The following is a 121896-nucleotide window of genomic DNA, read 5'->3' as shown; positions in this document are numbered from 1 at the left end:
GTGAAGGCTTGTTAGCCAATGGCGGCTCCCGGGGGTGGTACGGAAATCGAGCGCTCAATTACCCCCCTGGTCAAATCTGTATCTCCCCCATGTTAAAATTACCAACTTTACAGCAGAAAAAAACATGCTTACAGCCTGGTTCTCTATGTGGCTTTGGTCTATACAGCTAATGTTGCCCTTCATAACAACTGTGAGGGGGGTGAATTTTTTTATAACTCATTTGTTTAGTTGATTAATATTTAAAGTTCTGCATAATTAAGAGTGTGGCCACTTGAGTGACAGGTGGATTGCCGCTGATGTCAATGCTAGCCGTTTGTCTGCTGTTACTAGCCGTCACTTCACCTCAGCAAATTTTAGCTGCTGAACTTGCCATCTCTGCAGTGTTTTGTGCTTTTTTTCGGGATTATTTCATACAATTTAATACACCCATTACTTCGCCCACGGCTTAGGATTCCGTCGTTGTCGTCGAGTATCGTTCGAGAGAACAACCAGCGCTGTATTTCAGTTGTTTTCCTCTGTGAACATGCACTAATGGATGTCTGACAATTTCGTTGCTTTTTGGAGTTTTCAGATTTAAAAACGTCAATAAAGGCTCGTTCGTTCTGCTCTCACGGAACAGATAGATTATAATATGCTTATGTACCGTCAGATGAAATCCTGCAGGTGTCGGCGCTTTCTCCGTCCATGCAATAAATGCACATCCTTGAATGAGCGTGGATTTTCTAGCGCATTTACTTTAACTTCATAGGCAATATATCTATGGTTTAACCCATTTGAGAGGCGGCCAAAATCAGAATTTAAAATGGACTGAATAAGCTCTCTACGAACTTGACGAGCGATGCCGCGCTGACGGACCATAGACTATAAAAAAAGAGTGACTGACATGTATGCACATAAATCACTGTCACACACTCTCTCAGAGTAATATTAAGTTACTGCATAATACATTTTCAACTAGCAAAATAGTACAGAATCACGATACACAGTCTCACTTGTAGCCATGTCTTTTAACTATTATAATATTTCGAAGGGCAAAAACAGGAACTTTTAATTGGCTTTACATCATCAACTGTCACTTTAACGCGAGGCCCTGTGCAGTCGCAGACTTGGTACTGTCAGTAGCATAACGTTATAGCATTACCTCCCCAGCCTGAGCTAACTCGATCACGTTGAGCTAGGTGGGCGTGATTTCAGATAGCCAGGCTCCTCAGCTCCACTCACGCCCCGCCTCTTTGCCCATTTTCTGTTATCCGGGAGTGACGCAAGGCCAAGATGGCGACGGCCGGCTCCGCCCACTTTAGGCTTCAAAAATGCTCTTCAGAAACCTATGGGTGACGTCACGGACATTACTTCCATATTTTTTTACAGTCTATTGTTCTGAGGAGTGACTTCGCGTGCAGCCGCGCATGAGCGCAAAACCTCACAACACCCACCCTCTGTCGGTGAAAAGTGAACACTTCAAATATCTTTTTTCCGAAGGTGGTTTCTGTCATTTACTGTAGTTTTTATAACGCTGATGTAAATTCAAGTGTTTGTTTTTAAAATAAGTTTGTTTTTAGTTAGTTATTTGATGCTATAAAAACGGTGGTGTGACGTCATGATTGACAGCTGTGATTGACAGGTTCTCTGAGCGAAGTAGTCACTGAAACACCAACAGACTTTTTTTGGGGATCTTTGGAGGACTGAGGAGATTGGAGCTTTAAATTGAATATCTAAATTTCTATAATTAATTATTTCACACCGAGAGTGAGGGCGGGGCTTTGATTTCGCTCACTACTGTGCAGGTCTGGTCCCGAAATCGCTACTGCGCAGACTCAAGCCCCAATATGTCAGCGCCATATCGGGACACTGGCGGCTTCACTTCTCACCAATGGAAGAGAGCGAAGGGGCGTCGTCCATATTTTTTTACAGTCTATTGTTGGAACACTATTTATTTTGGTTTTGAGTGGTTGGTGAAACCAATTGTTTTTGTGTGCAGATCTCAGAGCCTAGGCTGCCTACAGAGACGCGTTTTTTTGACGGCATGCTTATGGGGCGGGCAGCTAGCGGATCGTTAGGAAAGATTAGATGAATGTGATCATTTATGTTTGGGCCTTTTTTGGGCCTGAAATCGCTGATACAACCTTTAAAACACTTTTTTATCAAAATAAGTCTGAATCTTCAACATTTATTTAGTACATGTGCAGTAAGCGATTTCTGAGAAACACTGTTGATATTTGAAATATATTGCTTCATTGCTCCACCCTTAAAATGCACAAACACGTAATGCAAGACTGGATGTCTCTTTATCATAGCTGAAGATGACGAACGAACTAACGAATGAATGACAAGAACAAAAAATTAACATACAGTACACAAGAGTATATACAAGCAATAGTTTGTTGTTATTTGCCAGCAGCACACGAGCTCCAGACAAACTATGACACTCAAACCTGTCCTATTACTATAACATTACAACAACAGCATATCTTGATTCTGTGAAACATAGCAAAACCAATGTTACTCACGTATGGAGCAGAAACAACACAACCTCTGCGTTCGTTTTTAGGCCGCTTCTGTCTCTCCAGCGCTGGAAAGCTTTTCTAATATTAATGCTGATCATAAAGCTCTTGTCTGATCATAACCCTTCTTTTTAAAGTGATATTCCTCTGACCTTTTCTCTTTTGTAATGTCTCTCAGCTATCTCTCTTTCTACAGTCTTTCTTCAAATTAGTGATGGGTCGATCATGAACAATTCATTCATTTTGAACAAATTCTTAATATGACAGAGTGATTCGTTCATTTTGTGTTGACCGCGCATGGGCAACATCCTATAGGATCTCTACAGGAAACAGAAATGATCAGTTCACCTCTCGAGTCTTCAGGTCTAAGTCATTCATTGTTCATTGTTAAGTGACGTGACAGCTATATTGGATACAATAATTCCCAACCTTCCTTACAAACAAGCACTTATTTAGTTTTTTTATTATTATTATTATTACAGTTATGTGATGCATTTCTGATCTCAAATGGTAGCTTTTTTATTTCTTACCATTTATAAATTTGTGAATTTCTGTCATGATGTTTCTTTTCCATAACATTGAATGTGGTAATAAAGAGATGGTTAAAGCTTTAAACTTTATCTGTATGATGGGAAAAATCATTTTGATAAAGCAAAGATACCAAAAATAAAATACAACATATAGTCAATAATACTACTGTAATGTTATATTTGTTGTAAGATACTGAGCCGGGAAGTGGTGACACGACGACAGAATAAATGACTCCGACCCAAAGACTCAAGCGGTGAACTAATTATTTCTGTTTCCGGTACAGACTTACGGTGGCCGAGAAGTGCAAAACAAACCACAGTTCCGAAAACAAAACAACAAATTTATAAACGCAATGGAAAGACTAAAAACAAATTAACAAGTTAGAAAACACAATAAGGTTTCCATAAACAAAATAACAAAGAGAACACAACGACAAATCTGAAAACAAAATAACAAATCAGAAAACACAACGACAAATATGAAAACAAATTAACACGTCAGAAAACACAACGACAAGTCAGACAAAACGGAAAAGGTATATGTGGCGAATGGAATACTGACCGCTGATCTGTCAATCAAGACATGCAGAAAGTAGCCTACAGCAGACTGGGGCAGGAGAAAGTCGATTCACGTGTGTAAATATTAGAGCTGTCTATTTAACCGGATAATTTAGTGCGATTATTATGGAGAGAAAAAAACTTTTCATATTAAAATCTTCCTAACACTATCTGGTTTGGTCAGACAAAATTATAAAAGAACTCGATCTAGTAAAGTGGGAGAGTGGCGTGTAGCAAGAACAGCACCTGAGTTTGAGTCTCCCTCGAGTGACAAATTGTAATTCACAATATTAAATTGTTGTTTATTGATCTGTATAAAATGAATATCACATGTGGAAAAAAACAGCACTGTAATGATGTATGCAAAGAAGGTGAAGACTCAGGTTCTTGAAAAACACTAAAAGGTTTAATTCAAACTCAAAAAGCAGACAGGCAGTGCAAACACAACTCAACATTACAGAGACTGGACAAAGAGTGAAGGCAAGGGTGAGGCTTAAATAAAAAACTGAAACGAGCTAATAAATGACACACAGCTGAAACCAATGAACTAATGATGGTAACCATGGAAACTGAAATAAGGTGGGAAACTGAACAAAGGAACAAGTGAAACTCAGACATGAACACATTAAGGAAACAGATCAAAAACCAAACTAAAAACAAACATAACCCTGACAAGCACTCTTGCTTGAGTGCTTAACTATAGATATTATATAAGACAAACGCTCATGCAGGGGCATTGCCACTATATCTGTAATTTTAGGGGCATTATAACTGCATTCTAATAGTGTTTATGTTTGTTTTTTGCAAAGTGAGTGACATACTCGATAATGTCTGCTCACAGCCTCGTACATAATTAAAAAAAATATATATTATTGTGTTGTATCGTGTATTATCGTCATGAGTTTCAAGCTAATATTTATCCTACCATGCTACTGTAAAAGTTGCGGCAGCATGCGAGTTATGCTTAACTACAATAAAAGTGTAACTCGATATCAGCCGCATTCTGAGTCTGACAATGTAATTCATTTTTATCCAAGGCCATAGCAAGTGTTATTAGCTTGGGAAAATATATCTAGTGAAATGAAATCTTAAGTTCATGTCCAACTCTAACCTTATTGTAAAGTGTTACTATGAAATGATTTGTTTATTATTCATGTATTAACTAACATGAACTAACCATGAGCAACACATTTGTTACTCTATTTGTTAATTGTAGTTAATAATAATACAACTGTTAATTGTTTGTTCATGTTGTCACAGTCAGTGCATTAACTAATGTTAACAAATACTACTTTTGATTTTAATAATGTTTCAGTAAAATTCTGAAATTAATATTAAAGCAACACTATGGAACTTTTCCTGGTTACAGTCACAGGTTTTTATAATGTAATGAGAAGGTCAGTTGTCAGGGCCTCATTTCCCGTACAACAATAGATCTTACAGTAGCTCATCTTACATCTGTCTTTATTTAAACTCATTCATGAAATACATTGATGATGCAAAATCAATGTACATATGTAAAAATAACAACAATCAAATCTGTGGAACTGAACTGAAGAACTTTTTCAGACTCGCCCTGGAGTTCCATCCTCTCTCCTTTGCGAACCTGAACACACTCCCAAAGAGATCAGGGAATGAATCCATCAGGTTGATGCTTTCTGCGTCCTCTGGACTATGTAGTGAAAAGAGACACCAAAAAACATGGTCTGACACACAATAACACTAAATTATTTAACAAATGTGCCTCACGTCACATATAACTCACTAATGCTCGTGTAGGTTGCGTATAAAACGCAGCAGGCCCAGTGTGTTCTCAGGATAGACTTTCTTCTTACCATCCAGTTTCTGGACAAGCTCAGACGGCAACTGACAAAAGAAATATTTACTTTATTACTTTTATTTTATTACTTTTATTAAAGGCCATGAACTACATTCAAATGATTTGTAACAAGGAAAATCTTGAAGACATGAAATCAGATTCTTTAAGTTGTTACTAAAAGTTAAGTTAGACTCACTTTAGTTTTCCATTCAGAAAAGCTTTTCCCCTCAGTGTATTCTTCAATGGCATGAAGGAGCTCCTCATCAACATTACGACAGTTTTCGGTCTCATTCTGGTTCCCCACTTTTTTCAAATACTCCATTCTCCTGACAGGATTCAAAAACAGCACAATCTCTTCAGATGATAAAAAAAGTATCTACAGTAGATGAAATTTCCTCTTCATTTAATATAAAATCATAATAAGCTAATACTATAAGTAGTGCTGAACCTTTCTGGCTTGTTTAGACTGATAAATGTCATTGCCAAATCCATGTAATTTTCTACCTTTCATCAGTCCAGAAGAAGGGGTGTGCAAGGGTTTGCTCCACTGTTGGTCTCTCCTCTGGAGTTTCATTGATCATCCACTCGACGAGATCCTTCGCTACTTCATCATCCAGATGTTCCAGTGAGTATCTTCCTTGTAGGATGTTGACTTCACAAAATGGACCTTTACCAAACGGATGGTGTCCTCTAGAGAGAATGTAGTACACTAACATCCCAGCAACCTTCAAACAGGTTTCAGTGTTAAGTTTAGAATTTTCATCAAATACAATTTAAAATAATTGTATTTGTAATTGTGTATTTATGTCAATAATTGAATTTCTAATAATATATTTTTAATTATTTAATTTAGTTCAAATAAAAACAATATTGTTGATTTAAAAGAAGGGAGAGACCACCTGAATGTCGGAGCTCCTCTTGTACCCAATGTTGACCTCTTCATCTAAGGTCTCCTTTGCCTTCCAGCATCTAGTTCCAGCAATGCTTGTTCGTAAAGTTGTTTGGCTTAGGTTCAATCGACGACTAATGCCAAAATCTGCCAATCTAGCTTTTCCATTTATGTCTATTACAAACAGAAGTTTCAAATTAGTGGCAGAAAAAATATCAGATTAATTTAATTAATCAGGTTTAAGTCCTACCAATCAGAACATTCTGGGGTTTGATGTCCCGATGAAGCACTTTGGTCTGTGGTTGGTGTAAAACCTGTAAGCTGCAGAGAACTTCCTTCACCAGCTTCTTCAGAACCAAACTTCTCTCAGTGGTTTCATCTGATAAATGATCTTGGATATATTCATCCAGTGTGTACTCACAAAGCTGAAGTACAAGGTATCCAAAATCCTCATCTTCTGCAAAGTCCACATATCGCACAATGGAAGGACTATCAAGCTGTGGAAGTCGTAGAAATTCCTCCTCATTCCTGAGAACTTGGTAATTAGACTTAATCATTCGTTTCACAGCCACTTCTGTGCCGTCATCCCTCAGTCCAAGGAAAACTTCTGTTCCATCACTTCCTTTAGCGATCTGAAATTCATCACTACGAACAAGAGTAAGGTTTCCCAGCCTATTTTTATTGCTAATATCCATGTTAGCTAGCTTCTCAAGCTTTGACCTCCAACGACAGCTGATCTGAACCCACCTTTTTGAGAAATTTGAATTCTCAGCAGGCGGTGTGAACGTCTGCACACTTGAGTTTGATTCCTCAATGGATTTCACTACAGTGTCTGGATACGGTTCCTCTTTATCTTGCAGCTCAGATTCTTGTGATCCCACTTCTTGCTGGATTTTTTTCTTCTTTTTCTTCCTCTTTTTCTTCTTTCTGCTTGTTGATAGAGCAGCAGTCTCCTCACATAAATTGTCCACTGCACTTGAACCTGCTGGATGTCTCAGTGATTCATCAAACCTATGCAGCTTTTTTTTCATGACTTCATCCATCTCTGTCTCTGCTTTTATAAGTATCATCTCTGGGATAGGAGACAATTCACATAATACAACAACTTCAGGAGCAAAGTCATTTATATTGGCAAACAGTCCATATGTCAACATTCCAATTAGACTTGAATAATCAGGACGTGTGAGAGGCAATAGACTTTTGCATAACTTCTCATAGACAGAATTGTTTGTACTCTGTAGTTTCTGCTCAGACGTCTTCTGCATCATGACATTGATTATCTTTAGTACCAGATGATTCACTATTTCCCCTTGTGCATTTCCAAAGCGCTGAAGACTGTTTGTAAGAACTGACACAAGCTCACTGAATACCTGAGGAGAGATGCTTTCACTGACACATAAAGCAGCATTTAAGCAGTTCAGTGCACTCTGCCAGTTTTCCTGAGGGATTCTTGGGAAGCGCTTGATGAGTCCCTCAATGTATCTGTCTGCACTCTTTGTGTCTTTTAACCACTTGATGGCGGTCTGACGATACTGCTCTGCACTTGGACCAAAGACACCAAAGTAGAGCTCAAAATAAATCAAATTATCAAAAGGATCCTCTTCAAAGAAATGTTCCTTAAAGTCTCTGTAAACTTCTGTCTGTTTTTTCGTTCGTACAGCACTATGAAAAGAGAAAGATATACGTACTTTGTCAGACACTTCACCCTGTGAATACAGTCGATTAATCATTCTCTCCACTTTTTTATCAAGTTCTGGATTTACCCCATAGTTCCTTCCGGGTGAAACTCCAGCCTTTATAAGTGCTTTCACAATGTCTTCACGTTCATGATCAACAGCACGTTGAAATGGAGTAAAAATGTGTAATCCATATCCATTTGGGTTAGCTTTTGCTGCAAGTAATCTTTTCACAATACTCAATGGAACTCCAGTTGTTAAAGTAGCATAATGTAGAGGTGTTTGTCCATTTGTTGAGGGTATGTTAGGATCAGCCGACTCTTCAAGAAGATAAGAGCAGATTTCTTCATTTCTGCATATAACTGCTGCTGTCAATGGTGTAACATCATCATTCCAGACTTCAGAAGAGTACAAACCATTAATATCTCTGTCTTTTAATAATTTCTGAAGTCTCTCTGCCTTGTTATCTATGATACATTTTATTAGGGGGTCTGTTTTTCTAGGTCCTACTGGAACTGGAACTGGAACCGAAACTACCTGGAGCTGGAATGCCATGGATCTTCAAATACTCATTACAATCTGCCAAAAGATGTTAAACACTTGAAATTCAGGTTACTGGGTAGCATTATTACTTATTTTCTTATTTATTTACATTGATAATAGACACAGAGTTAATCTTTACATAGTTTTTAGTCCGTTTTTGTGTTTAGATGAAAATCTTTAAAGTCTGTCAATATGTTGTCATGCCATATGCATTAATCTCAGTAAATTTTACTCTGATTGTCAATGAAAAATAAAAAATAAAATAATTAGTTTTATAAAATGTATAAACATTTTGAAAATGTATAAACATGAAACTGTCCTTAACCTGAAATAATGCCATTGGAGTACACACTGAAGTATCCTATTATTTTTGGCAGCAGCTATTTGCATAAGCAATAGATGCTATTTACACTAAGTGTAATTTACACTAGGCTATAGATTATATTTACACACTGTAAAAATAGCAGTATTTTCTTTGCAATAAGTGTAAATAGTAGTTAGATAATATTTGCAACTCAGTATTTTAGTACATTATAAAACAGTAAGCAATAATAACATATTGAGTGTAAATGATATTTACACTCAATATGTCGCCTTATTGGGACATTAATTCCTCACCACACCTACCCATAACCCTATCCGATATACACTTTAGTATTAAATAACAACTTTAATTATATTTTTTACATATTTTCTTCATATTTATTCACAATAAATGCCTTTCCAATCTGATATGCGATGGAAAAAGGTAGAAGAACGAGTTCGGCTAAAGGTGGATTCGAACTCGGGTCGATCGTGTCCAAAAGTATCTGCTGTGCACCTTATATGCAAAATGTAATATTCAAAACGTGATATTGATGGGCGGAGTTAGTGTAAATAGTTTCAACCAACATTACAGGAAATTTGTACTTGGAGTAATTAGACACTCCGATTACTTTTTTTTCCCCTGGTGTTAAATATGTTATTTTCTTGCTTTAATTACATTGTTAATGTTTCATGTTTTACAGTCTGTTTAGGATTTTGCACTTTGTGTACAGTCTGTTTAAGATTTTGCACTTTGTGTAACCACTTGTTAGAGCTACATATTTAAAACATATTTACACATAGCACATCCTCCCCCCCATGTTTTCATGAAAATGATACTCGGGGATGGGTGGACCGATCTCGAAGAATCGATAGGCTACTTTCGGTGATGGGTCCTTACTTAACGAAAGATCCTCACTTAAATTATAAATTAATTTGTTACAATATTAATAATAGCCACGAATGAAAATGTGACATTTAATAAACTGGTTTGTATGATAGCCTAGGCTATTTGTATGTTCAAATTAAAAGTTGCTAAAAGATAGGTCTAAAAGATCTAAAAGATAAATCTGCAATTGCTGATAGCCTAAATGCTTTAAAAACAGTCTGTCAGTTAAAATTAAGGCTTTCAAATATAATCTTAGCCTACTTAAATGGTTATAATTACCTGTTTTAATCCCAGAATTGCAAAAACTTAAATCAAAAATCAAATCAAAAGAGATTTGACTAAAAGAGAGACTATCGGTATTGGTAGCTATCTATCGTTGATGCCTGGATAATACGTGGTATCCGACAAAAAACCAATAGGGGCTGCCTGCAGACTTGCGGGTCGTATGGAGCATATGGTATAGAGCTCCACTCAAGAGCGGAGATACGTCACCTCCATTGCGCCCGAGCGCATACGTCACCAGGCGCCCTATTGGCCGCTGGATCTTACGTCAACGGCGCCGCCGTATTGCGGAGGGCAACTTTCCCATAACGGGCTATAATTCCGAATGCTTGAACATGTATGCTATAATTATTCATATGTATGCAGTGTATGTGTGCAGTGTCATAACTACATCTCTGACGTTTATAACAAACCAAACCATTTGAAAATCGGTAGAAAATTGAGCAAGTTATTATATGATAGCAGCAGACCTAGCAGCCTCAAGCCTGTTTTATACTTCTGTGTCGGAACTACGCCGAAGCCTCTACGCCGTAGGCAACGTGTTGATTTTCATTTATACTTCTGCGTCGTTGTCCGCGTTGACGCGCACCTAGGGAGCATGTGAAACCCCGAGGGAGGGGTTCTGGCAGACCAATCACAGCGCTTGCGTCCGCGTAGAATTGACGCGTTGTTACATTTTTGGAGAGGTGCACGTCAGGGTACGCCGTAGGGTACGCGCGCTACACACAGCCTACGACGTAGCTACGGCGGCAGTTCGACGCAGAAGTATAAAACAGGCTTTACGGTCTATGATAGCAGCAGAACTTCTTGAAGCGATACGAATTGAGGCATGTTAAATAATCTGCTAAAGTTATTGTTGTTGATTGTATTGTATTGATGCAACATTTATTATTTATAAACGATTGATGCAATATCAATTCAAAAGATGGGTCTATAATTTATTTCGAGAGAGGTTAGGCTGCCCCTAGTCTTCTCTATACCTGCTCTGTCTCACTCACTTTTAAAATTAATTAAATTTTTATTTTTATCTTCTTGTCTGTCTTTAGCTTGTGTGACATGGCTTCTTCTGGTAAGACCCTGTTTACTCCTTGCATTTAAGCATACTCCACATGGTTTCTGGAACAACATTAGTGGATATTGGAAATGTGTGAATTTTTTTCTTCTAATGTATATCTTAATATACAGTTTTCTTAAAATAGCTTACTGATCTGGACAAATGTATGTGCACTTAATGTGTGTTTTATCATACTCTCTTTAGTTCTTTTTAACTTGTATCTCATAAAGGTGTGTGTTTGCTTTAGGTACTTAAAGGTTGGGTAGGTAAGAATTGTCTAAAGAACTTTTTTTCAAATTGGCTTAAACTGTCTTTATATACCAATACATAATTAAAATGTAAGTACTTTGAAAAAGAGAGTATAAAAATTGAGTGACTATAGTCTATTTAATCTTCAAAAAACACAGCTCATTAATTCCTACCGGGACGAAACAAGTGATTGGCTTGCGCGACTGTCACTCTCCGTCGCCATGACTACCGCTGCTATTACTGGCTCTGCCCACGTGCGCGCAGTCGCGCACCCATTTTTAGGTGGGAGCAGGCCCGGTTCTACGGGGGTGCTTGAGGGTGCTAAGCACCCTCAAATAAAAGTGAAAGCACCCTCAGATGAAAAATTATTAATAGCACACATAAACGAGATTTTGCCGAAAATAAAACACAGACGGATTTCACACTCTTGCCTATAATAGGATAGCCTACACAAAATAAATAAATTAATAAAATTAAACAAATATATATATATTAAATAAATTATTTCGTTATGCTTTCATGTTTAATGCATTGTAGTTGTCCTTTCGTGATCGCGATACGCAAAAGGTGAAGCTGTCTCTTTAATTGCCCACTTTGCTTGCGTGCGTGCTTCCCGCTCAGAAATTTTGTTAGCTGACTTTCTGAGACGGGGCTTTAGGTAACGTAAAAATAAGTGTCCATTTTTAATCATCATGGACATAAGAAAATGGCTCAAGCAAGCCGTTTGAAGGAAGGTTACAGTACTGAATATATTTGGATTAGCTTCTTCCTCCTCCTCCGAATCACAACCTGTAAGCATTATTATTAATAATTGTAGCATGCTCAATAAGTATTTTGTGTAACGTTATGTGTGTTGTGTAACGTTAAGCTAGCGCAGCTTCTTGGTCTTTTGCTGTCAATTGTTTTGAACTGCTTGTCGTTGTTATTGGAGTTGTCATAAAGAATATAGCAGCAATACCTTGGTGTAATAACGTTACTGCTGCAGTGCTTTATCAATATGTTTATGCATAACGCTAACAATGAATGACTGATTGGGTGTTGATGTGTTGTCATGGTTGTCATATTGTACAGACCCGGCAGTCAGCGCTAGTGCATTATGGGTAATTGTTTGTTGGGAGTTGATTTATGCGTTATTACAGCAATATGGTTGGGGTTTGTGTTAGTAAAGTTACGTGTGTTTATGTTCAAGTTAGGTTGGATGTTCATGGTACATTTTCTGCCTTGTTATGTAAAAATGTGTCTCTCACCGTCATGGAGAGAGACGTGTGTAAGGCAGTGACTTTTGGCCATTCTAGGAGTGTTCAATTGAAGTTGAAGCCGGTTACAACAAGGGTATTACCCATAGACTGTAAAAAAATAGGTATTGCACAGTGTAGGTAGGCTATGTGTGGCATGTTTTAATGTTTTGCAAAGTGAAGATGGCTGCTTGTTTACATGCTATTCTATAATTTACTGCCAGATCGTATATTGTTTAACATAACAGCAATTACAGTAGTATTGTTGTATACAACATCCCCAATTTTGAGATACTATGTTTCAGACTGATGACAGTCTTGAGCTATTTCCTACGATTATGTAAGCAGCACCCTCACTATATTCAGAAGCACCCTCAGTGATTTGGTTCTAGAACCGGGCCTGGGTGGGAGTGAATGGAATTAATGAGCTGTGTTTATTGAAGATTAAATACACTAGAGTCACTCAATTTTTTATACTCTCTATTTCAGAGTACTTGCATTTTAATTATGTATTGGTATATAAAGACAGTTTAAACAAATTTGAATAAAAGTTTTTTTAGACAATTCTGACCTACCCTACCTTTAAGAAAATTAAAATCTCTCTCTCTAAACTTGTATAAACTAAAAACACACATCTCTTTTTTCTCTCTCCAAACATAGATTGTATTCTCTCTTCAGGGGAAGAAATAACATCTATACAGAGAGGTTGCAACTTACCTGTGCTTAACAGATGCACCTCCTGCTATTTCACTGTCCTTTCTGTACTTCTGATTTTTTCAAGCCCTCAAAGAAAAATAAAGTACAAACTCATCTTCAGCTTCACTTTTCTAGGGCAGTCGACCATGAAAGTAGCATCATTTATGATAGGTTTTTTTTCTAAAAATGTTGTAATGAATGTTAATGTTAAATGGATGCATGATTGATGTTTTAGTATTACTCAAATAAAGCAATGTCAACATTGTCAGGGCACGTTGCATATAAGTTTAACAAATAAGTTGTGCTGAGTCTTTCTCTGAAACATTAAGCTGATCACATGAAGTAGGAATGCAAGAAAATGAGTGATTTTTGTTTTGTTTTTCTTTTTTCTTTCAGATTATACAATCCACCGGTGTGGTCTAGGTTGTGTGTCATAATTATACTATCATTGTGTATATTGTTCCTCAATAAAAATCCGACGTCACAACTTTGTGGCCCACTTGAAAGGCTGTAAGACTGCCAGAAAATTAACCTAAATGTAACTAAATACCTAAATGTAACTTTATATAAATTCACAACAACATATATCAGTCAGTCTCCTGTATATAAAAACAGTTTATAAATAAAAATAAATAATAAATTCTACAGTAGGTCATAGGTCTGCAGCCTCCCCATATAGTGTTATTTCACCATATTTCCTTCTCCTCCTACTGGACGCATCAGGAACAACAGGGGCGTAAAACTGCCAGGGGCGTATATCCATAGATATCCATATAAAGCTAGATGTCTTAAGGCGGAGTCACTTCCAGCATCACCGGCGGCCATCTTGCCACAGGGAAGCTGTGAATTAAGGTGAGTGATCAGCACACACACACAAATCCTCTTATTTCACTGAAATCTTGACGGATTTACAAACGGTTTGGTTTCTTACAAACGTTATTAACGTGGCTATAATTCTTTCATATGGAAGTCCATTGTTATAATTATTCATATGTATGCAGTGTCATAACGACATCTCTGACGTTTATAACAAACCAAACCGTTTGAAAATCGGTAGAAAATTGAGCAAGTTATGGTTATTTAAAAGTACATGCACCATGTTACGAGTGAGCGAGCTCCCTGTGGCAAGATGGCCGCCGTGTGCGGACGTCGACCTCCATTGGCCAGCAGCGCGGACGAGACATCTAGCCTTTATTATATGATATCTATGCATATATCTACCGGCTCCAGGTCTGCAGCCACCCCATATAGTTGATACTTGCCATATCGCGCCGCGTTATCAGCCAGGTAGAACAATTCTCCCAAGCACTAAAGACAGATTCACAAATGTTTACAAGAGAAATGCTAGCAGGTGTAGCGTTCAGTTTATTATAAAACAGTACATATAACTTCTGACTACATTTACTGATTTTGATGAAACTTCATCTGTGTGTTCGTTGTCGTTGTTCGAGGCGGATCACATGGATGTGACTATTGTGAGTCAAAGTCATAGTGCCATCAACTGACAGCAGGAAGTGTGACACTTTCAAAAGGTTTTGAAATCGCCCTTATTTTTAAGGTTCTTAGGGTGTGTTCACATTTGTATGAATGAATGAATGACAAAAAAAAACATTAAGAGTGTGTTCACACTTGTAGTTCGGTTTCGCCTGGTTCATTTGGTCCGGACTCCAAAAAAATAAAACATTTATTCCTGGTTCACTTAGCATTCACATTGGCTGCCATCTGAACCCTGCGCACCAAACCGCTGAAAAGATGGGTCTCGGTCCACTCCCAAACTAACCCTGGTGCTTTTTGAATGATATATGAACGCAACACGAACCAAAGACATGTAAATGAACCAAAAGCGGCAAGATGAGACCCTAAAAAGGAGGAATCAGGCATCAGAACCGTATCTCACTGCAGCAGATCTTCGTTTTTGTGTGTGACGGAGGGATTCCTGTCACTGTTTTGACTCCTTTACACATTTTAAAAGCTCTTCACAAGTTCCCAGCTGGTCATAATACCATCAGGCTACGCAATATACAACGAGCGCATTTAGCCCAGTACACAGCATTGTTTTGGGTGTTGAATAAGTTCCTTCTCCAAATATAGGCAACGTCATAAAAGCTGTATCCTTATCCCTGGACGTATCCCTATGCCTTTAGGTTCGGTATCTTGAGGTTATTCAGTGTTAAAAATGCCAATCAGAATGCTAAGCGAACCAGGACTAAATGTCTTTTTTTTTGGTCCAGACCAAATGAACCAAACTACAACAGTGTCATTTTAAAAAGGCTTTGAAATCACCCTTATTTTTACCCAATTTTCTTCAAACTTAGTCAGAATAATGGCAAGACACCACAGATGTAGACCTGTGAAAGGATTCTTGGTATCTTAAATACTGTTGTCATGGCAACATCTCAAACTTTAGTATCCTTTTTGGGTGTCTTTTAGACTCTTAGCATGCTTCAAATTGCATGCAACTTGAAACATGATGTGTGAAGTATGACCACCTCAAACTTTGTCCTTTTCTAATCATACTGTAAACATGAAGAGTTATCAGCCAGTAGACATAGACAAACCCTTAGAAATGGGCGTGTATAAGGGGCTCAGTAAAGTGCCACCTTTTGACTAAAGTGGGGGGTTAGTTTTCCCTACAGCCCCCAAACTCAGGACATATATTGCTCTCATTTAGCCGGACAACTTTCTAATTTATAGTCATTAGCTCCGACCAATAGAAAGTCAGCTATTTTTGAATGAATGAAATTTATTTAAGTTTGAATGATCTTATGGACGTGGCTGTTCTGGGTCGTGGTCATAGTGGTACCAGCTGGCTGCTGTAAATATTAAGTATTCATATGACTTTGACATAGTCCTTTTACATTTATCCATTTAAAAAGCATATTGCCCACCATGCACAGTTGTCCTGGAGCTACCGGGATGGCGTTGGCACCGAAGCTTGGGGCCATCATCGCTGTTTGCAGCTATATTTAATATGAATTTGCCTAAATAACATCCTAACAATTAAATGATATAAGATTTCTCAGCATTGCAACTGTAGGCTACCTAAAATGTACTATACCTGTGCTTTGTAATTCTGTAGACTAGATATGTACCAAATAGAGCTGATGGCTAAAAAAAAAAAATATCTTTTGAACATAGCATGTAATAAAAATGAATGCATACGGCCAATTTAACTGATTTGTCTTGATCCAGTAATGTTTATTATAAATGTTTATTATAGTCACTTTAATAATATTATCTTCATCAGTTCCCTTTCTGAAAGCTAACCATCTTTATTGATTTAAAACACCAACTATACGTTCTGTTAGCAACCAAGAGTAATGTAGTTTTATAAACAGGCATTCATTTAAAAAACATTTTTGTAATGAATTAAAATTCAAATGATAATCAGTCTTCATAAGCATTTATTTACATTAGTATTTAAAACATATGCCTAACATTCAACAAATAAGAATAAAAACAAGTCATGATTTACAAAAATTAAAGTTCTATTTTTGCATATCAGATTAGGCTAAAACTGATATGAATAAGGACATTATGTGATCAAGTAAAAATTATTCTTTATTGAGTTTTTACAGACTGAAATGTATTGAATATTAATAGCTGAAAATCATGCTTTTGCAGGCTGCAATAATTATGTGGGGTTGTGTTCTTCTTTCTGTATCCCAGCTAACAGATTAGTAAGGAAAAGAGGTTCTTAGTGTGTTTACATTTGTATGAATGAATGAATGAATGAATGACAAAAAAAACAAAAAACATTTAGAGTGTGTTCACACTTGTAGTTCGGTTCACCTGGTTCATTTGGTCTGGACCCCCCAAAAATAAAACATTTAGTCCTGGTGCTTTTGAACGCCATGAACGCAACACGAACCAAAGACATGTAAATGAACCAAAATGGCAAGATGAGACCCTAAAAAGGACAGAATGCTCTCACATTCTTGTTTTTTTTTCTTGTCATAGGTACGATGTTGCCCATCACAGGCATCAGAACCGTATCTCATTGCAGCAGATCTTCATTTTTGTGTGTGACGGAGGGATTTCTGCCACTGTTTTGACTCCTTTACACATTTTAAAAGCTCTTCACAAGTTCCCAGCCGGTCAAAATACCATCATATGAAGGCTACGCACATACAACGAGCGCATTTAGCCCAGCACACAGCATTGTTTTGGGTGTTCAATAAGTTCCTTCTCGAAATATAGGCTTCATCATAAAAGCTGTATCCTTATCCCTGGACGTATCCCTATGCCTTTAGGTTCAGTATCTTGAGGTTGCTCCAGAATCTCCAGAATGCTAAGCGGACCAGGACTAAATGGGTTTTTTTGGTCCAGACCAAATTAACCAAACTACAAGTATGAACACACCCTTATTCAAATGAACCACACAAACAGAGCAATCACACAAGGGTTCGTTTTAATTGAACCAAACATGCCAAGTGTGAACACACCCTTAACACACTTGTTATCAAAATAAGTTTTACATTCAACATTTATGTCACTAGTACTTAAAGGTGCAGTAAGCAATTTCTGAGAATTACTGTTGATATTTGAAATCAACCCAAACAAGCACACACACACACACACACAACTTCATTGCTCCGTCCCCAAAATGCACAAACACGCAATGCAAGTGGATGTCTCTTTTTCATAGCTGAAGCTGAAGAATGAACGACAAGAACAAAAAATTAACACAGAGTGCTCAAGAGTATATATAAGCAAGTGTTTGTTGTTAGTCGCCAGCAGCACACCAGCTCCAGACAAACAATGACACTTAAAACTAGAGGTCAACCGATATGGGTTTTTCTCTGACCGATGCCGATATTTAGAAATCAGGGCCGATATATGATGCCGTTCTTTTTTTTTTTTTTTTCATATCATAAAATCTAACAGTTAAGTAATAAAAAGTTATACAAAAAACTGCTTAAATTAAACATTTATTAAACAACACAAGCCTCTCCAATCAGTGCACTTGTATAAATTAAATTAAAAAAAATATGTATACGTTAAATATTAAATACAGGTCATCAAAAATCTAGAGTTAATAAATAAACTTTTGGATGAAATTTTTTTTAGTTTTAGTGCACAAAACTGGCCGTCAGTCCTCTTATCAGCATGAAAAACTATAGTTTTATTCAATGGATTATATGCTGAAGCCTCAAAAGCAAGCCAAGACCGCTCCCTTTACAATCACTAAAACGCTGTCGCTTTGTCAGTTCATCGCGATCTCATAAAGTTCCGTTATGATCAGTGAAGATGATCTGATTGGCCATTGTCTGTGATGTCTACTTTGCTCACCGCTGCAAAAACACATTGAAAATAGATTCATTTGATGTTCTCCAGAGCGTAAACACAAATGCGCGGGAGCGTTTGCCAAATCTGTTTTGCCAATATATTATTACAGTATCAGCAGAGGGTGCTCTTGCTTGTGTTTGAGGCACCCCTGTAGAAGCGTGCCTGGCTGAAGCTGTGTGTGAACAAGGCATGGCTGCAGAGTGTGAGTTGCTCCATCTCACACGCAGCCTCAGAGGGAGAGAAATTCTCCGGGACAGAAACAGAATTGATAACATCAGAGATTATTTATACAAAACAGGCTACTATAATAATATAGCCGCTGGGCTTGTTACCAGGTTTTGTTACCCGCGGCAGTGTCACGTGTTCCACAACAACGCTTAGCAGCTCCTGCCTATTGATCGGCCTAATTTGCAGCACAATCGGCCGATGCCGAATAATAACAAAATGCCCAAAAATCGGCTTGATTAATCGGTCGGCTGATCAATCGGTCAACCTCTACTCAAAACTGTCCTGTTACTATAGATAACTTCACAACAACAGCATATCTTGGACTGTGAAACATAGCAAAACCAATGTTACTCACATATGGAGCAGAGACAACACAACCTCTGCGTTCATTTTCAGGCCTTCCCGCTTCTGTCTCTCCAGCGCTGGAAAGCTTTTCTAATATTAACGCTGATCTTAAAGCTCTTGCCTGATCATAACCCTTCTTTTCTCAGTGATATTCCTCTGACCTTTTCACTTTCGTAATGTCTCTCAGCTATCTCTCTTTCTACAGTCCTTCTTCAAATCTTCCTTTTGCTCACTCTCTCTCCACCTCCATCATGAGTGTATACGTCCCTACTGCGGATTGGTTACCAGTGTGTTTTGGTGCTCGGTCCGATCCACTTTCAACAGCGTTTCTCAGAAATCGCTTACTGCACCTTTAAAATAAAACACTGTTTACATTCATTGTACAGCGCAAAAAAAAAAATGTCTTTGACAGTCAGATGGATGTTGAAGTTAATGAGATTAAGTTACTTTCTGTATTAATGAGTATGATGGTTTTAAAGGTTTATGCTTTTCACAATTTCCCTGTATTTAAGCAAAGATTCTCCTTTTCATTCACGAAAGGCTTTATCCTTGAATTCAATATACCCAACCACATAAACCCACATTTCTGTCTAATGACCACACAGCTCAAATTTAAGTTTTGATTTGCTTCACTCTGAACAGATCCTAATAAATATGATAGAGGCGAATCTTTTAACTGACTAATTACTTGACATTACAACTTAGACCATTGACCAAAAGAGAGATATGATTTCAATAAATGGTGAACAATGAGGTAATATATTACTTAATATTTCTAAAGATAATAGGACTGCATTTGTCACCTGTGTCACTTGTCGATCTGCATGCCAGCTCTCAAGATTGTATTTTTTTTTATGTTTTTGCAGCCATATCATGCATGCTATCAGCTGTTGCATACAGATATTTGAAAGGCTCTCAAAAGTACAGTATATATTGTTATGTAGAGTGATTTAGGTTGTTACAGGTGACAAGTGCAACTCTTTTACGCAGTCCTTGCACCATACTTTCAGCAGAAATGTTCTCTGATTCAGCAGGGCTGAGGAATTGTTATATATAATACATAACAATTCTAATATAGTACAACAGAAAAATTGTCAGGGCCTTCCCAGAATCTATGTAAAACAACACAGATGCATGATGTAATACTTATTTTACTATGAACCTGATAATTCCATATTACGTCTGCTTCCCAGCTGTCTCTCTCGTTACAAAACCCACTAATTGAATTGCCCAGAAAAATGTCCAACTACCAAAGGAGGGGTTGCTGCTGAGCAGACGTGCCTCAATAACTGTGTCCACAATAGCACTCAAAGGCTCAGATCAATGATGATATGCTCATAGATCTGTGTGTTGCCCTTAAAACTGGAAGCAAATACGAAGTCCCTCCGGTCAGTGGAGACCACGGTGAAGGAACGTGGAGCCTGGATGTAGACTTCCTTGAAACGCTCAAAAACCTTCTTCTCAGCATCCCAAATATAGATCTGCGAGAAGGTGTAGTCGCTTCCCAGAGCCAGGTAGTTCCTCTCTTTGAAGGAAAAAGGCTGCAGGATCATGGAGCCTCTTGAAGGAAGGGCCTGAACCTCAGAAAACTCCTTAGCAGTCCAACGCAAGACTTTGGAGTCACCGATGTACCGGGTCATGGCCAGATAAAGCTCCTCCTTGATCCAAAAGGCCTTGACAGCAACTACATCTTCCATGTTAGGGATCTCACCCTGCAAAGCAAATTTCTGAGTGCTCCTGCTCCACTGATAGATGACCGGAACTTGGGAACGACTTGCAAGGATAAGATGGGCCTTACCATCTAAATTGACAAACTCTGCATCTGTATCACGAAACCATTCATGAAGGGACTGGTAGGAGTAGAATCCCTTGTCGTTCCATTTGTAGAGAGTGGACAGACCAGCCTTAGAGCTGTCAGCGATGATGAAGAACCAGTCGTTACCAATCTGAAAGGCCTCGATGTCATTCGGTTTGGAAATCTTAGATACCTCAATGTCCTGAAACTTTGTGAACTTGCTTTGGTCTTCATCAAACTTATAGATGTGGGAACCACCAAAGAGTTGAGCAACAATGACAAAGACCTGGTTCTGGATAATCACAGACTTGCAGCCAACAATGGACTGACCTGAGATGAAAGAAAACACACTGCATGAGATTTGTTGCATCATACAATCATTAATATAATGACTTTACCATGAATGCACCTGTGATGTTGTCATAACTCCTGAAGTTCATCTCGATGTGGTCCCATTGGAGCACCATGCAGCTCTCTGCGTTAGGAGCAGCGATGGCCACGTACACGTCGTTCTTGTGGGAGAAGGTGTCCACAGACAAAGACTCCGTAGGCACAGAGTGGAGAGGAATGAAATCTGGCCAACATATGGTAAAATGACATCTCAGGCTATGTCCACATTAATCAGGATATATTTGAAAATGCCATTTTCATTTTAAAACACTCTTCGTCCACACCAGCGTTTTTAAGTGTTTTCCAAAAGTAGCTTAAATCACCATGCTGCGCATGTGTTAAATATCATTAAAGCTCCCTGAGGTGATACCAAGAGACCAGACATAATACAGTTCTCACGCTATTCTTCTAAAATATCCAACTACTTACTGGTGCTTCCAGGTCCCACTGGATCGCCATTTCATGTAAGGTCTAAAAGGGCAATTGCCCTCGTGTTTTGCAGCAGGACAGCAATTTTGAGTACATTTTATGTTATCTTTGCAGGAATGTAATATGAAGTAACATTTATCTTTAGCAACACTATGAAAGTGAATAGCAGGCAGAACAATGCAGTTATAACCATAGATACATATACAGTATATGGTGCAATATGCGTAACATGACTAAACATGCATCATCGTTTTCAGCCCAAACTACAATGCAAAAATGGCATTTTCAAATGTATCCACTTGGGAGAGCATCTTCAAAAGGCTCAGTTTTCATTGGAAAAAAACATCATCTCAGTGTGGATGAAAGGCCAAATCATGGAGGAAAAGCATTTTCAAAAATGATTTTATCCGGATTAATTTGGACATAGTAACTTTATTACTAAGTAGTAGCTTTGTATCTCATGATTAGCTGCACGAAACCCTTGAAGACATACCCAAGGAAAGTATTCTTTGTAAGACATGAAATGTGCCAATGAAATACGACATTTTGTAAAATGCAATAAAATCAAGAATCTGTGATTTGTTAATTCTCTTAAACCTTCATTTAACTGACATTCACAAGTTCACACTAACATACAATTTGAGGGGGTAAAGTTTAATGCGTATTTGGCGTGCTGTCCGGAGGGAGGGCTCCGAGCTCGGAGTTCGGCCCGAACCCAGAGTACTCCCCCCGTATGTAAGTGTTTAGGACTAGAAGTGTGGAGAAGGGGTGGTGGGGGGATGCTGCAAAACTGTCAATGGATTGAGGTGAGACTGCTGAGTGTATATATACCTCTTACCATTGATTGCTGAGTGCTCTCCACTTGTGTTAATTATCTGAACGTGCTCCTCCCGAACTTTGTTAATAAAACCTCATAAAGTATAAAGACAAGATTTCCAATGTTTTCACAGACCAACTTAATTTTATTTTGTAAATGTAAACAAATTTTGGCTCCAAAAAAGTTGGGACAGAGGCTAAATAAAAGTGAAAAAATGAAAGAATATCAAAGTTAAAGTGTTTTGAAACAGTCCACAATTAGCAGGTGAATTGGTGAGGGTATCATTATTGGGTATAAAGCAAAGATGTGTAATGGCTCACCACTCGCCAAATATCATGAGAGAATTGTCAAACAATTCAAAAATAATTTTTCTCAATGCAAGATGACAAAGAATTTAGGTGTTTCACTATCTACCATACATAATATTGTGAAAACATTCAGGGAATCTAGAGAAATCTGTCTGTGTAGGGCTAAGAGGAGACCTTTGAGCCCTCAGTTGTCACTGCACGAGAAACCATCATGCTACTCTGTTAAATACAGCCACATGTGCTCAGGGGTACTTTAGAAAACCATTGTCACTTAACAGTCTGTCGCTGCATCAAGAAAAAAATCTACTTGAAACTTATGTATACAGAGAAAGCTATACATCGATTCTATGCGGAGATGCTGCCGAGTTCTCTGTGCCTGAGATCTCAGATGCTCCAAAAAACATGTGCTTTGGTCAAATGAGTCCATGTTTCAGTTTGTTTTTGGAAAAAATGGACTGAGTTCTCAACCCGAAACCCGTTCTCAAAGATGAAAGGGACTATCTAGACTTTCATCAGAGACAGGTGCAAAACGGTTACCCTGGAAATCCAGAGTTCTCGTGAAAGCATAGTTGAATTTGCTCAGCGAGTTTACTCTGGCGTTGAGTAATAATGCTCATTAAATATGCCCTTGTATCCGAGCTGCACCAATCACATCGGGTTATCTGATATAGGCGGGCCAGAGGCGAGCTAAACAGATGACGACAGCGCTGTGACGTCTAAGTCATTAGTAAACATTGCAAGATGGCTATGGATGAACACCAGTTGTTTGAAACGACTTTGGCCGCTACAATGAATGAGTTAGACTTGGCTTTTTATCTAAAACAGGAACAGAAGATGCCGCTTGAATCGTTCCTTTGCAAGAAGGGCGTTTTTGCTGTTTTGCCGACCGGATACGGCAAGAGTCTAATCTACCAGTTAGCTCCGCTGGTAGCTAAGCGGATGGGGCTTGTTGTGATTGGTCGTAGTGTTATCCAATTGCGTGCAGTGAGATTTTCAAATGCATGCTTGGTTCCGATTTTCATTAGTCGATGCCAGACCATTAATCTTTCAGATTTAGGTCTGGATTTCCAGGCTACAAAACGGTATGGGTGACTTGCATGTGTGAAGGTACCATTGATGTGGAGGCATATATTGGGATTGTACAGAGACATACTGCCATCAAGATGACATCTTTCCTGGGACGCAAGACAATGCCAGTTCTCTTTGTGCATGTGCTAAAACAGAGTGGTTTCTTAGAAACTCTACACCATAGAGTGCATGTGCTTGACTGCCTGTCTGCAGAAGAAAATTAACAAATTACAGACTCTTGATTTTATTGCATTTTACAAAATGTCAAAACTTTTCTGGAAATGGGGGTGTATTTCCATGCTGTAAATGCTTGTGAGGTTCAGAAAAAAATTACTTCTTATTGAATAAATGTAAATATTTTCCAATCCATTGGCTTTTAAAGTCGATGAAATGGAAGTGGCAACAGATCTTTTCTTCTGTATTGTGATGTGCATCTGAGTGTAATGGATTATCGAAAAAGCAAAAATGTGTTGCAGAAGTCCTGCATACTTTACATAAACTGAGAGAAGTCTGTCGTTTCACCAGAAAGTCCAGTTATGACATGTTGACTAGACAATACCAGGTCAAAAATCCATATATCTATAACAAGCATTTAGAAATGTTACCGAATTGTTTCTACTGGTGAATAGCTATAAACAACAAACAAAAGGCACTGGATTGGATGTATAGTCTGAAAAGGCTTACACACACAATACCAAGCATGCACACGCACGCTCACTCACATACCTGTAGAGATACACTCGTTATGTAAGCTCGCCATGTCATTGAGCCGTTTGCCCTTCATCTCCTCAGGACCGGCGCAGAGGACGTCTGATACAGTGGCATTCGTGCTCTTTAGCCACATCATCAACCATTTCGCCCGGCAGTCACACTCAAAAACATTGCCCCTCAGGTCTCTGCAAGGAAATAAATAGGAACAAAATCAATCAACAAGCATGAATAGATTAATAAATTGTGCCCCTTTCTGTAGGTTTAAATATAGAGACTTTCCCCCAGTTTCACAGACAAGGCTTAAGCTAGTCCCAGACTAAAATGCATGTCTGAGGTTTTTTAACTGAAAGCAACTTGCACTGACAGATCTTAAAATATGTCAGTGCCATTGTTTTGTCTCAAGATACACACCAGTAATGTTACTAAGGCACGGTTATAAAAGCTACTTAAATGTCCTAATTGTACTAAAGCCTAATCCTGGCTTAATCGAAGCCCTGTCTGTGAAACAAGGAACATATCATATTCAGTAAAGTCTACTACAATACTAAGTAAGCATTTGCAGAAGTTCATACTCACAACTCTATCAATGATTCCAGATCAATGAATAGCTCTCTGGGCAAAGCTTTAATGTTGTTGTTTGCCAAAGATCTGTGAGGGAAACAGCAACACTTTAGAGTAATGTACAATTCAAATAATTGGCAGCGGTACTTTAATTGATTGTAATAAAACATACAGATGAGTCAAATCCCTAAGTCCCCTGAAAGAGTATTTTGATGTTGTCTCAATCTTGTTGTTTTCTATAAACCTAAAGAATGGAGAGAGAAATGAGAGTAAAAGATAATGGTCAGTTTACATGAAATGGAACCAGGATGATCAACTGAACCATTAATAAAGTAAACTCTGTGAGAAACATGCTATACAATTAAGTAAATAAAATAAGATAAAAGCATTTTAATTAAATATATATAGAATACATTTAGGATTATTATACATTCAGATGTTCAAAGAATGTGTGCATATGTTCAATATGTAAACAAACACATATTCAGAACTTCAGAAATTACTTGCAGCTTCCCAACTTATCTTGCTCTCACATACATGGTTTACTTAAAATACTTTATACCTTCCATTCCTATAGCAACAGTATTGCAATAGACATTTAACTAATCCTTAAAAGAAAACTTACAGGTACTCAAGGTGCGGAAGGCCAGAAAATGCATCATCCCTTACTGTAGTGAGGGCATTGGAGTTCAGCAACCTGTCAGAGTTTAGAGTCACAACCATTACCAATGATCATTATCAGGCTGAGGGTTTACATTGCAGTGCTATTTAAATGGAGTGTTTTGCAAAGAGTTTTTCGATACACAAATAAAACTTGCCCTCTCACTCAATGAGTGCCAGGGCAGGCACATATCTCTCTATATCCCTAAGTCAGTGTATCAAATCGCTGACATCCTACATTACGCCAATGACAGAATGGAAAAGACACTATGTTCTCAGTGTCAAAAAGGGAACGGGAGGAAAACTGTCACTTTCTGAAAGCAAACGTCCCCTGACTTTTTAAATAGCTATAGGGGGGAAAGAGACCTTCCAAATGTCACCTTCATGTGTTTAGTAGGAGCATTGGATTCCAGTGCTAAATAGCTGAAGGCAAAACATGTTAAGCAAATTGTGCAATATGCATCTAAAGCAACTAGATACTTACTCAAAGGGCTGAATGCATTTTTACAGGTCAAAATATTCACCATCATTAAATTAAGACAGCTATTTTTAATTCAGTCCAATTCCAGTTTATCCAACCAGTTTATCCAATAGTAGGGTCAACTGAATATTTTTGGTTTTGCATAAAAATTATATAAAATAATTTGCTTAATAATTTGGTAGGTAAAAGAATTATTGTTTTTCTTTTTGCGATACTACCACCATGTAAATTTATCAAAACAATTAGCTAAACTGTATTTCAGCTAAAAAGGAAAAGATAATCACCAAAAGGAGACAGTGGATTTAAGTTTATAGCAAATATGATGTCTGTACAATAATCGGAGCGATTTTCTACTATAAAAAAAATCTAAATTCTTCTACAAATGTAAGTTAATGAGAAGAACAGTTTACAAGAGAATTAATAGCATGCTATAGACATTTGCTTAGTCAGATGGGCTTCACTTACAGTAACTGTAAGGACGGCATGTGTGAGAACATCGCCTCCTTGACCTCAGAGAAGGTCCCATTCACAATACTCCTGTAAAACACCGGCCATATGAGACATTCAGTGCAATTCAGACACAAAATATGTTACATAGCCTACATTATAACGGCAATATGACTGAATATGGTCATGCAAATGCTTTGTTTCCAACTAAGCTCTGAATTCAAGCACAAGAATACAACCCACTAAATGGTCTAATAAAGAAAAACGAGTGACTTACAGTGAACTGACATCGTTGGGAATGAATCGCGGGACATGCGAGGAGCCGACGCAAATGATAGACTCCTTGGAGCAGCTACATGAGGACGGACATTTAAAACCCTTTTTCCCCGTGTTCCCTAACGGGGCCAGGTATAACACTAGCGCCGATATAATCACGACAGTCCGCATGTTGTTTGTCAGGCTCGCATGTGTGAATCCGGAGAAGATCTCGGTCGCCATCCACCCTGCAGTATGAAATGCAGCACTGAAGCGCCTGACATCAGCAGTTCGGCTGCAGAGCTCCTCTCGCGACTTATTTATTTATTAGGGCGCCCAATAACGGTGGATGATGGTTAAACAGCCTCGATGATGATTACTTTTATAGCTGCATAATCGTTCTCGGCCAATATTCATTTAGGAATTCTGAAATGCAATCCTTCTAAAAAAATAAAATAAAGACATTTTATCTTCCATTTTAGAGAAACGAAAGACTTTTCCTCTTGTAATTTCAAAAACCATCAAAGCCCCCATGAAATCACTCACGGTTCAGTTTTTTTTTTTTTTTTTTTTTCTGTGGTGATGTATTTCCTAATAAAACAGGATGTTTGGGCGGAATAGGCTATAGAGGGATCCGTAAATTACAGCCATGAACCATGATTTGCTACTTGCTGTAGGCCAGTCATTTTCAGAAATATTGCAAGTAACGTTAGCTACAAATACATAATAGCTACACTATAAAAAATGCAGCTGTGAATGTGTAACTAGCACAGATTATTAATTCCATTCCATGCCAAAACATTTTGCAACACAACAATGGGCAAAGTTGTTCACTGGCCAAGCTGCATTCGCATACAATTCTAAAAATAAAGGTTCCAAAAGGTTTTTTTCGCAGCGATAACATATTAGCAGCATTTTTAGTTACCCAAAAAATCATTCAGTGAGCAGTTCTTAATGGAAACCATTTTTTTTTCTTAGTGTGAACTATATTTAAAGTGGTAGCCTAAATTATGTTTGTTTTTTGGTTTTGCGCAAACAAAGCCTCGCATCACTAAACCACTGGAGTCACATGCATTTTTTTTTAATGATGTCTTACCTTTCTGAGGCTTGATCGTGGTAGTTGAGTAGATGTCAGTGGAGAGACAGAAAGCTCTCAGATTTCATTAAAAAGATCTTCATTTGTGTTCCGAAGATGAATGCAAGTCTTATGGGTTTGGAACAACATGGGGGGTGAGTAATTAATAACAGAATTTTTGGGTGAACTATCCCTTTAAGCAATTTCTTTAATGATTAGTGAGTATAAGTAACAAATTCTGCATTATGAGAACTTCTGTGGCACCAAGAAAACTGCTTTGCTATACAGGCCTATCTTTATTTTGTTTCCTTTCTTTTTTTTAAAAAGGGACAGTACAAAAATCTTGACATTATTTTAAATAGGGTATCAGCATTAGTTTCTGTTACCAAAAAATGTGGGGCTTTAGAATGAGTTAAAAGTTAATTTTGTTAACTTACACGAAGCCAAAAATTGACACTAATGGACAGTTTGGCAGTCTTGCTGTTATAAAATCGTCAGCATTCTAGCATCTATTTAACTGTCAAAACAATGCACCTAAATGCAAAAAACGCATGCTATTGTCAGCAGCTTGTTCTATTACCGCTTTTAAAGCACTTGAAGTTAAAGTAGGTGATAAGTCAATGAGACACCTCCCTCAGATATTGATGACTGAGAGTAAACAATAAGAGTAAAACATCAGGAGTGGTCATCTTTTAAAATGGTCTGTAATTTTGGAGATAAACAATATAGATTTAGAGTTCTACAGTGACTGCACACCTCTTAGCTGGCTATATTTTTCATTAATTTACTTTAAAAAACTGGAAGCTTGTATCCGCTGCGGAATAAAAAATAAATAAAAAGGTACTTTTTTCCTCACAATTTCAAGTTTATATCGCTCAATTCTGACTTTATAACTCACAATTGCAAGTTATCGCAATTCGAACTATTTTCGAAATTATGAGTTTATAACTAAAAATTCTGCATTCTGCATTGCAATTCGGACCGAATGCAATGATTGGACGAACATTTTTTGGTCCAGAGACTTCTACAGAAGATATATGCACATTTTAAAATATTTAGACCACTTCTATTGATTGCCATCAGGATTTTCAACCACATTAACAAAAAGTGTTTATGAAAAAAAAAAGCCTATACCATACCTTTAAGAGCAGTCATAAACACAGAGTGATTAATGATGGGAGGAAAAGGATAAGTGTAGCCTAAGTGGGAGGAAAAATCGGTGTCAGCAAAACAGTAAGATAAACAGTAAAAGAGTTTTTTACTAAGAGACATAGCTTGTTGAACAGATGGAATATGGATATGGAGTGTAGCAGAGGGATCGGTGGATGAAGATGGCAGAGTGAGAGAACAGCAGAGGCTGATCCGACATAAATCATTAACAGAAATGCTGCTGGACTGCACATAAAATGCATTACAGCGCAGCATGAGAAGCTGATTCAACACCTCTGACGTGAAAACAGATACTGTGCACCTTCAGCTGAACAGATGTTATTATACATGCTGGACTATTGTGTGGAGTTAAGACTTTAAACACTGCATTGTGCAACCACTTTGTGAACTTTAACGTCCATTCTTTAAAAAAAAGAATACCCCAAACCTTTTTTATAGGTGTTTTGAGTGATAATACAGAATGGTACATTGATAAGAGGGTAAACAGTAAGACATTGTCCATTATTAAACCTTCAAATGGACAAGAAACAAGCAAACAAATCGGAAAGGTAAAATAAAAGTAAAAAGAAAAGAAAATAAGAAAAGAAGTTCCTTCTAATTGCTGGCAAATATTATTCATTGTCAGTCACTGGTGAGCAAGATAGGCCTTTAATTTGGTTCTAAATCCCAAGATGATCCCAAGTCTTACAAAAGGATTTAAGTGAGCCAGAGAGTGAGCTTCTTAACTTTAGGTCTAATACAGTCAAAAATGTCCTTTATCCACCTGTCATGCGTCAGGGGAGAAGAATTCTTCCACTCAGGAAGGATAGCCCATCAGGCCGAGATCAAAGTAAAAGCAACAACCTTGGGCTGTCAAAGCAGGCCTAGATGAAACCCCAAAGAGAGCTTGCAAGGGATCAGGGTCTATATTAGAGCTGAAAGGTTTTTTAAGTGCGTCAAATACACTGGGCCAAAAAGTTTCCAACGGTGAACACCTCCAAAATATCTGCAGGGGATTGGCAGGTGAATATTTGTAACAGTTGCAGACTGCATTCCTGTCTTGGAAAAATTTGGCCAATTTGGAATTGGTCAAGTGGGCTCTGAATATTATTATACACTCTATTAAACCATGCCTGGCTTGGTTATGGATAACCATGTTATGGATGGCTTGAGGGTGAGTAAATTATGGGATAATCATTTTTGGGTGAACCATCCTTTTAAGTACAGTCATTACCACCACTGTCTATTATATCTAATTACTAATTGTACTAATTGTAGGGTTTGGTACATCAAGAGACTACATCTTTGTGAAGATTACATTACATTTCAGTGAATTTTCTTTCAATCTTCCTTTCAGTGTGTTATGATTTCAGTTATGATATTGTTTGGAACAGATAATTCCCTCTACATTTGCATATTCAACCACAATGATGTTCTAAAAAAAACAACAGCACCAAATGATTTAAAATGATGAAATAATCTGTATTTATTGTCAGTCAGGATACACAGCTTTCGAACACAAGTCTAAACGCACAGATGAAACAAACGGATGCATTTGTGGCCATACGTTGATATCAACATTCACACACAAGGCTATTGAATCCTATGTAAACAACCAGAGCATTAGGGGACTGTTTAGTCTTTCAAATCTTCAGCAGGAGATACTGACTCACTCTTCTCTGCAGAGGCTTCTTTCCTAAGGCTCTTGAGGCATTTATCAAGTCTCTTGATGCACAATGTTATATCTTCTTTGGTTATTCCAATAGCGGAGGCTGCATTAAGGTACGGGCACGGATAGGAATCCGTGTGTGACATGAAGCCATTGAACGTGTGTCCGCTCACGGTCTGTTCCACACCCAGTGGGACCACCCTGCAACAAAATTTTGCATGAATGAACAAGCCATCTGACTCATTTCCGCATTGCTTCTCCAACAGAAACATCACTGTTTTGTTCAGTAGCTTCTTCTGTGCAAGAGAACGCAAACAACTCTGCAAGAGACAAATCTGATTATGCTTTACATCTGTAAAAGTGACTGAAGTTGACTGAAATGATCCATTCTCAGATTTTGTTTATATTATCTGTACTTGAAGATAATATAATTTTAATTAAATAAGAGGCCATGTGAATGTATTTAAAGAGAGTACACTTTCATTGGTAACACTTAACATCCTTGTTACATGTAGTAACTGTAGTAATAACTATAAATTATGCATAATTATATGCAACTAACTCTAAACCAAACTTTAATCCTAACCTTAGTAAGTACATGTATTTAATTATAATTACTCAGCCAGTGCTTAAATGTATAAGTACACTGTAACAAAGACACCTTAAAATAAAGTGGAAGTTCTTAATACTTAAAGTACAGTACACTTAAAAAGTGCACTTTGTAATAATGTCAAATGAACAGTTTTACTTTAAAGAACATGTTAACTCATTGTTTTAATAATTTTTGTCATGTTTTAAAGAAGTACACTTGTTTTGACGTGTTGACTAACATACTAAAGCACATGTAAAGTACTTGATTATAATAAACTGTTATTTTATTCAAAATAATAAAATATATAGTTAATATATTTAAAGTAGTAAAATTGCAGCTTTACAACAACTAAATAAATATAAATTTAAATATATTTAAATACATGACATTCAACATTTTTATGTCCTTGTGCTGTGGTTTTTTGCATGCATGACTAGCTGCACCAAGAATCCTTCTACAAAAAAGTTCCACAACATGTATATTATCTAAAAAAATATGTTATCCGAGCAAGTAGAATAAGAATAGAATTTATTTACGAACATAATGTAAACGGGCAAGGACAAATGACAGAAAACTGAAATTTCCAGTAGTATCGATATGGTAGTGGCACCATAATTTATTTCTACTGAAACATTAAACATTATTCTGTCTACTGTTTCTTCTCAAAGATTTCCTAAGTATCAAACATACTTTACAGTAAGCTATTGATGAAGCTTATCTAATGTTATGCAATTTGGACAATGAAAACAAAAGTTCTCAATACTTGTTCTAAATAGTTGTGTCATCCTAATTATTACCACTACAATGATTAATTTCTTACTAAAAATGATCAATTAAACTGATCCTCTAAAAGATTAATGAGGGCAATTAGAGTCTCTCTTACAAGGCGAAAGAGTTTCTAAAACAAAACATGAGCCAATTCAGAGAGTTTTACATGACTCTTTCCAAGTTCACTGACATTTAGTTCAATCTTAAAGGTGAACTAAGTAACTTTTTTTACCTTAACTGAACAGCTTCGGAGTCATTGGAATGGTTATATTACTTATTTTGGGTTGAATGGTGGTCGTTTAATGTACACGTGCCCGTGAGCAGAAAATACGCACTTGCAACTTTGAGCCGGCGGGCCGCCGGCCGCCGCGTCAGGAAGTCTTGCGTGATATCAGGTCTCGCGATGTAAACAATTGCTTTACGGCCAAAAGAAATCTGCTAAAATGCTGTCATTATTGCGCTCCCTCACGCTGTTCGAACCCGAATGAAGAAGACGTTTTAAAGAATGTTTTTTTACAACAGTGTTGTCAAATATCTATTCCGAAGCTGTGGGGGGAACTCTAGAGAGAAACCTGCGAGCAAAAAGCGAGAATACAGCGAAGAAATCCCGAAGCTACTGAGTGCTGCTTTAAATTATGGTGTCATATTTATTCATTGCACATCTATCACTGCAGATATAGTGCACAGTCTGTGACAGACTAAAAGGAGGTGGAGAGGATAATGCAACAAAATAAACCCTTGAGAATGAGAATGACTCCCGTTTAAATAATGAAAGTGGACAGCAGAAAGAAGGTTTCATCAATATTTCAGCAGATCATATAGTGTCCAGTAGAAAATATTGTATCACTTTATTTTAGTGTCCTTGTTACACGTTGCATGTAGTTATTATAATAACTATAAATTATGCATGATTACATGTACTGTAACTAACCCTAAACCAAACCTTAATGCTAACCCTACAGCAAGTACATGTAGTTAATTATTAAATGTGTAATTACACTGTAACAAGGACACCTTACAATAAAGTGTAACCGAAAATATAAAGAGAAGAAAAATAATGTAGCTTTGGGATGTGAAAATATTCAATTAGTCAGCTTGTATACAGTATATAAGAAGTTAAATGTAAGCTACATTGACCCCAGAAAGTATTTTGAGAGTTAAGCCATACTTTAAGTGGCATAAGGATAACATGCACACTTCTGAATCACAACATTTCACGAAAAAAGCTAGGTTAGTTAGTTAACCGTTAGGTTATAGATTATATAACAATAGACACATTGTTAAAAAGTATTTAGACACTTTGGGGCATGTAGTTCATCACAGTTAGTTCTCATCTGTGTGAACTTGAAGAGACTGACTTCACATCCACTATACTTTTCAAATTTTTGCTTTGAAGTGAAATTAGAGGACAACATATATGTATATACGCTCACCTGGCCCCAGACACCTGTCTGGTGAAGAGCATGGAGCCCAGCTGAGTGACTGCTGCGTTACTGTGTGTCTGGAGATGGTTCAGTGACATAGCTGGAGTGTACAGGAACAACATTAGACAACTTTTCATACATTTGCACTTTTGTACATTTGTTTCAGTTTGAAAATAGTTTGAAAAAGATGCTTAATTGTTTGACTGAAATTTTACTAAAATTATTTGTTTAAATTAAAATTAAATATAATTAGCTGAACTTTGCAGTGCTTCTCTAACCCACTTAAAGGAATTTACTCACCCTCAAGTTGTTTCAAACCCGTATAAATTTCTTTCTTTTGTGGAACACAAAAGAAGATATTTTGAAGAATGTCAGTAACCAGACAGTTGGTGGACCCCATTGACTTCCATTGTAGGGAAAAAAAAAATACTATGGCAGTCAATGATGTACATCAACTGTTTGGTTACCAACATTCTTCAAAATATCGTCTTTTGTGTTCAGCAGAAGGAAGAAATTTTAAGTAGGACTTAAGTACATCTTTATATGTAATTTTACAATTTACAAAGTACTGCTGAATATACTGACGAGCATTTATATAACTAAAATACAAGTTTCAACAGAAATTACATTAAAGTATATGTCATGTATTTAAATATGTTTTTAATTACACATTTGTAATGAAGTTCCAATTTAGTACATTTAATATACCTGTATATTAACTTTAAATGTAATATTGAATAACACACTACAGTTACATTTATAATCAAGTACATTACATGTGTTTTAGTATGTTAGTCAACACATCAAACAAAGTGTACATTAAAGCATGGCAAAAGATTATTAAAACATACTGATTTAAAATCTACTTAAAGTAAAACTATTAATTTAATGATTTCAAAGTGCACTTTTTAAAAGTGAACTTAAGCGTTTTTTTTTATTTTATTAATCATATTATATTTATATTAATACAACTAGGTTTCACAAAAAGGTGATTGACTGATAGCACCACAAGAACGCTTAAAGGTAGGGTAGGTAGAAATTGTCTAAAAAACTTCTTTTCCAAATTTGTTTAAACTTTATTTATATATCAATACATAATTAAAATGTAAGTACTCTGAAAAAGAAAGTATAAAAATCGAGTGTCTGTAGACCTCTCACGACTGTTTTAAAGACAGCTCATTATTTCCATTCACTCCAACCCCTCCCTTCTGGGCTCCTTCCAAAGCCACGCCCCCAAAACACATGAACGCGCGACTCCGACCGCTGAACTGGAAGACGCATTATTTACCTGAGACGAGCGGAGAGGAAGGAGCACAGTGCATGTAGTGACATCATGTCAGAATCACATGTAATAAAAAAATCTAACTTTATCATTATGAATATAAACAAATAAGATGTATTTTAGTACTCACTATCAAGCTAGCATATTGATATTGGTAAAGTTTAAAAAGTTTTTTGATTCGCTAACGAGCTAGTTATATCTATAAGGCAAAGCTAAAAACAGGTTGCATTGATACACGTTTTTCCATTACCATCAGTTACACTGTGATGAAGATGAATTTCGTATAAGATTCATAACATATATGGTGTTCTGCATGTAAGAGTTTCCATGATGAAAGCGTTGTTGACTCTGATGAGGACTACACCGGGGTCGAGGGCGAAGCAGAGGAGGTCGTGCAAGAGGCCGTGCAACTAGGGTCCGAGGATATTGACACGCGTTTTATTCAAAGACTTTTTGTTCATTACCTTTTCTAGTACTGTCTTCCTTTTTTGCCTTGTTTGCCTTCGCTAACTGCATATGCCGGTAATGTGAATTTTTGATTGCTCTTTCTCTGCCATTGTTTTGCTATTCCTAGGTTCCGTGCCTCTTGAATTCCTCAAATCAAACGGGTGCGCGGGCATATGGGCAGATCCTGTGGCAAAAGGGTGGTTGCCATGGTTGCGAGAGAGTGACAGTCGCCTCCTCTTTGTTTCGTCCCAAATGGAAATAATGAGCTGTGTTTAATGCAGATTAAACGGTCTAGAGTCACTCGATTTTTATACTCTTTTTTTTCCCAGAGTACTTACATTTTAATTATGTATTGATATATATAGAAAGTTTAAACAAATTTGGAAAAAAGTTTTTTATAAAATTCCTACCTACCCTACCTTTAAGGAGCCATATAACTATGTTGCGCGGCCTTGTGGGGACATTTATTTGGTCCCCATGAGGAAAACAGCTCATACATATTAATGATGTTTTCTGAACATGTAAAAATTCAGAAAGTTTTCTGTTATGGTAGGTTTAGGAGATAGAATATACAGTTTGTAGTATAAAAAAACAATGAAGGAAACCCAACGTGTGTGTGTGTATGTGTGTGGGTCTGTGTGTGTGTGTGTGTGTTAAATGTTGCTTGCAAAAGAAAAATTCTGTCAAAATACATGATCACATTTGAACAGTTGTAAATAGAGAAAAATGCAGAGATGCTCTTTGCAATCAGATGGTGTAGTTACAGCATCTACCAGCAGGGGCTAACAGGTTTATGCTAACCAACCAACCCTTGACCCCTTGTGCGTCATGCAAAAACGTTTGGAACTATTTGTATTTACAATCAAACAATACTTGTTCATTAAACTGTTTTATATTAGCAGCAGCAGCCTTCTTGCTCGTATGACACGGCATTATACATTATGTATTATTTCTCACCCAGTGATATTGGATTGTGTGGCGTATGCAGCAGTCTCTCCCCATGCCTCTCAGCTAGAGCTTTCAGCTCCTGTGCCAGGTGGCTGTACAGCTCCTGTGGGCCATACAAAACTCCAGTTATAAATAGCTTTCCACACTCCACTTTCCACACCTTTTCTTGTCGCACATTCTGTTTTCTGCTAATGTAGCATTTCTGTGTCTGCTGGCCTTCAGTACACCCACCACCTGCATCATTCTCCAGCCCCCCTAGCTCTCTCCCTTCCAGGCAAACACGCAGCCTGCTTTCCCATCTGAAGCTGTAATGTAATTGCGTCAACAGAATCAGCTGTGTTGGCAGAGTTGTGGGTCCACCACTGGGATCAATTATAAATGAACTGTAAGAGGTCACAGCCCCCTATTATGATGCTGTTAGTAAGACAGTATGAAAACACAAAGACAATAACCTGCTGTCTTTGACAGTTCATATTATGCAGCAGCCCACATTATCCAAACGAAATTCATCCTAGCAACCAGATGGAAAATCCTAGTAACCAAACACCAATGCCATAGCAATCACCCACAAGACTATAGAATTTTTGCACAGGCAAATCACCCTTGTGAAAATGCTTTAAATGCTTTGAACGTGCACTTTAAATACTTCAAATAAAGTAATTATGAAATGTACACTTTAAATTAAACAAAAGTAAATATTGGAAGAAAAAAAAAACTGTACTTGCAGATATCAATGAAATAAAAGGCCACTTCAGTGTACTTAAGGAGAGTACACTTGCACATTTGTACTTTGTAATTGTCAGGGTTCTGATATGTGTTATCTGTATTAGTGTTACTATGAGTTGGTTTTCCCTGTCATTTGTCTCCTTGGTTACTGATTGATTAGCATGCACCTGGTGTTGTTTTGCTTGAATAGTTCACTCTGCCCTGTTCTGTTCAGTTCTTTGTCCAATCACGTCTTTGTTATCTGTTATTAAACACCTGACTGCTGCACTAGAATCCTGTTTATTTTGCTATCTTTGCCTCAACCATACGTGACAGAAGATCGGGCCGACTATGGATTTAGCAGCAGTCAGAATCCTCCTGCTCTCACAGGGGAACCAATCCCTGGAGGCGCACACACAGGCTTTCTTGGAGCTACAACATCTGGTTCATTATGATGACACAAGCCTGCGTGTGTTTTTCCGGGCAGGCGCACCCTGGTCTTTTCATTGAGGAACAAGCCTCCAGGGAGCTTTAAAGACGGGCTTTAAATGCTTTAAATGGGTCCTTTTCCACAATGGTTCCCCATTTACGATCTGCGAGAGCAGGGAGGAAATCAGCGCTCCAGCCACCACCAACAGCCCAGCACCAGCGATACCTGGCAGAGGAGAATTTAATGGACTTTTTGTGATTGTATCTTTCCTGTCCCATCACCAAGCTGATATCAGTTATTGATATCAGTGTTCCCACAAAGCCTACCTCTCCCATCTCTTCTGAAAGTTTAAAGTCTGCCTAGTAAAAACTGTATGCCTGTTCCCTGTCAGCCAAGAGGGTTGTTCAAGAGATGACTACCTGTTCCGTGTCAACCAAGAGTGTCATTCAAGAGAGAGTTGTCTGTCCTGCGTATTTCCAAAGATTTGTGAAATTCATGTTTGCGCTACCCAGTCTTCCTACCCTGTCTGCACTGTCTTCTCTCAGCCCTTCAACTCCTTCCACGCTGGCTCTGCCTCCCCTCCAGGATGCGCTATGGTCCTCGAGTTTGACAGTCCAACTCAGGAGTGTCAACCCACTAGCACCGCCAAGAACTTCCTTGCCCGTCAATCCATCTCGGCCTGTCGACCCTGGCTCCTCCCCCATTCGACTCCACCAGGCTCCCTCTTCCCTCCGGCTCCGCCTTGGTCGGTCGTCGCACTGCCTGCGCCATGGACTTCCGGGGCATCAGCTGCACTTCGTCCCCTTCGTACCTTCACCCCTTCAGCTCCGCCTTGGTCCTCGGTCGCTCCGCCTTCGCCTCAGTCCGCAGTCCTGAGCTGTGTTCGAAATCGTCCCCGATACACTCATTCACTATTCCCTACATTACTCCACTAATATAGTCCACTTAAAGGAATAAATAAAAGCAAGTGAGAGAATTTGGACACTGAGAGCGCCGGAAGGGCTGCCGCTTTTGCATAGCAAGCAGTAAGATTAAAAGATTTAGAACTCTGTCATGGAAACTATGTTTAAACCTTAATTGAACAATTTACCTGTATGATATTAAACTGTAGCCACATTGGACCAGCGGTTTAGAAAATGATTCAGCTGCGGACGGCATCTTCTGGTCAGACGCAGGAATTAATTCGGCGCCCGACACTCATTGTGCATTATGGGTATTCTCTAGCCATTCAGCATACAACGGTTAATGTACACTCGTTATTGCGGTGCATTGTGGGATTGAATGAGTGCAATTAAAGGGATACTTCAGCATTTAGCATTAAGCTTTGTATCAGTAGAAAACCTGTATGTATGTATTTTTTGTCTGGAAAAATTCCTCCGATGACGCAAAAATCTTAATTTTGCGTCATTGGAGGATTTTTTGGCCAGAGGCTAGAAACTACAGCCAGTAGTAGGAGCTAGTTCCACATGTTTTCAACCCGCCCATAGAGGGTGGGATCTCACTCACAGAATGAACAAATAGTGTCAGCCATCTTTTTTTGGAAGGTAAGCCAACAGGCTCTTGCTCTGTGGAGAAAGCTGAGTAGTGGGGGTTACCATACATCCTCTTTTTCCCGGACATGTCCGGCCGTCGAGATCGTCCAAAATGTCCGGGATTCAGTTTTTGCTTTCTACAGTCGCCATTCATTGTTTACATGCACACCTTTTGTTTCAGTCTAACTGAATTCATTCCGATTGGTGAATCTGAATGTAGTGTTTACATGAACGCTAAACAAGTGATTGGTTGATGTGCGTTATAGCATTGCTAAGAAAATTCCCGCTCCTCCGTGAGAGATACGAGACCAGTGCGTCTCAGTAATCACGCCACCGGCCTCGCGCCGTTCTCCCGCGGCCCTCAGCCTCGTCCTGCTCGCCACAGTAAACATTATGAATGGCGAGTGTAGAACGCAAAAGCCGAATCCCGTACATTTTGGGCGATCTCGAAATCCTGGGCAGACTCGTCACGGAGACTCACGATAAAATGGCGTCTCTACAGTTTCGAGTCAACTAGTAGCTGCCCTCTGTAACCGGTAGGCGTGGCTTGGGAGTGGCCTCGTAGGGCAGCGAAGCAAGTGCATTCTGGGAGTTGTTGTCTTTCATCCACATGAGCCAAAAATAATTTTTTTGGCTTTTCTCAGTCTAGAAGGCTCCAAATTCAAAAATAATTTCACATTTCTACTACATAAATGACCCAATTTAAATACACATTCATCTTTCCAGAGGTGAAGTATCCCTTTAATATAAATTTAAACTAGAATACATTTTTGATTTAATTGCAATTAACATGTAAATAAGTGTTGGAAAATTACATTCAGTTTGTAACAAGTACTCTTTTTGAAAAGTATGCTAAAGTGCACTTCCTTTTTCTCATGGGTACAGTCCAAATATTCTTTCTCTTTTGGCTAAAACATGTTAGACCACCAAATCCAACCACAGAGAACATCTTATATGATCAACAAAGGTGGTAAATTATTAATAATCCGGATGCATTAGCAGTAAATCAATATCCCCTTAAGTTCCTTATCACATAATAGCTAATGGTATTTTCCTCCATGTACTCAAGTCTCATTGGGATAATATGCCCACCTGCCAGTGGTTCCCAACCAGGGGGCCTCAGTAAACTTCCAAGGGGGCCACAGAATGACTTTATTTTGGTTAAAGGTGCGGAAAGCGATTTCTGATAAACACTGATGATATTTGAAATGAACCCAAAAAAACACACCCCTCCCTTCATTGCTCTGCCCCCAAAATGCACCAAGAGTGGATGTCTCTTTATCATAGCTGAAGCAAAGCTAAATAACGCTTTGCGAAAATAAAGTGAAGATGATGAACGAACAACAAGGAAGAAAAAAAAAATGAAGATACAGTACACAAGAGCATATACAAGCTTGCTGTTAGACACCAGCAGCACACGAGCTCCAGACGTACTATGACACTCAAAACTATCCTGTTACTATAGCTAACATTACAACACCAGCATATCTTGGTTCTGTGAAACATAGCAAAAACCAAAGTTACTCGCATATGGAGCAGAAACAACGCAACTTCTACAACTGTTTTCCATTTCCTGCTTCGGTCTCTCCAGCGCTGGAAAGCTTTTCTAATATTAATGTGAATCCTAAAGCTCTTGCCTGATCATAACCCTTCTTTTTCCAGTGATATTCCTTTGACCTTTTTTTGTAATCTCTCTCAGCCATCTCTCTTTCTACAGTCTTTCTTCAAATCTTCCTTTTGCTCACTCTCTCTCCTCCCCCATCATGAGTGGACTCACCCCCTACTGCTAATTGGCTACAAATGTGTTGTGGCACTTGGTCCGATCCACTTTCAACGGCGTTTGCTGCATGATGAACTGACAGGAAAGCTTCAAGATGGAAGAATTTAATTTGGGGTACAATCTGAACTTGTAAACCTCTGATGATCTGTGTGTTATTATACCTATCCTAAGTTTCTCATATTGCGGTCTGTATCTGTGTATTTATGTATTTTAATTTGGGTAATGACAGATGACTCTGGGTAATTGTATGTGATCCCATCTATGAAAAATCAATAAAAAATTAACCCCCCCTCCCCCCAAAAATAAATCACTTACAGCACCTTTAAACTAAATGCCTCCAACTAAAGTAAAAGTTAAAGTACTAAAATTACAAACTGAAATAAAACTCAAATTGAAATAAAAAGAACTGTCTTACCTTTCTCTCAGACAGAAGTTTCTTGTAGCTGCTGGCCCCCAGTGTGAGCAGCGTAATGAGGACGTCTAAAGACGGGGAAGCAGAAGCTCGACCTGGACAAGAGCAGGTAATCTCAATGACTTTAACATCAACAGCTTGCAATAGTATTGCTTAAGTAAATATTAATGCATTAAAGAAATGCTTCTCATTGCAAAACTTTATAGCAGTACATAGAGAAAGATATATCAGTAACATAACAGTTATCAGATTTTTTAAGAATTTAGCATTATTGACTGATATTGGATGCTTAATTATACATGCCTTTTTCCCTATTTCTGCATTTAGACTGGGATCTAATGGTAATCTTTAAAAACTAAAATAATTTTGAGTATCTAAATAATGAGTATCTATTATGGACTTTTTCAAAGTCTTTATTTTGGTTTTGGGTTCTACTAGAATAGGTTTTCATGCTTGAATATTGAAAACACATTATTTTTCACATATTTGTACATTGTTGCAGCACCTCCTTTCCCAGTCTGTCAGTAATGCTTTGTTCCAGTCTCAATGAAGCCCCTCCTTCTGAAAAGTCACGCCCTTTACCATAATCGCGCATTTTAACACACTACCACCGCAACTCAACCGGGCCTCATTCCCTTTATTTTTGCATACGCCTTGGGCGGAAATTATTAAATGAGGAACATTACTGTCACATGTATGCTTTTTTGTTTAGTTTCTGTGTTCCCGTTTTCCTTAGTTCCTTGTTAATCTCCTTGTTTCCTAATTAGTAAACACCTGTTCTGTTTCAGTCATCCTCTGTCTATCTAATTTCCTGTATTCCATTGTCCGGTCTCGTCCATGTTAAATGGTTGTGTTACATTATTCTGCAGCGATCTCCTGAGTTTTAGTTTGTGAATTATAATAAAGACTACTCTACTCTACTCTCTACTCTTTCATTGTGTGCTTCAATATAACCAACGCCTGACAATTATGACGTTCGTTTCCGTAAGAAAACTCGAGACTACAATCGAGGCGTTTCAGAGAGTTCAAAAGCTTACTGATATAGAGAATAACTGCCTTCAGAGTGACTTTGTGCTTTGTAACTTTCCAGACCGTTTTCATGTGCAAACAGCAACATTACAAACTAAAGAAAGTTGAAAATGTAAAAATTTTAAATTTAAAATTAAAATTAAATTTAAAATTTAAAAAAATAATGTCCTGTACAATAAAAAAGAAAAAAAAAAGAAAACACATAATATCTCTAAATGAATAAAAAAAAAAAGTCCTGTACAATATAATGTTGTGATGCCTAAATTCGCTTGCAGCATTTAAAACAACCTATTTTATTTTTAAGTTTTTATTTTTTAGTTGTTTAGACAAAACATTATAGAATGATAGTTATTGTCAATAACATGAAAATTATTATCTGCTTGTCTTATCAGCCTGAATTTTAATACTGGTTCATTCCCTTATAGTGATGCATATCCTTTGGATTTGATAACCTCTGCAGTAAAATTCATAAGCAGTATTCACTTGTTTGACAATGGACCAAATTACAAGCGCTTTCCGCTGTCTAACTCACTCTAGCACACTCAGTGAATCAATAGTATTAGGAGTGTTTGGGATTTCCTCTGCAGTGCAGAAAAAGTGGGAGGGATATGTGGGAGCCAGCAGAGAGCAGTTCTGAAGTGGCACACCGCACAAGCAAAACTCTTACTAGATTTCTAGAGATAGTGTACGTGCAAGAGGAAATAAATGGACACATTCAGGCAGACCATGAATATTTAAATATAGTAAATATAGTAAATGTTTATTTACAGTAAATAATCAGTCTGTTTAAAGGGATAGCAGTATTTTAGTCTTGACTCTTCAATTGCAACTGCAAATGTCTGACTTCAGACATTAAGTTTGGAACAGATTACTCATCTACAACGTATTTGTTGTTTAAAGAAAATATGCATACCAGGGTACATCTTACTGATCTCCTTAATGAAGCTCTCATCAAACCCTGCGATGATGGCACCACCAACTGGGACCATGAAGTTTTTATCAAGACTTTGGACAAAGGCATCGATTCTCCCAACGCGACCCCCCTATAAAAACACCTCATAAGCCAATTTGGTTTCATTGAAATAAAGTAAATTATTGCAGTAAATTTACACAAAAAAGTATGTTACCTGCTGAATAAGGTGCATACATTTGGATGATTGCATTCCATAGGCATTATTGACTATGTGAGGAATATCGTGCTTGGCACAGAGAACAGCAAGTTCCTCTAGCCTGTAAAAAGAAACAAAATGAAGTGACTATGCAAATTGACTGTGCTATATATATATATATATATATATATATATATATATATATATATATATATATATATATATATATACAGTGAGGAAAATAAGTATTTGAACACCCTGCTATTTTGCAAGTTCTCCCACTTGGAAATCATGGAGGGGTCTGAAATTGTCATCGTAGGTGCATGTCCACTGTGAGAGACATAATCTAAATAAAAAAATCCAGAAATCACAATATATGATTTTTTAACTATTTATTTGTATGATACAGCTGCAAATAAGTATTTGAACACCTGTCTATCAGCTAGAATTCTGACCCTCAAAGACCTGTTAGTCTGCCTTTAAAATGTCCACCTCCACTCCATTTATTATCCTAAATTAGATGCACCTGTTTGAGGTCGTTAGCTGCATAAAGACACCTGTCCACCCCATACAATCAGTAAGAATCCAACTACTAACATGGCCAAGACCAAAGAGCTGTCCAAAGACACTAGAGACAAAATTGTACACCTCCACAAGGCTGGAAAGGGCGACGGGGAAATTGCCAAGCAGCTTGGTGAAAAAAGGTCCACTGTTGGAGCAATCATTAGAAAATGGAAGAAGCTAAACATGACTGTCAATCTCCCTCGGACTGGGGCTCCATGCAAGATCTCACCTCGTGGGGTCTCAATGATCCTAAGAAAGGTGAGAAATCATCCCAGAACTACACGGGAGGAGCTGGTCAATGACCTGAAAAGAGCTGGGACCACCGTTTCCAAGGTTACTGTTGGTAATACACTAAGACGTCATGGTTTGAAATCATGCATGGCACGGAAGGTTCCCCTTCTTAAACCAGCACATGTCAAGGCCCGTCTTAAGTTTGCCAATGACCATTTGGATGATCCAGAGGAGTCATGGGAGAAAGTCATGTGGTCAGATGAGACCAAAATATAACTTTTTGGTCATAATTCCACTAAACGTGTTTGGAGGAAGAAGAATGATGAGTACCATCCCAAGAACACCATCCCTACTGTGAAGCATGGGGGTGGTAGCATCATGCTTTGGGGGTGTTTTTCTGCACATGGGACAGGGCGACTGCACTGTATTAAGGAGAGGATGACCGGGGCCATGTATTGCGAGATTTTGGGGAACAACCTCCTTCCCTCAGTTAGAGCATTGAAGATGGGTCGAGGCTGGGTCTTCCAACATGACAATGACCCGAAGCACACAGCCAGGATAACCAAGGAGTGGCTCTGTAAGAAGCATATCAAGGTTCTGGCGTGGCCTAGCCAGTCTCCAGACCTAAACCCAATAGAGAATCTTTGGAGGGAGCTCAAACTCTGTGTTTCTCAGCGATAGCCCAGAAACCTGACTGATCTAGAGAAGATCTGTGTGGAGGAGTGGGCCAAAATCCCTCCTGCAGTGTGTGCAAACCTGGTGAAAAACTACAGGAAACGTTTGACCTCTGTAATTGCAAACAAAGGCTACTGTACCAAATATTAACCCTCTGAGGTCGACAAACGCGCGGGCGCGTTTTGCTGGATTTTCTCCACATTGTAGCACTATAAACTTAAATTTCTTCGTCATTTATGGTCATACAGAAAAAAGAAATATAAAAAAAGAATCTGTGATATTTCTACTTTTGTATGTGTCCACTTACAATCAAATCAAAACATTGTGCTTTTGTAAAATAAAGAAAATAGACAGGGTGTGCGTTCTGCCTCTCCGTCGGGGTGAACTTTTTTTTCTTGAGCACGTCTATAAACTGAAACAAAACTCAGCGAATACTTGTCACACATTTATGAGCCATACACCTTTATAAACATTTAAGTGTGTACTTTTAAATGATCGGATTCAAAACGAAAACAAATATTCTCTGTTTAAGTTATTTGTATAAAACCAACAAGATGTCCAGCTTCTCAAACGCTTCCTAATTATTTTTTAATTTGGCCACGCCTACTCGCGCAAAAGATATTCACATGCAAATCTCCACATGGAACGCGATCGCGCTCATTACCTCAACAACAAAACACTTCACTTCACTTTTCGTCGAGTTTGAAAGACGTGCCTGAGCTTACATTGGATTTACATCAGAAGAAGAAGAACCCGATTTGAAGACAAGAAAGATAAGGTAAGAAATTATATACTTACATATTAGTTTGCTATTGTTGCATAAATTTCACATTGCAGTTGAACTGTTGCTAGATATATGGTGAATATTATAATATTTAGACCCGTGTTTACTGTTACTGTGTTTGTGGATATCTGCTCAAACGTAGATATGTATATGGTAACCATAATGTTTTATATTTGAGCGCGATCGCGTTTGAATGTATCATATTTTGGATCGTGATCGCGTTTGAATGTATCATATTTTGGATCGTGATCGCGTTTGAATGTATCATATTTTGCAGCGCGATCGCGTTTGAATGTATCATATTTTGCAGCGCGATCGCGTTTGAATGTATCATATTTTGGATCGTGATCACGTTTGAATGTATCATATTTTATCCAGCACTGCGCATAGCTTATGCCTACAAGGCACAACAAACCTGGTGTTCACTGTTCATTATATTATATATTGTTGGAAACATTTGTGTGTGTGTGTATTCTGTGAATTTTAAAAAGCCATTTTAACCAGAAAAATCTAAAATTTATTCCCAAAATCGTGCAGGCCTTTCTCTTGATGTCAGTATGTTCACTTTTTTTTTTTCAGGGCCCAGATGCCACTGAGGACTTCAGTGAACATGAACATGGTAAAGTGAAAATCAAACACCTTGGAAATGAAAGGTATGTACAATGTTTTTAGGAATGGCACAAAGGTCTCTGTCTTTGGATCATTGTTTTCAATAAGTGCTTTTTTGGCATTTGCTGTGTGTATCTTTGGACTATGTTGTGTTGTAAATAAATCCAAACAATTTAAAAGCCATTCTTTTTTTAAATCTCCTCATTTACAGTATTGTGCAAGGTTGCTCAGAATGACAGGGCCTGATAGCTCCTAATAGGGCCATTAGGGGAGGGTCTTTGTCTTTCTCAGGTGAGAAAAGCTTACATATTAATGAGCTCTCGCATAAGGCTTTTTCACACAAAACACGTCGTAAAATTTTTAAATCAATATATTGTCTTATCTGAATGAGCAATCAGGGTGATTTTCACATAGTTTTAGAGCAAATATTCTAGGCTACGTGATACAATTTTCAAAAGTCTTGTGAAGAAATAATCAGTATGGGTTTCATAGCCTTATTTCAGTGAGATTTTTTTTTTGTATTTTCACAAACCACGCATAAATGTCATTATCTCAAAACTACAAACTTTTACATACATGCTGTTGATATATTATTGTAGCAGAGTTTGTGCTGAATACAGTGTAATTAGACTTTAGCCATGAAAATGTCACAAGTAACAGAAATAACCAGAAATGTCAGAGCATGTCAGAACACCTCCAGGGCCCAGAAAACAGCTCAGACCTCAGAGGGTTAACATTGATTTTCTCAGGTGTTCAAATACTTATTTGCAGCTGTATCATACAAATAAATAGTTAAAAAATCATACATTGTGATTCCTGGATTTTTTTTTTTTAGATTATGTCTCTCACAGTGGACATGCACCTACGATGACAATTTCAGACCCCTCCATGATTTCCAAGTGGGAGAACTTGCAAAATAGCAGGGTGTTCAAATACTTATTTTCCTCACTGTATATATATATATACCTTCATTAGTGTTTCACAAAAGAAAGAAAATAATATGGGTTCGGATTGTTAGTGAGTAAATGATGACAGATTTTCTTTTTATGGTGAACTGTTCCTTTAAACATTATGTCTACATGCTTACAGAAACTTTGCAGGCTTAAAGGTCCCATGACATGAAAATTTCACTTTATGAGGTTTTTTAACCTTAATATGAGTTCCCCTAGCCTGCCTATGGTCCCCCAGTGGCTAGACATTTTGATGGGTGTAAACCAATCCCTGGGTATTTTTGAGAAAATGAAAGCTCAGACGGGCAAATCTAGAAATCTTCCCCTTATGTCGTCATAAGGGGAAAGGTCACCTCCCCTTTCTCTTCTTTGCCCGCAAAGAGAATTTGGCCCACCCATGAGAAAATGAGCTACGCGAGCGCGATATTGTTTTTTCCTCGAGAGACATCGTGGCTTGCAAAAGAAGCATGGCAGTTGCTCAGTGTTTGGATGTACAAATGAACACAAAAGTATTTTTTTTAGTTCCTTCATCCAAGCCTCTGAAGAACCAGTGGGTTATGTGAATGTCTGATGTGTAATTGTTCAAGTTCAGACAGATAATCTTTCTCTCAAAGTCGTTCAATACTGTTTATGCATCAGTAAATCAAGCCAGTGACTAAACGATCAACTTCACGTCGTTTCTCTTAGTAGGATGAAAATAATCTTACTTATATATATACAGAAAGCGATCAAAGAACAATCCCTTTCCAGTCGCCCAAGCTGTCAATCACACAGCGCAAGTTTATCTGGACACTTGCTAAAACTCGTTATGAAATCAATGACGCTGTTACGCTGCGCAACGAAGCTCTTACTGTACTTACCTCATGTTTACATTGGTGAAATCATTAGTGAGAGTGCAGAAACTGCGTTGCAATGATAAGATCTTCATTCACGCGATCAACAGGCTGATCTGCTCAATGCTCATCACTACAACCTTTTATGTGATGGGAATAGATCTAAATACTTAAAAAACTTCTCACGATTCGTTAATCCCGAAAGCTGTTATAGTAAAAACGTACAATAGCTGTAATAGTAAAAGTTTTCGAGAGAGTTCCACATGTAATGCTAGATATTTCATATGCAAGCATGTCAGCCAATCACAGCAGTGGGCGTTTACACTGAAGTCTCACAGCAGACACGCCCCTTCAAACTGAGCGTTCAAATCAGAGGCTAAAATCAGGCTAGGAAATATGCCTTTTATTTATAAATTATAACAACTTTTGATCTAAAAAACATACCAACATTATAAGGGCACCCCAGGAAACATTCTAAAATAAAAAAATAATCCATGCAATGGGACCTTTAAGATTTGTTTTAGTAAAGAAACTGACCTGTCAGGGACACGTGGCGCAAAACAGGATGTTGTGGAATGGACACAGAGGATGTTTTTAGCACCCAACTCCTCAATCTTCCTCTCCACTTCCTCCATGTTTGTTCTCAGCTCATCTCCTTCCAAGACATTCTCTATCACCACAGGTTCAAACCCTTTCAAAAGTTGGAAAACATTTGATGTACTTTTGTGAAAAGAGTTCATTTTAAAATAATTTTCTACACTAATATAAAGGAAAGCACCATGAGGGTCAACTGTGACTGTGACATATTCGGATCCCACTTTATATTAGGTGTCTTTAAGTACAATGTACTTATTCTGATCATGTTGTACTGCAGAACGCTTTTGATGCTACTGAGGGGGATACGGATAAGGTTAGGGAGTGGACTAAGGGAAGGGTCAAAAGTGTAATTGTAGATGCAATTACAGAAATTAATTACAGCTGTAATTACATGTAGGTTTTTTTTTTTAATATGTGCAAAGTAAAAACATGTATGTACACAATAAGTGCATTGTATCAAATTATTAATTTAAATCTTATGACACATTAGGTAAAGACCCTTAATATAAAGTGGGTCCTAATGGGTTACACTTTATTTTAATGTTCCTTGTTACAGTGCAATTATACATTTAAGTACTGAGTTATATTAATTAAATACATGTACTTACTATAGGGTTATGGTTAGGATTTGGGTTTGGTTTGGGGTTAGTTGCATATAATTATGCATAATTAGGGGCCAAGCACCGAAGGTGCGGAGGCACCTATTGTATCTGTTCCGTTTCTTATTATTATTATTATTATTATTATTATTATTATTATTATTCTTCCGCCATGGGAGTCTATGGCAGCCCATAGAACCGATTGCGGGAAAGTTGTTTTGGTTTGACATTCTGATAGAGGACCGTCTCAACATTAAATACACCAATTTTGGTGTTTCTAAGTCATTCCCTCTAGCGCCACCACCTGTCCAAAGTTTCACTTTTATTTTGCTAATAACTTTTGAACCGTAAGGCCAATCAGCGAAATTCTTTTTTCCTCTGATTCCTGAGCTCATGGCGATTCGATTGCACCCTATGACGTCATTTGCCGTCATAAAAATATGGCCGCCATCTTGAATTTTCAAAAAAAGCTACTTTTTCGAACTCGTCCTAGACGGTTTGTCCGATTTGCACGAAAATTGAACCAGATCATCTTCAGGTAGTGCTGACAAAAAGTTATGGAATTCAAATGGATTCGTCAAACCGTTTTCAATAAACGCACAAATACATTTTACGTAGCGCTAGCAAAAACAGTCGTAAGGCCGTATCTCCGCAACGGTTTATCGTATTCAGACCAAACTTGGTACTTGTACTCACAAGCATGACCTGAGGCTACATGCTGTGTTTCGGCGCAGCGCCACCTACTGGTCCGGAGATATGAAAAATGGCTATTTTTGCTTATAACTTCTGAACAGTTTGTCCAAAAATCATAAAATTGGTCTCGTTAGATTCAGGGCAACATGCCGAGTCGACTGATATCCAATTTGACCATATCGGTCATTTTGGCTGTCGGCCATTTTGAATTTTGTGCTAAAATTCTGTATTTTATGAACGCATGAACGGATTGTTACGAAACGTGGTATGGGTCATCAGCACAATGCCCTGAATGAGCCTGAGAAGTTTCGAAACAGCGCCACCTAGTGGTGAATTTTTTTTTCCAAATGCTTATAACTTTGGGTGTGGTCGACTTATTTTCACGAAACTCATCTTTTTAGACTCCTGAATCGTTGCCGAGTCCTACGATACCAAACATGCTAGGTTTCGCCTTACGGTTTGTGTAGCGTTGTGATTTAGCGCTTAAAAAACATTTGGCTATATCTTTGAAACCGCTAGTCCGATCGAGACGAAACCACCGTCAGAAGTTTGGAAACATAGGTTGATAGCTATATGCCAATGCCCAAATGCGAAAATATTGATGTTTAGGGGTACTAATTTCCAATCAAAGTCATGTGTCAGTCATTTTTTTCGTGTTTTTTCATATAAATGTCTATAACTCCGAAGCGAATTGAGATATTTTCACCAAAATTGACACACATATGTATGGGCTCACTCTGAGGACACGTAAAAAAAATTGTGGGACTGAGCCTCTTGGTGGCGCTTTAATTGAACAAAATATGAAATTCCCATTGACTTCAATACAGTTTTGTGAAATAAAATGCTATACTAAACAAATGCATTGGTGTAATATTACGAAACTCAGATTGTGTCATCAGCACCATCCCCTGAAGGCAACCAAAATATTTCAAGACAGCGCCACCTAGTGGTCAAAAGTTATAACAAAATTTCCAAAAAGGCTAATAACTTTTGAATAAATCTGGCTATTGAAATTCCACGGTTCTTAATAGATTCCTTGGGTCAAGCCGAGAACATAGATACCAAGTTTTCCTTATTTGGCCAAACTTCCTGTCCGCCATCTTGATTTTCATTCAAAACCTACTTTTTCGAACTCCTCCTAGACCGTTTGTCCAATTTTCACCAAAATCGAATCGTATCATCTCCAGACTGTGCCGACAAAAAGTTATGGATTTCGTGTCGATTGATGAAACCGTTTTCGTATAGCACAGCAGCAAAGTTGAGGCATGATGCCAAAATGACTATTCAGGCTTTATATCTGCAATGCCTCGACATATTGACACAAAACTTTGTATGTGTCACTGTCTACTTACTCTGACCACACCACATCAATTTCGTAACAGCGCCACCTTTTGGTCAAAAGTGACAATCCATTAAATCATATTTTGAATCACTTTTTACATGATTTTTCAGCCATTTCGCCTAAAATCCTCTTTAAATGTCTTTAATTGCTCATTGTTGCAGTTGGTCTGACACTTTCAGACATTTTGGCATGTCTTGTCGTCTTATTCTGCTTGGCCCCGGTAATTGCTGCTTGCAGCTATATTTATTAGGGGCCAAGCACCGAAGGTGCGGAGGCACCTATTGTATCTGTTCCGTTTCTTATTATTATTATTATTAGGGGCCAAGCACCGAAGGTGCGGAGGCACCTATTGTATCTGTTCCGTTTCTTATTATTAGGGGCCAAGCACCGAAGGTGCGGAGGCACCTATTGTATCTGTTCCCGTTCTTATTATTATTCTTCTTCTTCTTCTTCTTCTTCTTCTTCTTCCGCCATGGGAGTCTATGGCAGCCCATAGAACCGATTGCGGGAAAGTTGTTTTGGTTTGACATTCTGATAGAGGACCGTCTCAACATTAAATACACCAATTTTGGTGTTTCTAAGTCATTCCCTCTAGCGCCACCACCTGTCCAAAGTTTCACTTTTATTTTGCTAATAACTTTTGAACCGTAAGGCCAATCAGCGAAATTCTTTTTTCCTCTGATTCCTGAGCTCATGGCGATTCGATTGCACCCTATGACGTCATTTGCCGTCATACAAATATGGCCACCATCTTGAATTTTCAAAAAAAGCTACTTTTTCGAACTCGTCCTAGACGGTTTGTCCGATTTGCACGAAAATTGAACCAGATCATCTTCAGGTAGTGCTGACAAAAAGTTATGGAATTCAAATGGATTCGTCAAACCGTTTTCGATAAACGCACGAATACATTTTACGTAGCGCTAGCAAAAACAGTCGTAAGGCCGTATCTCCGCAACGGTTTATCGTATTCAGACCAAACTTGGTACTTGTACTCACAAGCATGACCTGAGGCTACATGCTGTGTTTCGGCGCAGCGCCACCTACTGGTCCGGAGATATGAAAAATGGCTATTTTTGCTTATAACTTCTGAACAGTTTGTCCAAAAATCATACAATTGGTCTCGTTAGATTCAGAGCAACATGCCGAGTCGACTGATATCCAATTTTGCCATATCGGTCATTTTGGCTGTCGGCCATTTTGAATTTTGTGCTAAAATTCTGTATTTTATGAACGCATGAACGGATTGTTACGAAACGTGGTATGGGTCATCAGCACGATGCCCTGAATGAGCCTGAGAAGTTTCGAAACAGCGCCACCTAGTGGTGAATTTTTTTTTTCAAATGCTTATAACTTTGGGTGTGGTCGACTTATTTTCACGAAACTCATCTTTGTAGACTCCTGAATCGTTGCCGAGTCCTACGATACCAAACATGCTAGGTTTTGCCTTACGGTTTGTGTAGCGTTGTGATTTAGCGCTTAAAAAACATTTGGCTATATCTTTGAAACCGCTAGTCCGATCGAGACGAAACCACCGTCAGAAGTTTGGAAACATAGGTCGATAGCTATACGCCAATGCCCAAATGCGAAAATATTGATGTTTAGGGGTACTAATTTCCAATCAAAGTCATGTGTCAGTCATTTTTTTCGTGTTTTTTCATATAAATGTCTATAACTCCGAAGCGAATTGAGATATTTTCACCAAAATTGACACACATATGTATGGGCTCACTCTGAGGACACGTAAAAAAAATTGTGGGACTGAGCCTCTTGGTGGCGCTATAATTGAACAAAATATGAAATTCCCATTGACTTCAATACAGTTTTGTGAAATAAAATGCTATACTAAACAAATGCATTGGTGTAATATTACGAAACTCAGATTGTGTCATCAGCACCATCCCCTGAAGGCAACCAAAATATTTCAAGACAGCGCCACCTAGTGGTCAAAAGTTATAATAAAATTTCCAAAAAGGCTAATAACTTTTGAATACATCTGGCTATTGAAATGCCACTGGTCTTAATAGATTCCTTGGGTCAAGCCGAGAACATAGATACCAAGTTTTCCTTATTTGGCCAAACTTCCTGTCCGCCATCTTGATTTTCATTCAAAACCTACTTTTTCGAACTCCTCCTAGACCGTTTGTCCGATTTTCACCAAAATCGAATCGTATCATCTCCAGACTGTGCCGACAAAAAGTTATGGATTTCGTGTCGATTGATGAAACCGTTTTCGTATAGCACAGCAGCAAAGTTGAGGCATGATGCCAAAATGACTATTCAGGCTTTATATCTGCAATGCCTCGACATATTGACACAAAACTTTGTATGTGTCACTGTCTCCTTACTCTGACCACACCACATCAATTTCGTAACAGCGCCACCTTTTGGTCAAAAGTGACAATCCATTAAATCATATTTTGAATCACTTTTTACATGATTTTTCAGCCATTTCGCCTAAAATCCTCTTTAAATGTCTTTAATTGCTCATTGTTGCAGTTGGTCTGACACTTTCAGACATGTTGGCATGTCTTGTCGTCTTATTCTGCTTGGCCCCGGTAATTGCTGCTTGCAGCTATATTTATTATTCTTCTTCTTCTTCTTCTTCCGCCATGGGAGTCTATGGCAGCCCATAGAACCGATTGCGGGAAAGTTGTTTTGGTTTGACATTCTGATAGAGGACCGTCTCAACATTAAATACACCAATTTTGGTGTTTCTAAGTCATTCCCTCTAGCGCCACCACCTGTCCAAAGTTTCACTTTTATTTTGCTAATAACATTTGAACCGTAAGGCCAATCAGCGAAATTCTTTTTTCCTCTGATTCCTGAGCTCATGGCGATTCGATTGCACCCTATGACGTCATTTGCCGTCATAAAAATATGGCCACCATCTTGAATTTTCAAAAAAAGCTACTTTTTCGAACTCGTCCTAGACGGTTTGTCCGATTTGCACGAAAATTGAACCAGATCATCTTCAGGTAGTGCTGACAAAAAGTTATGGAATTCAAATGGATTCGTCAAACCGTTTTCGATAAACGCACGAATACATTTTACGTAGCGCTAGCAAAAACAGTCGTAAGGCCGTATCTCCGCAACGGTTTATCGTATTCAGACCAAACTTGGTACTTGTACTCACAAGCATGACCTGAGGCTACATGCTGTGTTTCGGCGCAGCGCCACCTACTGGTCCGGAGATATGAAAAATGGCTATTTTTGCTTATAACTTCTGAACAGTTTGTCCAAAAATCATACAATTGGTCTCGTTAGATTCAGGGCAACATGCCGAGTCGACTGATATCCAATTTTGCCATATCGGTCATTTTGGCTGTCGGCCATTTTGAATTTTGTGCTAAAATTCTGTATTTTATGAACGCATGAACGGATTGTTACGAAACGTGGTATGGGTCATCAGCACGATGCCCTGAATGAGCCTGAGAAGTTTCGAAACAGCGCCACCTAGTGGTGAATTTTTTTTTTCAAATGCTTATAACTTTGGGTGTGGTCGACTTATTTTCACGAAACTCATCTTTGTAGACTCCTGAATCGTTGCCGAGTCCTACGATACCAAACATGCTAGGTTTCGCCTTACGGTTTGTGTAGCGTTGTGATTTAGTGCTTAAAAAACATTTGGCTATATCTTTGAAACCGCTAGTCCGATCGAGACGAAACCACCGTCAGAAGTTTGGAAACATAGGTCGATAGCTATACGCCAATGCCCAAATGCGAAAATATTGATGTTTAGGGGTACTAATTTCCAATCAAAGTCATGTGTCAGTCATTTTTTTCGTGTTTTTTCATATAAATGTCTATAACTCCGAAGCGAATTGAGATATTTTCACCAAAATTGACACACATATGTATGGGCTCACTCTGAGGACACGTAAAAAAAATTGTGGGACTGAGCCTCTTGGTGGCGCTATAATTGAACAAAATATGAAATTCCCATTGACTTCAATACAGTTTTGTGAAATAAAATGCTATACTAAACAAATGCATTGGTGTAATATTACGAAACTCAGATTGTGTCATCAGCACCATCCCCTGAAGGCAACCAAAATATTTCAAGACAGCGCCACCTAGTGGTCAAAAGTTATAACAAAATTTCCAAAAAGGCTAATAACTTTTGAATACATCTGGCTATTGAAATGCCACTGGTCTTAATAGATTCCTTGGGTCAAGCCGAGAACATAGATACCAAGTTTTCCTTATTTGGCCAAACTTCCTGTCCGCCATCTTGATTTTCATTCAAAACCTACTTTTTCGAACTCCTCCTAGACCGTTTGTCCGATTTTCACCAAAATCGAATCGTATCATCTCCAGACTGTGCCGACAAAAAGTTATGGATTTCGTGTCGATTGATGAAACCGTTTTCGTATAGCACAGCAGCAAAGTTGAGGCATGATGCCAAAATGACTATTCAGGCTTTATATCTGCAATGCCTCGACATATTGACACAAAACTTTGTATGTGTCACTGTCTCCTTACTCTGACCACACCACATCAATTTCGTAACAGCGCCACCTTTTGGTCAAAAGTGACAATCCATTAAATCATATTTTGAATCACTTTTTACATGATTTTTCAGCCATTTCGCCTAAAATCCTCTTTAAATGTCTTTAATTGCTCATTGTTGCAGTTGGTCTGACACTTTCAGACATGTTGGCATGTCTTGTCGTCTTATTCTGCTTGGCCCCGGTAATTGCTGCTTGCAGCTATATTTATTATTATTATTATTATTATTATTATTCTTCCGCCATGGGAGTCTATGGCAGCCCATAGAACCGATTGCGGGAAAGTTGTTTTGGTTTGACATTCTGATAGAGGACCGTCTCAACATTAAATACACCAATTTTGGTGTTTCTAAGTCATTCCCTCTAGCGCCACCACCTGTCCAAAGTTTCACTTTTATTTTGCTAATAACTTTTGAACCGTAAGGCCAATCAGCGAAATTCTTTTTTCCTCTGATTCCTGAGCTCATGGCGATTCGATTGCACCCTATGACGTCATTTGCCGTCATAAAAATATGGCCGCCATCTTGAATTTTCAAAAAAAGCTACTTTTTCGAACTCGTCCTAGACGGTTTGTCCGATTTGCACGAAAATTGAACCAGATCATCTTCAGGTAGTGCTGACAAAAAGTTATGGAATTCAAATGGATTCGTCAAACCGTTTTCAATAAACGCACAAATACATTTTACGTAGCGCTAGCAAAAACAGTCGTAAGGCCGTATCTCCGCAACGGTTTATCGTATTCAGACCAAACTTGGTACTTGTACTCACAAGCATGACCTGAGGCTACATGCTGTGTTTCGGCGCAGCGCCACCTACTGGTCCGGAGATATGAAAAATGGCTATTTTTGCTTATAACTTCTGAACAGTTTGTCCAAAAATCATACAATTGGTCTCGTTAGATTCAGGGCAACATGCCGAGTCGACTGATATCCAATTTGACCATATCGGTCATTTTGGCTGTCGGCCATTTTGAATTTTGTGCTAAAATTCTGTATTTTATGAACGCATGAACGGATTGTTACGAAATGTGGTATGGGTCATCAGCACAATGCCCTGAATGAGCCTGAGAAGTTTCGAAACAGCGCCACCTAGTGGTGAATTTTTTTTTTCAAATGCTTATAACTTTGGGTGTGGTCGACTTATTTTCACGAAACTCATCTTTTTAGACTCCTGAATCGTTGCCGAGTCCTACGATACCAAACATGCTAGGTTTCGCCTTACGGTTTGTGTAGCGTTGTGATTTAGCGCTTAAAAAACATTTGGCTATATCTTTGAAACCGCTAGTCCGATCGAGACGAAACCACCGTCAGAAGTTTGGAAACATAGGTCGATAGCTATACGCCAATGCCCAAATGCGAAAATATTGATGTTTAGGGGTACTAATTTCCAATCAAAGTCATGTGTCAGTCATTTTTTTCGTGTTTTTTCATATAAATGTCTATAACTCCGAAGCGAATTGAGATATTTTCACCAAAATTGACACACATATGTATGGGCTCACTCTGAGGACACGTAAAAAAAATTGTGGGACTGAGCCTCTTGGTGGCGCTATAATTGAACAAAATATGAAATTCCCATTGACTTCAATACAGTTTTGTGAAATAAAATGCTATACTAAACAAATGCATTGGTGTAATATTACGAAACTCAGATTGTGTCATCAGCACCATCCCCTGAAGGCAACCAAAATATTTCAAGACAGCGCCACCTAGTGGTCAAAAGTTATAACAAAATTTCCAAAAAGGCTAATAACTTTTGAATAAATCTGGCTATTGAAATGCCACGGGTCTTAATAGATTCCTTGGGTCAAGCCGAGAACATAGATACCAAGTTTTCCTTATTTGGCCAAACTTCCTGTCCGCCATCTTGATTTTCATTCAAAACCTACTTTTTCTAACTCCTCCTAGACCGTTTGTCCGATTTTCACCAAAATCGAATCGTATCATCTCCAGACTGTGCCGACAAAAAGTTATGGATTTCGTGTCGATTGATGAAACCGTTTTTGTATAGCACAGCAGCAAAGTTGAGGCATGATGCCAAAATGACTATTCAGGCTTTATATCTGCAATGCCTCGACATATTGACACACAACTTTGTATGTGTCACTGTCTCCTTACTCTGACCACACCACATCAATTTCGTAACAGCGCCACCTTTTGGTCAAAAGTGACAATCCATTAAATCATATTTTGAATCACTTTTTACATGATTTTTCAGCCATTTCGCCTAAAATCCTCTTTAAATGTCTTTAATTGCTCATTGTTGCAGTTGGTCTGACACTTTCAGACATGTTGGCATGTCTTGTCGTCTTATTCTGCTTGGCCCCGGTAATTGCTGCTTGCAGCTATATTTATTAGGGGCCAAGCACCGAAGGTGCGGAGGCACCTATTGTATCTGTTCCGTTTCTTATTATTATTATTATTAGGGGCCAAGCACCGAAGGTGCGGAGGCACCTATTGTATCTGTTCCCGTTCTTATTATTATTATTCTTCTTCTTCCGCCATGGGAGTCTATGGCAGCCCATAGAACCGATTGCGGGAAAGTTGTTTTGGTTTGACATTCTGATAGAGGACAGTCCCAACATTAAGTACACCAATTTTGGTGTGTCTAAGTCATTCCCTCTAGCGCCACCACCTGTCCAAAGTTTCACTTTTACTTTGCTAATAACTTTTGAACCGTAAGGCCAATCAGCGAAATCCTTTTTTCCTCTGATTCCTGAGCTCATGACGATTCGATTGCACCCTATATCGTCATTTTCCGTCATAAAAACATGGCCGCCATTTTGAATTTTCCTAAAAAGGTACTTTTTCGAACTCGTCCTAGACGGTTTGTCCGATTTGCACGAAAATTGAATCGGATCATCTTCAGGCAGGGGTGACAAAAAGTTATTAAAATCTTGTTGATTCGTCAAACCGTTTTCGATAAACGCTCGAACAAATTTTACGTAGCGCTTGCAAAAACAGTCGTAAGGCTGTATCTCCGCAACGGTTTATCTTATTCAGACCAAACTTGGTACATGTACTCACAAGCATGACCTGAGGCTACATGCTGCGTTTCGGCGCAGCGCCACCTACTGGTCCGGAGATATGAAAAATGGCTATTTTTGCTTATAACTTCTGAACAATTTGTCCAAAAATCATAAAATTGGTCTCGTTAGATTCAGGGCAACATGCCGAGTCGACTGATATCCAATTTTACCATATCGGTCATTTTGGCTGTCGGCCATTTTGAATTTTGTGCTAAAATTCTGTATTTTATGAACGCATGAACGGATTGTTACGAAACGTGGTATGGATCATCAGCACAATGCCCTGAATGAGCCTGAGAAGTTTCGAAACAGCGCCACCTAGTGGTGAATTTTTTTTTTCAAACGCTTATAACTTTGGGTGTGGTCGACTTATTTTCACGAGACTAGTCTAATTAGTCTCCTGAAACCTTGCCGAGTCCTACAATACCAAACATGCTAGGTTTCGCCTTACGGTTTGTGTAGCGTTGTGATTTAGCGCTTAAAAAACATTAGGCTATATCTTCGAAACCGTTTGTCCGATCGAGACGAAACCATCGTCAGAAGTTTGGAAACATAGGTCGATAGCTATACGCCAATGCCCAAATGCGAAAATATTGATGTTTAGGGGTAGTAAAATTCAATCAAAGTCATGTGTCAGTCATTTTTTACGTGTTTTTTCATATAAATGTCTATAACTCTAAAGCGAATTGAGATATTTTCACCAAAACTGACACACATATGCATGGGCTCACTCTGAGGACACGTAAAAAAAATTGTGGGACTGAGCCTCTTGGTGGCGCTATAACAGAACAAAACATGAAATTCCCATTGACTTCAATACAGTTTTGTGAAATAAAATGCTATTTTCATTCACAATCTACTTTTTCGAACTCCTCCCACACCGTTTGTCCGATTTTCACCAAAATCGAATCATATCATCTCCAGACTGTGCCGACTAAAAGTTATGGATTTCGTGTCGATTGACGAAACCGTTTTCGTATAGCGCAGCAGCAAAGTTGAGGCATGATGCTAAAAGCATTATTCAGGCTTTATCTCTGCAATGCCTTGACATATTGACACCAAACTTTGTATGTGTCATTGTCACTTCACTCTGACCACATCACATCAGTTTTGTAACTGCGCCACCTATTGGTCGAAAGTGATAATCCATTAAATCATATTTTTATTTACTGTTTCTATGATTTTTCAGCCATTTTGCCTAAAATCCTCTTTAATGTCTTTAATTGCTCATTGCCGCAGTTGGTCTGACACTTTCAGACATGTTGGCATGTCTTGTCGTCTTATTCTGCTTGGCCCCGGTAATTGCTGCTTGCAGCTATATTTATTATTATTATTATTATTATTATTCTTCCGCCATGGGAGTCTATGGCAGCCCATAGAACCGATTGCGGGAAAGTTGTTTTGGTTTGACATTCTGATAGAGGACCGTCTCAACATTAAATACACCAATTTTGGTGTTTCTAAGTCATTCCCTCTAGCGCCACCACCTGTCCAAATTTTCACTTTTATTTTGCTATTAACTTTTGAACCGTAAGGCCAATCAGCGAAATTCTTTTTTCCTCTGATTCCTGAGCTCATGGCGATTCGATTGCACCCTATGACGTCATTTTCCGTCATAAAAATATGGCCGCCATCTTGAATTTTCAAAAAAAGCTACTTTTTCGAACTCGTCCTAGACGGTTTGTCCGATTTGCACGAAAATTGAACCAGATCATCTTCAGGTAGTGCTGACAAAAAGTTATGGAATTCAAATGGATTCGTCAAACCGTTTTCAATAAACGCACAAATACATTTTACGTAGCGCTAGCAAAAACAGTCGTAAGGCCGTATCTCCGCAACGGTTTATCGTATTCAGACCAAACTTGGTACATGTACTCACAAGCATGACCTGAGGCTACATGCTGCGTTTCGGCGCAGCGCCACCTACTGGTCCGGAGATATGAAAAATGGCTATTTTTGCTTATAACTTCTGAACAGTTTGTCCAAAAATCATAAAATTTGTCTCGTTAGATTCAGGGCAACATGCCGAGTCGACTGATATCCAATTTTGCCATATCGGTCATTTTGGCTGTCGGCCATTTTGAATTTTGTGCTAAAATTCTGTATTTTATGAACGCATGAACGGATTGTTACGAAACGTGGTATGGGTCATCAGCACGATGCCCTGAATGAGCCTGAGAAGTTTCGAAACAGCGCCACCTAGTGGTGAATTTTTTTTTTCAAATGCTTATAACTTTGGGTGTGGTCGACTTATTTTCACGAAACTCATCTTTTTAGACTCCTGAATCGTTGCCGAGTCCTACGATACCAAACATGCTAGGTTTTGCATTACGGTTTGTGTAGCGTTGTGATTTAGCGCTTAAAAAACATTTGGCTATATCTTTGAAACCGCTAGTCCGATCGAGACGAAACCACCGTCAGAAGTTTGGAAACATAGGTCGATAGCTATACGCCAATGCCCAAATGCGACAATATTGATGTTTAGGGGTACTAATTTCCAATCAAAGTCATGTGTCAGTCATTTTTTTCGTGTTTTTTCATATAAATGTCTATAACTCCGAAGCGAATTGAGATATTTTCACCAAAATTGACACACATATGTATGGGCTCACTCTGAGGACACGTAAAAAAAATTGTGGGACTGAGCCTCTTGGTGGCGCTATAATTGAACAAAATATGAAATTCCCATTGACTTCAATACAGTTTTGTGAAATAAAATGCTATACTAAACAAATGCATTGGTGTAATATTACGAAACTCAGATTGTGTCATCAGCACCATCCCCTGAAGGCAACCAAAATATTTCAAGACAGCGCCACCTAGTGGTCAAAAGTTATAACAACATTTCCAAAAAGGCTAATAACTTTTGAATAAATCTGGCTATTGAAATGGCACGGGTCTTAATAGATTCCTTGGGTCAAGCCGAGAACATAGATACCAAGTTTTCCTTATTTGGCCAAACTTCCTGTCCGCCATCTTGATTTTCATTCAAAACCTACTTTTTCGAACTCCTCCTAGACCGTTTGTCCGATTTTCACCAAAATCGAATCGTATCATCTCCAGACTGTGCCGACAAAAAGTTATGGATTTCGTGTCGATTGATGAAACCGTTTTCGTATAGCACAGCAGCAAAGTTGAGGCATGATGCCAAAATGACTATTCAGGCTTTATATCTGCAATGCCTCGACATATTGACACAAAACTTTGTATGTGTCACTGTCTCCTTACTCTGACCACACCACATCAATTTCGTAACAGCGCCACCTTTTGGTCAAAAGTAACAATCCATTAAATCATATTTTGAATCACTTTTTACATGATTTTTCAGCCATTTCGCCTAAAATCCTCTTTAAATGTCTTTAATTGCTCATTGTTGCAGTTGGTCTGACACTTTCAGACATGTTGGCATGTCTTGTCGTCTTATTCTGCTTGGCCCCGGTAATTGCTGCTTGCAGCTATATTTATTATTATTATTATTATTATTATTATTCTTCCGCCATGGGAGTCTATGGCAGCCCATAGAACCGATTGCGGGAAAGTTGTTTTGGTTTGACATTCTGATAGAGGACCGTCTCAACATTAAATACACCAATTTTGGTGTTTCTAAGTCATTCCCTCTAGCGCCACCACCTGTCCAAAATTTCACTTTTATTTTGCTAATAACTTTTGAACCGTAAGGCCAATCAGCGAAATTCTTTTTTCCTCTGATTCCTGAGCTCATGGCGATTCGATTGCACCCTATGACGTCATTTGCCGTCATAAAAATATGGCCGCCATCTTGAATTTTCAAAAAAAGCTACTTTTTCGAACTCGTCCTAGACGGTTTGTCCGATTTGCACGAAAATTGAACCAGATCATCTTCAGGTAGTGCTGACAAAAAGTTATGGAATTCAAATGGATTCGTCAAACCGTTTTCAATAAACGCACAAATACATTTTACGTAGCGCTAGCAAAAACAGTCGTAAGGCCGTATCTCCGCAACGGTTTATCGTATTCAGACCAAACTTGGTACTTGTACTCACAAGCATGACCTGAGGCTACATGCTGTGTTTCGGCGCAGCGCCACCTACTGGTCCGGAGATATGAAAAATGGCTATTTTTGCTTATAACTTCTGAACAGTTTGTCCAAAAATCATACAATTGGTCTCGTTAGATTCAGGGCAACATGCCGAGTCGACTGATATCCAATTTGACCATATCGGTCATTTTGGCTGTCGGCCATTTTGAATTTTGTGCTAAAATTCTGTATTTTATGAACGCATGAACGGATTGTTACGAAATGTGGTATGGGTCATCAGCACAATGCCCTGAATGAGCCTGAGAAGTTTCGAAACAGCGCCACCTAGTGGTGAATTTTTTTTTTCAAATGCTTATAACTTTGGGTGTGGTCGACTTATTTTCACGAAACTCATCTTTTTAGACTCCTGAATCGTTGCCGAGTCCTACGATACCAAACATGCTAGGTTTCGCCTTACGGTCTGTGTAGCGTTGTGATTTAGCGCTTAAAAAACATTTGGCTATATCTTTGAAACCGCTAGTCCGATCGAGACGAAACCACCGTCAGAAGTTTGGAAACATAGGTCGATAGCTATACACCAATGCCCAAATGCGAAAATATTGATGTTTAGGGGTACTAATTTCCAATCAAAGTCATGTGTCAGTCATTTTTTTCGTGTTTTTTCATATAAATGTCTATAACTCCGAAGCGAATTGAGATATTTTCACCAAAATTGACACACATATGTATGGGCTCACTCTGAGGACACGTAAAAAAAATTGTGGGACTGAGCCTCTTGGTGGCGCTATAATTGAACAAAATATGAAATTCCCATTGACTTCAATACAGTTTTGTGAAATAAAATGCTATACTAAACAAATGCATTGGTGTAATATTACGAAACTCAGATTGTGTCATCAGCACCATCCCCTGAAGGCAACCAAAATATTTCAAGACAGCGCCACCTAGTGGTCAAAAGTTATAACAAAATTTCCAAAAAGGCTAATAACTTTTGAATAAATCTGGCTATTGAAATGCCACGGGTCTTAATAGATTCCTTGGGTCAAGCCGAGAACATAGATACCAAGTTTTCCTTATTTGGCCAAACTTCCTGTCCGCCATCTTGATTTTCATTCAAAACCTACTTTTTCGAACTCCTCCTAGACCGTTTGTCCGATTTTCACCAAAATCGAATCGTATCATCTCCAGACTGTGCCGACTAAAAGTTATGGATTTCGTGTCGATAGACGAAACCATTTTCGTATAGCGTAGCAGCAAAGTTGAGGCATGATGCTAAAAGCACTATTCAGGCTTTATCTCTGCAATGCCTTGACATATTGACACCAAACTTTGTATGTGACATTGTCACTTCACTCTGACCACATCACATCACTTTTGTAACTGCGCCACCTATTGGTCGAAAGTGATAATCCATTAAATCATATTTTAAATGACTTTTTATATGATTTTTCAGCCATTTCGTCTAAAATCCTCTTTAAATGTCTTTAATTGCTCATTGTTGCAGTTGGTCTGACACTTTCAGACTTGTCGGCATGTCTTGTCGTCTTATTCTGCTTGGCCCCGGTAATTGCTGCTTGCAGCTATATTTTATAGTTATTACTATAGTAACTACATGTAAGACATGTAACAAGAACACTGTAAAATCAAGTGTTACCTAGAAATATATATTTTTAAAATAACAAAAATGACACTGAAACTAAAATTAAAATGAAATCTGAAAAAATAAATATAAAAGCTAATTCAATATAACCTACAATAGTATATACTGTAGATAACACAGGTGTTCTCTGTGGTGGGCTGTATTGAAAACTGGCCCTCAGGGAATCTTACCAGCAGTCACCATGGATTTGAAACAGGACTTCTGGTCAATGCGAGGCCAGAGGATGTATCGCGCTCCTGGCCTCCTGTGTCTCAGGGTGAGGAAACACAACGTGAGACTCATTCCTGTCGCCATGGGGACCACAAAGCACGAGGACACACTCCTAACACCTGTGAAAACAGTTACAAAAATGCACAAAAACACTGGATTATAAACGAAGGCTTGCTGTTTGCTTGTTTGTTCTGCTTAGTGATGTGTCCCATTACCAAGCATGTTGTTCAATAATAAAACATCACAGAAAGTACCTGTAAACTTCAGCACATCCAGAACTACTGAATTAGTGATTTTATTCAAGAGGCTGGAACCAGCAGCCTTAGGCTGAACAGCAGCAATGTCACCCGATCGGCCAATTCCATGGATCAGTCTGAGGGGAAAAACACCAAAGCCTTATAGTAAATTCATTTTTGTTTTTCCAAAATATATATTTTAATAAATTGCCCATATTATGCTATTTTAAAGGTTCCTAGTTTTGTTTTGGATGCCTCCTACAATAGGTTTACATGCATCCAAGTTAAAAAAACACTTTAAAGGTCCCGTTCTTCGTGATCCCATGTTTCAAACTTTAGTTAGTGTGTAATGTTGCTGTTAGAGCATAAATAATATCTGTAAAATTGTAAAGCTCAAAGTTCAATGCCAAGCGAGATATTTTATTTAACAGAAGTCGCCTACATCGAACGGCCCGTTTGGACTACATCCCTCTACTTCCTTCTTTAATGACGTCACTAGAACCGTTTTTTGACTAACCTCCGCCCACAGGAATGCTCCCTCAACTCTACCGAAATTCGTTTATGTACTTGCACACTTCTTATAACTTACTGTGTTTACTCAGCTCTTACGGTGATTTTCTGAAGTAAAACTGACGCTTCATCTTTTGTGTGATGTACAATAAACTTTATTAAACTCATCAGTATATGTTTGATCATCATTCGGACCTGGTCCAAAACAGCAGACTTGTAGGCTATTAATAAATAATGGATACATACAAGCAGATGACAAATACGTTATAATAACCGTAATTAAACTACTAAACTATACCTGTTCCATCTCTATACAGCACTCTGACTCTGTAGGCATTATTGTCCGACTCGAAATGAACACCGTTACTGAGAGTTTCTGATATTATCATCATTCCGTGAGATGAAATTGTCCTGAGAGACTGAGCGCGAGCTCATGAAGCTCCGCCCCCTGTGTCGTCCAGCAGCAGCGTATTTGCATTTAAAGGGCACACACTAAAACAGCGCGTTTTTCTGAGCCCCCAAAAATGACAATTTAAACATGCTGTAAAAAATGATCTGTTGGGTATTTTGAGCTGAAACTTCACATACACACTCTGGGGACATCAGAGACTTATTTTACATGTTGTGAAAAGGGGCATAATACGGGACATTTAATTTTCTCATAAGAAACATTGCAGCATCACTTCTTTTCTCACAGAAAAGAAGTGAATTGGTTTCAAAAGAAGTCTGAATTGGTTGATCAAGGATATGGTCTCTCTAAACCCCTCCTTTCCGAGAGCCTATTTTGCTCTGATTGGTCAGATGGCCCAGTCTGTTATGATTGGTCTACTCTACTCTGGGTTGCATTTCCCACAGCCAACTATGGTCGCGCGAGAGTTACATCGTTACCAATAGAATTCAATGGAACTTGCGACCATAGTTGGCTAATGATGCTTTTGGGAAACACACCCCGGATTGGTCAGATGACCCAGTCTGTTGAGATTGGTCTACCGCTTACAGCGAGTGTCGGAAACCAAACGTTCATTACTATATCTGAATTTCAGCTATGGAGGCTTCCTCAGCACTTGATGCAGTGATATGAACAGTAACAATGGCGTTGGTTTTACTCTATCAATTCAACCCCGAGTCTTCATCATGCAAAGTGTATGCAAAGTGGATTTGCTTTTGCAGCACAGAAAACAGCATCTTCATGTTTAACAACACGAACCAAACTCTTCCAGTCTCAGCTACAACTACAGTGTTTGAGGGCGGGGCAAAATAGATGCTGTTTGCAGGCAGCCAATGAAGACCATATGCTGGCATTATGCAAATGTGCTACAAACCTATGTAGGTTTTAAAGCAGGGGTGCCCAACCCTGCTCCTGCCGATCGACTGTCCTGCAAAGTTTATCTCCAACCCTAATCAAACACACCTGAAGCAACCAATTAAGGTCTTCAGGATCACATGAAAATTAAAGGCAGGTGTGTTTGATTAGGGTTGGAGCTGAACTGTGCAGGACAGTCGATCGGCAGGAGCAGGGTTGGGCACCCCTGTTTTAAAGGAACCGTATGTAAGATTGTGGCCAAAACTGGTACTGCAATCACTTTCAAATTACTGTAGAGCGGTGTATCCCCACCCCCTCCCCCCTGACTCGAGGTTGCCAGTTAGGCTGCAGGATCCAGCAGGAACGTAGACTGCTACAAGGAGCTTCCAATGGCAAGTGACGAGTCCTACACAGTAAGTTTTTTTTCGGACTTTTGTCACAACGTATTTCGGATTCATAACGAGGTCTTTTAGGTTTCGTAACGTTAGAGATTTTTTATCCGACACGTTTGTAGCTGCAGCTGTGGTAACTAGAGCAGAGCTGGCAACCCGGATGCCGAAACACTACTGATTTCGTGATTAGTAGATAGGTGGAGGGTGGAGCATCAGGCCAACATCAACATCAGTTGAAGGCTGCAACTTCACTTTTAAATGACAATATCCTGGCCGTACTACTGTTGTCAGTGATATTAAGTATTTGAAATGAACATGATTTCTTAATGTCTAGTGACATATCAGGGCCATTTTATGATTAATTGAAATACATTTCTTACATACGGTTCCTTTAAAATGTTACGTTTTTTAATTATTACTTTTAAGACATATGATAAACAAATTACAAAAGGTACTGTTCATAAAAATCCTAAATTTGGTGTGAAATCAGGACTTTGGTAGGTTTGACTCGGTAGGCCTACTTTTTCCCCATGTACACTGAAATGGCGACACCAGAATAGAAATAGCAAGTGCAAATGTGTGACCCTCTGGGTTTACCATATTTGATGCTTAATTACACCTGTGATAACTATACATGATGCATATTGTTGCATTTTTGTATTGTGATATCTTGTGACATGATATATTGTTACTTACACCCATAAACTAATGAATTCACATGAATATCTTAAATGTGTCTAACCTGTAATGTCTCCTGGCCACCAGGCTGGAGGCGACTCTGCCCTCTCTCTCTCCCACACCACAGTTCCCTAAAAAGTTGTTGCTGTCCATGACGGCCAGCTCATTTAGAAAGAGCTCTATGGTGCTTTCACTCCATCCCTCCTCTGGACATTTGCCCTACAAGGAAAGAGAAACCTGATAGTCACAAGCACCCATTTATGTGTCCACCATGATAAAAAATCTTTTGAAAATATAGTTTAAAGTCGGCATGAAACGGAAGTTGCGATTCTTTTCTTCCCTATTGTGACGTATATCCAAGTGAAACGGCTTCTGGAACAAGAAAAAAACGAAGAGCGGGGCTTAATTTCGTCCACGGGTTTTGATTGGGTCGTAGAAAGTTGGGTGTTGTTAAAGGGTTAGTTCACCCAAAAAATTAGGTCATTAATGACTCACCCTCATGTCGTTCCAAGCCCGTAAGACCTCCGTTCATCTTCGGAACACAGTTCAAGATATTTTAGATTTAGTCCAAGAGCTTTCTGTCCCTCCATTGAAAATGTATGTATGATATACTGTCCATGTCCAGAAAGGTAATACAGACATCATCAAAGTAGTCCATGTGACATCAGTGGGTTAGTTAGAATTTTTTGAAGCATCAAAAATACATTTTGGTCCAAAAATAACAAAAACTACGACTTTATTCAGCATTGTATTCTCTTCCGGGTTTTTTTTTCGATGCTTCAAAAAATTCTAACTAACCCAGTGATGTCACATGGACTACTTTGATGATGTCTGTATTACCTTTCTGGACATGGACAGTATATCGTACATACATTTTCAATAGAGGGACAGAAAGCTCTCGGACTAAATCTAAAATGTCTTAAACTGTGTTCCGAAGATGAACGGAGGTCTTACGGGCTTGGAACGACATGAGGGTGAGTCATTAATGACATCATTTTCATTTTTGGGTGAACTAACTCTTTAACTAAAGGCCAGTTGTGGAGGGTATTTAGTCCCACTCTCCACCAAGACACAAGTCATGAAGAGAACAGACGTCGTTTGGAGGGGGAGAGGAGATTTATGTTTTTGATTAAAGATTACGAGTGCACATAAATAAAAATAATAATAATTATGAAATGTTAAATCATTTATAATAAACACTGCAACATTCAGTGAAAAAATAAGAACTGAAATTTTTATTTCATGGAGACTTTAAAACAAACGTGCAACTATAAATATAATTATGAAAATAAAGATGTACTTAAGTTCTACTTAAGTCAATAAAACACTATTAAATTCAGCTAACTGTATTTAATATAAATTTAAACTCATTTTCATTTAATTGCAACTATCATGCAATTAAGTGTCCTAAAACATTACATTCAGTTTGCACTTATATATAGCCGTATATATCCGTAATAAGTACTCTTTGTATATGTATGCTCTTTTTCAAAATGGTTTAACAGTCAAGACTCAAGAGGGTCAGCAAGGCTCGTTTTTTTTTTTTTTTTTTTTTGCATCACATGACTGATTTCGCAGACAAGTTTATATATATATATATATATATATATATATATATTTATATATATATATATTTATATATATATATATATATATATATATTAAGCAGAGTAGTTTTTGTTGCACATCACAGCGTATCAAATTAATATAATTTTAATTCAGAAATTAAAAATGTGCTCAACATAGAACGCATTTTAAATGTTATAAAATGTATGTTATATAATGGTCCAGACAAAAAAGAGCCTCATGGCATTGACCCATGTCTCTTTCTTTCTGTCAAACCAGCACATGGACAGTCAGCAGTTGTCAATCATAGAGTGATTACCTGCTGTAAAAGGACTCTGATGAGCTGTTCGTGACCACGACGAGCCTGCAGACCCTGTCGCACATATGAGGACGAGACCAATTTTTCGCTCAGGATGAAATTTTCGTTGTTCATGTCCTTTCAGTCTTTAAAAAGCGCTGCAGGTGAATATGACAGTGACAAGCGCGTGCTGAGTGATGTGCATGTAGACACGACCAGCTGCTGCGTGACACTGAAGTTTGTCGCTGTATGTCTAAACAGTGGTTTCAGTAATGTGCTAGCGTGACTGTTACGCTACGGATAAGCAGATGTGAGGTTAAACATTTTCTAATATCTGAGTCAGCATGTTTCAAATCGATCAGCTTGAAGTGTACTGTTTACTTCCAGGTATTCTTCTTCTTCTTCTTTTCGTTTTATGGCAGATTGCAACCATGACTATAAAGGTGCATACCGCCACCTACTGTATAGGAGTATGTAACATGAGAAAATATTATCATGACTATATCATCAAATAAAAAAAATAAAAAATTAAAAAAAAGAATTATATACTACCTAAATCCTATTATATATTCCTATATTTTTCAAATATTGTACCACTGCTTTCTGTGCATCCTTTACCCCATCTCCTGTTGTGCCTAACAAACCTTCAATATTCCACTTTCTTCCTACCTGACTTATCTTTTGATTTAGTCTCATCCTCTCATCCCTATATTTCTTACAATGCAATAATACGTGTTCAACATCTTCCTTGGACCTACATTCTATACATTCATCAGATTGACTTTTGCCCATTAAAAACAATGTTTTATTTAATCCTGTGTGATCAAACATTAGCCTGGTTAAAACACTCTCCTCTCTTCTGTTACTTCTATTCACACCCTGTGCATTAATAGATTTTTGCAATCTGTAATATTTCCTTCCACTTTTATCCACATCCCACCTGTCCTGCCATTTTTTCATCATTTCTTTTTTGATTATTGCCTTAGCCTCTCCTTTTCCAAGGGGTATATTTATTGTATCATTTGTCCTGGTTGATTTTTTTTGCTATTTTATCTGCTCCCTCATTCCCTTTTATTCCTATATGAGCAGGTACCCAACAGAATCTCACATCTATCTGTAGTCTCTGTAATCTAAATAAACTTTGTTGGATTTCTAGCATTAGATCTTCTCTATTAGATTTCATATTTTGAATATATAGAGCTGCTACAGAATCAACACAACACACCACTCTGTCTGGTTTTACTTCCTCAACCCACTGTAGTCCTACAATAATCGCCATCATCTCTGCCGTATATACTGAAGCCTGTTCAGGTAATCTTTTTCCAATACTTATGTTCATTGTTGGTATATATATTCCTATTCCTACATTGTCCTTCTCATCCTTAGATCCATCTGTATAAATTTCTAAGTAACTATAATATTTGTTCCTTATATATTGACTTGCCAAGTGTCCTTTCTCACTCTCTTCCCATTCATTTTTTAGTTCCAAAATGTTTAAGTCTATCTCAGTTTTAGTAAATAACCATATAGGTATATTACTAATAGGTATAGGTGAATTAAACCATATATTTTTCACTCTATATTCCTCTGATTTTGTTTTTGTTACCCATCCAAAGCCATTACCTTTAAAAGACCTATACTCCCAACATTCTTGAATAATACTCTTTGCATGATTTTCATATCCACATCCACTTAAGCGACTCCAATATGTAAGCATGAGCTTATCTCTTCTCAGATCTGAAGGCACTTCTCCTAACTCAACCTGTATTGCTTTAATTGGTGTTGATCTCATTACACCTGCACATATCCTCAATGCTTTGTTACTAATTCTATCTAGCTTCAGTAAATGTGTTTTAGCTGCTGCTCCATATACATAACATCCATAATCTATTGTTGACCTGTAAATATATATTAGTGATTGTTTATTTGCTCCCCAATCTTTCCCCACTACTGCTCTCATTAAATTGATGATTTTCTTGCATTTTGATTCCACCTTTTCAATGTGTATTTTCCATGTTCCCTTTTGGTCTAACCACATACCAAGATATTTAAAATGATCTACTGTTTCCATATTATGTCCATATAACTGTAGGTTCTGTTTTTCTATCCCTTTCTTCCTTGTAAATATCATATGGCAAGACTTACTTGGAGAAAGCTTAAAGCCCCAGCTATACGACCATTGTTCTACCTTTCCTATGGCTTCCTTGATTTTATTTCTTACCCTTATAGGATCTCGTCCTCTTGCCCAGATGGCCCCATCATCTGCATACAAAGCTGATCCAATCCTTCTGTCCAGATTCATAAAAATATCATTGATCATAACATTAAATAAAACTGGACTAATAACTCTACCTTGTGGAATTCCATTAACAATTTCAAATTCCTCAGAAATTCCTGATCCCACTCGAACTCTAAATCTTCTTTCTGACAGAAAGTCTAAGATCCAGTTATAAAACCTACCTCTAATTCCCATTTGGTTCATTTTAATTAACAGCCCTTCCCTCCACATGGAATCATAAGCTTTTTCAATATCAAAGAACACAATACTCATTATTTCTTTCATTTTAAAAGTTTTCTCTATCTCATTGCTTACTTTCACAACCGCATCCATTGTGGAACGCCTTTTCCTGAATCCACTTTGATATGGTGCAAATAATCCTCTATATTCGAGGGTGTAGTTAAGTCTTCTGACTAGTATCTTCTCCATCCACTTGCAGAGATGTGACGTAAGGGCAATAGGTCTATAATTACCAGCATTATTTGGGTCTTTCCCAGGTTTATTAAATGGCAATATTAATGCTCTTTTCCGACTTTTTGGCATTTTACCATCTTCCCATATCTTATTAAATAACTGTAATATTATCTGCAATACTTTCCCAGGTATTTTCTGGAACTTGATGTAACTTAGTTGATCTTCTCCTGTAGCAGTATTCTTAATATCATTTAATACTATCACTAGTTCATTCAAGTTTATTTCTGCATCCATAGTACATTCCTCACAATCTTTTTTAATAAACACATCTCTATTTTCTTTAAGAACCTTCTCTTTATGTAATCTATGTATATCATCCAAATGATCCCCACTATGAACACTGGCAAACTTCTTTCCCAATGCATTTGCCTTTTCTTTATCTGTTATTGCCAGTATTCCATCACCCTCTAATACAGGTATTTTAGTATACACTTTTTTCCCACTCATTTTCTTCAGCATTGACCACACCTCTCCTATTTTAACTTCCCTCCCTATAGTAGAACAATAGTTCTTCCATGCATTTTGTTTACTATTCTTAATTATTCTTCGTGCCTGAGCCTTTTTCCTCTGATAATCAATTAAGTTATCTTGGTTCAAATTACCTCTTAACATTCTCATTGCCCTATTTCGTTCTTTAATAGCTTTTGTACATGTATCATTCCACCATGGGACCATTTTCCTATTCCCCCCAACTGACTTAAATGGTATGCTTTTTAATGCTGCATTCATTATTAAATGTGTAACCTCAGATGCACATTCCTCAATATCACCCTGCATTGAGACTGTCTCTGCTGAAATACAACATATTTCTTTAAATTTTTCCCAATCAGCTTTTTCAAACTCCCATTTCTTATGATTAGGCCTTTCTTGGAGATCTATTTCAATATTTATAGAGCAAAATATTGGAAAATGATCACTTCCAATACTTGTACTTTCTATCACCTTCCATTCACAAGAGTGTGACATTTTATTAGAAACCAGAGTGAGATCAATACAAGACAGTGTGTTAGAACGTATATCAATTCTTGTACCATTCCCATTATTTAAACAAACTAATTGCCTAACATCCATCAGTTCTTCCACTGCTTCTCCATTACTATCTGTATGCTTACTTCCCCAAAGACTATTATGTGCATTGAAGTCTCCACACCATATTTCTTTCCGGGTTCCTTGTCTACTTATTATTCCCTCTAAGGTTTCTAGGTTTAATGATTTACAAGGGTTATATAAGTTTATTACTACTAAGTGTCCATCTGATTTATAAATTTCAGTAATTACACATTCTATTTCTGTTGTAGTTTCTATTCTTCTAAATGGTATCCCATTCCTTACAAATGTTGCACATCCTCCACCCTGATTCCCACCTCTATCAAACCTAACAGACTCATAACCAGGTATAATAAAATCAAGGTGAGGCCTTAGCCAGGTCTCTTGAATGCAAATAGTATCAGGTTTGACTTCAGACTCTACTATAAACTTCTTAAATTCTTGTCCATTTGCAGTGAGACTCCTAGCATTCCATTGTAACAGATGGAATACCATAATAAATTTAAGTAATACTCTGAGACCCACCATCATTATTAGTGCTTAGCATGCCATGTATATCTTCTGCTTTTAAATCTTTGATACCCAAGAATTCCTCTGCAGCTTCTACCACTGTCTTGATCCTGTCACTTTTCCTTTCTTGTCGTGTGGCAACATTCACAACTTTACATATAAAAGCTACAAAGCTCTTTTTTTCTACCATCAAGGTGTTCTCCTCCACTATACACTTATGTTCACATGGTTGCTGTATGGCTACGGGTATTAGGTCTACTTTTCCTGGCTGACATCTCTTTATGTTTAACCTCTGGGGTAGGCCTACTGCTCCATGTATTACATTTTCATTGAGGTTTTCATGACTCTCTATTTGACTATTTTTCTTTGTTTCATAGTTGCCTATGTTTTTTATAGCCTCTGCATATGACATCTTATTCACAACCTTGTACCTTTGCACTTCTTTAGCTTGTTTCTGGACCATACATCCAGCATATGCAGCACTATGCTCACCCCCGCAGTTGCAGCATTTTAGCTTGGTATCCTTATTACATTTTCCATATTCATGGTCTCCTCCACATTTCGCACATCTTTGTCTCCATTTACATTGTTGTACTGTATGTCCCATTCTCTGGCACTTAAAGCATCTCAACGGTTGAGGGATATACTCCCTAACTTTGTAATTGATCCATCCTATTTGAACTTCATAAGGTAAGGATTTTTCAAAAACAAGCAATACAGATAGACTGTCTGATTTAACACCACTTTTATTGCTTTGGAGCCTTTTCACCTCTAATACTTTCCCACCTTTAATCTCACTCTTTACCTCGTCCACAGACATTTCCAGTGGAACATTTGAGATCACTCCTCTTAGCTTTGCTGCCATTCCTGGTACATGCACTTTAATCTTTCCACCACCAAGATTACTCATTTTCAAAATCATTTCCTGCTGCTTCTTATTTATTGCTGAAATTAGAATTCTTCTGTTATTCAGTAGTTTAGCGTATTTAATTTTCCCCATATCCTTCTCAATTGCTTTGGTCACTTGAACTGGGTGAAAATGACCTTTATCATTACTGAGCGTGATAATAACTTTCCACTCTTCCTGCTTATCATCTAAGTCAGGTCTACTGTTCCCCTTAGATTTAGCTTTAATCTTTTTGTTAACTTGTCTACCCTCTCCTCCACTACTCGCTTCAGACCAAGATTTTTTCCTTGCCTTTTTTGTTTGGCTAATCTCCATATCTGAAACCCTCCCATAATTATCGCTACCATCCGAGCTATCTCCCATCGTTACACTCACAATACAGTTCGGTTGCAATCTGCCTTCGCTCCGTCCAAAAACTTCCGTCCTCTCCAACAACTTCCAGTGACGTCACTTCCGGCCGGAAACACGAGCACGCCTTACTTCCAGGTCGAAACTCCACCAGAGCCTGTCTACGGAGAGCCTTGGCACTTCCTATTAGCCCCATTGTATCGATCTTGGTTGCAGTTCCATTAGAATTCCACTGGAGGTGATCGCGGGCGAGTGCAGACTGAATGGGAGTCTATGGGGCTATACAGCTAAATGTGTCTCTTTCACCCGATTGCCGTTGAGAAATCTCAGATTTTATTGTAGGTTTTGCAAGTTCAACATGTGTTAGGTCGAAAGTTGAATGAACGAGTACTTATTTCTTTTCGATTTCTTACAAGTTGAGTTGTTGTTGCCCATAACACGCTAGCATTCTGACGTCATTGACATTTTAAAAGACTTTTTAAACCAAATAAGTGACTCTAAAAAATCTAACACCCAGCAATGTGTAATTTCTTTGCATCTCCTTTCGAATACAACATTCAAATTACTAGACAAAAAATTATATCCTGAGAAAAGTGGATTTCGAGGGTTTTTCGCCATAGACCTCCATTCATTCTGCACTCGCCTGCGAGCGCCCCCGCATGGACAGAGACGTGTTACTGCAGCCAGTCCAGAAACCGGAAGTAAGCAGAGAGTGCCAATTCTCTTCCTATTAGACATTCTCTGACTCCACCATAATGACGTCTGTATTTCAAAGTTAAAGTCCTCGACATCAGCGAATTCATGCACCGTTGCAGTCATTACATAGGAACAACTTTATAAAATAATTAGTGCTGTCAATCGATTAAAAAATAACTAATTAATCGTACATTTTTCTATAATTTATCATGATTAATCGCATCTAACATTAGTCCAACTGTCCAACTGAAATCAAAATTGACCCCATTTACTTTGTTAGCACATATTACTAGTCTTGTGGTGAACAATTAATCCGTGCAAGTTAATACACAGAAAAAAAAAATTGTTTGCCTTCGTAATCTTTAATCAAAGTCTGAAAAGTTACTTCCGGTCTGGAATGGCGTTCCTTCTCCGATGACATAGGTTTGACTGCTTGGTTTGGGAAACGCTTAACCACTCCCCTCAAACCGTTAGTCTGCTATGAGCAGAGATGGAGAGGAGGAGCGCTAGAGTAAAACCCTGCCCTCTGTTCAATATTCCTTTTCACTGGGAAATACGTCACAACACTGGAGAAAAGTCGTTTGCAACTTCCGGTTCACGCGGACTTTAAAGCTTTTATATTTTTTATTTGAATAATTTGTAATTTAATCTCCAAATTTATGTAAAAACAACTTAGTCAGTAGCCTATATTTAAAATATTTTTAATAGCATCTTTTTATGAAAAAAGGCCAGTATCACCGATACAAATACTGCTACTGAACTCTATGAAAACTCTATGAAAGTGATTTTTTGATTAAACAACTTTTAATTTAAGTGAAGAAAATCTTCACATAGACCCATTATAATAAATGTCACATTTACTGGGCTCAATTTTTTTATTGCCCTGTCAAACTGCACAAAAAGTTATTGTTTTCATTGTTGTTGACCCATGTAATCTTGTAAACAGCGCTTTTAGATAATCAGATAGGTCTAACAGGTAGGATATATACAGAACTTGAATAAGTTATCAAACACTTCACAGTCTTCACTGCATAAATTATAAATTAAAAATAGATTAATCCTTATTAAAGCAACAAAAGCTATTCAGTCAAGGGCAGTGAGGGATTTTCTCTTTTTATTTTGTTCTTTGATTATCCTTGATGACAGACAGCAGCAGGTTTATTAGGCTGCTGTCACTTTAACTGCGGATTACTTGATAAACAAGAAGTTCATATTAAGTGACAGATTTTAGACACCATATTGCCTGTTTTTGCTCTATTTCACCAACGAAAATAGTTCAAAACAAAGCCACACACGGCGGTGTTTCCTTACAAAAATTTCAACATTTTAAATCTGCAATAGCTTCCTTCCAGGCAGCAGCAAAAAAACCCAGAGCAAAGCACCTCTCTGATTTGATCAGTAAACACTCAAACAGACCCAAAATTTTATTTAGTACTATAAACTCTGTTGTCAACCCCCCAAATTTCCCAATCGTTGATGCATCCACTGATACCTGTGAGAAATTTCTCAAGTTTTTTACTAACAAAATTGAGAACATTAGATCATTGTTTACCCCCACCTCATCTGTTATTCCGCCTGATTGCTCCGGTGCACCAGCTACTTTTAACCAATTTCAGCCCATCTCTCTCACTGAATTGAGGGACTTAGTATTGCATATGAAACCTACTACATCATCCCATGATGCTATTCCCTCCTCTATTATAAAGGATGTTTTTGATGCTGTTGGCCCCTCCAATTTAGATCATTTTAAATTCATGCCTTGCATCCAGCACTGTCCCTGCGTGTTTTAAGCATGCGGTAAAAAACACAACCTCAATGCCAAATGCCTAAAAAACTACCGCCCCATTTCTAAGCTTCCTTTTATTTTCAAAGTTCTGGAAAAGGCTGTTCTGTCACAGCTGATTCCCTTTCTGACCACTCACAACATATTAGAACCTTTCCATTCAGGTTTCAGACCCCTTCATAGCACTGAAACAGCCCTGCGCAAAGTAACCAATGGTCTTCTCACACTAGATTCAGGTGATAATGCCATTCTGATATTATTGGATCTTAGTGCCGCCTTCGACACCGTTGATCACAACATCCTCCTCACCCGCCCTGATCAGCAGGTGGGCATTAGCCTGGATTCAAAGGCAGAAATGGAGGGGGCAGATCTAATATCCAGGGGGAGCTGGTTCCACAGACGTGGAGCAGCAACTGCAAAAGCTCTATCACCCCTCTGTTTGAGCCGTGAGCGCAGCACAAGCAGGAGCCCTTTGTTTGAGGATCTCAGTGACCTTTGAACTGAGTACGGTTGTACGAGGTCAGTGATGTAGGTTGGGGCCAGCCCATTAAGTGCCTTAAAAACAAACAATAAAACTTTGAACTGAATCCTAAAAAGAACTGGGAAATTATCAAAATATTATTATTATCAAAAGTCTGATAAATAAAAATAATATTAATAATAATAATATGGCAATCATATAAAAGCTACCCTAAAAAAAATATAAGTTTGAAGGGATGATTTAAAAACACTAAAGGTATTTGTCATGGTTTATGAACAGCGCATATTTTGTCGCTGCCCATGTTAATGAATGAGAGTGTCAGCCGTCATGAGGTAAATTTGATAAAAATGTTATCATATTTATAGATATTGTTTTTTCCTAGGGTATGTTGCAACACACTTATTGTGTTTCTATATTTTTATTTGTTCAAAATAAAGAATAAAGACAAAAGAGACAAGACAAAAACTTTAGGGCCTTTGGTTAAACTTCTGCCTTCAGCTTATGTTTGCTTTTGCAGCGAGCTTAACAAAGGCTTAGTTAAAGTCGTAGGCAGTTGTCAGGGTCAAACTTTCTTTACTGAAGCCCAATTTGTGAAACTGTAACACAAATGAACAATGATATTAAAAAAATATCTCTTACAATGTTACATTCAGTTCACATAAATCAAAACAATATTTAAGATGCACATAAATCACCCTTACATAACTTATAGGCTAGTGACAAATGGTCAAAAAGTCCTTTAGTTTTTGAGATACCCCTACCGGAGGTAGAACTAAACCCAACAATGTTTTTCCTCATCTCTAAGGTCTCCCATATATGAAATGGATTCTTGGCTCAAAATATTTTACTGCTAAGATTGTTAAATTAACAGATATTGTTATACACCCCCAAACCAAAAAAGGACTAAAATATTGCCTGTCCGTATGGGAGTTAAGGCATATAAACTAATGCAGATCAGTCACACAAGCTCAGAGAGCTTTGAAACTTGGCATGTTTGTAGTCAGGAAGTTGCTTTACCTACTAGAAAAGACTGGATGTGAATATCTTGATGTATAGAATAAATAGAGACATATAAACACATACCTAAAATAAGCGGACATGCAAAAATTGAATATTTATGCAGAATGTTTTCATTTCCTTTGTGGTTGCTTTGCCAGGGATTATCATAGAAACACATATGATGGCTTGTTGGAAAGATGGGGTTGTGCTGAATCCAGCAATACCAAATATGTAAATATAGCACGACAAATCAGGGTGTTCTGTCACTCAATGTATGAGGTATCTAAAATGAAAGAAAATGGAACACTGACATAATTTAGTCCAAATCACATTATCAGAGGTAATGGTGAGAAATTCTAATATAAGATACATTTAATAATGAAACATTTCATATGGCACCTTGTACTATATGAAAACAAAGATTGATATCGAAAGATAAGACCTTACCATAGCACAAACAGGAGAACAGGGGCCTCATTTATAAAACTTTGCGTAGGATTTGCGTCAGAATTGGCGTACGGGTGAAACATAGGACGTGCGTACGCACACAAATATTCGGATTTATAAAACCGTGCGCACGCACATCCTACGCAGTTTTCCCTCAAAGGGTTAGTTCACCCAAAAATGAAAATTCTGTCAGTAATTACTCACCCTCATATTGTTCCAACCCCGTAAGACCTTCGTTCATCTTCGGAACACAAATTAAGATATTTTTGATGAAATCTGAGAGCTGGCTCACTCCTCCATAGGCTTCTAAGTGATTGAAACTTGCTGGCCCAGAAAAGTTATTAAAGAGATCGTTAATATAGTCCAAGTGAATACAGTGGCTCAATCTTAAATTTATCAAGCGACGAGAATACTTTTGTGCGCAAAAAAACAAACAAAAATAACGACTTTATTCCACTATTCATTTCCTTCTCTCTGGGCCTCGTAGTGTTTTAGCGCAGCGCGTCTGTGTTGCACGTCACCACGCATCACACACATGACAAGCGTCAACCAATAGTGAGCCTACGTGGTGACGTGCAACACAGACGCGCTACGCTTAAACACTACGTAAACTAACTCGAGGCCCAGAGAGAAGGAAATGAATAGTAGAATAAAGTCGTTATTTTTGTTTGTTTTTGCGCACAAAAAGTATTCTCGTCGCTTGATATACTTAAGATTGAGCCACTGTAGTCACTTGGACTATATTAACGATCTCTTTAATAACTTTTCTGCAGCAAGTTTCAATCACTAAGAAGCCTATGGAGGAGTGATCAGCTCTCAGATTTAATCAAAAATATCTTAATTTATGTTTCGAAGATGAACAAAGGTCTTACGGGGTTGGAACAACATGAGGGTGAGTAATTACTGATATAATTTTTGGGTGAACTAACCGTTTAATAAATCACGATCAATTCTAAATGTAGTGCAGCTTTTGCGGCTTCATGTCACGCCCATAGTTGCCCATAAATAGTCCGTGAAACGCTCACAAGTTAATATTCATCGATTGCGAAATCATGGCAAAACACAGAGAGGAAAACCAAGAAACGAAACTTCACTCACACGCAAGCGTGAAGCGCAAGATCAGCCATTGTGCGTCATTACGCATTGTGATGGCATCATGGCATTTTATTACCATCCATTTGATTGCATCTGACAAGCTACAGATGTGTTATGAGGATAAATTGCATAACATGCCAATATTATTGCAGAACAAATTTCACTTTTCTTTGCAAATATGTGTTAATTTGCATTTCTGTTGTAATCTTCATTTGATTTTGTTTGTTTTACACTGCAGATCGATCAAAAGGCTGTCCGTGTAGGCTGTTAATTGTAAGACTTGCTTTGTGAAGTCTTCATGTTATTTATGAGAGGCAGTATTGCCATTTATTTTACACAACGGTCTACAGTTTCACACACTTTCACATGTTTCTTCCATCTGCTGTCGGTGTCGCCATTTCTCATTTCACCCGTTTTTGTGCGTACGCCTGGGTCAGAGTTTGCGTGAAGGACCGCATATTTTCCCGTCAAGTTTGCTTTTTATAAATACCAATTATTGCGTAGAGGGCGGCGTACACCTTCTTTTGTGCGTACGCAACGTTTATAAATGAGGCCCCAGGAGTCAGAATTGCAATTTGACCTTATGAGCCTTTTAATAAAACTATAACTTTACTCAACACAATACAAATTAAATTACTGTCTTAAATCAAACAAATGGCAATCTAACAAAACAAACACTCTAAGGATGAATGAGCCCTCTCTTCTCAGGATGTTTTTTTTTCTAGCAGGAACCATTTGGAACATGAACTGCTTTTGGTAGCCATGCTGAGGTCAGCCCCCCATGATGTTACAACTGCAACACACCAATGTCACTCATCCACTTTATCATCAGTGACAAAGTGGGTCATATCTGGACAGTCTGGGAAAGGGCAAGAGCAAAACTCTGTGCAGGTCAAGCCTACTGAAAGACACTGGCATTTGGTGGCATCGTTGCAGTTTCCGTCTTTACAGTAGAGATGGGTGATGTCTCTTAACTTCTTTAGGTGCTGGTGCCTTCAGGAACATTACAGGTTCAATGCACCCATCTTCTCTGAGCCTCCATCCTCTACCAACTGGGTTCCAGAGAAGAGGTTTGGCCAGGTGGCTGTGACGCCACACTGATGTTTGGTACAAGGCTCTCAGCACATGTTGCTGGAAGGCATCTTCTGTTGGGGGTAGATTTGCTGCTGACAAATCTGTGGTAGACGCAGCGTGAATAAAATTGCGCTGCGTGCAATGCAGCATGGGGAAACCCAGGCTAGGCCTTCCCAATTCTGTAAAAACTGCTTGTGGTGTCACAACCCGTAAGGGCGTGGCATGCAGGTAAACACTCACAAAGCAGTGCTCCAAGCTTCTGAGCGATCAAACAGATAGGCTTCTGAGCGATCAAACAGATAGGCTTCTGAGCGATCAAACAGATACATCTTTATTGAACAATGTCTGGCAAAATCAAAAAGAACAAAGATCTTCTGGGAGCCAGAGAGAAGAAACCAGTGTGCGACCTTCAAGTACATGGAAACATCAGTTGGAGTCATTATATCTACAAAGGTTCACATGGACTCAAATGTGCTCTTTCGAAGATTACTGGCTGTCAAAAAGATTGCAACTTTAATGGGAAAGAAAGGTAACAGTGATATTAGCAGCCATATAACCCTGTAGCCCAAGACTGGTTGCCCACTGAAGCTAAGCAGGGCTGAGCCTGGTCAGTACCTGGATGGGAGACCTCCTGAGAAAACCAGGTTGCTGCTGGAAGAGGTGTTAGTGAGGCCAGCAGGAGGTGCTCACCCAGTGGTCTGTGTGGGTCCTAACGCCCCAGTGTAGTGATCGGGACACTATACTGTCAAAGAGCACCGTCCTTCGGATGAGACGTTAAACCGAGGTCCTGACTCTCTGTGGTCATTAAAAAATCCCAGGATGTCCTTCGAAAAAGAGTAGGGGTGTAACCCTGGCATCCTGGCCAAATTTGCCCCTTGGCCTCTGTCCATCATGGCCTCCTAATCATCCCCATATACTGATTGCCTTCATCACTGTCTCCTCTCTACCAGTAGGTGTGTGGTGGGCGTTCTGGCGCAATATGGCTGCCGTCGCATCATCCAGGTGGATGCTGCACATTGGTGGTGGTTGAGGAGATTCCCCCTCCCATGTAAAGCGCTTTGAGTACCCAGAAAAACGCTATATAAATGTAACAAATTATTATTATAACAGTTGGTCGTTATAGTGTTTGATAGATATGACCACCAACACTCAGTCAAAGATCTTGGAAAACAAAGAAGAGGCACCATTCACACCAGCAGACAAACACATATCTTCACAGGACAAACAAAATTTCCAAACTACATAAAATACCCCAGGATCAGCGGAAACAAGGCTGCTCTATGTAGCTTTGTCAGCACCTATATCGCCAGTACTGGGCCAACGAGAATTTCTTCAGGGAACACTGTCATCTTGGCAGGTGACTTTGAAAATGCTCAGGAGGTTAAGAGGGTTAGCAAGTCAGGCATTGACTGCTTGAAAGATCTTTACAGTGATCAGGAGGAGACTGACACGAGGCTGGTGTTACATGCAATACATTTTGCACAATCACATTCTCGTCTAATTATCAAATGTGATGATACAGATGTACTAGTTTTGCTTTTGTACTATTCAAGAAAAGGGATGTTTGGATCCTCAGCAGTGTTTATGCACTCTGGACATGGCCTTAAGGAAGGATTTGTCCCTATCTGTTTGATCGCTCAGAAGCTTGGAGCAGTGCTTTGTGAGTGTTTACCTGCATGCCACGTCCTTACGGGTTGTGACACCACAAGCAGTTTGTACAGAATTGGGAAGGCCACTGACTTCACAAGACTGAAGACCCATCTTTGTAAGTTACAGGAAATTACCAAATTTGGACTCTCTGGTAGCCTGGAAAAGGCTTTTGCAAGAAGCAAAGCACACTGTGGCAAGAAGGTGTGCCCTCCTCCTGTATGGCCAAAAGAAAAAGGTGGATGGGCATCCTTGAACCAACCTGGATGAGCTGAGCTACACTAGCGTCTACCACAGATTTGTCAGCAGCAAATCTACCCCCAACAGAAGATGCCTTCCAGCAACATGTGCTGAGAGCCTTGTACCAAACATCAGTGTGGCGTCACAGCCACCTGGCCAAACCTCTTCTCTGGAACCCAGTTGGTAGAGGATGGAGGCTCAGAGAAGATGGGTGCATTGAACCTGTAATGTTCCTGAAGGCACCAGCACCTAAAGAAGTTAGAGACATCACCCACCTTTTCTGTAAAGACGGAAACTGCAACGATGCCACCAAATGCCAGTGTCTTTCAGTAGGCTTGACCTGCACAGAGTTTTGCTCTTGCCCTTTCCCAGACTGTCCAGATATGACCCACTTTGTCACTGATGATAAAGTGGATGAGTGACATAGGTGTGTTGCAGTTGTAACATCATGGGGGGCTGACCTCAGCATGGCTACCAAAAGCAGTTCATGTTCCAAATGGTTCCTGCTAGAAAAAAAACATCCTGAGAAGAGAGGGCTCATTCTAGAGTTCTCAACGGGTCGGGTCGAAAATATAATCAACTGACTCGGGTCGGGTCGGACCTCGGGCTTAATCTTTTCCGCTCAGTGAAAAAAAATAAAATAATTAATCATCGCTGCTGTTCACCGTAAAGAAAGTCTGGCTGCTGCGTGCAACGCGCACCATGAAGAGGGGCGGGGGCAGACCTGACGCCGCTGCGTGCACGCCTTTAGCCTGGAGAGAAGAAGATGGAGTTGGTGAAAAGTAAACTTGTCGCAGGTGAATTCACCGTCGCTTCTACAGCCTATTTATATAGTTTATTTAAACTATTATTGTGAACATGCACTGTATTTATGATTAGGACTCATAATAAAGATTTAAAGTGGTTTTCCTTCATCTGCTGTCAGTCACTCAGCTCAGTTTATTGTTTTAGTTGTTTGTATTGTTAAAAGGCGTGAACATTAAAGGTTGATATGAATTCCCGTCTGCTGGTCATGATAATACGTGTATGAGAAAAAAAAAAAAATCAGACGCGGCATCGGGCCGCGGGCTGGGTTCGGGCAGATAATTCATGTTGATGTGTCCGGTTACATCAGGTCCGGGCTTTAAAGGGATACTTCACTTTAAAATGAAAATTCTGTCATCATTTACTCACCCTCAAGTTGTTTCAAACCTGTATGAATTTCTTTCTTCTGCTGCACAGAAAGATAGATATTTTGAAGAATGTCAGTAACCAAACAGTTAACTGGAACCACTGACTTCCATAGTATATTTTTTTCCTACTATGGAAGTCAATGGTTCCAGTTAACTGTTTGGTTAATTTAATGAATTTTCATTTTAAAGTGAAGTATCCCTTTAAAAGCCACGGGCCGGGTCGGGCTTTTAGCACATGCCAGCGTGTGAAATATTGTCCCAAAAACGCTCTGGTCTTGTTTCTTTCTTCAGAGGCCTTTCTCTTCTTGTCATACAATTCGTAGACACTTTTTCTCTTACACATAATACACCTGAAAGTGCGCATGCGCAGAAAGGACGAGCACGTACAACGACCTTACGTAAACATATCACCAGAATGATTGACAATTAGGTGGACCAATAGTCTTAATGATCCACCCGGAAAAAGAAAATTCTCCGCTATACCTTTAAGTTATAGTTTTATTAAAAGGCTCATTAAGGTCAAACTGCAATCCTGACTCCTGTTCTCCTGTTTGTGCTATGGTAATGTCTTATCTTTCGATATCAATCTTTGTTTTCATATAGTACAAAGTGCCATATGAAATGTTTCATTATTAAATGTATCTTATATTAGAATTTCTCACCATTACCTCTGATAATGTGATTTGGACTAAATTATGTCAGTGTTCCATTTTCTTTCATTTTAGATACCTCATACATTGAGTGACAGAACACCCTGATTTGTCGTGCTATATTTACATATTTGGTATTGCTGGATTCAGCACAACCCCATCTTTCCAACAAGCCATCATATGTGTTTCTATGATAATCCCTGGCAAAGCAACCACAAAGGAAATGAAAACATTCTGCATAAATATTCAATTTTTGCATGTCCGCTTATTTTAGGTATGTGTTTATATGTCTCTATTTATTCTATACATCAAGATATTCACATCCAGTCTTTTCTAGTAGGTAAAGCAACTTCCTGACTACAAACATGCCAAGTTTCAAAGCTCTCTGAGCTTGTGTGACTGATCTGCATTAGTTTATATGCCTTAACTCCCATACGGACAGGCAATATTTTAGTCCTTTTTTGGTTTGGGGGTGTATAACAATATCTGTTAATTTAACAATCTTAGCAGTAAAATATTTTGAGCCAAGAATCCATTTCATATATGGGAGACCTTAGAGATGAGGAAAAACATTGTTGGGTTTAGTTCTACCTCCGGTAGGGGTATCTCAAAAATTCGGGGGCATTGTCACTAGCCTATTAGAAGATAGCTGTGTTAAGAAGAACAATCAAGCATCACAATTATGGGCCTCGGCTACATTTAACATGTCACATGCAAATCGTTCTCAAACATATGTATAACCTATCAGAATACATGTCTTCTAGTAGCTGTGCCAAGAGAAATCTGAATCATTCCCTTCCGAAACTTGCAGAGACGGAGAGTGTGAGTAGGATGTGTCCATGAGCTAGGAGCAGGAGAAACTTTTGCTAAGTATTCTGATTAATTATTTTGTCATTTTGCCTCCACGTCCCCCCGACTGAGCGAGAGCTTCTCCTCATGGCCATACGGTAATTTCTCTACTGTGCGACAGAGAGTCGTGTGGTTATGACGCAATCGTTAGCCTATTTTTACAAAAACTGCTTCTACGGGGCCATAACGTAAGATACAAGGTAATGGAGCCTTTTATACATTTTCATGTTTCTTTAGAAATAAATAATGGACAAATGGAGTGAAGTTATTCGCCTCAGATGTGAAGTTATTCGCTGTCAAAGTGACACCAAAATGAATGGGAGTCAATGGAATGCTAACAGCAGGTGATGGTCTGCTAATCAATGGCAGCCCCCAGGGAAGCTTCATTTTTTTCTGAAACATTATCCCCTTGCACACTACTTAACGTGACCACAAGGTGTCAGTATTGACAGAGTAAACTATAACTATAATGAGATTGTCGGCCGTCACGCTTTCAGATCTGTGTTCGCGCAGCCGCTGATGACGGGAAAATTTGCGCACCTGCACGCAAACTCTGACCCATGCGTACAAACATTTTGGAGACGGAGCAGTTTGGCGACACCGATGGTGAGCTGAGTGACTGACAGCAGATGAAGGAAAACCACTTTAAATCTTTATTATGAGTCCTAATCATAAATACAGTGCATGTTCACAATAATAGTTTAAATAAATAAAATAATGATTTAAAATATGCTTTAGGCTACATCTGATATACACATTTATATTAAATATGCCATTATCATTAATGGAGTTAAGCACTTAAATGACATGAAATCCTTACCAAGAAGTTACAACATTTTTTATATTTAATAAATATAAATATTTGTAGTGGATGCGATGCTTTTGAACACTTTTCTTGTGGCATGCTGTGTTTTAATGTTTTAACTCGACAAGGATTACTTAGCACATGATATGGTCTGAGGAAATATTTTTGCACAAATAATGATCAATAATGCACAATAAGGCCTATCCGTTTCCATTAAAAATATAAAGAAATTAAAAATATTATTTGGCCAGTGGATAAGATTGAGAAAAACTTTCTCTGAAATGTATTTTATATTATTTTGATTTATTATTAAAAACAAGGCAAGGATAGGCTACTAAATTATTTTTAGCAATGTAATGTGATGGCACATCTGTATCTCATATTTTCCAAACGTCTTGTACCATTAAACATGTGGATGAATATGCATATGCAAATGATATGCAGATGAGGATATGCATAGTAAAACTAGGCGTTGAAAGCTCCATATATGGTTATTTCGGGGAGGAGACGCATGTGCGCACAATCTTCCGCTGACTGGGATTTATGAAGGGAATTCAGCTCAGGTTCTTGCTTACGCATGGTTTTATAAGTCTGAATATTATTTTGCGTCTGCCATTTTTAGCTTTATAAATGAAACATTGACTGATTTTTTTGTGTAGTTTAATTTAGTTTTTTTTTTGAGAATCGTGATCTTCATTTTACGCAAAAAAATTGTGATTCTCAATTTATCCAGAATCGTGCAGCTCTATTGATAGAAAAGTTCTAGCCTTAGAAAAATCCTTGATCAAACCAATTCAGACACTGTGAGAAAAGAGATTTTATTATGATTATGAATTTATATTATGAGAAAATTAAAGGGGACATATTATGAAAATCTGACTTTTTCCGTGTTTAAGTGCTACAGTATAATCGGGTCCCCTGTGCATCTACCAACCCTGAAAACATGAAAAGTGAAAGCCAGTAATTTTGTTTTGGTGAGCCTTTCTCTGCAAGCATGTCAAAACTTAAGCCGATCATCAGATTTCGCTCCCCTTCTGACGTAGGAAGAGGATCTTATTATAATATCACCACCCCTTAATCTGCACGTTTACACCCACAGCACCACCATTTGGTTTTCGCAAGCGACAACAGTGTAACCAGTTCAAACGCAATGGCAAAAGTTCAAGCAAAGCATGTAAACTGTTCTGTCATTGCTGCAGAGACGAGCACTGAACACTATTTGACCAAAAAATGTCCCAGCTGTCTTATAAAGACCTCAGGGAACTGTCAACTTGTGTAAAAGTTAAACATGACAGTACATTCAAGTCGATGAGATTAATCAATGTAACTCCACAACAACTACATAAATGTATCCACTAACCATTCAGAAACGACCAGGTGCGTCAGATTACAATCTCTACAATCTGCACTCAGCTACTCGTTATTTCTGAGATTTGACTGAAATTCGCGTTTGTTATTGCTGGAGTATCGAAGCTCGTGTAAAGGATTGGCTCTCTTCTGAACGGGGGGCGGGAAGCAGCAGCTCATTTGCATTTAAAGGGACACACACAAAAATGGCGCGATTTTGCTCACACCCAAAAAGGGCCAACTTTGACAAGCTATAATAAATGATCTGGGGGGTATTTTGAGCTAAAATTTCACAGACACATTCTGGAGACATCATAGATTTATAATACATCTTGTGAAAGGGGCCATAATATGTCACCTTTAAAGTGTATTTTGACCTAAGATGTATGTAAACATATTGTAGGAGACTACAAAACAAAATTAGGAACCTATAAAATAGCATAATAGGGGCACTTTAAAATATAGTTTACTGTATGTTAATAATTCAGTATACATTGTTGCTATATGTAAACGGTCTATATATATATATATATATAGAGAGAGAGAGAGAGAGAGAGAGAGAGAGAGAGAGAGAGAGATGGATAGTTACCAGTGTGCATGTCATTGTATTCAGCTCCAAAGTGCCTCCACTGAAAGCCATACACTAGGCCCAGGTCTTCCTCACGATCAGTAAAGCCATTTTTATCCAGAAACTCCCTGGATCCATTAGCATCCCAGATTCTCACACCCTTTTGTGACAGCTCTTTGGCATTTGTTGAACCCTAAGTTGGATGAACAAAAAGTAAATTTAAAAAATGCTAAATGAACAAAAACCAAAGAAAGAAAAATACTGTATACAGAAATAAGATACAAAAAGTTTGGAATATTTTCCTACTGTACCTTGATAAACCACAGCAGCTCCTCCAGTATGCCTTTCCAGAAAACCTTTTTGGTCGTCAGCAAAGGAAACTGATCTGCGAGGCACATGATGAAACCAATTTTTTAATTATGATAACATTTCAACATTAGTTTGACCCTTTAATCCTATAAAGCATTCTCTCAAATGATATGATGATGATGTATTGTGCATAATAATAATATATATATATATAGTTAATATTTCAAGATGAACACTTACTGGACTGAAGCAACATAGGTTTACTTGATTATCAATTTTTTTTGTAAAAATCCTGTTAAAATGTGAGTATCCTATACATTAGGTTTTTAAGGCACATTTATTTGTTCATCTCTCAATCATCATTGTATTGCATTGCATTGTTTCAAAACCACAGAGCTTTGATCATAAAACTAAGCATTTGCATACATTAAGACATATTTACATAGATATATCTCTCTATATAGCCTATATCTAGTATACAATATACATATTTATTTCTATAGTGACAACTGATATTTATATGCATTTTATGCAAGTAGTCTGCTATACATTACATGCTATCAGAATTTCATCATACTTTTTGACCATATCAGCAACTGCATCAAATTGCATATTTTTGCTCAGTTTGGTTCTTTTGATTTTTAAATCAAGGTGTTTTATCCTCCTTGAGAATGAGCTCCATATTCTCACAAGCCTATATCATATTATATGAGCCATAAAAGGCTGATGTATCAAATATGATATGCAACAAAAACCACAAGCAAACTTTTTTTTTTTAAGATATCTTTTGATATTTTGTCTAAATGTTCAACAAATTGTTCCATTTAAAAAATATATATATTTTTATTTCATATGTCAGACTTTACATTGTTAAAGGGGCTATATGTAGTTTTCAGCGGCCTCTAGCGGTGATGTTTCAGATTGCAACCAATACAAAGCGGAGGTTTCTCCATGATTCAAAAGCTCTGCCGATGTTGATCCGATTCACGTTTGGCCTGACAAGCTTCAGCAGATAAAACTTTTTTTGTTTTTTATCATTATGTGGAGTTTATGTTGGAGTCTGTGTTGTGCTGGGAGCAGGTCGTTTCTTAGTGTTAGCAGACTCCATGTCATAAGTTTCAGTGTCGTCACTGTTGAGTGCAAGGTCAGTAGACGAGGCGAGAGGCTCGGGAGCGCGCATGCAAGTCTCAGTAACGTCACTGGATTTTGCGGTAAATCCGACCCGGAGCCTTCACATATAAATAGGAATACTTGCTTTCAGAGGTAATAGCAAAACCCACCAAGTGGATCATGATATTGTATCGTAATGTGATATTACAACCCCTTCACACACAGGCAATAAAAAAAGGATTCATTTTAGTAGAAAAACTACACATAGCCCCTTTAAAAAGTTTTAGTTCACCCAAAAATGAAAATTCTGTCATAATTTGATGACAGAACTAATTCATATGAATTGAACGGATTAGTCCAAATTGTCTGAAGAGGCACAATCTTATATGATGAACAGATTTAATTTAGGCTTTATTCACATATAAACATTCATCAACTCACACATCAGTTATGGTAAATGGAAGCTCAAGCATGTTCGCTTGACGTGCGAGAACCAATGAGGTTCATTCATTCTCATGTGTCAAGCAGGTTCGGTTGAGCTTATGTTTATGTTCACTGATCAATGTTTATTATATGTGAATAGAAGCCTAAATTAAATCTGTTCATCTTTAAATAACTTATTGAAACGTCAAAGTTTCAGTTGTGTAACTTAGCTGTCAATGGAGTGTCAGAAAGCTCTCAGATTTCATCAAAAAGTTTTTGGGTAAAATGTATGAATACCATTTTAACCGTTGAAAATGACATTTTACTTGAAATTAACGTTTTTCTCACTGCTTTTTTTATGTTTAGGCCCCGAAATGTTATACATTTTTGATTAACCTGTTGCTTTCCATTCAAGTTTTTAATACATGCCTCTGATTATCTCTGTTGTATCACAAAGTAACGTAAGGTTCGCACACAGAAGATCAATAAGATATTCATAACATAAGAAAACACATTGCATTCGTTTTTATACCAGTGCTTGTCTGTTTTACTCGTAGACTTGCATTTAAAATCATTTGCCATGAAGTTAAATGCTATGAAGTTTACAGGTTTATCTCACCTCTGAGACTGTATCTGACATTTGTCTTTTGCACTTCGGCGTTCGGCATTTTCTTCAGTTTAAGTTTAAACTCTAAGTCAAAACTATTGCAGACAAAATTTGTAGCGCGCGAAAATGCACATTTTGAACATATTATTCCAGCGATATTCTTCTTCTTCTTTTGGCAGAACCGTTACATTTGCATATTGCCACCTACGATACTGGAGTATGTAAAAGCAAGGCTTCATAGATCTCTGCTTATTTTCCCCTAATAAGAACAGTTTCACGTAGGCCTACAAATGTAAGTATGCCATAACAACTCGGTGAGTTTTGATAAAACGATTTAAGTTCTTTATGTAGGCTACATGAACTAACAAATAAACAACATTTTTATTCATTTATTAACCTTAATGTTAATTTTACAAATGTTTATGTTAACTCACAGTGCATTAACTAATGTTAATAAATAAAACTTTTGATCTTAAAATGTGTGAGATTAAATAAGATTAATAAGTGCTGTAGTAGGAGTGTTTTTCATTGTTAGTTTATGAACTACCGGATAATGTAGATTTATCTTCATTTTTCAGCTATTTCATATCTTTGAATTCCTCTGAGCTGGGATCAATTGACCTAGTTTTTTCTAAATTTGGAAGTGAAGTGTATATTTCTATTAAAACGTCATGTTGTTTTACTTGTAATTTCTCTAAATTTGATTTGGCTGCAGCTCCAGGCTGTCATACGTACGTACGTATCTCATCAGTTCAATCAGATCTCATCTTGTTAGATTTGGCACATTTTTACACTTTGTTTTTCAATAGGCTTATGTTATGCGTTGCACTTTTTATCATTTCAGGTCATGGTTAGTTTTGTCCAAGAGGCGAAACTCAATAGAACGTTCCATTGCAACAAACTCACCCATGCGCAGAGCTGCAGCTCCGCCATCTTGGACTGAACGCAACACAGCTGTCATAGAATTGAACGATACCGGTTCAAATTCAAAAGCGGTTAAATGAACTAAAAAGTAGTTTCTAGTTTTTAATATCTCTAGAGCAGACATCCCATGTCTCCCGGAAGATCCGGGAGTCTCCCGCATATTGATAGCGGCTCCCTGATGCCCACAAATTAGCTAAAATCACCCGGAATCTAGAGCGAGCAGCTCCAAACCGTGTAACGTTAGAGCACACGGCAGAAAGGGTGAGGAAGCGAAATATCAACATATCAGCCTAAAATGTGGAACACAACTTGTTCAGATTTTTTGCTTTCATTTTCTTGCAGTTCTAGAGTAAAATATATTTTGTAATATATATATTTTATATAAAATATAAATAATTATATTTTAAATTTGTACATTTTAATAAACTCAAACTTATATAACTTTTTTCTGTTTCACTTTCATAATTTATTTCACTTCAACAATAATCTGACAAATTAAAACAAGACCAACCATAGGTCTAAATTCCAAAGCATTCTTGAATTACAACCATTAAGTTTGGATAGTGATTTTCATGTTTATGCGAAAAAAAGTTAAAGGGTTAATTTAGTGATAACAATGAATTAATAAAGCGGTCATTTGCCAGGTTAGGTGTTCATATATCTCTGAAAGCAAAGAGTATAGAAGTAACAAGAGGCGAAACTCCGTTGCAGTTTTGACAACAGCCACTAGGTGGCGCTTCGGTAGCGCGGCCGCCATTTTGGACTGAACCAACGGCTTTACCGTTAGCACAACTACTGTACAGCATTAACATTATGTCTGGAAATAATTGGAAACAAAGAAAACAGTGTTCTGCCATCAACTGCAACAACTACCAGTGTACAACCAATCAACTACCATTTCATAGATTCCCCAAAGATCCAGAGAAGTAAAGTAGAAAAGGTTTTTATTAACTTTAAAGTGAGCTAACGTCAACGATAACAGGTGCTGTAACGTTAATGTAAGCTATCCCATAACCGCAGTAAGTTAACAGTTTGCTAATGTTATGTATTTGGTCGAAATTGTCAAGACTCGAAATGGGCTTTTTAAATCGCATACTTTCAGATAATGGCTGTTGTCAAAACTGCAACGGAGTTTCGCCTCTTGTTACTTCTATACTCTTTGGTTTTGTGCCCCAGCCGATAACATCTTCCCTCGCAATTTGTAACATGTGTTTCCCTCGCAGGTCAAAATGACCCGAAGCCCTAAAATTACTTATGTTTTTTGTTTAGAACGCTTATTTTATTTTATTTTGATAATATTTTTTAAATTTTTTAATGCAGCTTTTGGAGATTTTTTTGTTCTTTTTTTATTGTATTTACCTTTAAATTACTAGCTTTGATAAATAAATAATAGCACATTCAGCACATTCCTCACATTGTTTTAATTTAAAACAAAATAACTGTGTGGTCGATTGTGACGTCATAGTCGCATTCTTCAGACCGTGAGTATTACGAAGTGCAGCGGATTTATTCTTTTAGTAGCGAGTTGGTGATTGTGAGTATGCTTTTTACACAGGGTTTGGGGATCTGAATTTAATCTTTTCATAATTTGCAGAAGAATCTGCTTTAACTGTGGAATGTTATTGTCTCGATTTGCTGTAAGTTAGCTACATTTACTAGATAGGCATGGTAAATTAGGCTACAGAGTGGTTGTGTGGAAATGAGAAGATGATATGTGAATCAATATTGATCAAATCTTTATATATATATATATATATATATATATATATATATAATTGTTGATAATTTATATTTCATTGACAAAATGATAGCAGATCTGATATGATTATTGGCCTTAAGCTGATTCGAGTTAGCAATCAAATTTGCCTCGACAACCGGGCATAATAAAAAATGACTAGCATAAGTTAGGCTTTTAGGGATGGGACGATTAAGTTACAGGTTTCACTATAAACCGTGTTTGTTTATTGCGATTTTAATAACTGGCTGTAAATCCTGTCCAGCCAGCAACAGGCTGACGCAAGTGCGCGCGCAATGTTGTTTTTTTATTCGAGAAGTAATGGCGGATTCGGAAGGCAGATTAACGTTAATGGTTTAAATCTAACATGATCACAAAAATATTATCCAACTCAGTAAACAAATCAACTCTGATTTCATTTTCAATACAATCGAAAACGGAGACGCAAGACGGCAAATTGTATTTGAATGAAACGAGATGTGCGCTGTGTTATTTGCGTTGTTATTGACGACGGTCATTTTAAGGAAGGAAATGCCACAGAATATAATCTTGCTTAAAAAAGTGCATAGAGCTGCTTGTTTTATTTGTTGTTTGTTGATTTTCAAATATAAAACTTGTTGAAATGTCTTCAAATATAAAACTTGAAATGTTTTCAGTGTTAGCATCAGTTATTTTTGAACACTTTCATCTCGTTTTAACAAAACCGTGATAATATTGATAATCACAATAATTTTGGTTTCAGGTTCTTGTACTGTATGTTTACTCAAATCATCACTTCCCTTTCTCTTTCTTTCATTGTGTTTCACAGATATAAATTGCAAAAAGTATTGCTCACTTCTAGTTAATTTTCTACATCCAACATCAATATGAGTATGTCAATTATGACCACCATTTTTGAGAGTGAGGAGTCCTCATCTCCTAAAATCTCAGATGAGCTCATTACGGCCCTTGCTGCAGGGATGTGGTGGGCGATGGTGGAAGCTCAGGAACTCATATTTGAGCATCCTGAGTATGGACACCTCATCTCAGGCCAGTGGGGGGCAAGAGAAACATCATGCCCCACATCCCTGGTCTTCAGTGATGCATCTGAGAAGGCTCATTCCCAGCACTCGGACGTCTCTGATGCAACAGTGAAGACCACACCGCAGGGGAGGCAGAAGATGATGCAGGGAGCCCCCCTTTCTTCCAGGTCCACAGTCTCCACACAGGGAGCACCTGTGCCTGCCAAGACCACAGGGCAGTGGAGAAAGCGGAGGCCTGGGAAATATGAGGAGGGAGAACTGAAGACCACACCGCAGGGGAGGCAGGAGATGACGCAGGGAGCCCCCCTTTCTACCAGGTCCACACAGGGAGCACCTGTGCCTGCCAAGACCACAGGGCAGTGGAGAAAGCGGAGGCCTGGGAAATACGAGGAGGGAGAACTGAAGACCATGACGCAGTGGAGGCAGCAGACACCGAAAGCACCTGTGCCTGACAGGTCCAAACAGGGAGAATGTATGCTTGTCCGGTCCCAGCAGAACTCTCCCAGTTCTAAAAAAGTGGATCTCACCTCATCCCTGGTCTTCAGTTCCCCAAAGGAAGCGCCAGTGCCCATAGGATCCCAAAAAAGAGGAAACCTCAGGATCCCTGATCATTTGACTAAATATCTGATTAAGGCCGCTTTAGAAACACCCATGCCCATCCAGTCTCAACAGAGGGCACCAGTGGCTGCCTCAAAGGTGCTCAAATGCTCTTCACATGGAGCACCAATTGGAGCACCAATGCCAGATAAGACCGGAGATGGGCCAAAACTAAAGACCCCTGAGCCACTAGGGCAGGAGCTGCTGCAGCAGAAGCCTCAAGCAGAAGTCCCTGTGCCTGAGATAGCGCCTGTGTGTTGTGCACTGGGAGCACCTGTTATTAACAATATCTCAGAGAGGAGCACAGAAGCTTCTGTAAGTCCCTAATATCTCTTGTTTTTACTTATTTTAAAATGTATTCAGACAAGTAAACATTGCCTTTAACTATGCTACTATGTTTTCTAGGTCCTCAATTTAAAATCCTTTTATATTTCAAAATGATAAAAAAAAGATACGCCTTTAGATTTAGTCCAAGAAGCAGCCATTAAACCTGCCCAGCACTGCACGATTATATCTGTTCTCTCAACAGGACAACACAGGTCTGTGTCAGGCACCTCCACAAAAACTGTGTGTGGAACTGAGGCGCAACAACCATCCAGCCCCTCAGAAAACCACTTCACAACCGAACCCGGGAACTCCGAACAGACTTCAGTCCAGGTCCCAGCCGACCCGGAAAAGAGCATTGGTTAGACCCTCCTCCTATCTCTCAATTTTACTAAGATTTAGAAACGAAATACTTAAATAATTTAATCAGGGATGCAAATCATATCCTTTTCAATTCAGACGCCTCATATCGAAATGGTAGAAGCAATTTTTCTGTAGATTTTCTTTATTAAATCCTTTAAGAATCATTTATTAAATTTATTAAATCCAGCGTTACATGATTATGTCTGTTCCTTCAACAGGACAGTGCAGAAATGGAGTGGTCACCCCCACAAAACAACCAGAGGATGGAGATCAAAGTCAACAGCCCACAGTCGGATTCAGGCAGCTTAGACCAAATTGATGATTTATGTAGCATGTTTGCAAAATGTTGTGTAATTTCAGATATTACCATGCCTGACAACATCTCAAAGAGGCAAAAACAAAAGATCCCTGAGCCTGAGATACCGCCTGTGTCTTGTGCACTGGGAGCACCTGTTATTAACAAGATCTCAGAGAGGAGCACAGAAGCTTCTGTAAGTCCCTTATATCTCTTGTTTTTACTTATTTTAAAATGTATTCAAACAAGTAAACATTGCCTTTAACTATGCTACTATGTTTTCTAGGTCCTCAATTTAAAATCCTTTTATGTTTCAAAATGATTTAAAAAAAAGATACGCCTTTAGATTTAGTCTAAGAAGCAGCCATTAAACCTGCCCAGCACTGCACGATTATATCTGTTCTCTCAACAGGACAACGAAGGTCTGTGTCAGGCACCTCCACAAAAACTGTGTGTGGAACTGAGGCGCAACAACCATCCAGCCCCTCAGATAACCACTTCACAACCGAACCCGGGAACTCCGAACAGACTTCAGTCCAGGTCCCAGCCGACCCGGAAAAGAGCATTGGTTAGACCCTCCTCCTATCTCTCAATTTTACTAAGATTTAGAAACGAAATACTTTAATAATTTAATCAGGGATGCAAATCATATCCTTTTCAATTCAGACGCCTCATATCGAAATGGTAGAAGCAATTTTTCTTCTTTTCATTTATTAAATCCTTTAAGAATCATTTATTAAATTTATTAAATCCAGCGTTACATGATTATGTCTGTTCCTTCAACAGGACAGTGCAGGAATGGACTGGTCACCCCCACAAAAAAAGCAGCAGGTGGAAATCATAGTCAACAGCCCACAGTCGGATCCAGGCAGCTCGGACCAAATTGACGATGTATGTAGCATGTTTGCAAAATGTTGTGTAATTTCAGATATTACCATGCCTGACAACATCAGATAACCCCTCAGATAACCACTTCACAACCGAACCCGGGAACTCCGAACAGACTTCAGTCCAGGTCCCAGCCGACCCGGAAAAGAGCATTGGTTAGACCCTCCTCCTATCTCTCAATTTTTCTAAGATTTAGAAACGAAATTAGAGATGCACCGATTACAATTTTCTAGGCTGATTCCGATTTTTCATTGAGTTTGACCTGCCGATACCGATTTTAGCCGATTCCGATTAATTTTTTTCTAACCACTTTACACAGCACACACAAATATTTTTTTTTGATCTTTTCTTTAACCCTTTCACGCGCAAGTTTAAAATATTCTAACTGACACCCCCTACCCCCAGAGTGAGTTTTTTCAAGGCGAACGTTCCCTTTAATGTTTCCATGGCGACGCGTCACGTGATACACCGCAGCCATAATAATACTGTATGACAGATGTGTCGCTTTTATTTCGCTTTTCCTTTTTTGTTCAAAATATTCACAAACTTGCTTACCATGTCATCAACTAGCCTATCTGATATTCCGATTCTCAAATACGTGTAAGTGAGTGTGTTTGGTCGTTTAAAAACCTTTATAAATAATCTTGATCTATAACATGAGATGGGCGCCGCAATGTTGTCCTGTCAGTTGGATTTACAGCACGTGAATTCATTAGTTTCTCCCGAAATAAATGCAAGAAAGTGGCCGGTGAACTGAGAAGAATAGAGTAAACTTTGTAGTTACTTCCACTATGTTTGTCTGATATGAATAACATATGTCGGCAAATTATATTTGAATAGATTGTTATTGCTGCTTCCACAGACATCAGTGTGTATTTTACAAACTCCAAATATATTGTTTTACTCGTGCTTATGTGTATTTAAAAATCTGAAACCTAAAATAAACATTATGAGGTTGAAAACACTGCTTAGTTGTGATATATGACAGCTCTGAACGCGTCCGACTCTGGCTCAGCGCCAGCCAACGTGCGAAAGCACAGTTTGAATCTGGCAGTTCTGCGACGTCACTGAACATTCTAAATGTGGCGCCGTACTCTCAGGAGCACAGAAATAAAAATCCCATATATGAGACCGTACCGCTCAAAAGGTTAATCATGCGGCGCCCGAGTGCATTTGACCGGCATAAAATCGGCATATGTCAGACTGACCGGCCAGTCGCCGGTCATGGCCGATCACGTGAAAATCGGCCAATTCCAGTCACCAGCCGATCAATCGGTGCATCTCTAAACGTAATACTTTAATCATTTAATCAGGTATGCAAATCATATCCTTTTCAATTCAGACGCCTCATATCGAAATGGTAGAAGCAATTTTTCTTTAGATTTTCTTTAAGAATCATTTATAAAATCCAGTCAGCGTTACATGATTATGTCTGTTCCTTCAACAGGACAGTGCAGGAGTGGACTGGTCACCCCCACAAAAAAAGCAGCAGATGGAAATCATAGTCAACAGCCCACAGTCGGATCCAGGCAGCTCGGACCAAATTGACGATGTATGTAGCATGTTTGCAGTGTAATTTCAGATATTACCATGCCTGACAACATCAGATAACCCCTCAGATAACCACTTCACAACCGAACCCGGGAACTCCGAACAGACTTCAGTCCAGGTCCCAGCTGACCCGGAAAAGAGCATTGGTTAGACCCTCCTCCTATCTCTCAATTTTACTAAGATTTAGAAACTAAATACTTTAATAATTTAATCTGGGATGCAAATCATATCCTTTTCAATTCAGACGCCTCATATCGAAATGGTAGAAGCAATTTTTCTGTAGACTTTCTTTAAGAATCATTTATTAAATCCGGTCAGCGTTACATGATTATGTCTGTTCCTTCAACAGGACAGTGCAGGAGTGGACTGGTCACCCCCACGAAAAAAGCAGCGGATGGAAATTAAAGTCAACAGCCCACAGTCGGATCCATGCAGCTAAGACCAAATTGACGATTTATGTAGCATGTTTGCAAAATGTTGTGTAATTTCAGATATTACCATGCCTGACAACATCTCAAAGAGGCAAAAACATCTCCGGTTACTATCGTAACCTCGGTTCCCTGAGAGGTGGGAACTCCTCCCTTCTCCACTTTCGCTGAAATCTTATGGGCTAACGCCAGCTGGGGACAGCTGGTCAATTGATGCGAAGCATGCTAATACTGACAGGTTAGCGGGCAGTATAAAATGCATGGGCGTGAAACTGATGTCGTAATCTCTTTCTTCACGCTAGAAGTCTTATCTAAGTCATCGTGGAAGTTGCAATAGAGGACTACTCACCTCTGTTTTTCCTCTCCGCATCCGATGGCTGCTACATTCCAGATATGTGCGGGTCCCATTGACCCGCCCGACCTTCACCAGTTCTGTGTCACCTGCCTGGGCCTCGCCCACGCCGAGGCGGCACTCACGGACAACACGTGTGCCCACTGCGCCGGGCTGCCAGTGCACGCCCTCAGAGCCAGAAGAGAAGTTGCTCGGGCAACACCGGGGATGAGGCACACTGCCGCCAACGAGCTGCTGGTGGGTCGTCCCCCGCCCGAAGACGAGTTTGACACTGTCAACTTCGCGGACGATAGCTCGAACCCCCCCCCCACCCCCCCCCACGCCGTCGTGAACTTCGTCTCCTTCGGAGCTGGCAAGGAAGACGACTCCATGTCGCTCTCGGTGTCGGAAAAGGATTGGGCATCTCAGTCGGACCGCCCCGACCAAGAGGGCCCTGCAGACCTCCAGGAGGAGCTTGTCAGCTTCCTCGGCAAGGCCGTCACGGAGCTGGACCTCGCTTGGAACGCACCGGACAAGCCTGTGAAAAGTAAGTTGGACTTGTGGTTCCTCCAGTCAAGCCATCGCCAGGCTGCATCGAGGAGAAGAACCCCGTTCTTCAGACGTGCATGAGCACGTGGTGAACTCGTGGGCTGCACCCCAATCGGCGCGCACCCACTCTGCCACACAGGCCATGTTCGCGCACGTGGACCGGGCGGAAGCCCACGGGTATGTGCACATGCCCCCCATCGAGGAGACTGTTGCCGCGCACCTGTGCCCGTCTTCCTCTGCAGTGGGTTCGGACCGCAGCCTGCCTTTCAAGCCGTGCAGGTTGAGTGCACGGTGAAACGCCCGGGATAGCCCTCCACGCATCCAGGAAGTGACATAGCGGACGTGTTAGCTCTACGGCCACCGTAGCCACTGATGGCGTGTTTTGACCGGTGTGGTGAACAAATGAGTCCTATTGAAGAGATGAGTCCGAGCTTAGGACCCCATTAGAATGCCTGATCTAAATCTGTTCTCGTGACAACTTGTAGCTAACGTGAGCTGTTTTAGTGTTGTTATGTGGTAGCTTTATGTAGAACTAGTGCAAAATGCCCGTGCAAAATCAGTTTTTGTGTGTGTTTTTAGTAACTGTTGGTTTGGTGTATTTGAGTGCTCATTGTTACAATTAAACAGCAAAAGTTCAGTGACATTTTTATTTGTGCATGGTAGAAAGCACACAGTGAACTCCGAGAAAACGCTACGCTTGAGCAAACAGTTTGTGAATAGGCTACTACAAATGATACCCGTGAAAGAGACTGTGAACGCATTGAATAGGATATGTTTAGTTGGTGAATAGCATAGGCTACTATTACACAGTAGTGATAACGTTAAGCGCACCAGAATGAAATATAATATTTAGAAGTAAACAGCATAGTAGGGCTGGGCGATATATCGCATGACATTGTTAGGCGCATCTCGTCAGTAAAGCCGTTTCCTTGATTAGTAGTAAATCGCCATCACCTGCTTTCAGATGGAGCGGCATTTACAACACAGAGCCGTAGTTCACTGACAAGCTGAGCCATATCGCATTAATTATTGCAGGCGATACGTCCGCGATAATTAATGCGATATGGCTCAGGGAGCAGTGCAAAGTGCCCGTGCAAAATCAGTTTTTGTGTGTGTTTTTAGTAATTGTTGGTTTGGTGTATTTGAGTGCTCATTGTTACAATTACACAGCAAAAGTTCAGTGACATTTTTATTTGTGCATGGTAGAAAGCAAATACTGATACTGACATAATGACAAACAATAAATGTGGAAAATTTAACACTAACAACGAGAAATGTTTAATTTCACAATCTATAGCTTCGGTTAAATACTAGTATATGAAACATAAGTTAAAATACATTAATGACTCATAACGTAGTACAAACGTCTTCTATAATAAAGTGATTTTGTATGATTTGTATCCAGGCACTAAAGCGATTACCCATAAAACGTGCTTTGAACCAATCGGATTGCTTGGATCTCTTCAGTAGGACTCATTTGTTCACCACACCGGAGCCCCGTCCCTGCGAGGCTAGAAGCACTGGCGGGAGGGCGGCTTGCAGCGGGCATTGTGTGGTGTTGGCACTCTCGCGCCCTCGAGACGCCATTATAATCATGGGTTGTGGCTCTGCGGCACAGTGTTGGGTGCAAGAGGAAGAAAAAGCTCTTTTTGTGAATGGATACATGTTTTTATTGTGGAACTCACACAAACAGCATTTAAACACATAGCAATCGTCGCCCGTAGGAACATGGGGGACATGATGCATTTGAACATGGCACTTGGGGGGCGGGGCCTCCAGCGCACTCTCTCTCTTCCTCTTGATCACTCCGTCAGGAAGACGGCTTTGTAGCCGAGGATGACGCGCTGGCTCTCTCGCGACGCGGGCTCCTCCTCCAACCCTGACGTTTCCTTCCAGGCCATGACCACTGCTTGTTTCACCTGAAACGAGCGTCCGGTTTGGGGCGGGGTGCCACGGCGGGCTGTCTAGCCGGTCCTTGAGCCTGGCTAGATGCCGAAGAAGAGCGGGACCTCGCAGATGACTGGAGTGAGTGACGGGGCATCACGTGTCTCATCGCCTTGACGCGCTTTTGCGTCTCGGAAAAACGCTCCGTTACCGACTCCACGGCGTCACCAAAGAGGCCGGAGGGAGTGACTGGAGCGTTTAAGAGCGTATTGCGGTCCAAGTCCTTCAGGTCAGCTAGGGTAAGCCATAGGTGCCTGTTAAAGCCCATGTTGCAGGTTAACCACCACTGTCGATTAATGGGTACATAAATCACTCAAAATATGTATATCATTCTTAAAGACCAGTTTTTACGTTTTTGGTATTAGCGGGGTTTTTTTAACGCAATTCGGTGATGACGTCACGTTGGGGAGAAGTGGAGGAAAGGTAGCCTCAGCCTAGTATTAGAACTATGGAGAATGAGTGGAGAGTTGGTGAAGTGTCCTGGTGAGTTGCTATCATTTAGCATGCAGCAATGAGCACTGGAGCTAGTCTACGAGCAGCAGTGCACAATAACGACACATTTTTTTTTTTTACTGTCATTGAATAGCACCGAGTGAAAAATCAACGTTTTCTTTATATCTAGTGGCAGTGATCATGACGTTAGTTCAGATAAGTACCGGTAACCTTTGTCATAGTGCTGTAGTACTGGTAAACTTTGTCTTTGTCATCTAGAAATAGAAGGCATCATGCTAGCCAAATGGGCGTTTTTAAGCGTTTATCTCTTCCTCCGGTGAAAATGTTGTTGCAAATGTAGCCGCTGCGTGTCTGTCGCTGTGTTTGGCAGGTGCTTGTGTGGGCGGTGCCGTCCCATGGAAACTGCGTTGGAAAGCTTGTGCTGTAGGGAAGTGACTGAGTGCATTTTGGTCGCTGGTCGAGGAGCTCACCCCGCGATCAGATGTCAATCTACCTACTATATATTTCTATCTATTTATCTATCTAGCTGCTAGCTATCTATGCTAATGTTATGCTATCTGGCTGTCTGCCTATCTCTCTCTATACTAGCCTATCTATATATATCTATCTGTCTGTCTATCTATATATCTAGTCTATCTATCTATATCTATGTATTAATCTATTAATCTATAATCTGCGCTATCTGAATACTCTCGTCTACTACTCGTGTCTCTCTAGTCACTCTCAATGCTCTCAAGGCGGGCTTTGGTAAATTCTCTCCCCAAGGTGACGTGACGCAATGCATTGTGGGGGAAAGGAGAATCGTTGCAAACCGCTGTAAGATAGTACCTACTTTTTCGTATTATATTCCGTTTTGTGATACCCAACAACATAAAATACAATGGATAACAGTTTAAATGTTTATTACCAACAAGCAAATTGCACAGATTCGTTGAAAAATTAACCCTGCAACACGGCCTTTAACCCTCTGGGGACCAAGCTGTTTTTGGGGTCCTTGAGATGTTCTGACATGCCTTGACATTTGTGCTTTTTTCAGTTATTTATAAACATGTTAATGGCAAAGGTGTAAATTCACTCTATATAGCACAAACAGGGCTACCATAATATGCGAGCAACGTGTATGTAGATGTTTGTATTTTTAAGAGAATAATGTTTATGCGTGGTTATTGGAAAAAATTAAAATGAAAGTTGCTGAATTAAGACCACAAAACACATATTAAATATGTGTCCACAAGACTTTTGACTAATGGATGTTGTCCCTTTGAGTTCTAGCTTCAAAATGATGTAAAAATAGTCTTGCTTTATCGTTCACAAAAAAAAAATACATTGATTTAAATGGTGTAAAACAGGTTTTGCTTGGAAAGCCAATATGCGAGGGGGAGGAGTAGTTTACACCTTAGATTATGAATGTCCCACCCACTCTGCATAATTAGCCATTCACTCAGGTGTGAAACTGACTGAGCCACAATGCAAGGACAAAATATGTATTTAGAAGAAGACTTATATTGACCATTTAAGATTTCGCTTACATCTCTCTTGTAAATATGTTTTGCTATTTTATTAAAAATGTTACAATTACAACAATAATTACAATTTCAACAATATTTCAAGTGTACTCTTTCTTTAAAAAAAAAAAAAAAGATTATAGGCCTACATTTTATCATATGTATTCATTAGTTTGAATATAGCCAACATTGGAACATCTAACATCTTAGTCTATGAATTTATTTTTGACAAAAATAGTATTTTTTTGCAGTTTAATACGTTGCTTATACAAATACATTTTATTTCAACATATTCCAGTCGATTTTTACTCATCTCAGTAGGCTATAGCAAAGCAGTTTATTCTTTCACACACGGACGCGCGATTCATATTTAGGCTAAACAGTCTTTACAAATATGTCCCCTTCATTCATCTCACAGAAAGGCGAGTCATATTATAGAAATGCGATTCATCTTTTTGCGGTTTACATAGGCCTACACTAACGTTATTCCATAACGTTATTCCACACGTGAGAAAAGAAAACAGCCTACCTCACTCCTCAGCGGAATCTGCTCCTCATTTCAGGAGATATTGCTCCTCATCAGCACTGTTCTGAGGAATGTTTTCTCCATAAGGTAGGCTATAATGTCTCACTCACGAGGAGTCGCGACGCGCTTTGTTTACAGCTGATGTGGGCGTTTCACAGCTATGAAATAGTTCTCAGAATTTGCGTTTGAATAGCACGCGCTCTCCGGGGAGTGGTCACATTACTGTGAATTAGGTCGTAATGAGCTCGACAGGAGTCGCTCTCTTTTTATACAGATTACAGAAGCTGAGAATATTTGTTTTTTATATAAATGACTTCATTTAAAAGATGCGATCTCAAGCTTTATGCCCGTGGGTCTGTTTGCCTGTTTGACTGAATTTTCGCGGAGTTATAGATCATTTTCGAACGCGTTTCAAATGGGAGTTTACTGACAGAGAGAAGGCAGAAATCGCATCATGTTAATTTTTCTTTATTTGTCAAAAAGCAAAACACTTTATTTTTATTGTGAGTATACAGAAAAAAAATAGAAACTGAACAGGATCGATTGATGTATTACACGAAAATGAAAGATCAAAATTAACAGAGCATTTAGTGTTTATTTTCATTGCTAAAAAAAAAAAACGAGCAAAACGCGCGGGCGCGTTTGTGGTCCCCAGAGGGTTAAGGACGATAACAGGCCGCGCGCAGATCCCTGATGACATCCGCGTTAGCTGCGCCGCCGCTGAGGGATTGAAGCAGTTTTGCCTGGAACACCTGGAGTATTGCCATGGCGTGAAGAGCAGAAGCTGCCTCCCTTGCAGATGCATAGGCTCTGTTCGCCTGGTGGGCCGTGAACCTGCACGGCTTGGAAGGCAGGCTGCGGTCCGAACCCAATGCAGAGGAAGACGGGCACAGGTGCGCGGCAACAGTCTCCTCGACGGGGGGCATGCGCACATACCCGTGGGTTTCCGCCCCGTCCATGTGCGCCAACATGGCCTGCGTGGCAGAGTGGGTGCGCGCCGATTGGGGTGCAGCCCACGACTTCACCACGTGCTCATGCACGTCTGGAAAGAACGGGGTTCTTCTCCTCGATGCAGCCTGGCGGTGGCTTGACTGGAGGAACCACAAGTCCAACTTACTTTTCACAGGCTTGTCCGGTGCGTTCCAAGCGAGGTCCAGCTCCGTGACGGCCTTGCCGAGGAACCTGACAAGCTTCTCCTGGAGGTCTGCAGGGCCCTCTTGGTCGGGGCGGTCCAACTGAGACGCCCAATCCTTTTCCGACGCCGAGAGCGACATGGAGTCGTCTTCCTCGCCAGCTCCGAAGAAGACGAAGTTCGCGACGGCGTGGGGTGGGGGGGATGAGCTATCGTCCGGAAAGTTGACAGCGTCGAACTCGTCTTCGGGCAGGGGAGGACCCACCAGCGGCTCGCTGGCAGCAGTGTGCCTCATCCCCAGTGTTGCCCGAGCCACTTCTCTTCTGGCTCTGAGGGCGTGCACTGGCAGCTCGGCGAAGTGGGCGCACGTGTCGTCCGTGAGTGCCGCCTCGGCGTGGGCGAGGCCCAGGCAGGTGAGACAGAACTGGTGAAGGTCGGGCGGGTCAATGGGACCCGCACATATCTGGAATGTAGCAGCCATCGGATGCGGAGAGGAAAAACAGGGGTGAGTAGTCCTCTATTGCAACTTCCATGATGACTTAGATAAGACTTCTAGCGTGAAGAAAGAGATTCTGACGTCGTTTTCGCGCCCATGCATTTTATACTGCCCGCTAACCTGTCAGTATTTGCATGCTTCGCATCAATTGGCCAGCTGTCCCCAGCTGGCATTAGCCCATAAGATTTCAGCGAAAGTGGAGAAGGGAGGAGTTCCCATATACGTCATAGCTGACGTAATGTTGAGTTACCGCCTTGAAAGGGAACAAAAGATCCCTGAGCCTGAGATAGCACCTGTGAGTTGCGCACAGGGAGCACCTGTTATTAAAGCTGCCGTCGGTAACATTTTTTTTATCATATTCAGTGAAATCGACACTATAATCCGACAGAACAACATAAATAAGGTGGTTTTAGAAAAAAACCCGAGCTTCTATCTCCACCTGGAGCGTGTTATTTGTTGTGCGAAAATACACCGCTCCCGGATAATCGGGTCCAATCAGCGCAGGAGGGTGTGACTGATTTGACTGTCAATCACAGGTCGTGCACACGCCACAGATCCCACTCCCCCCTCGCGCACGTTACAATCACATGTACACGCCTGAAGTTCGCACAGTAACGAAGAGTGATGGCGGAAAAGATTCCAATTCCTCGATTAACCTCAAGAGCTAGGAGGTCAGAGCTTGCAACATTTCTTCTCGACAGGTAATTGTGCTTTATCAACCATTTACTTTATGAGTACTCCATGGAGTTGATCGATGCTGATGAGACGGGCGCGTTCACAGAAAATCTGGTGCACACGCAATGACCAGCACAAACTCGATGGGAGGGTATTAGTTGATAGTGGGGGAGGGGCATGAGAGTTGTAAACATTCAAAATTTTGGCTAAGTCCACTCAATCTTCCAGGGTTGCCGACGGCAGCTTTAACGAGATCTTCTCGTAAGTTCCTTATATCTCTTGTTTTTACTTATTTTAAAATGTATTCAGACAAGTAAACATTGCCTTTAACAATGAAAAAAAAGATACGCCTTTCGATTTAATCTAAAGCCCCTTTCACACAGCGCAATGATCCCGGCAAATTACCAGGAAATTGCCAGAACGCCTTCTGTGTGAACGCAACCACAACCTGGGATTGATGCCGGCATCGATGCCGGGTTGGGGACCTAGTAACATTGCCGTGTTCAGTCCCGGAACGCGCGCTGTGTGAACAAAAGCCGTAATAATGGCGTGTCGTAGTGATGACACTGAAGCCGGGATCGTTCTCCAGCTGTGAAACGGTACGTAATGCGCAAGTTTATGATCAAATCAGAGAAAAAAAGCACAAGCGTGGTTTAGAGAGAGAAATCGCAGCTCATAAGCAAACTTAAGACGCTGCTGAGACATTACAAGTCACTGATTTGTGACTCTGATTCTGGAAAATCACTGGCAGTGTGAATGAACCAAAATCAAACGAACCTGGGTCAAATCCAGGGTAACTTTATCCGTGTATTTTCCGGAATCTCTGTTTAAAAGGGGCTTAAGAAGCAGCCATTAAACCTGCCCGTTTATTGCACGATCTCTCAACAGGACAACGCAGGTCTGTGTCAGGCACCTCCACAAAAACTGTGTGTGGAACTGAGGCGCAACAACCATCCAGCCCCTCAGATAACCACTTCACAACCGAACCCGGGAACTCCGAACAGACTTCAGTCCAGGTCCCAGCCGACCCGGAAAAGAGCATTGGTTAGACCCTCCTCCTATCTCTCAATTTTACTAAGATTTAGAAACGAAATACTTTAATAATTTAATCTGGGATGCAAATCATATCCTTTTCAATTCAGACGCCTCATATCGAAATGGTAAAAGCAATTTTTCTTTAGATTTTCTTTAAGAATCATTTATTAAATCTGGTCAGCGTGTGTCTGTTTCTTCAACAGGACAGTGCAGGAGTGGACTGGTCACCCCCACAAAAAAAGCAGCGGATGGAGATCAAAGTCAACAACCAACGGTCGGATCCAGGCAGCTTAGACCAAATTGACCATTTATGTAGCATGTTTGCAAAATGTTGTGTAATTTCAAATATTTAATATTTATATTGTAATTGTACATGCCTTATATAAATGCATGCACACTTAAAAAAGATTTTTAAGCAGTAACTCATCCAATTAATAATTTGTCTTTCAATTAATTTTACCATTATTTGTTTTATTTTTTAGGTAATATTTTTTTCGTTCAAAACATTGTTCAATGTAAATATTTTTCATTTAGAGCTCAACTAAGAAATATTTTTTTCGACCAATGTACAATTTCAAGGTTACACAAAGGCCAGCGCATGGGCATTTACACAAATCTCAACCAGTCACCAGACCGTTCTTCAAGTCTACGTTCCGTGGATCATTTTCCTGCACCGGAGAGAATCATTGGATGCATCGCGGATAAACTGAAGTAAGTGAAACAAACAACCATTTAAATGTGCTGCTGTATTAAGTAGCCTGTAAATTTTATGCCAGACATGTTGCTCTACTGACTTTCTCTGGTAGATAAGTACATGTACGTTAGTTTGAAAATGTTAACTTGGTGTTAGCTAGCTTAGTTTACACTAGTTAACGTTAATATGTCAACGTTAATCAATTCCTGACCGATTGCAAAAGGGAACACAAGTTTACCCGTGGCTTATTTTGATTTTACAATGGTAATTAACGTGAACGTTTAATCATTGAACGTATCTCGAGTCAGCGTCATAAGAATAACGTTAAAACCGTAGAAGTTAACCTGATCAACAACTAACTGAAAGTGAATGAGCTACATGTAAAGGGACTGGCTCACACGTGTGATTAATGGTAACATTAGCTAACAGTTGTGACTGGTGACACACACAATGATCATTTATTTATGGCTTTATGGTTTTCAAAAAAGTGTAGTACTAGCCAGAGGACACGGGGCAATAAAAAAAAAAAAAACGTTTAAATAAATGGTTAATAGGGTTGACACACTATTCAGTCTTATTGTAATGATTATTATATCAACTGATAACGTACTATATTGTGATAAAGATTGTTGACCATAATGTCCGGCCCTACCCTCATGCCAAACCTTGACACAGTCACAGTAAATGAATGGATCGGCTTAACCAGTTATATAATTTTTTACTATCTTGATGCAGGATACTGACACCGCTTCAAAGAGGGAGATTGCACTTAAATGTCTCATCCTTTACATGGGAGAAGCAGTGGAGGACCACACCAAAGATTTCCTGGTAAGACAAGATTACTTCAGAGATGTGAAAATGCTAGCTAAGGCTGGGCTGTCCACTTCAAAATTAGACATCAGACTATGTTCAGATATATGTCTGAAAACAGTCTGAAGGCTAATTTCAAATAGAGATACAATTCCTTTCAGCTAAAATCAGAGTCCCATGCGCTGGTAAGTTTATGTGACTTATATTCAGAGGCGGACAGAGTACACAGCTTCATTACTTGAGTAAAAGTACAGATACCCCTTGCTAAATTTTACTCAAGTACAAGTCAAAGTACTACAGTCAGATGTCTACTTAAGTAAAAGTACTAAAGTACTTGTTTTTAAAAGTACTTGAGTATCAAGAGTACATTTTTAAATATTGCATTACTACTGCCACAGTGCTTACATTGGTAAACACAGCAAACACTTGAAGCGAAAACTATCATTAACTTGTTCAGAAAATTGAAATAGTCTGGCGAGGTGGGGCCACGGGTTCGGGATGCGATATTTTTTCCCCCAGGATGGTAGGGGAAGACTCATGAATATTCATTAGAGAAGTCATCCCTGATTGGTCTGATGACCTACCCCTAACCCCACCCCTAAACCTACCCGTCACTAGGGTTAAGACCAATCAGGGATGACTTCCCTAATGAATATTCATGAGTCTTCCCCTACCATCCTGGGAAAAAAAATACTCCCGGGATGGACCTGCTGCATCTTCATCCATTGTTTCGTCCATGGTTTCGTCTCTTATCTAAATCTGACCATGGAGTTGACTTTGGCGGAAAGCTGAAGGTGATTGCTGATAGGCTGTCCCAATCAGTGGCGCCTGCACAATCCAATCACATTTGAGAGGGAAACAAAAAATTAAGGGTTTCCGAGATGTTTCTTTTTTCCTTTTTTTTTTTTTTTTTTCTTTTTTTTTATAGAAGTAACGGGTACTCACAGTTATGGATAGAAATGTAGTGGAGTAAAGAGTACAATAATTGCCTCTCAAATGTACTTGAGTAAAGTCATGAGTACTCCCCAAAAATTATACTCAAGTAAAGTACAGATCCCTCAAAATTGTACTTAAGTACTGTACTCAAGTAAATGTACTCCGTTACTGTCCGGCTCTGCTTATATTTATATTTCAACAACAAATTGGAGTAAAATGTATTATTTATCCTCAACTTTTAAGATCACTTGGTCTCAGTTTTCACTTTTATGCAAATGTCCTTTCTTTCTCTATGTATTTCTGAGATTAAAAAATGGATGTCTAGGAATTTTCTATGTCTAAACAGTGACAAGACGGAGGTAATGCTCATTGGTTCACCACACCAGCTACGGAAGGCTGGGTTTCCAACTTTAAGTGTAGATGGTTCTACACTGCAATTAAAAAATGTAAAAATTTGGAGGTGATATTTGATACTAATTTAACATTTGTTCCTCATGTTCAGAGCACTGTCAAGACATAATTTTTTCATCTAAAAAATATTTCCAGATTGCACCCCATGTTGTCACTCCCAGTGGCTGAAAAGTTAATTAACATCTTTGTATTCTCTCGCATTGATTACTGCAATGCTTTGCTGGCCGGGGTCTCAAAAGCTACCCCTAATAAATTACAGTTGGTTCGAAATTCTGCCACTCGAATCCTGTCTGGAAACAGGACAAGGGATCTTATCACTCCTGTGTTGGAATCTTTACTCTGGCTCCCTGTCAGACTCCGTGTTGATTTTAAAATCCTTATGCTTACTTATAAGGCTTTGCATGGACTGGCACCTCATTATCTCTCTGAGCTTTTAACCCCTTACACACCAGCACGTGATCTCCGCTCCTCGGAAGCTGGCCTTTTAATTGTTCCGCTTACTCGTTTAAAAATCATGGGTTATACTGTAGGGATTTTTCTTCAATCGCTCCAAAACTTTGGAATTCCCTGCCAGCTGAGATTAGGCAAGCTAATATCTTTAGTGTTTTTAAATCATCCCTTCAAACTTTTTTTTTTTTTTTAGGGTAGCTTTTATATGATTGCATTATTATTATTATTATTATTATTATTATTATTATTATTTATCATTAACGCATTGTTTGCATAATTGTATGTTTTATCTTGTTTCTATTCTTGTGAAGCGCTTTGAGATGCTACTATAAAGGCGCTATAGAAAATAAAGTTTATTATTATTATTATTATTAAAAACTATTTTATAATTAGTTAGAAGTAAATGCTAATTATAAAATTATGTGCAGCCTTATGTGCAGTTTGTGTTTGCATACAGTTTGTTATTTGAGTGTTGGTTATTAAATCTAAAAATAAATAGCAACTGAATTTAGGCTAATTGTTTGGTCTCTGTTGTTAACCCTTAATATTATAGTAATGTGCTACCTAAAGTAAGGGCTTTTTTAATCCTTAAGAAACTTTTGATAAAAATTTAAAGACAGAGACACTTGTAAAGACAGAGACAGAGAGACGTTTGTTCAATAAACCATTTAACCACAAATTCACATTAAATTAACCCCTATTCACATTACATGCTGCATTCCTTTCAAGCTGACAGTCATAGATGGCTTTGGTAATCTAAAAACAGTATGCCAACATTCTTTTGTTAAATTTTCAAATGAAATAATACTCTGTATAAAAACAAGATTTGGTCTTCAAAAAGCTGTTTTTCAAAAATGAGTGAAAAATAGGGGGTATCTTATATTCAGGCCAATACGGTATTAGCTGGCCTGAATATAAGAATATACGGCATTAGCCTGCGGGATGTCGGAATGTTAAGAGGTTAAGATTCCTTATTCTTTTTTTTTTCTTTTTATTTCTTTCCTAAATTCTTTTCCAGGTGTTGGAGAAGGAAGAGGCTGAAAAAATTCTTCAGCAAGAAACCATGGCAATCTTCATCATCAGAGATGCACAAGCTGTACCCACAAACATTGGCGACTTGCTGTCTGTCACAAATGCTGTTGCCATTCTCCTGGGCCTTCTTAATGCCTTCAATCTGGAATATCCCAAGACATTGAAACTGACATTTGAATATATCCAGAAAGTCATCATGGAGCTGGACCCAAAAGGCATGACCAACAAAGTCAAGAGGCTCTATGACCAACTCTACAATAAAGCTTAATTCAGGGTTCCTGTCATGGTCAATAAACAGTGGATTAAAATGCAAGTAAAACTCAGTTTATTGAAATATAGTTGATGATAAAGTAGTGAGAGGTCAGAAGCAAGAGTCCAGGAACAATCGCCCTTGGTAGCACAGGGACGCTGATGGACAACCCAGTCAGTCGCGATGGTGAAAGATGATGGAATACTGATGCACTGGCTGCCAGGACTCGGGGACCCGAAGATCTGGTCCATACATCCTCTTCCCTTCCTGAACCCTGCTTGCTCCTGTCTTATCCTGGTGTCAATGGCTGTCTCCATCCAGTTGTGAAGAACTCTGCAGAACACCTTGCTTGGGATAGACAGAAGAGTGATTCCACGCCAGTTGTCGCAGTTCTTAATGTTGCCTTTCTTGGGGACTTTGACAATAAGACCTTTGGACCAGTCTTCAGGGATGGTGTTACTGTTCCAAATGTTTTGTAATAGGTCTGTTAGCACTCTTGTTGATGTTGGAATGTCGACCTTGAGCATCTCAGCATGAATAGCATCTATGCCACATGCCTTGCCACTCTTCAGGGTTTGGATGGCAGCTTTAACCTCAGCAGAGTCAGGGAATTTGGTGTTGATTTCCAGGATATCCTCTGTTGTTGTGATGTTGGCTGGTTGTTCAGGCTCTGGGAGGTTGAGTACTTCCTGGCAGTGTTGAACCCATCTGGCTGCTTGTTCACTCTCTGATGTGCAGATGTTGCCATTCTTGTCCCTAACATGGTAGTTTGGTTTGTACATCTGCCGCAGAGTCGCTTTGTGATTTTGTACTCTGTGCCCAGGTTTCCATAGGCTGCATCTTTCTCGGCTTCACTTGCCAGGTGTTCAACAAAGACCCTTTTGTCTTTTCTAGCACTCCTCTTCACCTCTCTGTCCTTGTTTTTATAGGACATCTTGGTTTTCTCGAGGAGTCGTTGGGACTTGGTGTTCAGCATCTTTGCCTTCAGCTGTTTCCTCTCTTCGACTTTCAGCCAAGTGTTAGCGGATATCCATTCTTTGGCCCCTTTTTACTTGAAGCCCAGGACTTTTTGTGCTGTTTCAGAGTATATGGTTTTGATAGCATTCCATTTGCTGTTTATGGTGGGTTCTTCTTCCATTTCGGAGGAAGCCTCTGGCGTGCTGAAGCGGTTTCTGAGATCCAACACAAACTCCTAGTTTTTCTTTGGGTACTGGAGTTTTAGTGGTCGCTTATAGGCATCTGCACCCCGGTAAGATCTAACATCTTGCAGTGACCTGTGCCATTTATTGTTAATGATGATGTGGTCGATTTGGTTGATGGTCCTGCCATCGGGTGACTGCCATGTGAGCTTATGGATGTTTTTGTGTGGGAAGTTGGTGCCGCCGATGACCAGGTTGTTGTTCATGCAGATATCAACAAGGAAATAGCAGGGTTTTGGCCTTCTCCTTGGAGATTAAAATGGCTACACCATGTGTATGGGTGTTCTTTTGGCCAGAATGGAGGATGACAGACCCTTCATGCAGGACTTGACCGGAGCTGATCCAATGACTCTCACTTATCCCCAAGATTTCCAGGTGGTACCTTTTCATCTCACTGAGGACTTGTGCTGTCTTGGTGGTCTCCCACATGTTTTGGATGTTCCATACTCTTGGATCTTGGTTTTAAGCCCTAGTAGGCCCTCTTTCGCAATCCTGACTTCCCATCGGATTTCATCAGGTGTGGTCATACTGCCATCTGAAGAGTTTGGGTGACCAGGGTCTACTATGGGCCTGATGTCAGTAGGATTGCTCATTGTAGTTTCTGAAGCAATAGGTTTTTTTTTTTTTTTATGGGGTGGCATTGATAGCGCCACGCCCAACCCCCTAACCTGGAGGGCCAGGTGCTGCCTTTGGTCTCACTCCTCACCCAAGACCAGTCTGGTATGGTTGAACCTGCCAGGAGCCATAGGCTCCCTCCAGCATAGCTTTCAGGACCATAGAAGCACGCAAGCCTCTCCACCAGGACAAGGTCGCAGCGCGGGGAAAAGATCTGCATTTCTAGTAGCGATGAAACTGAGAAATTTTCGCATTTCCCTAATTCACTGCATTGTTCTCGGTTAAGGCTGTTGTTTTCTAAGGTCAATGTTTGCCAGCTCTTAGAAGTTGAAAATCTGACACTTGAGTACTGAAATTGTGGATGTGTGGAAGTAATTGGGGATATTTTGGGGATATTTAATTTTATTTATCAATCAATAAATTCCACACTAGAAACAAACCTTGTTGTATTATTTTAATTTAATACTGTGAAGCTGCTTTGATACAATCTGTATTGTGAAAAGCGCTATACAAATATATATACTTGATAATGTATAATAAGTTAATAAATATCGATGTAATGAAAATTATTTTATTTTTTTATTTTTTATTAGATTTTGGACAAGATTAAATATTAAGTAATGTTCCTCAATGGGAAATATGTTTTATTAAATTCATATCTTGTTGTTTGTTTAAAATAAATCATTTCTATTAACTTGTATTTTTAAAAATGAGAAATACTTGTATAATTAAATCTATTTGATTGGAGAAAACAAATAATTTCTAATAGGGCCTACATATTTCTTAAATGAGAATTTTTGTTTTGATTAAATCTATATATTTTTGTTTAAATCAAAAATAGAATTTCAATGAATTGACTTTCTTCAACAAGAAAATATACTTTGTGCCATGTTTTATTAAATAGTTTTCATAGACACAGAAAATATTGGTTTGGGCAAGTTATTTATTTCTCATGTTATAAAATATAGATGTGAACCATTACCCCAATTTTTTTTAATTGGATGAATGAAAATATTTTTTCAGTGTATTATAAAAAAAATTATATATATACATACAAAAGCCTAAGTGCCATCTTAAATTTTCTTCTAGAATAATCCTTTTTTTATCAAGCTCGTATATTTAAGTTCAGTAATTTCACTTAAATGACAATTCATAGGTAATTTTCTTTGCCATTTAAGTGAAATTACTGAACTTAAATATACAAGCTTGATAAAAATGATCATTCTAGAAGAAAATTTAAGATGGCACTTAGAGGCTTTTGCATCTGAACTCTTCACATATAATTCCTGTTTTCCACAATTTATGGCTGAAGAGACAATGGCTTTGTAATAAAACTGACTGACTATTTCAGTATACATTATCTTGCAAAAATAGTCTGCATCCCAAACATCATCAGATAAAGGTTTGTTTTAATTGTTATGACAGATTTAAGTCCAAAGACTTTTACTATCCTTATCAGTGGACCTTTTCTCAACGAAAAATGAATATATATATATATTAGTGAAGCTTCTTTGGTGCATTTATTTGGTGCATGTTTCACTAGATTTGCTTTTGCTCTGAAGTGCTTACCCAAGGATGAACTAGATTTAAGTGAAGGTTGAGGCAGATTTGCAAAATGACATTCGTAGATGCATCAACTTGGTGCTTCTGAGTCAAACGGTGTTGACTAATAAGTCAAATGTAAAAAATGTAGACATTTCAACCACATATCACTTCAATTAAAACATTAATTTGGTCCTAAGAATATGGCTGCATTTGGCAGGGGGGTTATAAGACCTCTGATCTGTTCAATGATTGATGCCAACCAACGATGGGACTTTATTGAAGCAGATGGGTAACCAAGCTGGCAGAGTTTCACCCACATCTCTCGGTCATGCTTTCATCTCTAAGGTAAACTGGCTTATCATGTTCATCATTCGTCTGTTAGTGAGGTTTTTTGCAATTCATGTTTATCTTTTTTAGTTCTTTGTGTGTAAAGGTCATTGCAGGTGATTGGTATTGGAGTTGCCACTAGAGAGCAGTTGAGTGTGATTTTTTTTTTTCTCAATTGAATTGTTATTGAACTCCATTGAACTATTGAATAGTTCACCCATAAATGAAAATTTACCCTCATGTTGTTGCAAATCTGTATGCATTTCTTTCTTCTGCAGAAGATGGGAGGGACAAACCTACATATTTCCAAAATTAACAAGTTTGTGGTTTGTCTGAACAACTAATCAACTAAATTTGACTCCAATGTTTGGTCAAGAAAACTAGTTAACAAAATAAACTTTTAAAACATTGGGAAGGTTTGACATACTTTGACATACATTTACTTACAGTTTCAAGATTCAAAACAGGAAAACCATTATGATTTAATTTGCAGGGTGAAAAGTGTTTCAACTTTCCCTAAAGAGACAACTACTGTAGGTAGGTAATTCCTATATAATTTGGCCGGCTTTGGGTTCACCTCATCCCGATCAAATTTTATGGGTTATTCTTCAATTGAAATGAGACAGAATCCATAAGAAAAATGATTGCTATGTACTGTAAAGTCAAGTCAATTTAACTTTGTATAGCACTTTTTCACAATACATTGTATCAATGCAGCTTTATAAAAAAAACATTATGTTAATGTTTATAATATTTTTATGCCTTTGTCACATTTATCAGATTAGAGCAATGATACAAGCAATATTTTTGTTCAAAATGCTATATTCAGTAAAATGTACGCTTCAGGACATTTTTATATGAAATAATTTTAGGCAAAATCTATGAAAATTAATAAGAATGAATTAACTCAGTATGTGACCCATAGATCAACCAACGTAATGACCTTTGCACACAAAAAATAGTCCAAATTGACATCCATTGTCGTAACACCACAGACAAAACATTTGGGGGACAAAAAGTTCTTAAAATATAGGCCTAATAAATATGTATTTTTAAATTAATTCTAAAATGTCAAATTAAATCTATATTTACAATATAACCACTTTGTGTTAAAAATGTTATATTGTTGCAATTAAATCCCAGGATTCCTCTCATGTACGGTGCAGGGGGGAGATTTGTACATGAAATCTCAAACTCAATTAATATGCAAATTATATCATTTATCATTTTAAACTATATAATTTTAAAACACAAATTTTCACTCTGCAAAGTACAAATATGCAACCCTTTTATGATTTATTGGTATTTAAAGTTTATTTCAAACATTGCAAAGTAGAAAGACAGCACTTGCCACTGCCAGGGTTCCCACACAGGGTTCCATTGCTAGTTTTCCAGACTAAAATTTCCAAACCTCTCTAGAATTTTCAGACCATATTCAACATTAAGGCATATTCAACATCTTCAGTACCGATACCAACTGTGCGTTCTCGCTCTCTTCTCTCTGATGGCAAATTGTGAGACACATTATGTAAAAATGCCCATCTCTGCGAGTATTCAGGTAAACGCAAAAAAAAGAAAATGCTTGTTTTGTAAAAGTATTGGATCCGTGCATTAGCTCTTAAAGTGACAGCTTTTTTCCATACTTTTCCAAACTGTGTAGGAACCCATTGACCCTTCTCATGCATCAACTAGATCAGTTGGACTTGGTTGACTAGGCAGTATCACCTCCAGGTCTGCTATTTACAACCAGTCGGATGTCAGCATAAATATAGAATGAAGACAAATCTATGTAAATGTTGGTCAAAATCATGTTAATATATTTCAAATCAAGAAAACGTAACACATTCTTTTATTTTACACATTTTTACACATTTTTAAAAGATGAATATACGGTCTAAACAGCCATTTGCATTTTGATTGGAGGATGGGGGTCATAGTCGTAGATCTCAAAATCCTCCGCAGAGAAGTCATTAATTTGTTCAACTTTGCGTTTGATCTTGAGTTTGGGGAACGGACGTGGCTCTCGCTGAATCTGTGGGTACAGGACATGTTAAAAGCACACTTTATACACTTTAGATAAGTACACACACCATTATGTCACGATTTCCCCCGTGTCTTGTGTGTTCTAGGACTTTTATTTTGAAGTCTATTTTATGTTTTCAATGATCCCTTTGTTCACTTCCTGTTGTTTGTTCCTGACTGCCTTTGTTTCTATAGTTACCCTTGTTTGTTTCTATGGCAATTTATTACCCACACCTGTTCTTTGTTAGGCTTTTGTTACCCAGTGTATACATATACCCCTGTGTTTCAGATGCCTTTTGTTGGTCGTTGTCTTTACATACATGTTTATAAAGCTGTTGTGTTTCTGTTCCCCATTTGGATTATTATCATCATCTTCCCTGTTTGGATTCATGTTTCACTGTTAGGATTATTGTCATTGTCATGACTGTTTGGATTATCTGGCTTATCTTTGTTTGTATGTTTGTTTAATAAACTATTGTTGCAAACAGATCCACACCTCTCCTCTTCCCTACACAACCGCAACAAATATGTTCATAATATATAGGAATATTGATATTGGAATTTTATTTGTACAGTTATTGATGGGTGAAGGTGAAATAATTTAACAATGAAAGTTTAATTCAAAAATACCAACAGAAATCCAAATGCCTATTAAAGATACTAAAGATAAGTAGATCCCCAGAATTAACTTCCTACAGTTATTTCTTATTTATCATCAATCTCTTACATGGACGAAGAATTTTTACTTTCCAATATCTATATGCCCTAATGTTTTGAGAAAAAAACAACACACAATACACTTTTTAATGGGGTGTACTTTGGCTTTTTCACACCACTGTAGATGAATGTAGATAGATTAGGAAGGTAGATAGATTAGTTTTATGGAATTTATGAAACATACCTGCTCTTTCAAAAGCTCAATGTGGTTGGTATAGATGTGGGCATCACCTATTGAATGCACAAAATCTCCAGGCTAGGGAAAATAAAAATGAGTACAAAATATATTCAGCTAGTTCAAGTTTGGTTAGTCTGTCCATAAAATAGTATGAATGCAGATTTCACAAGCTATGATCTTCATGAAATTGTAAGGCACAAATGTTAAATAAAATTAAATAAAACTAGTTGGATTAATTATATATATATACACACACACATATATATTTACTTCCTTTGTGAAAAATGAGTGTTTAATTGTAATTGATGTGCATTTGAAGTGTACTTTAAATAGTTATTTTTTGTAAATGTACATAAGATATACCCATTTGCAGATAATATAATATTAATGAAATAAAAGGCAATCAGTGTACTTAAAGTACACTAAATTAAACTAAATTGCCAATTCATCATTACAAATATATAATTACAAATAAATGCTTATTCTAAAGTTAAGCTAACTGCATCTAAATTTAAACTATAATACTAGGGCTGTCACAATTCCTTAATTAAATTCGAGTTCTCGATTAAAAAAAATTCTCAATTGCAATTTACCCACGTTGTCGAGTAACCGGCAAAATACCAGAAGTGGTGCATTCCACAGATGAGAATCCATGAACCGCATTATTAGACCGTTTTCTAAGGCTACATGACATATGATAATAACCATTTAAAAAAGAAACTTATAGCATAGTGCTATTGTGAATTCACAATGGCTGTGATTCAATTAAATAAATATATGCCCTACAGATTTAATATATATATATATATATATGCGCTCTATTTATATGCGTGTAGGTTATGTGCGTCTCGGAGTGGCTCTGTTCACAGTAAATGCTGTTCCACATGAACTCTTATCTTTTACATGCGTGGAGCACGTCTCATTTAAATGATTATACGTTGCATCAAATCATGCATAATAATGGATTTTGTGATGATTACCAGATAAGTGTACATTATCCCTTACATTTACAGTATGCAGGAAGATGTCCTTTTACAGATCATCAGATTTTGAAATATGTTCACCTTGAGTCCAGTGATGTGGGCAATCATGTAGGTGAGTAGTGCGTAGCTGGCAATGTTGAATGGCACACCCAGACCAATGTCACCAGAACGCTGGTACAGCTGGCACGACAACTCACCGTCTGACACATAAAACTGGCATAACGCATGGCAGGGGGGCAATGCCATCATAGGGAGATCTGTCAATAAAATGGATCCTTTTGTCATCATGCATACATGTCAAATACAACAATATTAGATGAAAAACTGGTAACACTTTAAAATAAGCTTTCATTAGTTACTTTAGTTAACTACATTAGTTAACAAACTAATAATGAACAATACTTCTACAGCATTTATTAATCTTAGTTAATGTTTCAGCATTTTCTAATACATTATTAAAACCCAAATTTGTTAACATTAGTTAATGCACTGTGAACTAACATGAAAAAAAAAAGTATTTTTATATATGTAACAAGTGTATTGTTGACTGTTAGTTCATGTTAATCAATACATTAACTAATGTTAACAAATAAGACCTTAGTAAGTAAGACCATAGTAAAGTGTCACCAAAAGACTTATTAAAAAAAAAAAAAAAACCTTAGATATTTGACAAACTTAAACTAAAACGGAACTTTATAAAAATAAATTAAAAACTTAAACCTTGGCAACTAACTGAACTATAGTTACTATACTAGTTGCCAACTAAAATTAAAACAAACTATTACAAATCATTTTGATAACTAACTGAAAAATGAAAAGGTAAATAAAACTTCAACTTAAAAACTTAAAAATAAATGAAAGCTAAATAGAAATATTAAAAAAACAAAAACTAATAAAAATGATAAAAGCACTTAAAATTACCATCCTAAAATTGAAATTAAATGAAAACTGAAAACAAATAAAAGCAAATTCAAAATATTAATAGATACCATAGAAGTATATAAATTATATTAAAATAACACTGCTGGAAGGTTATATATTTGATTGAGACCTTTGGGGTTCCAAGCACACATGATGATCCTCCTGTCTTCTGGGTTTGACTTGATGGTGTCAATCACTTTCTGTAACTGGTCAACACCTTGCCCAGAGTAATCTTCATAGAGAGATGAAAACACAAATTCTTACCATACATACATTAAAAGAAATTTTAAATTTCTCTCAGTTAATGAGGTCTTAAATACTGTATGAATAATAATCGGTGTCTACAGTCACCTACACTATGCAACCTAATGGCTTGACCTGCCCTGGTAACAATTATACAACAATTTTAAAGTGCCCCTATTATGCTTTTGCAGATATGACCTTTCATGTAGTGTGCATTGCAATATAGTTGTTTGTGAATGTAAAAGGTCTGCAAAGTTTCAAAGATCAAAGTGCAGATAAAT

At 38.6% G+C, this 121896-nt stretch overlaps 6 protein-coding genes and 1 long non-coding RNA gene across 9 annotated transcripts in view; 2 read left to right on the top strand and 5 right to left on the bottom strand.

The window, feature by feature from the left end:
• Nucleotides 1-3978: 3978 nt before the first annotated feature.
• On the bottom strand, nucleotides 3979-10160 carry LOC311079642 (uncharacterized protein). Of its 2 annotated transcripts, none has more exons than XM_084109239.1 (7): nucleotides 9988-10160; nucleotides 6548-8552; nucleotides 6308-6471; nucleotides 5913-6133; nucleotides 5605-5734; nucleotides 5355-5455; nucleotides 3979-5261 (listed from the first exon to the last, which is right to left on the bottom strand). In XM_084109239.1, the coding sequence occupies exons 2-7, from the start codon at nucleotides 8526-8528 to the stop codon at nucleotides 5123-5125; spliced, it is 2736 nt and encodes a 911-aa protein (XP_083965365.1). In that variant the 5' UTR covers nucleotides 8529-8552; nucleotides 9988-10160; the 3' UTR covers nucleotides 3979-5122. The 2 variants fall into 2 exon arrangements, with proteins under 2 accessions (XP_083965365.1, XP_083965366.1); XM_084109240.1 differs by lacking the exon at nucleotides 9988-10160 and having other exon boundaries at nucleotides 6548-7959; nucleotides 8061-8189.
• A 92-nt stretch (nucleotides 10161-10252) lies between these two features.
• On the top strand, nucleotides 10253-13712 carry LOC311078526. Its single transcript, XR_014605195.1, has 3 exons — nucleotides 10253-10327; nucleotides 11037-11059; nucleotides 13189-13712. It is a non-coding gene; the product is annotated as an uncharacterized lncRNA (long non-coding RNA).
• Nucleotides 13713-17619: 3907 nt separating this feature from the next.
• On the bottom strand, nucleotides 17620-27371 carry lgi2a (leucine-rich repeat LGI family, member 2a). Its single transcript, XM_084108154.1, has 8 exons — nucleotides 27031-27371; nucleotides 26772-26843; nucleotides 25791-25862; nucleotides 25338-25409; nucleotides 25181-25252; nucleotides 24620-24789; nucleotides 21291-21455; nucleotides 17620-21211 (listed from the first exon to the last, which is right to left on the bottom strand). Exons 1-8 carry the CDS (start codon nucleotides 27249-27251, stop codon nucleotides 20394-20396), a joined length of 1662 nt encoding a protein of 553 aa, XP_083964280.1. The 5' UTR covers nucleotides 27252-27371; the 3' UTR covers nucleotides 17620-20393.
• Nucleotides 27372-30693: 3322 nt separating this feature from the next.
• sepsecs (Sep (O-phosphoserine) tRNA:Sec (selenocysteine) tRNA synthase) lies at nucleotides 30694-70061 on the bottom strand. Its single transcript, XM_084108153.1, has 11 exons — nucleotides 69665-70061; nucleotides 67844-67998; nucleotides 64915-65033; nucleotides 64621-64779; nucleotides 48543-48696; nucleotides 43378-43480; nucleotides 43164-43293; nucleotides 41225-41316; nucleotides 36372-36465; nucleotides 33695-33785; nucleotides 30694-31102 (listed from the first exon to the last, which is right to left on the bottom strand). The coding sequence occupies exons 1-11, from the start codon at nucleotides 69776-69778 to the stop codon at nucleotides 30868-30870; spliced, it is 1446 nt and encodes a 481-aa protein (XP_083964279.1). The 5' UTR covers nucleotides 69779-70061; the 3' UTR covers nucleotides 30694-30867.
• An 11592-nt stretch (nucleotides 70062-81653) lies between these two features.
• LOC311079936 (thymidylate synthase-like) lies at nucleotides 81654-91598 on the bottom strand (the record flags this gene model as incomplete). The annotated part of the gene is made up of 4 exons (XM_084109662.1): nucleotides 91522-91598; nucleotides 89372-89445; nucleotides 89082-89253; nucleotides 81654-81883 (listed from the first exon to the last, which is right to left on the bottom strand). Exons 1-4 carry the CDS (start codon nucleotides 91568-91570, stop codon nucleotides 81654-81656), a joined length of 525 nt encoding a protein of 174 aa, XP_083965788.1. The 5' UTR covers nucleotides 91571-91598.
• Nucleotides 91599-102046: 10448 nt separating this feature from the next.
• LOC311080305 (uncharacterized protein) lies at nucleotides 102047-115260 on the top strand. Of its 2 annotated transcripts, XM_084110194.1 has the most exons (6): nucleotides 105596-106581; nucleotides 107631-107846; nucleotides 108136-108291; nucleotides 108486-108993; nucleotides 109712-109804; nucleotides 112602-115260. In XM_084110194.1, exons 5-6 carry the CDS (start codon nucleotides 109766-109768, stop codon nucleotides 112881-112883), a joined length of 321 nt encoding a protein of 106 aa, XP_083966320.1. In that variant the 5' UTR covers nucleotides 105596-106581; nucleotides 107631-107846; nucleotides 108136-108291; nucleotides 108486-108993; nucleotides 109712-109765; the 3' UTR covers nucleotides 112884-115260. The 2 variants fall into 2 exon arrangements, 1 of the variants encoding a protein (XP_083966320.1); XR_014605551.1 differs by lacking the exons at nucleotides 105596-106581; nucleotides 107631-107846 and adding an exon at nucleotides 102047-102699.
• A 2565-nt stretch (nucleotides 115261-117825) lies between these two features.
• Nucleotides 117826-121896, bottom strand: part of LOC311078873 (thymidylate synthase-like) — an 18986-nt gene continuing 14915 nt past the window's right edge. Inside the window, exons 4-7 of the mRNA XM_084107922.1 lie at nucleotides 121503-121604; nucleotides 120533-120708; nucleotides 119475-119546; nucleotides 117826-118583 (exon numbers count right to left, since the gene is read on the bottom strand). Of these exons, the coding sequence (XP_083964048.1) occupies nucleotides 118446-118583; nucleotides 119475-119546; nucleotides 120533-120708; nucleotides 121503-121604 (488 nt within the window). The 3' untranslated portion in view covers nucleotides 117826-118445. The remainder of the gene's footprint in view (nucleotides 118584-119474; nucleotides 119547-120532; nucleotides 120709-121502; nucleotides 121605-121896) is intronic.

Source organism: Abramis brama (genome assembly GCF_963993115.1).
Source record: "Abramis brama genome assembly, chromosome: 3".
NCBI classification, from domain to species: Eukaryota; Metazoa; Chordata; class Actinopteri; order Cypriniformes; family Leuciscidae; genus Abramis; species Abramis brama.
This window is presented reverse-complemented; position numbering and strand designations above follow the sequence as displayed.

Coding starts and splice junctions, on each gene's coding strand:
- LOC311079642 (XM_084109239.1), bottom strand. CDS start 8,528: ATGGCATTCCAGCTCCAGGTAGTTTCGGTTCCAGTTCCAGTTCCAGTA. Junction 5,456..5,604: donor TTTCTGAATGGAAAACTAAA/GTGAGTCTAACT, acceptor TTCTTTTGTCAG/TTGCCGTCTGAGCTTGTCCA. Junction 5,262..5,354: donor CGCAACCTACACGAGCATTA/GTGAGTTATATG, acceptor TTCACTACATAG/TCCAGAGGACGCAGAAAGCA.
- lgi2a (XM_084108154.1), bottom strand. CDS start 27,251: ATGGCGACCGAGATCTTCTCCGGATTCACACATGCGAGCCTGACAAAC. Junction 25,253..25,337: donor CTTAGGGATTTGACTCATCT/GTATGTTTTATT, acceptor TTTCCCTCACAG/ATCTTTGGCAAACAACAACA. Junction 24,790..25,180: donor CTGGAATCATTGATAGAGTT/GTGAGTATGAAC, acceptor ATTTCCTTGCAG/AGACCTGAGGGGCAATGTTT.
- sepsecs (XM_084108153.1), bottom strand. CDS start 69,778: ATGAACAACGAAAATTTCATCCTGAGCGAAAAATTGGTCTCGTCCTCA. Junction 65,034..67,843: donor GTGGCCAGGAGACATTACAG/GTTAGACACATT, acceptor TTTTCCCCTCAG/ACTGATCCATGGAATTGGCC. Junction 43,294..43,377: donor GTATGCACCTTATTCAGCAG/GTAACATACTTT, acceptor GTGTTTTTATAG/GGGGGTCGCGTTGGGAGAAT.
- LOC311080305 (XM_084110194.1), top strand. CDS start 109,766: ATGGGAGAAGCAGTGGAGGACCACACCAAAGATTTCCTG. Junction 109,805..112,601: donor ACCACACCAAAGATTTCCTG/GTAAGACAAGAT, acceptor ATTCTTTTCCAG/GTGTTGGAGAAGGAAGAGGC.